The sequence below is a fragment of the Sarcophilus harrisii genome, chromosome 3, assembly GCF_902635505.1.
Source record: "Sarcophilus harrisii chromosome 3, mSarHar1.11, whole genome shotgun sequence".
Classification (NCBI taxonomy): domain Eukaryota; kingdom Metazoa; phylum Chordata; class Mammalia; order Dasyuromorphia; family Dasyuridae; genus Sarcophilus; species Sarcophilus harrisii.
Window position 1 is genome coordinate 288,896,126 of NC_045428.1, and position 144,179 is coordinate 289,040,304.

Consider the following 144,179-nt stretch of genomic DNA (forward strand, 5'->3'; position numbering starts at 1 on the left):
CATTCTGTTAATTTTCTATTCATTTTTCCCTTCACATGTTCAAATCCTAACCAGCTCTTGCTCAGACGCCAGCCTCCTCATTGATTTCTCTGGCTTCCGTTTTTCTTCCCTTGTTTTTTCTTTTCTTTTCTATTTTTTTTCCCCACAGCTAGGAAGTGTCAAAGTGTCTGAGACCAGATTTGAACCCGTGTCCTCCTGAATCCAGGGCTGGTGCTCTACCCACTGCGCCACCTAGCTGCCCCTTGCTTTTCCTTTTTATTGTCTACTAAGGAAACACTTGTCTCAGAAACCAAATTCTGCTAACACGAATATCTGACTGCATGACGTCCCCGTTAGCAAACCTTTGATGACTTGTTACTGCCTAAAAGATAAAAGACAAGACCTATTTGAGACCGGCAATTAAGAGTCTCTACAATCTGTCCTTATTCTTGAAATGACTGATGCTCGGCTGCACCAGTTCTCATTCTGTTTGACTCTTATCTTGCGCTTGCGTTTTCTATTGTAGCGTCCCCAGGGGCTCAGAGCCATCACCTTCTCATACAGCATCTGTATAGGTTCATTATTAGCCGCTTTGGATTCTGGAATTGCTCCGCGGGGAGGACACCTCGCAGATGGATCCTGAACCCTTGGTGATGGTTCTTTCTAAAACCTACATCTTCCAGCAGCAAGTCCAGCCCACTCCGCCTCCTGGTTTCTCTGAACATCTTTGAAACTGACTCTGGGGGCGGAGCCAAGGTGGTGGATGGAAGTCTTCCGGTTTCCCCAGGAAACCGCAAGGAACCCACAGTCTGCAGCATTCAACCCCTCTCCCGCTCAAGATAAACTGGGAAAAAAACCTCAAGCGAGGGTCAGTCTCGCGGGGTTAAAAAGGGAATTCGGCTGAGCTCAGTAGAAGCTGGGAAAGCCAGCGAGAGGTTCTTCATCACAGCAAATCGGCGGTTCTTACCTCAGTCCTGGCGCAAATGGAGGGGGAGGGGAGGGGGGGGGAAGGGCAACTCCAGTCCCAGCTCAGAAGGTAAACTGGGAAATCAGGCTGAAAAAGAACAGACAAAGCTTCCCCTGCAAACGCAAGAGGGCGCTGTGCTCAAAGCCAAGGCTCAAAACGGCACAGAAAGCTTGGGACAGCGCCCCCTACAGTCCAGGAGCAGAATTGAAAAGTAAAATCACATTAAAAACTAGAATAGAGCAAATGGAAGCTGACGACTGTAAGACAGCAAGAATCAAACAAAACTAAAAAGAATGAAAAAAAAATGGAAGAAAATGTGAAAGACCTAATTGCCTCAGCAAAAAAAAAAAAAAAAAAAAAAAAAAAAAAAGAAAATGTGAAAGACCCCGTTGGCAAAATAATAGCCAGCCTGGAAAATAGATCCAGAAGAGACAAATTAAACATTTTTGGCCTCTCTGAAGGCCATGAGCAACAAAAAGAGCCTGGATAGCTTCTACAAGAGGTCATTGAGAAAAACGGGCCCGATATTCTAGAAACAGAGCGGGGAAGAATCATCAAAAGAATCCATCAGTCACTTCCGGAAAGAGATCCCGCAAGGAAAACCCCGGGAACATTAATGGGAGACTCCAAAGTATAACCTCAAAAAATACACTCCCAACGGCCAGATGCGAACGAGTCTAATATCAAGGAGCAACAATCGGTTTTGCTTAGAGTCTGGCAGCTTCTATAATGAAGGAGAAGGGGATCTGGGATATCATATTCTTTTTTTTTTTTTTTTTTATAACGTTTTATTGACAGAACCCATGTCTGGGCAATTTTTTACAACATTATCCCTCGCACTCACTTCTGTTCTGATTTTTCCCCTCCCCCAGATGGCAAGCAGTCCTATACGTGTTAAATAGGTCACAGTATATCCTAGATACAATGTATGTGTGCAGAAACAAACTGTTCTCTTGTTGCTCAGGGAGAATTGGATTCAGAAGGTAGAAATAACCCGGGAAGAAAACAAAAATGGAAGCAGTTTACATTCATTTCCCAGTGTTCTTTCTTTGGGTGTAGCTGCTTCTGTCCATCCTTGATCAATTGGAACTGAGTTAGATCTTCTCTTTGTCGAAGAAATCCACTTCCATCAGAATATATCCTCATTGTTGAAGTATATAATGATCTCCTGGTCCTGCTCATTTCACTCAGCATCAGTTCATGTAAGTCTCCCCAAGTCTCTCTGTATTCATCCTGCTGGTCATTTCTTACAGAACAATAATATGAAATATCATATTCTTGAAGGCAAAGGACCTGGGGTTACAACCTAGCCAGATTCAGTATCATCTTTCAGGGAGATGAAGCTTCAATGAAGTAAAAGACTTTCAATCATTTCTATTGAAAAAATCAGAACTAACCAGAAAATTTCATCTACAGACATAGGACTCAAGAGAACCGTAGAACAGCAAACATGGGAAAATATATATTTAAAGGTTAAATATATATATTGAGAACTAATGCAGACAAAGGAGCATCACATGGACTGAAGGTGTGGTTGTGAATGGATTCTGATATGATGATATTAAAGAAAAATATATTAAGGGATGGGAAAAGGTCTGTACAGAAAAAAGAGACAATTAGTTTGCACAAGAGGCTCAAAATACCTATTACAATTGCTGGTGTAGGGGGGTGGGAGGGCAAGGGCAAGGATCTCATCAGTTTATCAGTTTAGGTTCTAAGAGGGAATAACTTAATCATTAAGTTGGATGTAGAAATGTATTATTTAATCCTATAAAGAAGTAGGAGGAGAAAGAGGAAAAGATAAAAGAGGATAGAAGCAGTGAAGGCAGAAATACCAGGGAAAAAGGTAAGAAAAAGGAGGAAAGGTTGTTTTTTTTTTTTTTTTTTTTTGATAGCCTTTTATTTACAGGATATATACATGGGTAACTTTACAGCATTAACAATTGCCAAACCTCTTGTTCCAATTTTTCACCTCTTACCCCCCCCCCCCCTCCCCTAGATGGCAGGATGACCAGTAGATGTTAAATATATTAAAATATAACTTAGATACACAATAAGTATACATGACCAAAACGTTATTTTGCTGTACAAAAAGAATCAGACTCTGAAATATTGTACAATTAGCTTGTGAAGGAAATCAAAAATGCAGGTGTGCATAAATATAGGGATTGGGAATTCAATGTAATGGTTTTTAGTCATCTCCCAGAGTTCTTTTTCTGGGCATAGCTAGTTCAGTTCATTACTGCTCCATTGGAAATGATTTGGTTGATCTCATTGCTAAGGATGGCCTGGTCCATCAGAACTGGTCATCATATAGTATTGTTGTTGAAGTATATAATGATCTCCTGGTCCTGCTCATTTCACTCAGCATCAGTTCGTGTAAGTCTCTCCAGGCCTTTCTGAAATCATCCTGTTGGTCATTTCTTACAGAACAGTAATAAGGAGGAAAGGTTGACAGGAGATAAGGCACACAAAAATTCACCATGTATTAGGGCATAAAAACCTCACAATCAAATGCAAAAATGCAAAAAAAAAACAGCAAATGTTTCATTTTTTGACAGCAATGCAATAAAAATTATATTCAGTAAAGTACCAGGGAAAGGTAGACTAAAAACCAACTGGAAATTAAATAATTAGGTCAAACAGCAAATCACAGAAACAATCATGATTTCATCCAAGAAAATGACAATCATGGGACAATGTACCAAAACCTAGAGGATGCAGGCAAAGCATTTCTCAGGGGAAATTTTATATCTCTAAATACCTATATGAATAAAATAGAAAAAGAGGATATCAGTGAATTAACCATGCAATTAACAAAGCTAGAAAAAGAACAAATTGAAAAAACCCAATTAAATACCAAATTTAAAAAATTTCAAAATCAAAGGAGAAATTAATAAAATAGAGACAAGAAAACTATTGAACTAATAAACGAAACTAAATGTTGGTTATATGAAAACAAAACAAACAAAATAGGTAAACCTTTGGTTAATTTGATCAAACAAAAAAAAGAAAAGAAAAAACAAATCACCAGCAACAAAAACGAAAGGGGTGAACTTAGCACCAATGAAAAAGAAATCAAAGCAATAATTAAGAGCTATTTTGCCCGATTCTATGGCAGCAAGTCTGACAATCAAATCAAAATGGATGAATATTTACAAAAATATAAATTGATCAGGTCAACAGAAGAGGAAACAAAATACTTTAAAAGTCTCATTTTAGAAAAAGAAATTGAACAAGTCATTAATGAACTCCCTAAGGAAAAATCTCCAGGGCCAGATGGATTCACAAGTGAATTCTACTAAACATTTAAAGAACAAAGACCTTTGGAATTGATTGTATGGAGACACTGGCAAAGAAACTCCCATCATAATGTGCCCATTTCAGAGAAGTTGCTATGCTCTCTGAGGGAAACAGAATTTCAATAGTTAAAAAGAAATATGCAAATGTGCAAAGCCAGAGGCAGCTTTATTTCAACTATTCATATGTACTCTTTGTGTGGAACCTGTGGTAGAGCCTAACAAGATTGTATTGTTTTTAAAAGACCATAGTTGGACACACTATAAATTGATTCCAATCAAGTGATGTCTGTTGGTCCTCTTAGAGAATGAAAAATACAATCAACAATTGAACTCCCTAGCAATAAATCTAGACCTCTTAGTCATCACACAAATGGGAAGAATCTGCACACAATCTCCAAAACAAAACAAAATGCTAACAAGAACATTCAAAACTGAAACCATTCTACTCGCATTACCTTGATAATATTCACTAATACTATGTATATCAACTCAGTATTACAATACTGACTTTCTACGTGATTTGTTCTCTTTACACTTTGAACACCTTCTATGGAATGCACCAAGGAGCTGACTTCCTAACCATGCCTAATCCACTGATTACTGGCATCAGACAAAGATGCTGTTTGATCCTGTATAACCTTGAGGGTAATATAAGATTATTGACAGCTCTAAGCCCATCTTCTCTTGGGATTGAAGTTACCCCAATCCTTAATGTCTATCACTTTTTAAAACTTATTTCATGTTATGACATTTCATTCACATTAAGTTCTAGGCAAACTAAACCACTGATTCTTCTTCAAAGAAGCTTATTCTACCAATTCCTCTCTTCATGTATTCATGCAGACTGTCCCTTATGTCTGTAATTTACTCCTTCCTATCCTTTCCTGTTAAAATTCAGTTTTTTTTCTTTGAGACATATTTCAGGATCCACCTCCTTTGTGAGAAGCTTTCTTGATTTTCCCCCTATCCACCCCCACCTTATCCCTAGATTAAAGTGTCCTCTGCCTACTCAGATTTTCCTATAACATCATTTGGAAATCTCTCCTTGTTCCTATTATAATCTACTTTTTCACATATTTAAGTATATGTCATATCTAGGCAGAAATATGGTACTTTGACAGACCTGAGATCTTACCCATATAATTACTGCCTGTTACAATCTTGATTTAGCCCTTTGCTCTCTTTTAATGTATAACTTTTGTTCATACTTTCCCTAATTTTTTCCATAGGCAATTCACTTTATTTAATTCTTTGGATATTTCATGCATTCACATGGAGTATCTGAAATTATTCATTGATTATCTCTTTATTTTGGCTCATGGACACCCCCTCTTCTTTTCTGGTCATTTTCTTTTCTCTGAAGACATCATATATGTTGCTGCTCTGGTAAAAGTATATTTTTGCTCACCACACATCATGTTTCCTTTTTTTTTTTTTTGGTGATCTTCAAGCATTTGGGTAATCTTCCGTATTCAACATAGTTCCTTGAAAAATGTTCCTTTTCACATAGAACTGTGATTTTATTGGTGTAGGAAACTTATGGCATGAAAATTCTTCATTATTTCACTACTTCAGATCACCAACTCATCTGTAACTAGTAAAGTCTTAGAGAGTAGCCTGGAACACTGATTAGTTTATCAATTTACTCAAGGTTATATCCCTATTATATGTCAGTCAGGACTTGAAACCAGTTTTCTTAATTCCAAGCTGTTTTGTTGTTTTTTTTTTCATTATACCTCACTGCTTCTCCTTCTTCCACTACCATTACCTTTTTCTCCAGGGATTAGGGAATTATCCACGATTGAGTAATGCTATTGTTGCCCTCTTTTGAATAAAATAAATATTTGTTGATTAATCAATTTTTGCTGGATTCAACTGAAAAGTTTCTTTTTACCTCTTTTTCTTAGCTTCTCAGATAGAATTAAGCAAATTCAAGTTTTCCAGACTTGCCTTTAGTGGTTTCAATTATCATATCACCTTAAACCTACTCTTTGTAGTTGGAACCTCATTTTGTGTGTGTGCGCCTGTACACACACACATATGTATTTGCAAACACCACAACTATTTAGAGATTTTCTAGACAATTTGAGCAACTATTTGAGGGAATATGCCAAAAGACTGCTCCAAGTTAGCATTTGTTTCAACTAATTTTTTTTTTTGAAAATGACCTTTTTTTTTTTTTTTTTTTTTTTTTGCTAACATCTGTTTAGTAATGTTAATGATGAGAAAGGAGGGTGTTGGCTTATCAGGTGCACTCAAATTATACCTTCCACTCTATTAAGCCCTGCTTAAATCCACTTGGGCTAATGGTACACTGAAAAATGAACTATCAGGTATTTGGAGAAGTAATTCTTGTTTGTTATTGATCATTGGGAGACAGGGCTAATATATCTCTTTCCTTTTCCTTAAAGTAACAGAGAATGTACAGAATTTCACTGCCTACTTCTGAAAATATGAATGCTAGCTTAGTACTTGAATGCTTTTGGAGATGACAAATTACTTGGCTGCTTCTGGCAGGTCAAGATGACTTAGTGCTATAGAACTCAGGATCTATGTCCATGATGTAATGGACTGATTGGTCACTGAATAGGAAGAACTTAGTAAATCTTTAAAAATGGATTAATTTTCTTTCCGTCTTTTATTTCATTTATCCAACTGACATGACATAGGGTTTAAATCTTTTCTCTGAGTGACCGCCTATATTATTCTGGATTAGTAACTCAAAATTTTTGGGTTTCAGTTTCTGTATATATATATATGGTTAAATTAAAGTCTATAATTATATGAATTCTTCAGTTTCCCATGAGAGATGGAGACACATTTGAACTCAGATTTTCCTGGCTTGAGGTCTAACATAATATTATAATTATCTATCTATCTATTTATCTATCTACCTACCTACCTATCTACCTATCTGCCTATCTATGTATTTGGCTATCACAGTGGGATGATGCAACAGTCCTGCATCTGGAATCAGGAAGACGCTTCTTAGTGAGTTCAAATCCGACCTCAGACACTCACCAATGTGAGTGTCTATATGACTCTGGACAAGTCATTAACTCTGTTTGCCTCAGTTCCTCATCTGTTAAACAGAGAAGGAAAGGACGATCACTCTAATATCCTTGCCAAGAAAACCCCAAATGAAGTCAGGAAGAATTGATTTGATTGAAACAAATTATATATACACACACATATAAATTTTACATATATATATATTATATATATATATATACACTTACACATGTATAATCTACATACATATGAATGTGCATGTGAATATATATACATTTATGTGTGTATGTATATATGCAAATGCATCTATAATAAATGTATAATGTTATATATTTGTCTGAATATATACATATGTACATAGATTATACATGTTTTTATATATTTATAAAAATGATATAGAAATATAATAGCCTTGATTGTTTTTTCCTTTTTTCCTACAACTAGTAGAATTTGAATGGATGGGAAATTAGTATGGGATTGAGGTAGTAGAAAAGGAAAGAGGTTGCAATCCAGGACTATCATTGACTTTCTCCTTATCCAATGATGGTTCTTGCCTGGGGTAAAAGTGACTTGAAGGTGGCCAGTATAAGTAATAAAACAGATTAAATGGAATCATTTGTATGCCTAAGGACTTCTCGACTACTCTTGACATGAATAAACTAAAAGAGTATATCTATCTCTATCTGCAAATAATTCTCAAAACCATGAAAGAAAGAAAGAAAAAAGGAAAAAAAAAGGAAGGAAAGGAAGAAGGGAGAAAGAGAGAGGGAAAAAAAGAAAGGAAGGAAGGAAGAAAGGAAAGAAAAAATTGTCAGAGAATACTTAATAGACTTGTAGTCTCAGTGAGAAGAATGTATGGATTGGACAAATGTTTAGAGATTAAACCTTGAAAAAGAATGACTCAGCAATTCATCTTGAATGTATTTATAGGGTGCTGGGAATGTTGCTCAATCTCTATGTCTATTTAAATTAAAAGGCTGCTGCTGAGTTAGTTCATCTCTGAGTCCTAATCTGAGCCTGGAAGGCAATCCAGGACCTAGGCCAAGGTACCCACAAGGCATCTTCCTCTGGCAGGGTACAGGATGGAAGAAAGATAATTTGACTTGATTACATAGAGAAGTAACAAAGAAGATTTTATCTCAAATTTATTTTTTCCATGTTATACCTTCTCATGAAGCACTGGGAAGAAAAAAAAATATATCTTTTCCCCAACTTCTAATATGCAGGCTCCTATTGCTTTTAGGAATTGACCTTTAACATACTGATCAACCAAGTTTTTATTTTCTTTGAAGCATATATTCCATTTTTTTCAGTGTGCAAAGAAACATTCAATGATATACAAGGGGTTGTATAACTATCTCAGAGTCCCCTCCCCCCTTTCCAATTAAATTCAAGTAGAAGTCTCCTGGTGAATATTTAATAATTAGGTTCCTGGCATATGACATAACATTTTATGTTAATTGCATTATTAACATTTTCTCCATCATTTTCTTAAATCTGGACAATCATTGGAACAACATATCAAGTCCTAGTTTCTATCATTTGATATTTCTGAGGAGAAAATGCTCACACTGAAAATTTAAAAATCAGCTTTGGTGAGCAAGTAGAAACTGGCTTCCCCACATTTCTGTTTCAACTCTAGATCAGTCCAGTAAGTTCTTGGTCATTTCTGGAGGAATGCCAATTATTTTGGTAAGAATAATGAATTTGTCAATCTAATTTTGATTTAGAAGAACAAGTGATATTTGTTTGACCATTTTTGAACTTGATCTATATTATTCTCTTCTTTTTCAGAGAAAACAATAGTGATAATTAATTTAACAGTCATATTATTTTTTTCCAATGTTTTTGTATCTTTGGCAGAGGGAAGATGTGATGGTGGCTCCTTGAAATTATTTTTATTTGTCTTTGTTTAATTTGAGTCAGCTAAGTGTTGCAATGGATAGAATACTAGGCCCGGAGACAGAAAGATCTTAGTTAAAATCTAATCTCAGACACTTGCTAGTAGTGTGATCTTAAGTAAGTTATGCAACCTCTGTCTGCCTCAGTTTCCTCATCTGTAAAATGAGAATAATAATAATACTGACCTTTTAGGTAGCAAGGTATCTTGAGGATCAAATGTGATAATATTTGTTAAGTGCTTAGTATAATGTCTTGGCACAATAGGTGCTACATAAATATTATAATATTAATTATTATTATTAATAGTAATTATATTATTATGCCCATAGGATTAAACTTTATTCTTGAAGGATTAAAATACAATAAAATTTTATAAAGCTGTCAAAACCAAAAGGAAAAAGGATGGTAATAAATTTGAAGACAATATTAATATCATTTTGGTGAAGGGGTCAAAAAGGTGTATTTAACATGAAGTCAGTTGTTATCATCAAAATAATTAGACTCGGAATAAAAGCAGGATATCTTTTGTTCTAATTTCAGGCAACAAACAAAACCTCCAAGAATTTGGGTTAGTCTCTTAATGTTATTTGTCAATATTTTCATAACATTTCCTTCCTGAATACTTTAAATGCCCAGGAATTTTCTTCTGTTGACAATTTTAAATTTGTCCTATCTTTTTCATGAATATAGTTATTTGCATGATGTGTTTCCTCTCAGATTGTGAGTTCCTTGAGAACAAGGACTCTTATTCCTCTGTTTTGTTTTGACTTTTGCCTTTTTTCAGATATTCCAGGCTTAGAATAGTATCTGATAATAGGTGCTCAATAAATGTTTCTTGATAAACTATCCTAAATTAAAATCAAGAAAAAATATTTGTTTTCCATTTTCCCTTAAAAGAACAAGTTTATGGCATGAAAATTATTACATTTTTACAGATAAGTCTTGCCTGCTTCCTAAACCTAGAGAGATTTTTTTATTTCTACTTCCATGATAAAGGGAAATGAGCTGGTTATTAAATTGATATGTAGCTGAAATTTTCTGTGTCTTGAGAGTTCACAGTAATTTTGATATTTTCCTTTCTTCATACTTGCTTCCCATTTTCTTTTCTTCCAAAATAATGAAAAGGGAGAGGGATGACCTTTCTTATGTAACTGATTTAGTTGTTTTTATACAACTGATTTAATTAGAGAGATTATAATGGAGCAAACACTAAGTTTGGAGCCTGAAGTCAAGGGTTCAGGTGACCTTATTATTCATTATACCACACATTCATGTAGCTTTTATAAATTTCAAAGCATTTTCTTTTCTACAAATTATTGAGGAAATATTTGTGATACTAGTACTTCATATTTATATTGCCATTGGTACAGCCCTAGTAATGAAGATAATATTTGCCAATCAAAAATTAGTTAGGTTTGGTGAGCTTCTTTACCAGGTTGTATGAATTTGTTCATGAAGTGATAAATTTTTCATTCACTACAACTTTTCAAAATCCTAGTGGGTCAGTAGAAGAGTGTTTCCCAGTGTTGCTTGTATTTAAATTCATAATCCTTTAAATTTTATTCTTAACTGTTCTTAGCTTCAGTTTCTCTAGCTATAAATGAAAATTCACAATTCTTGTCATGTCTAGCTCACAAGATTCTTTTTTGAGATTCCATTGATTGTAGATTGCTTTTGAAAGTTTAAAGTATTATGTATTATCATTATTTTTATTATACTAAAAGTGCAGAGAATATCTGATATTAAAGATAATGGAACATTCATTCTTTCTTCGACTTAAGCACATTTAATTATCGTAATGATTTTATCACATTGGTTAGTTATGCAATCCCATATGTTTTTGGTTCAGTACCTCTCCTGGACTCAGAATGTTTTGAGTTCTAATTCCAGCTATTAATTGGGCATGTGGTACTCTTGGAAAGATAGCTGACCTGTTTCAATAGCAGTATAATGAGAAGATTACTGCCCTCTCAAGAGAGGTTCAGAAAAAGAGAGAATTATAAAGTGCTTTGCAACACACTGAGCATTAGACGTGCTAAGTATTATTCTAAATCCTTGAAATTCTCCTGGCATGGGCAGCATCCATTTGCAGAAAACTTTATGCAGAGGTTAACCAGGAAATGCTTTGAGATTTACGTTAGTCTCTGAAAACATCTGGACATGCAAAAGAGCAGATCAACTCCAAGTGCTCCCGTACTGCAAAATGTTGTGACAAGATGACCACATGCCCCAAAATGAGGGGATTAAGCTCTCTATGCCATATTTTCCAGATGGTTTCAGTCTCGTTCTGTAATACCTGTAACTTGTCCAATCTGAATCCCTGCCTGTTAATTTCAGAGAACCTCCAAATTGGGTCATTACTGAACAACATAGGTAACAATATCACTAGCTTCAGATGGGTCTATGTCTTCTACACAGACATAAGAATTACTGGTGGCCCTGCAGGCTAACACAACTATGGTTACTTCAGGCTGACTTGTAAGTGTTTGGAAAATAAAATCAAGACTTAGGCAAACCAATATTTCATCTGTCAGTATCTCAACAGCCCAAGGCAGAGCTGTGTTTTTCCAAAAAAAATCCAATGGAAGTGTTTGTTTCAATCACATTTGTTTTCTTGACAGTTAAGGTAATGTAAGTTCCCCCAGGCCAGCTGCAGCTTGCTATCCCTCAGGGTCAGTTTTCTTCATGCTGAATTCTCAGCGGTTAATTAATGGCTTAAATGTTTTCCAAATGTAGTTTTTATTTTCTATTTGGGAAAATACGGTGGCATTAGAATAACTGGCTGGAAAGCATCCTCCTACTGACTATGCAAAATAAGATATGATTCTCAGACTCCTTTAGTCTAAGTTTGGTACCTGTATTGTCAGCAGAATTATAGATTATTGGAACTTTTATCCTAGGGAGAAAAATTTGGAAGTCACAGAAGGTGCAGATCTCAGTGTATGATTTTATCCCTTCTTGGTCCCACACTTGGAAGCAATGGTAATGGGCTTCTCCTGGGATACTTCCAAACATTTTGGGATTCTAGAGCAGTCCTCTTCTCCCTGAATCCCACTACAAATGACCCTGCTACCCCCCACACAATTGCCTCATTTAAAAAAATAATTAAATTGAGGTAGGCCTTTTGGGAGGGGGACAGACCTAATGATATAGATATATACTTATATTTTTCATATTCTCCAATATATACCCTCAGATTCCTGGAAAAGATGTTCTGCAGATGAGAGTTATACTTATTTAGCACTCTGAGAAATGGCATTCTGATAACAATAACACTCAATAATCTTTTCTTTGGTCATGATAAAGAGAAACTATAATTATCAACCAATATATGCTCTGTGCTTTAGACCCCTAAAAATGGTCATCCAAGCTCTAGTATTACTATTTTTAGGCAAAGCATTAATAATTGGATATAACGTTGAAGAAAGGGCAATACTTCATCACAAAACAAAGTGTTAGCTTTGATATCTCTTTGTGCAGTTGCTGAAACATTCTTAGTGACTGCTTCTCATCTAAAGAGATACTGGCAGGTTTGCCCTTTTTTCTTGTGAAATATCTGCTCTTCTGGGAAACCTATACCAACATATATTGAGAATATTTATGTCTTATTAAAGGTTGTTCACTGATATTTGTGGTTTCTGGAGTACATCCTGAATTATTATGAGGAAGATTCTAAATTTATTTAGGGGCAGATTATACTCTAAAGAGAATCCTTCATGATCAGAAGGATTATAGTGCTAAAGCAAGCAAACTCATTTTAGACAAAATCTACCACTAACTATGAGGCAGATTCTAAATTTACTTAGGGGCAGATTATACTCTAAAGAGAATGCTTCATGATCAGTAAGGATTGTAGTATTAGGGCAAGCAAACTCATTTTAGGCAAAATCTTCCACTATCCATTTTGTCATAGCTCCAAGGACTGAGGCTATTCTTTCATCTATTCCATGGAGAAGAGAAACTAAGGGGCACTTTAGAAGTCCCTCCAACTATTTCAATAGTTATCCTGTAGAAGAGAGATTAGATTTGTATTACATGGCCATAGAAGACATAATTAAAAGCAATTAATTAAGAGAAGATATAGAGTGTCCTACATCTGAAAATCTAATTTTAGGAACATATAGAGGTTGTTTCTATTCCAAAGTATAGTACTAGATAGATGGTTATTTAGTAAACTTTACCACAATTCCCCTAAAATGTGAGATAAAAACACAATTCATAACTTGAATACCTAAGTGAAGTTTAGAGGAATAGCAGTTAATCTAATATATATATATTTGTATTGTATATGGTAAAATTGCCCACATTTGGAAAGATTCTCAGTGTTCTCCATAAGGTCTTGTCTCCCCAGTGGCTAATTCCTGCCACTCTGGCACCTCTTATCTATTCTGTTTATATTTCATATGTACCTTGTTATTTTATGTTGTGTTATCTTGTATCTTAGTATTTTGTTATATTGTCTTACATGTATCTTGTTATTTTATGTTATATCCTGTTTGTACCTTGTATATTATTTATTATATTATCTATTTATTATTTCTTCCATTTGAATTTAAACTTATTGGTTAAGAGATTGTGTGAGTTTTTTTTTTTAAGAAAAGCTTTCTTTGTATGCATGGGGTTTGGCATAGCTACTGGCACATAGTGAACATTTAATTAATGATTTTAAATTTATTGATCACTTTAAAGAGCTTTTGAAAAGAACAAATGAGATAATATTTATAAAGTTCCACAAGAACTTAGATGCTGTTATTATCATTCTCCTCAGAAACATTTAATAGTTAGAAGTCATTATTACTTATCAAAATTCTTAATTGGGCTTCAATTTACTTTTCCCACCTTACATCTTTTGTTCCTGTTCATGTACCCTACAATCCGACTAAACTTCAACTACTAGCTATTCTTCAAACATATTCCATACATTTCCATTCTTATCCCTTTACTATGCTTTTTTCCCCCAAGCCAGAATATTTTTCCACTACTTTCTCCCTCTCTGAATCCTACCTTGAATCCTACTTGGCTTTAAGGCCGAGACTTCCCTGCTTTGTGCTATGAGAATTTTCTTGATTTCTCCTAGGAAGAAACTGTTCCTTCCCTGAACACTCAGCACATTTTGTTCCTTCTCTGAACAATCATCTCACTTTGTTCTTATTCTGAGCACTCATTATATTTTCATGACACCTATTACATTCTACATTATATGAAATGACTTAAAGTAGTGTAAACTTCCTTTTTTTCAAACTGTTAAATGCTAACTGTTAGTCTGTGTATATCCACCTCTATCTATCTATCTATCTATCTACACAAATTGTTTTCCACAATTGAATTGTGGATTGAATCTTGAGATAAGAAACCAGGTATTGTTTCATCATGTATCTTCTTTTGCACCCAGAAAAGTCCCTTTCATAAAGCAGATTGTAGATATTGGTTTGATTAATTTCCATTCTATTAGAAACAACAATATATTTGTTCAATACCTATTAAGTGTCCAGTATTGTTAGGCATTTTACTACACAAAAATAAGTATTAGATCATGCGCTCTGCTCTCACATTTATAATAAATAAGACATAAATGCAGAAACATGTGAACAATAATTATCGTAGTACATAACTTGCTAAATGAGTTAAAAAGACCTGATTTCTTTGTTTTTGTTCAGTAGTTTCAGTACTGCCTTACTTCATGACTCAATTTAGGGTTTACTTGGCAAGGTTATTGGAAAGCCTTCTCATTTCACTTTACTCATATTAATTAAACAGGGTTAAGTGACTTGCCTATGGTCACATAGCTAGAACGGATTTGAACTCAGTTCTTCCTGACTCCAAGCACAGTGTTCAAATCCTACTTCTGATTTTTATTAGCTATGTGACCAAGGTTAATTACTTTAGATCATCTGAGCATCAATTTCTTCATCAATAAAATGGGACAATAAATAAATGTAGTACCTACTTCATGGCATTCTCTATGGATCTCAAATGAAATTAAGGAGTATTTTGCAAACATAAAAGCATAATGGAATGTCAGTTATTAAGTGGAAAACTTAAAACGACCACTTATGGCTCAATATAACAAGAGTAGTCACAAAGCAGGGAATAGTAAATACACAATTCCTGATCTAAACAACTAGTGCTCAGATTTCAGGAGGAAAAAAAAAGTCATAATATAGAAGTGGGAAAATATTCATGGAAGGGCAAAAATTGATACATGAGAATGGGTCAAATTGAGAAGGTTAGAGAGAAAGATAAAGGTCATTCTGGGGAGACTAAAATCAGTAGTTTGAGCAAAGTGCTGAAGGGGAAAGTGTGAGATGTTGGCTGGAGCAGAAGCCCAGGAAAGATGAATGATCAGAACTACAACTGGAAAGGGAGTTTGGAGTAGACTTTGAATAGGCCTCGTTAGGCCAGCTAGGTGGAACAGTGGAAAGAGAACTGAGCCTTAAGTCAGGAAGACCTGATAATCAGGCCAGATAGGTAGTAGCTGTGTTTCTTTGGGCATGTCACTTAATCTGTTTGTCTTAGTCTTTTCATTTATAAAATGGAGATAATAACAAGACTTATTTCCCAGGGGTATTGTGAGGATCAAATCATATAATAATTGTAAGGTGTTTATAACAGCTCTTGGTGCATAGAAAATACTATATTAATGTCTCATTATCAGTCTAAGGAACCATGAAGATAATTCTTTTACCCATAAACACAGTTGCATTGACAAAAACCCCTTAAAAATCTTTTTTTAAAAAAATGACCTTAAAGTACATGTATTTAAGAAAGAGGGAGGAATAGTATTAGTTCTTAACATTTATTTGGGGAGGAAAGTGGGGGTAGAAAATGCAAGGCAAGTAAATTCAGTCAAAACTAAGCAATTTTTTTTTTGGGATAGTGGGCACTTACAATTTTTGAAGGATGTGGTTCCCGAGTAAGCTAAATATTGAAGGAAACCCTGCAACCCCAAAAGTCAAGGTAAGGAGGGAGGCTATGGTCATGGTAGAAGGCCTGGACAAAGACATACAGGCACAAACAAATTACCATCAAGAAATATCTAAAAGCAAACAGTACCAATTAATATGTAAGTTATAAAGTGAGTAATAGTCCTCTTATAAGCTGACTGATGGGTATTGGCCAAGAATATTGTAATTTAGTTTGAAATAGAGCTCATACCCAATGTCAGTGTGTCCTAGTTAGCAATATACTATGATATAGTGTATGCAATAATTAGAAGGCAATAATGTCTGCTAAATTTTAAAAGTGCACTTGAGTGTTAGCATAATCATAAAGATGAATCCAATTCACAGGAGAGATTCAGGCAGGCAAGTTTTTTAAGTACTTATAAGGAAATGATCGATCAATTAAAATAATTTATACTCCTGGGGGCAGAGTGGGGGAGGAAAGAAGAGTCATCAAGTTTCCACTTCCTTCTACTATGTTTATACCGAATCACTTTCTTCTTTTATGATTATTATGACCCCAGTCAAAGAATCCAGATGCTAGAAAAAAAAGATTCTTGTGATTTTATAATTCAACACATATGCCAAGATATATCTAAAAATCAACATAGGGTTGGATTTTGTGCTCTTTAAGTATAAATTTGTAATATTGGCATTTACAAATGAATCTTTAAGGTTAATTAAATGGCACAAGTTTGTGTAGGCTCAGAAGAATGCTTTTCTCTCATTTCTCCTTTTTGAAGTCTTTTTATAATTTCTTCATCCTTTAACCCCAAATATGTCTTTCACTGGTTTGTATGTGGCCTGTACCCAACATTTCAGAAGGACACATTTTTGCATGTAAGCAAGGTGGCTCAGGGGGACATGAAACAAACTCAGAAGCTGTGCATCTTAAGCATAATGTTATTCCTTTTCTGAGAGAGGCTAATGATCAAGTATCATTGAATTGCCTTACTATCCTCATCCATAAAATAAGGTCTTCTTAGGCAAGAAGACCTGTTACATGCTTTTCCCATCCAATCTATTCCTATCAATTATTGTTTTAAAATATATCTGTGTCTATAGCTCTCTTTCTATTCTAACTGCTGCTATTCGGTACTTGTTTCAGGCACTACTCTTGCTCCTTTTTTTTCTCCTCCTCCCACTCCCATCACTACTATAACCATCACCACCATCACTACTAGTAACATGTTCCTAACTGCTTTTTCTATCTCCTGTCTCTCCCTGATGTAATACATCTAACACATGAATCTTCCTAAAGCATAGATCTGATTATAGCACACTTTCAATGCTCAAACACCTTTCTTTTCTTTTTCTTTCTTTCATTTTCTTTTTTGGCTGAGGCAATTGGGGTTAAGTGAATTGCCCAGAGCCATATAGCTAGGAAGTATTAAGTGTCTGAGGTTACATTTGAACTCAGGTCCTCCTGACTACTGGGCTGATGTTCTATCCACTGCACCACCTAGCTGTTCCTCAAATACCTTTCAATGGTTCCTTATTGTTCACCAAATAAAGTACCATTTTCTTTGCATGATATTAGAGGTCTTGTCCAATATGGCTCCAGAGAAACTTCCATCTGACGTCCAACCACTCTTGTATGCATAACCTGTTTTCTGGCCACATGGAATATTTATCCATCTTCCAACATGCCTTAAGCTTTCCTGAACCTTTCCTCATACCATTTTCTTCATATCAGATATCTTTATGAATTAGGCTCCTAAACATCTTTCAAGGTCTATTTCAAAAACTACTTCCTCTATGAAGAGAAAATCAAGGAATTTCCAAATTGACTTGAAAGATACCTTAGAAGCCATCTAGTCCAACCCTACATGAGAAAATTCCCATTATAACATGTCTGTCATGTGGTAATTTAGCCTCTGTCTGAATATTCCCAAGGAATACTTCTCTTTCTCTCATTTCCTTAGGCTGCATATATATTTTTTTTTGGGACAGCTTTATTGGAGGAAGTTTTTCATGACATCAAGCCTAAATTCATCTCTTTACAACTTCCAAAACAGATTATTCCTCCATGTTTGATCCAAAACAGGAAACTACTTCTGCTTTAACAATTGAACTCAACTATTATATTTTCTCTGAATTTTCTCTTGTCCCAGATAAATATGAATTATGATATAATATAAGAGAGATATATGGAATACATGTTTTAATATTAGTCCTGTGAGGTTAATATGAAAACATTGTATTTTAAAGATTGATTTCTGGTTAAATATGCTTTCTAAATGAGGTTAAAATATTCTAAGATAAGTGTTGGAAAAGATCTCAAAGACTATCTAGTCCAAATTGTAAAAGGATTCCACCCCCACAAAAAGATCTCTGACAATCAGTCTTTGAGTTTTTATTTAAAGCTCTTTCATAAGAGGGCTCCTCCTACCCCACAAAGAAAGCTGTTCTAATTTTGATAACAGTAATTAGTCAGGAAATTTTTTTTTCACATTGAGCTGAAAAATTACTTGCTGGAACCTACACCTATTGCTCCCAGTTGTTTCCACTGGGACAAAGCAAACATATTTATTTTCCTTTCCATTTGACCATCCTTTTATAAGCTTAACATTCCCAATTCCTACAAAGATTTTTGAATTACAAGACCTTGAGGATATTCACCACCATGGTTAAATGTTTCTGTCCTGTCCATGCCTTCCTAACATGCAGTGCCTAGATATGAATATCTATCTATCTAATTTATTCATATCTCTCTATATGTCTGTATCTTCCAAGTAAATATACACAGTAATATACTCAATAATAATAATAATAATAATAATAATAGTACTTACTATATTCTAGACACTATGGTAAGCATTTTATAATTATTATCTTATTTGATCCTTACAGTAACATGGAGATAAGTGCTATTATTCTACTCATTTTATACACAAGGAAGCTGAGGCAAACAAGATGTAAGTAAATTGTTTAGGGTCAACTAACTAGTAATTTATCTGAGGCCAAATTTGAACTTCCTCTCTCCATGCGCAGGATACCTTAAGGGCACAGACTTTTATGAGTAGAGATCTTTATGTTTGTATTTTTATTGCCAAAATTTAAAAAAAGTGTTTGGCACTTAGTAAGAATTTACTAATGGCACATTGCTTAATCAAGACAGAATAGGGAGAGAGAAGAACTATTATTGTCCTAATTCTAGACAACATATTTCTCTTAACAAGGCTTAAGATTATATTAATTTTTCTGGCTATCACATTGCAGTTTAGATTCATGTTGAACTTGAAATCCATTAACACACACAAGACATTTTTCATATAAATTCTATCTAGATATATTACTCTGATCTTGAACTTCTCAAGTTGAGTTTTTGAACTCAACTATCAGCCTTTATTTATAGTTCTCTCCATTAGATTTCATCATTTTAGAGTAGCCCAATATTTCTGTATATCAAGAGAATTTTGAATGCTGAAATCTAAGTAAATTATGTAACAGTGATATGTCAGAAAAGAAAATGATTCTGGGAAGGTTTCTTGTGGATGAAGCTGTGCTGACTCTAGTGAATAGTTCTCCCTCTCTCCCTCCCTCCTTTTCTCTTTTCCTTTCTTCTTTCCTTCCTTCCTTCCTTTTTTCTCTTTTTTCTTCCTTCCTTGCTTTCTTTCCTTCTTTCTTCCTTTCTTTTTTTCTTTTCTTTGTTTCCCCCTATCTCTCTCAACTAAGAAACCATCCCTTTACTAAAACATATTTGAATTCTGCCAGGAATTAAAAGCAACATCACCATTCCACTTTTTTGAGAGTCCATCTTCATCTTTTTTTAAAAAAAATGACAAATGCCCTCCTTCAGTTCTGAAATATTTCTCCCATTCTCCATAATCTTTACAAGACCATTAACAAAAGTTCAGCAGTTTTTTCTGTAAGTTTTTTCTCTTCTGTGGGATATAAATTGTTTGGTTCTAGAAATTCTAACTCATTGATGGTACTTAGGTCTTCTCTTTTAATTTTGACTAGGTGTGTGATCTTATTGGTAAAGACAACTCCCTCTGCCAATGATATATAAACTACTATGCAATTTGTAATCTTGGAGAATTGCTTTAAGACACTCATTGGTTGAATAATTCAATTGAGATCACACACAAGGATGTTTGTTTCTGAAGTAAAAATATTTGAACTCAGGTTTTCCTGCATCTTATTCCTTTTCCACTGTACGAGGTTGCCTTCTGCTCTCTTCCTGTCTTTTCATTTATCTACTTTTGCAACTCTTTAGTAAATATTGTTCTTTGTCTTTTCCTTCTCAAACATCATTAGAGTTGACCAAGAAAATCTTTTCTCTGTAAGTCCATGCATTGTAAGCACCTGTCCTATTCCTATTCCATTGTTCACTTTACTTCAATATAATCTTCTTTGTTCTTGTTACCCTGGGTATTAACTAAAGTTGTTATTCTCATTGGAGAAATAATGAAGTTGGAGAGTTTGCTTTTAAGTCTTGAAAACTATGATTCCAGCCCTACCTCTGACACATATTATCCATACGACCTTGTGTATAACTCTTAACCTATTAGTGCCTCAGACAACTATTTAAGATTCTTAAGTTTCAGACAAAATGATGACTTGGAGTGATGTTTTTTTTTTTTTTTTTTTTTTTTTGCATATGAGTTCCCTATACCTAGTGCAGAGGTTCAGTGCTAATCCTGCTCTTTATTACCAACCTCCATTCATTTGTGCTCCTGAAACTATTCCCACAGTATCATAGCACTCTTCTATATTTAACTTCTATTTCTTGCCTTTTCTTCTATTTTCTAAAAATATCTTCTTAAAATCAGAATTGGTTGATGAGTTCTTTGTGAAACAACAATAGTTTTCTTTAGATAGTCTCACTTTTTCTTCCTCAGTATATTTGCCCTGTTTTTAGTAACATAGTGCACACTGACCATAGTGCCTGGCAGAAAGTCATTGCTTAATAAATGTTTATTGATTGATAGGTTGCATGGTAGATTATGCCTGATTTTTCCTTTCTATCATAAATTGAAAATTAGACTGCTCATTTTCTCCATTGTTACTAATTCAACTACCACTTTCTTATTTAAGGACAGAATTAGGTCCAGAATAAGAATTTCTTTAATGTTTCCTCTACTTAATGTTTCTTATTTACTCCAAGCCTTCACTTTAAAAAAAGCACAAAACATTGCTTTCTTTTTATTATGCACCTATCAATCATCAACAAACACATTTCAAATACACAAAAGAAAAGCAAGATACAGGACTACATAGAAACATGACATTATAATTAGACAAACCATGAATCTTTTAACTGCTCTGCTTTTAGTGGAGAGAATATTTGAATCAGTAGGTGTTCAGATAATTGAAGACCTACATGCAATAGATGCATGATCTTTTCCTCACAGTCCTTTTCAGGTCATTTGTCATATGTGTATAGGAACTTCTAGAGGTTGTTGCTCCTGCTACTAATCTTTAATCATATGTCCTCCACCATGATTTCAGTTTCATTCACAGATTGTCTTGCTTTAGTATATCTTAATATAAAATACTGCTGTGTCCTCTCTCCCTTTCCAAATTTTCCTCCACCTTTTTTCTGTTCCTTTCTTCTTGAATAAGATCTACTCTTCTAGGGCCATATTCATAAATGCCAACCAATCAAGTTCCAGTGATAACCAGGGATATGCTGGAGTCAGCTTTAACAGGCTTGCAAAAATAGATTGTTAAATTTTCCATATGAGCTTTGATATTTAAGAAGTTGGCAATCACTACAAATCAGGGTCTGTTTTATTAATTTATGCAGATTAAACTTAAAAGTTGCATGTGCCTCATTCTATCCCCAGAGTCTGGTTGTTAAACACTGCTCAGTACAACCCTGTGTTGCTCTATAAATACCATGTGAGCTCAGCAGGAGCACAGTAGAAGGCTCAGGGAATGAAGTCATCATCAGACTTGAGGCCTGGAGACTAAAGGCTTAATAACAATGATAACAACAAACAATATTTTGCATTTATATAATGCTTTAAGGTTTGCAAAGTGCTTAGCATCCTTCATTTCATTTGAACCTTACAATATTCCTGCCTCCAAAGCCAAGGTTTTTTTTCCTTTAATGTTAGAATTTCTAGTTCCCTTGTGTACAACTCATACTTTGTGCAGTTGGTTAAGTCCTATAAGATAGACAATAAGGGCTTTATTTCTGGCTATTTCCCTGGATTCTATTTCTTGTGACTTACTGCACTTTTATTTTTTTATTTTATCAGCTTCTAATCTCTATGGTATCTATTTTGGTAGATATATGTTAACATTCCCCCACCCCCTTTCCTCATTTCTCTATAAAACCCTACTGAACATATTTGAAAGACTCCAGGCAACTATCTTTTTATTAGCCTGCATTAGTTACACTCCTTTATTAGCCTTCACCAGTTATACTCCAAACCTGGCCAAGGGAATTATAGTAACCCATAATTCCTCTATTTTAAGCTTTGCTACAGAAATTCACATTCTCTTGAAAGATGCTGTCTTCTTAACCAGCTGTTCACTTTTCAATCTATTCCCACCTCCCACCCCCCAAAGATCATAATTAGCAATAGTGATGAAAATATCTGTGTTTCTAAGATTTTCCATTTCTTTGAATAGAAATTTGTGATTTTTAACAAGGTTATCTAGATTCCTTCAGGCAGTCTCATTTCCCTTGTTAATTAGAAGTGAGAAGTGGTCATTAGGTTGGGTAAGATTTAAGATGCTTGGTTCTACTTGTTGTGAACATTTTGCCTTTGGAAGACAAGAGATCACTTTCATTAATATGAAGTCAGCAAATAGTTACCTTAGTAACCACAACCACCATGACTTATCAATTCTCCCTCTGATCTTTAATTATTTCTGTTAAGAGTGTTCCTGTGGATTTCATGATTTACTCTTTGAAATGCTTTCATTTTAGAGTATCCAGCTCCCCTCTCTGTGGTGAAGAGCCTCAACTTAACTCTTGGTATAAATCAGGATTACCTTCTCATTTTCAGATTCTTTTTATGTGTTTTAATTTTTATGTTTAAATTTTATTTTTATAATGCATATGGTTCCTTCTTCCCAATGACCTAGAGCAGGCTTGAAGAACCTTTTTTTTTTGCCAAGGGTGATTTGGATATTTATAACATTCGAGGGCCATACAAAATTATCAACTTATAGAATTTAAGCAGTGGGAGGTTTATGAGCTTTCTGCTCATCATCATCTGTGCCATCATGAGCCTTATATGGCCTGTCATCCAGAGGTTTCCCATCCTTGACTTAGAGGAAGGAACTTTTCTATGATTCCTTTTTTTTAAGATAACAGCACCTTTATGTTTTGTGTCTATATAATTATTCTTGGGTTATAGAATATAAACTAATATTGTTCACTTTATAAATCCTCTTCCTTCCTACATTTGGCAGGAGCAAGAACCTCAATCTAACTTTTTTGTTAGAAGTGATTAAGACCAATTCTTGCTTGTCCTGCTTGTTTTTAAATTGTTTTTTGGTTCAATTACTGAAAGCTCCAAGAAAGATCTTTATTTATTTATAGTAGTCTTTCTTCCTTGATAGTTCCTAATGAACTTCACCAGTAAACTTGATAAGTAGTAAGCAATTTAACCATTCTTTTCTCATGAGATAATGATAATTTGTTCTCTTCACTCAGATTGACAACTGTTAGCTTTCTTCCATAGTCCTAATGGAAACAGAAGCTGGGTACAGCTAATGTGTACATAAGGGAGTAGAATCTCAGTAGTTTATCTAGTAGAATCGGGCCAACCTTCTGTCTCTTCCTTATCCTCCCTCCTCTCCCAATGGTCAGATGTTAGAACTTTCTTCAGTTAACTGCCACTGATTTGATTTCTTCTTTAGATGTGCTGATTTTCTTCACTTATCTAATTGCTTCCTTCAAAACTGGACTAATATCCAATCCTTGGGAGTGAATTAGTTTTTTGTACTAGTAGATTTCAAATCAGTGGGAAAACAGGCAGGGATAATGGATGAACTTTTAGTTCATTGAGTATTCCTCTACTTGGTTTTTAGCATCCTCCACCCCAAATTTACTTTTTGATAGTAGGCTACTTACTGACTAACTAGAAACCACACCCCCAGAAACCATTACCCTAAGAACTGCCCCCTACTCAGGCCTGATCTCCTTTTCCTTTGTTGAGATGTCACAAATGAGATAAAATAAGCAGATAGTTTCCAAATTTTAAAGTGCTATAGACACTTTATTACTATTGTTGTTGCTGTTATTTTAAAAATGATACTAGAAGGTAGTATAGATTAAGACATAGTTTATAATATTGGAGATGAGGGTAAACTTTAATCATAAAAAAGAGAAAGAAAATAGCAATACAAGTACTTTGACTATATGTTTTTGTTGATACATTTGAATTTCTAAGAGCTGCTAAGTGATTGTCCCTTATATTATCTCTCTAGTATATCTAAAGTTAGATATTATCATCTCCATTTTACAGACAAGGTATCTGAGGCGCCAAAGGACTGCAGCAATTTTTCTAAGATAATTTAGCTATTCAGTAGTGGAACAAACTAAATGATTCATTGATCAATCTGTCTTAAGCTGAGTGACAGACAGACAGACACATATACAGATACAAAGAGAGAGAGACAGAGAAATGGAGACAGGCAGAGACAGAGTAACAGAGAGACTACGACAGATAAAAAAAAAGACAATCAGTGGAATAAGTTAGGTTTGCAAAACACAATATCAGTAATTATAATATTCTAGTGTTTGATAAACCCAAAGACTCCAGCTTCTGGGATAAGAACTCTCCATTTGACAAATATTTCTGGGAAAATTGGAAAATGGTATAGCAGAAACTAGGTGCTGACCAACACCTAACACCCTATAGCAAAATAAGGTTGAAATGGGTTCATGATTTAGACATAAAGAGTGTTACAAATTAAGAGAATTAGGAATAGTCTATCTCTCTGTGGAGAGGGAAGGCATTTGTAGCCAAAGAAGAATTTGAGTACATCATTGAATGCAAAATGGATAATTTTGATTACATTAAGTGAAAAAGTTTTTGTACAAACAAAATCAAAGCAGACAACATTAGAAGAGAAGCAGAAAACGGGGAAATTTTTTACATCCAAGGGTTCTGGTAAAGGCCTTATTTCTAAAATATATAGAGAATTGACTCAAATTTATAAGAATATGACATTCTCCAATTGATAAATGGTCAAAGGATATGAACACAATTTTCAGATGAAGAAATTAAAACAATTTCTAGTCATATTTTAAAAAATGCTCTAAATCACTATTGATTACAGAAATGCAAATTAAGGCAACTCTGAAGTACCATACACACCTCTTAAATTGACTAACATGACAGGAAAAGATAATAACAAATGTTGGAAGGGATGTGAGAACTGAGATACTAATACATTGTTGGTGGAATTGTGAACTCATCCAACCATTCTGGAGAGCAATTTGGAACTATGTTCAAAAAGTTATTAAACTGTACATACCCTTTGATCAGCAGTGTCTTTACTAGATCTATATCCCAAAGAGATCATAAAAAGGGGAAAAGGATCCACATGTGCAAAAATGTTTGTAACAGTCCTTTTTATTGTGGCAAGGAACTAGAAACTGAGCGGATGCCCATCATTTGTAGAATGTCTGAATAATTTATATTAGAGGAATGTTAAAGAATGTTATTCTATTAGAAAGGATCAGCAGAATGATTTCAGAAAGGCCTGGAGAGACTTACATGAACTGATGCTAAGTGAAGTGAGTAGAACCAAGAGAACATTGTGCACAGCAACAAGAAGATTATGTACTGATCAATTCTGATAGATGTGGCCCTTTTCAACAATGAGGTTATTCAGACCAGTTCCAATAGACTTGTGATGGAGAGAGCCAAATGCACCCAAAGAGTGGGGACTGAATGTGAATCACAGTATAGTATTTTCACCTTTTTTGTTCTTTGCTTCCTTTTTGTTTTCTTTCTCATTTTTCCCTTTTTACTGATTTTTCTTGTGCAGCATAATTGTGGAAATATATATGGAAGAATTGCATATGTTTAACATATATTGGATTACTTGTTATCAAAGGGAGGGGGTAAGGAGAAAGGAAGGAGAAAAAATTTGGAACACAATGCATATATTTTGAAGATAAAAAGCTTAAAAAAAGAAAGAGATGGAGACAATGGCAAGAAAGAGAGGGAGACAGGCAGAGATATAAAGAGAGACAAAAAGAGATAAAAAGAGAGAGATGCATAGAGACAGAGATACATAAAGAGACAGTGACAGACACAGACACATAAAGAAAGACAGACAGAGACAGAAAATGAAAATACAAAGACATGAGACAGGGTAAAAATAAGTGTACTTAAGACCAGTTAAGTCAAATACATCAATCAATAGTTGAGAAGAATGAATTTTGTACAATAATTCGGAGCAAGGTTCTTCTCTGAAAAATAAAATACAAATGGAAATAAGTGATAAAACATTCCAAACAAAGATATAAAAGTAAATGTAAACATCCCCAGGGATTTTCTAGTAGCTGAGTGGTGGGTGTCATCTGCAGTTATTGTTATCTTAAAGATTATGTTTGCCTTGAGACATTTTAGGGTCTTTACACAATTGATATTTCATCCCAGTAGATTAACCTCCTCCTCTGTGTCAGAAGATGGTACAGTGGAAAGACTTTTGGATTTGGAGTTAGAATAAAATCAAGTCAAATCAACAAGTATTATAAATACCTTTTATATGCTGGGTTCTGTGTTAAACTCTGAGGATAGAAAGAAAGGCAAAAGCAAAACAGGACAGACCAAACCAAACAAACAAATACCCAATGGACAGTTCACAGTGAGAGAAAATGGTGTTAAGTCCTGCCTTTGAGATGTATTACTGTGTGACAGGCAAGTCACTTAACCTTCATTGGCATCAATTTCACTATCAGGAAAAAGAGGGATTTGTGTGTGTGTGTGTGTGTGTGTAGGAAATTGTGCTAAATAATCTGTGATTTCCCACTACTCACCCACAACTCTAGGGCTATGACTCTAAGTGTTCTTAAAATGTTTTATTGTAGCATGGAGATTTCTCTGATTCCTTAAGGCCTATTCCATCAAATAGAACTCTCTGGTCAATACTACCAAACTAGAAAGGCTTTAGTTATGGGCTCAAAGACAGCTAGTTAGTGACAGAGCTGGGGTTAGATTCTAAAATTCCTCATTCTAGTTCTAAATGTTTGACCAAATGATCCTAATGGGGCTTACAAAATGACAGATTTTTGTAGATTTTTCCCTTTATTAACATATTATGATACCGAATATTCTCTTCTTGTAGACACATATAAATGGCATGTAGGTGAATGAACAAAAACAATTTGAGTTAATTTTAAAATTATTTTTAAGACATATTTCATATGAGAGATAATAGAGACAGAGCTCAGAGAAACAGTACAGTCTAAGTGACAAGAGAGTTAGCCATTAGCCAAGGAAAACCTGAATTTGAGATTTTTCTCTGGCACATGGTGGTTATATGACTTTGAGCAAATTGTTTAACTTCTGAATGCTTTAAGTCTGAGGCATAAAACATGCAAGTGTTTTTTAAAAATTAAATTATTAATTCAATTTATTAATTATAGATATATTCATAATATATAAAATATTTAAAAAGCAATTAATTAAACAAATTAAAATGATTAAAATATAATTAAGAAATATTTACAAAAAATAGACAGAAATATAATCAAACATAAACAATAGTAATATGTGGTTTTCTAAGTCAACATGACCTATAGAGATCTTTTGATATGGTTTAGTGGAACCCTGTTTTTATTTGAGTTTGCTACCACGGCTCTGGTAGCAGCTAGGAGGTTCAATGAATAGAGCAACCAGGCCTATAGTCAGTACAACCCGAGATCAAATTTGGCCTCAGACACTTACTATCTATGTAAACCTGAGCAAATTATTTAACCCTTTTTGCCTTACTTTCTGAATATGTAAAATGAGATGAAGAAGAAAATGGCAGATCACTTCATATCTTTATCAGAAAAGCACAAATGAGATCATAAAGAATTGGACATGACTGAAATAACTGAGCAACAGCAAACCACTGCTTGAGGTAATTAATTTTTTCTAATATATTTTTAAATTTTACTTATTTATTTTATTATTCAAAATTTTATTTTTAATATACATTGCTTTCAATGTGTTGGCATTATGTTGAATTATGTTGGCAGAAAAAAAATCAGAATAAAAGGTGAAAACCATGGGAGAGATTAAAAAACAACAGAAAAAAGAAGTGAACATAGCATGTATTGATTACATTCAGTCTCCTTTTTCTGGATGCAGATGTCATTTTCTATCTGAAGTCTATTAGGCTACTTTGGGATCACAGAACCACTGAGAAGAGCCAAGTCTTTCATTGTTGATCATCAAACATTCTTGCTCTTATTGGCATAATGTATTCCTGGTTCTGCTTGTTTTGTTCAGCATCAGTTCATGTAAATCTTTCCAGGCCTTTATAAAATCACCTTGTTCATCATTTTTTATAGTAATATTCCACCATCTTCATATATCACAACTTATTCAGCCATTCCCCAATTGATTGTCATCTACTCATTTTCCAATTCTTTGCTGCCACAAAAGGAGGTTCTACAAACATTTTTGCACATTTGGGTCCTTTTGCCTCCTTTGGGATTTCCTTGGGATACAAATACAGTAATGGCATTGCTGGGTCAAAGGGAATGCATAGTTTTATAGCCATTTGGCAAAGTTCCAAATTGATCTCCAGACTAGGTGGATCATTTCACAACTCCACCAACAATGCGTTAGTGACCCAGTACTCCCACACCCCCTCCAACATTTTTTCTCCTGTTATTTTAGCCAATCTGAGAGATGTGAGATGGTACCTCAGAGTTGTTTTAATTTGCATTTCTCTAATCAATAATGATTTAGAGAACTTTTTCATATGATTATAGATAGCTTTAATCTTGTCATCTGAAAATTGTTCATATCCTTAAACCATTTATCAACTGGGGAATGACTTATATTCTTATAAATTTGACACAGTTCTTTATATATTTTAGAAATGAAATCTTTATCAGAAACCTGGCTGTAAAGAGTCTTCTCATCTTTGTACTTCCTTTTTAGTCTTGTTTCTGTTGTTTTCATCTGTGCAAAAACTTTTTAATGTAATAAAAGTTGTCCATTTTGCCTTTCATAATGTTCTCTTGTTCTTTGATCATAAATTTTTCCCTTCTACAGCGATCTGATGGGTAAATAAATTATCCCTTGTTCTCCTATTTTGTTTATGGTATCCTCCTTTGTACTCAAATTATGTACTCATTTTTACCTTATTTTGGTATGTGATGTGAGAAGTAGGTCTATGCTGTTTCTGACATATTTTTTCTCTTCCCTACTTTCTTTCAGAGCCTACTGAATGCTGAAAGATTCTGACAATGTGTGAGTCAATCTTATCATCTACATGTACATTGTTGGAAAGTGTGATGCTAAGGTAAGAACTTATATAGTGCATTCAAAAATTTTCCCTTTAATGTAACCAATGATTTCACATACGTAGTGCTGTCTGGTGAAGAATCTCTTTTTCCTTGGTGTTGATTGATAGACGGAAATTAGCACAAGTGACAGAGAATTGATCCATATTGTTGCATCTCAGTCTCAGAGAGAAAGTGTGGGAGAGAAAAGTTATTAGGCTGCATATGAAACTGAAGGTCTACAGAGTTACTGTGCTCACTTTATTGTTGTATGCTTATAAAACCCAGACAGCCTATCAGTGCCATGCCAGAGAATTGAACCACTTCTATTTGAATTGTCACAGGAAGATGCTGAAGATCACTTGGCAAAAGTACTGGACACTGAGGATCTCTCTTGAGCTGAACTTCCAAACTTTCAAACTCTACTGTGGAGAGTGCAACTCTGATGGGTTGGACACATAGTCCAAATGCCAAATATATATTTACCTAAAAGACTATTTTACAGAGAACTTGCATAAGGCAAGCGTTCCCCCAGAAATCAGAAAAAGCAATGCAAAGATACTCTCCAACTTTAGTATTTACTGTGAGATATGGCAAACACTAGAGCAGAACTGCCCAGCATGATATGACCACAAAAAAGAAGGCACTGTGCATTATGAACAAAGCAGAATCTCAGTAGTATAAAAAATATAAGATATCCAAATATTGAAACATCCCAGTCCCAAATGTTCCAATGGACAATTAATATCTGACCCCTGGTAGAAATTTCTGACCTCCCCCATACCAAAATAAGGTCAGAATGGGTATAAGATTTAGGTTTAAAGGGTGATATTATAAGCAAATTAGGAGAGCAAGGGATAGTTTACTAATTGAATCTTTGGAGAAGAGATAGTTTACTTAACAGATCTTCAGAGACATTTATAGCCAAGAAGAACTAGAGAACATTATAAAATGCAAAATGGACAACATTTATTACATTATTACATTTATTACAAATGGACAACTTTGATCATATTTAATGAAAAAAATTTTTTGCTCAAACAAAATCAATACAACCAAGATTAGAAGGAAAGCACAAAACTGGGGAAAATTTTACAGCCAGTGTTTTTTGATAAAGGTCTCATTTCTAAAATATATGAAGAACTGTGCCAAATTTATAAGAATATAAGTCATTCCCCAATTGATAAATGGCCAGAAGATATGAACAGATAATTTTCAGATGAAGACATTAAAGCTATCTATAGTCATATAAAAATGCTTTAAAAGAAAAATACAAATTAAAACAGCTCTGAAGTACCACCTCATTCCTCTCAGTTTGGCTAATATGATGGGAAAAGATAATGGTAAAAATTGGAGGGGATGTGGGAAAACCGGACGCTATTTCATTGATGGTTGAGTTGTGAAATGACCCAACCATTTTGGAGAGTAATTTGAACTATTCCCAAAAAGGCCACCAAAGTGTGACAAGGGATAATTTACCTATCAGATCTTTGTATAAGGGAAGAATTTATGACCAAAGAAGAACAAGAGAACATTATGAAAGGCAAAATGGACAACTTTTATTACATTAAAAAGTTTTTGCAAGACAAAACCAACAGAAACAAGACCAAAAAAGTACAAAGGTGAGAAAACTCTTTATAGCCATATTTCTGATAGATTTTATTTCTAAAATGCATATATTCATTTCTAAATAGCATATGAAAGTAATAGAATACTTTTGTTCTATTAAAATGATTGAAAAGCTGTTTTAGAAAGCCTGGAAAGATTTTCAGGAACTGATGCTGAGTGAAACAAACAAAACCAAGAATACATTGCACACAGTAACAGCATTATTGTGCAGCGATCAACCATGAAAGAGATTTGATTCTTCTCTGCCATTCAGTGATCTAAAGCAGTACCAATAAACTTCAGATAGAAAAAGCCATCCACATCCAGAGAGAGAACTATGGAGACTGAATATAAATTAACACATGCTATGTTCATCTTTTTTCTTTTTCTTCCATTTTCTTTTTCTCTTCTGATTTTTCCCTTTTTATTCTTATTTTTCTCTCAAAATAATTCATAAAAAAAGGTAAAACTGTCATTTTCATGGGTAACAGGGGAAAATGAAATAAATAAAAAGAAAATAGAAAAAAAGAGAGAGAAATATAAACTTCTGATTTCTATTGGAATGATCAACACAGTCAAATAGATTATGATGTGATCCAACATCACGTTATTGGTCCTCTTTGAGTACAAAGGACAGACAACAAATCTTTGTAATTATTTAGTGAGGAAGTTGAATTCTCTTAGAATTAGCTTTTCCAAATGCCTGTGTGATTATAATCCAATCATATATTTTTAGTTTGTCTTTTTCATACTGCTTCATAGATTTTGAGGTGATAGAACGACTAGTTTTGCCAACTGATTGACTTTGGAGTGAGAATGAACAGTTGAGGATGACAAATGAATGTAGATGAATATAAGTATGATGATGAATTTGACAGAAAGAGGAAATTTGAAGGAGGTATAGATTTGGAAGGAAAGCTGAGTTCCATTTTAGAAAAATTAACAATGGTTAGGATGTACTTACAGAAAAGTTAACAATTGATATTCAGTTTCAAGGGCATCACAGTAGCATAGAAAGAAGAGATCACAGTTGAACTTGGAACAAAAAGATAGGAACTCTAGCAAACAGCCTCAAGGAAAATATTATCTCCCATATTGAAACTATCTAGACTTAACAGATGTAACCATGAAAAATCCACATTTCTACCAGTGGTGTTTGGACCCTAACCCTTCTTTCCCCTATCCCTAAGTGGTTGTGAGATCAAATAGGAATATCCTTTCAAAATTTTTTTCCAACTTTAAGACACTAAATATTGATATTATCAAAAGTAACACTACTACCACCAGCAATACCATTACCATCACTGATATCATCATTATCATCGCTCTCCTTGTATGGAACTTAAGAGTATTTGGAGAAGGGAAAGACAAGACAGTTTGAATTTTGTGGACACAGTGTAGTTGTCTATCTTCCCCTTTGATCCTGGAGTGTGTTTTCCATGTGTTACCTTTATTTTTCTGGAGGGTCTTATGTATCAGACCATGTTGCTGACTCTCCAAGGTTCTTGAGCTTACAGGATATGAAGGCAATTTGGCTGCAATGGAGGCAGATACAAAGTGAATGAAAGCTATGTCTTTGCCAGTACTTTTTGAGTCATTCCCTCCTTCAAGGGTGTGTCTGTATCAGAGTCTTGGGAGCAGTAACAAATCAACTTTTTCACATGTCTCAAATTAAAATATATATGCATTAACATATGACAGATGCTCACTGAGAGATAATAGTTGGAACCAAACAATAAATTCTAAACTTCACAGGAAACAGCTGTAAAAATGCTATTAAATGATGTCTTTGGTCTGTCTTAACTTTTTAGAAAATCTCCATATGTAAAAATGATGTTATTTTTTATTTAAAATTATTTATATTTATTTTATAATTATTTACAAATTGTTATATAAGTGAAGGATTGAGATTTTATTCAATTTAGCCTTTGTATAAATTATATATATATATGTAAAAATATATATAATATACATTAATTCCTTAGAGCAGTTTTTGGATTTATAATGAAGTGAAGTTCTGCTGTCTTGTCTAGCTGATTCTCCATCTTGAACAGTACAGATTCATAAAGTTGGCCTGTATTTTGTTGCTGATTTAGTCACCAGAAATATTCTTGTTATAAACTCTGTCTTCTCATGAATCAGAATAATTAAGACCACTTTATATAGTTTCTAATTATCCTCTTTTTCTAAGATGATTACTTCAAGTTTGCCATTTTGTCTGACATTCTTATTTCATGTCATATATCACTCTATTAGCTCATAATAGTAATCTCATGAAGGTCCTTATCCAAACAAAATTTGCTCTTTGGAATGATAACACATTGACTCATGAACATTTATTTCTAACATTAGAATAGATCAGTTAATGAGATTAGATCTCCAGAGCCAGGAGAACACTGTGCACAGCAACAAGTTTATATAATAATCAATTGTGATGGGCCTGGTTCTTTTCAATGGTGCAGTGATTCAAAGCAGTTCCAATGGACTTGGGTTGGAAAATGCCATTTGCATCCAGAGAGAGAACTAAGGAGACTGAATGTGGATCAAAGTATAGTATTTTCATCTTTTTGTTTGTTTGTTTTTCTTTCTCATGTTTTTCCCCCCTTTTCTCTGATTTTTTTTTTTTTGCACAATATGACAAAAGTTTAAAATGTTTAAAAGCATTGCACATATTTAACCTATATCAGATTGCTTGCTGTCTTGTGGAAGGGAAAAGTAAGGGAGGTAGGAAGAAAAATTTGGAACACAAACATCTTACAAAACTGAATGTTGAAAACTATCTCTACATGTATTTGGAAAAATAAAATACTATTGAGAAAATAAATGATTATCTCTTAAAGAGCTTGGATTTGAGAGATTGTGTCATTGTAAAGCTAAGTTTTGATAAGGCAGGGATAAAGCAGTTAATCAGGGAGCATAGGCTTAGAGTGGGACTAGTTTTGGAGACCTAATCTAATGTCTCTAAGAGTGGAGAAAATTGTAACTAGGGCTGACTTTAGATGTTACCTTTACTACTATCCATTCTTCCCCTAATGGAAATCATAATTTAATCTTATAAAATGTATATACATGAGACATCTAAAGAACTATCTGATATTAGAAAGGATCTGATATAATTGTTCAGGAGCCTGTAGGATGAGAAAGACCGGAGTCTCATGAATTCTGAATAAGGTTGTATAAAGTCCTTTCTTCATTCCTTCTAGGGGAGATAAGATATGTGTACATGGAAAGTTGAATAGGAAGACAAGAAACCATGTAATTAAATGCTGAATGTGGAGCCTGGATAGCAGAGGACAATATAAGACAGCTTGTAATAAAAAAATTGAGGGTTGGCTAGAGATTCCCTTCCATCTTCTATCCTTCTTGTTGAAGGGCAGAATTCTTATTTCTGCCATTTCCCAAGGGAGATAATTACCCAGGGTTCTTTTTGAAGGCTGACAGCATATTGACTTCAGTTTGTCATAACTTTGGAATGGAAATATTTCAGGGCTTGGAAATACAGCAGGAACATCCCACTCTTTTTCTTACAGTGGCAATCTGTAAAGTTATTTCTTCTCAAGTGGCATTTATCATCTTCTGTGATAATGAGTTTTTCATTACTCTGATGGCTCATCAGGTCAAGAATTTTTTTTCCCTCCCTCCCACCTCTTAAGGTATAAGATCTTTGTCCAAATGTGACCCTCTTCAGATTTTTTTTTTTGCTTTAGTTTTCTCATGACACTTTTGAAACTAGAAAGTGTTGAAAGAGTTCATAACATCTAAGACAAACTTGCCAGTGCAGCTGCAGGGAACTTCAGAGTAATTTTCCATAACATCATAGTAACTTCTCTTGTCACTAAAGTAAAAAGATAACTAGTAGAATTGAAATGGGTTCTTTACTCAGACAGGAAAATGATCATCATTAGAAAATAATATTTATATTGAGTTCTCTACTCATCAGTGGCACAGTACATACTACATACCCAGCAAAATGATCACCAGTAGAAAGAGAGCTCTTTCCATCCTAAGAAATGCCTTAATCCTGAAAATCTTCTACATGATTCCTGGATCAAAGAATTGGTCCATTTTAATCTATGTAAATATAAACATATATGTGTGTGTACATATACATACATATATATTTATAATTTTTCACACTACAGATAGTATAATATTTTAAACAAACCTATGAAATAAAAAAATCCTTTTTTATGAAACATTAAGGTGCAGCTATTTTCTTTACAAAAGGATAATGATGATACATCATATTTATATACTTAATTTTTTTCAAAGTCTTTTATCCTTTACACCATTTTAAATAATGCTTTTTAAAAATGAAGCTGAGATTTCATTGTTTTAGGGAGTTCTTGCTGAGAAATTCCCTTTATTAATGCAGAATGCCACCTGCTCAATAACTTGTAGAGTTTTATAGAGTTGTGTATTAAATGGAGAAGTTGAATGTCATGCTCAAGGTCTCACAACCAGATTGTATCAGAGGCAAATTGTATCAGAGCCCCCTTATTTGGAGGCTGACTCTCTATTCACTATGACAAGTTGCCTCTCTAGGTAACTAATATAGATATATTTTTAAAATATATTTTTATTGATGTCTTCTGTTTTTTGCATCATCATAACTATCTTCAGTACTCTTTTCCTCCCCCCCCCATAGTATTTTCTACCAGCAACCAAAAAAGAGGGAAAAATTAATGCAACTGATAAATATATTGAAAAAGTCCAGAAATATATACAATGTACAGTTGACTTCCCACCTATCTCAACAAAGGGGTGACTTGCATGTATCCTTTCTTTCAAGTTATAGTTGATTTTTACAATTTCATTAGATTCATTTTTGATTTTGTTGTTGTAGTACTTTCCACTTACATTACATCATTTTGTATATTGTATTTTTGCCCTACCTACTTCACTCTGCATCAGTTCATGCAGCTCTTTCCATGTTCCTTTGTTTCCATTACTTAAATAATTTCTCAATGAATAGTAATATCCCATTATATTCATACACCACAATTTGTTTAGCTATCTCCCAAATGATGATTATATTTTGTTTCCAATTTTTTGCTATTACACAAAGGTACAGCTACAGATATTTTGGTGAATATGGAATTTTGTTGTAATTGGAGTATAAATATATATATCTTTGGAGTATATGGTAATGGAGTTTCTGTTTCAAAAAAATCACTTTGCATTCTTAAAGGCTTTCTGAAGTGATTGTGCCAATTCACAACTTCACTATTAATGCTTTAATCCATAATATAACTATCACCCCTACTTCCCATATCTTTGCATTCACACAGGCTGCCCATTCCTTGAAGGTATTTCCTCCTTATTGCCCCTTTTCAGAATGCCTAGCATCCTTAAAAACTTATCTTAAGCACCTCTTCATACACGAGGCCTTTTTATAATTCCCCCAATTGTTTGTGACTTTTCCCAATAAAAATGACCTGGATTCACTTTATACATAAATAAGGCTTCCTGAGCCAGTGCCTACAAGACAACCCTGTGATTCTGTGTGCTGTTTTGAATACATGAAAGAAGACGATATTTCTGTTTACCCGATTCCCCTTCCAAGCTAGAATATAGAGGAAAGAAAGATTTTGGAGAAGTCTTCAAGAAAGGGAGCTGAGAGGGGCAAGTATAATCCTTTAACTAAAGGAATTCACAGAAATGCTGAGATGGAAAACTAGCTTTATCCCTCTTACCTTAACTTCCAGCATTTTCACTCTTAGAGACAGCTGAGAATAAAATTTATTTCCATTTGTTAGTTAATGCTCTCTTCCCTTTCAAATGATTATGCATTTTTACCTATTTGCATACATATTATATCCCACTTTCGTGGCTTGTTTTTAATCCCAGTGCCTAGCACACAGTAGAAGATTAATAAATGCTTATTAACTTGACAAGAATGAGAATCTCAATAAGCAAAATTACTGTATGTACTTTATGCTAGGCCTTATAGATAAAAAAGAATATGAGATCTACTCCCTTCATTTATAATACCTATAATTCATTTGAATCTGTAAATATCAATCAATCAAATGCCAACATTAATAAGAATAAATCACAAACATATGTCACTTTAAAATTTGCAAAGAGACTTATATACATCATTTCTTTTAAGCCTTACAGTAACTTTAAGAGGAAGATTCTACAAGTATTATTATACCTATTTTATGGATGAAAGAAATAAGGATCCAAAAACAGAAGGTAACAATTTTCACACAGAATTGTTGCAAGATTTGAGCTCATTTTTTTTTCATTCCAAATAGAACAATTGATTCACTCTGAATGTAAGGATATAGAAGACTTAATACTTACTTCAAGCAGAAATAAATCTTTTTATGAAGTCATATAAATAATTAAATAAAAATATAAGACCTTTTTTGATCTATTTTAATTCTACATTCTGTACTCTTACCATTATAGTGTGCTTTACAAAAGATTCTATTTATATACAATTTTTCTTGTGTCTTCCTATGCCTAATTCATTAGTCATAAAAGAATGATGTGGAGAACACATCAAGTAATCTAGTGACTAATAAAATGCTTGATTATGTAAAACCAATTATATATATATAGATATAGATATAGATAGATAGATATAATGAAAGTCTAAGAAATATGGAGCACATTACAAGAGAAAGAACATTGAGTATTGGGATTATTCAGGAAAAAGACCTGATAGAAGAGTTGGACTTTCAATGAAATACAGCATTTGTTTTAGGAGAAAATAGACTATTGTAGAACAGCATGACAAAAGGAGTAAAGGAGAAGGAATGAACATGGGACAAGTAAGTCACAACAAAGGATTTGATCTGAAATATCTAGAGGGTTTATGTTTGGAAAAGTGAGAAACAGCCCTAGGTTAGTAAAGCATAGCCAATCAATGGACAATCTTGCATGCTGTATTAAGAAATTTGGATTCCTTAAGTAACATGGAAGTATGATATGCAGAAGACATGTATGCAGGTTAGAAAAGATTTTTAAGATGGAATCAGGGAGATCTGCTAAGATATAGGGACCACAATACATATATGAAGTGATAACAACCTGACATACTATGGTGATAGTAAAAATTCAGAGAAAGGAAAATAGTCTGAAAAATATTATAAAAAATTGATTCAAAATAACTGAGATTCATTGGATATGAATAACATGGTAGAGGAAGGAATAAAAATGAACTATATGATTTCAAACATGAAGGATCAGGAGAATGCTGGTAATTATTGACACAAATGGATAAGCTGAGAAGTTTAATTTCACATATTTTGAATTGATTTATGATATCCAATTAGTTATGTCCTATAGATAATTGGGAATGTGATATTAAGGTATATCACTCTGGCACTGGTCCAGTGCTAAGTGGATGAGAACTTAGAAACATCAATGGTATTTTTTTGAGACATAATAAAGAATGTGAATAGTGCTGCAGAAGAGTCAGCAAATATTCCAATTTTCAAAAGGGACAAAAAGATAAATTTTGGAAACTATAAAAATAAATGTGAATTCAGGGCAAAATTCTTGAACAAATAATTATGAAATGATTGTGACTGTTTAGAAAGAATTCAGTAAATACATGTGTTCAGGATAATTTATGCCAAACTGATTTAATTTCTTTGATTTACAAAACTTGTGATGATAGCATGGTTTCATGGAAACAGAAATGAAGATGAAATCAGAAGCCCTGGGTCTTAGTCCTGGCAGTGTACCTTATTTAAGTTTATGTGTCTGTAGACAAGTTATTTAAATGTATGGTGTCGGTTTCTTCATATGTAAAATGTTATTTGTAATACTTGTGTGACCTGTTTCACAAAGTTTGAGAATTGAATTAAGTTACATAGGAAAAATATTTTAACTATATAAATCATCACTATTATTAAAATCAGGGCAGTTTCATTAATATAGTGTATCTCGATCTTAGCAAGGCAAATAGTGACAGTGCTAATGATGTTTTTGATAGGAAAGTAAGCAACATTACAATATAAATGGATTCTCAGTTTATTGAATAGCTGTTGAACAATCATTCCAAAAAGACATTGTTAATAATCAATCCAGTGTAGATTCTGTCCAACTAGATCGTTTGGATGAGGGTCAACCTCTTGGGTTCAAAACTGTAACAAATGATCTGGATAAAAATATAGAAGGGAAAAAAGAAAACAAGAATTCATTAAGTACCTACTACATGCCATCATGCTAACATGCTTTATAAATATTATTTCATTTGATCCTCACAATAACCCTCACAAATAGGTACTTTTATTGTATCTGTTTTATAGTAAAGGAAACTAAGACAAACATGTTAAGTGTCTTGTCCAGAATCATACATTTTAGTATCTGAGAGTGGCTTTGAACTAAGGTTTTCCTGTCTTTAAACTTAGTTTTCTACGTCCTGTTTGTATAGTAAATTTAGGTAAAATCATAAATGACATGCTATAGAATCCAGGCAAGTTCAATATGGTAATATGCTGACAAGATGCCACAAGATCAAATTAGTCTAAGGAAGTAAATGATAATACAATTAGAGAAAAATCTGATGTGATACCATTTTCATGTAAAAAAAAAAAAAGCTGGGGGTTTTGGTTGACTCCAGCTTAACATAAGGCAACAATTGGAGATTACTGCTAAAAGGGCTACTGTAATGACAGGCAGAATTGTTGGAAATATTGAATCAAGATCAGAAGGCCATGATCTTATTATGCTCAGTATCAGTCAGACTACTTCTGGAGAAATGTGTTAACTCTGGACACAACATTAATCATTAAGAGGGTTTTATTTTTTTCTAAACATTTTAAAAATAACAATGATTAATTAAACTTACATTTATTCAGTTCATATAAACTAATTTTAATATGAAAATAATCATAACCACTTATTACTTACTGGTTCCCCCCATCCTGTTGTGCATAAGCACATTTTTTTCCCTTTCTTATAATTGAATTTATTAGTTACTTTTTAAAATTATCTCTTATTTTCTTTTTATTACCATTTTAATTATTGCTGAACAGACATCACATTATTCAAAGAAAAAACAACAAAAAAGAATATTTATATTTACATACACAATTATTGAAAAGCACTTAAACATCTGATTACATTTCATGCTTACAACAACACTAGGAGGTTTTTTAAAAACTGAGAAAACTGAAGCAGACACAAGTGAAGTGACATGTCCAGAGTCACACAGCTAACAAGTATAAGAAGTTGGATTTTACCTCAGTTCTCTCTTGAAGTCTATATTTGACAAATATATGAATGAAGGCTTTTACTTAAAATGAGTCATGCTTCATCATCTCAAAAAAGACAAAACTGTGTATGATATTGTGAAAAAGCAAAAATCAATTTTTATAGGCAATTTTCAAAAGAAAAATATTACAAGGAGTAAACAAATGAATATGCATAAGGGCTTCCAGAATTCTCAGGGTGTGGGACAACTAGGAGATTACAGGGATCCCTTTGTTGGCATGGGTGCAGAACTCAGTTATATTGCCTATAGTCAGATTTGTGTTGTAATCCCCAAACAAAGAGGAGCACTAGAAAAAAAGATTTGGTGGTCACATCTAAGTAAGAACCCTGGTCACATCTCAAAGGCAGAAAAAAGTGCTTGTGATTAGTTGCAGATTGGTTACAAGGGACAGGAGAGTAGTACACACCTTAGAGTATACCACTTTGGAAAAATTAAAAATTTACACATCCCCAGAATTAGCTCTGAAAATTGCTGAAAAAAATATCTTAAGCTTAAGACAGTATCCCCTCCACATCAGGAAAAGAAGTCAAAGTCAAGAAACAGAAAAAATGACAACAAAAAAATCTGACCATAGAAAATTATTATTGTGGCAAGGAAAATCAAAACCCAAACTCAGAAGACAATAAAGTCAAAATTGCTATATCCAAAACCTCAAAGAAAATTGTGAATTGATCTCAGGCCCAAATTCCTAGAAGAGCTCATAAAGAATTTTTAATTAAAAATAGGAGGAATAGAGAAAAATTGGGAAAATGAGAGTAATGCAAGAGAATCATGCAAAAAGAGTCAATAGCATAGAATAAAATATACAGAAGTTTACTGGGAAAGTAACTCCTTAAAAAATAAAATTGGCCAATAGAAAAGGAGGTAAAAAAAAGGTCATTGGAGAAAATAATTCCTTAAAAATTAGAATTAAAGAAGAGGAAATTAATGACTTTATCAGAGATAAATCAATATAAAACAAAATCTTTTTAAAAAGTAAAAAAAAAAGAACATGTGAAATACCTCATTGAAAAACCAACTAATCTGGATGGTAGAGGCAGAAGAAATAACATAAGAATTATTGGACTACCTGAAAATCATGATAAAAAAATTTCAATGGAATTGACTCAAAGAGAAAGTAAGACACACACTTTGTTGGATATCAAATTTACCCTATCTCAAAAATTATTTTTAAAAAATATACAATTCCCCAATATATTAGAACCAGAAGCTAAAAAAGAAATGGGAAGAAGCCACTAATATGAAAGAGATCTCAAAATGAAAACTCTCAGGAATATCCCAACTAAATTCCAGAATTCACAGATAAAGCAAAAGTACTTCAAAAAAGAAACAATTCAAATATCACAGAATTATATATAGTCAGAATTACACAGGATTTAAAAACTTCTATCCCTCCAATTAAAGAATTGGAGGGCTTTGAATATGATATATTAGAAAGCAAAGCAATTATTTTTACAATTAAGAATCACCTACTCAGAAAACTGAATATAATGTTTCTATGAAAAATGGATGTTTAATGAAATAGAGGACTTTCAAGCATTTCTAATTCAAAGATTGGAGCTGAATAAAAAAATGACTTCTCAATACAAGACTCAAGAGAAACATTTAAATGTAAAAGAGAAGTAAGAAAGAAAATATGAAAAATTCTATAAGGTTATTTATCTTAATATTTTTAAAAAGGTAATATTTTTACCTGTTAACAACTTTATTACTATAAGAGCAATTAAAAGGAATATGTGTAGACAGAGGGTGTGGATATAAGCTGACTTTGATGTAATGATAGCCCAAAAACAAAATAAAGAGGTGAGAAAGAAAAATTTAGGAGAAGAAGGGAAGGGTTGAATGGAGTAAATTGATTTATATAAAAGAAACAAGCAAGAACTATCATAATGGAGGAGAAGATGGAAAATAGGGATGCTGAGAAAAGCTTAAACCTTATTCTCCTCAAAATTGGCTCAAAGAGGGAATAACAATACACCTAGTTGGATATTAGAAATTCATTTTATCATATACAGAAGCAAAAAGAGATGGGGGAAAAGGGAGGGAGAATTGACAAGAGGCAGGGTACATTGGAAAAGTCAGTGATCAAAAGTAAAATACTTGTGAGATGGGAGAGGAGTGGTAAGAAAGAGAGGGGATTAAACAAGTGAAAAATAGCATGGAAGTAAATATACAATTATCATAACTATAAATATGATTGACACGAACTCACCCATAAAATGAAAGTGGATACCAGTTAAAATGAGTTTAATCAGATAGACAGTATATATGTGTAGAGAGAACTGATGTGAGTTGAATATAATAGGATGATATCCAAAAAGTAAATTAAAATAAAATTAAAGAGTGAGAAAGAGGAATGCAATGACAAGGGGGAAGGGTGAGATATAATGAGGTAAATTATCTTACATATAAGAGGTCTCAAAAAGCTTAATATTGGAAGGGGAGATAGGGAGGTGGAATGCAGGGCTTGGCCTTTTCTTTCACTGGTATTGATTCAAGGAGGAAGTAACATACACATTTGGTTGAATATCAAACTTACCCTACTCAAAAGTAGGACAGAAAGGGAATGAGAAAAAGGAGGGATAATAGAAGAGAAAGCAGATTTGGGGAGACAGTAGTTAAAAGTAAAAATGTTAAGGATGGACATTGTGAAAGGAGACAGAGAGAGACAGAAAGAGATACACAGAGAGATTCAAAGGCAGAGAGAAAGAGACAGAGAGAAGAGAGAAATGGGAGGGGGAGATAGCATGGAGGAAATACACACTTAACTTTGAAAAAAAATTCTTCCTCACTCCCTAAACTCATCTGCATCCCCATATCCTTTATGTACTCAATATTCTTTTTTATATTTTTTAATAAGAGGAAAATCATGAGTTGTTTGTTTTTTCCTATATTTTCCTTCATGTTTGTACATTCTTTATATATTCCATTTATAGGATATATTAAATTTATGTCCCTTCTTTCTCATTTCTTTTCTAGGATATTTTACCCTTATCTCCCTTTTCTTTCCTCTTAAAATCATTGAAACAACACAAACTCATCCAGGTTTTTTGTATTAGGAATGCTTACAAGACCTCTATTATTATAAATCCCCTTTGAATTGTAAGATTACACTCACTCAGTTTTGCATGCTAAATTTTGGGGGGGAGTTTTGGTTGTAAGTCTTTATGGTCTTTTTGTTATCCTAAACTAGTATTTTCTCTCTTCTGTAGTAATTGTGAGTAAGTCTTATCTAAACTTTAATGTTCCTTGGTACATGTACTCTTTTTTTTTTTTTTTTTTTCTGAGTGCATAAAGTATTTTTTCTTGTATTCCTTGATTTTGGCAGTGATATTTCTGAGTGTTTTCATTATGAGATATTTTTAAAGAGGTTCCTAGTGGATTCTTCCTATTTTTACTTTTACCTCTGGTTCTAATATATTTGGAAATTTTACTTTAAATATAATGATGAGGTTTTTCATACATTAATGATTATTCTAGGAATATTATTAAAATTCTTTCTCTTTTTCTTGTTTTCCAGATCAGTTGCTTTTGGTAGTAGACATATTACATTGTTTTTATTTGTTTTTAATCTTTTTACTTTGGCCTAATATATATGTGCACAGGCATACATACATATACATACATTTGCATATACATACACTATATATGTGTATATATGTATACACACATAAAATTGGAAGGAGAGATAGGGAGGTGGGATGGAGGAGTAGACACATGGGTATATTTCCATACATATACATAATTTTCCCCCACCTTAACATCATTGAATTCTATTTGTATCATTTTCTTTCTTCAGGAATTACTGCTTGGGTAAGATTTAAATTTTTTATTTTCTTTTCAATTTCTTTCCTCTAATTACTTATTACACTTAAAAAAAATCTTTTGCTTCATTTCTTCTCTAACTTTTGTACTTGAGACCATGATATATATTTGAGATTCTACTTAGAGTGTCTTGGGGGTTATTCTTTTTGAGGTTCACTACTAGGGATGCCTATAAATCATAGTGTGTAGTTATTCATAGTTTCACTTTCAGTTTTTATTTTGAGATTTTGTCCTCATTTGTCCTCTATGTAAAATGATTATTGATACTTTTGCTGGTCTGAATGAAATAACTTGAACTTAGTCCTCATACTTTACCATAATCCCTGGCTTCTGTAAATTTCCTGTTGTCCCTAAGATATGTTCAGATCTCAGGTATTCTCTTTCTCCTCCTCTTTGCACAATTGGAAATTGGAAATTGGCTATATCCTCTTTTGTGTCCTTATCATGCCCCTTTTGGGATATTGGAAATTACATCTTATTTCTCTGTTCAGCCCTTCCAGAGTGTGTCCTGTGAAAGAAGAAGTTATCTGCATCTAGGAAAAAGAACTGACATATATAAATAAAAAATATATATATTTGAATTGTGTATATGTAGGTTTGTGTGTATAAAATGATTTTTACATATATAGTATGTGTATATGTTTACATAAATAAACATATAGTCACATACCATATATATATACATATATATTTATATTTGTCTAATTTTGGGCTGAGGGAGAGGGAAGAAAAAAGGGGGAAAAAGTTATAATAACTTTATTACATATTTAAAAGGAATAGCAATTTGTATATAATAGATTTGCAGTTTCATATGCAATCATCTTCTTTCCCCTATTCTACTCTGTCATAGAATTGCCTGCCTTTACTTTCTAAGTTCAGAATAAAATAAATATAAAAAAATTACCCACTTATTAGAGCTGGTACTCCTTTTCACTCACACTCCTTTTCACTTTATCGTGTGTTCCCAAGTCTTTGTATTAAAAGTCCCTATCATTCACTTCTTCAAGCCCCTACTAGGTAAATTCTTTGTGGTTACTTGAGTTTACATTGTCATTACTAGCATGACTACTCTAGGGTTTTGTTCTCAGCAACTTTCATTTATTCCTGATCTGGATCTGGCTTCCCTAATTCTACTCTTCAGCTTACTAATATCCACTGTTCTGATATTTGTTTGGGTAGACTTTTGGATTAACTGGACCATTTTTATTCTACTTCTTTTTGTCTTGCTTAGGTGCTTGGTCTTCTTGGAGCCAATTCCAGCTATTTGTTGGAATTTATGGAGCATTTGAGATTTCTCCATGACCTTTTTTAATGTCATCTTAACTAGAAGCCCTGACCTTTTCCATTATACCATACTGCCTTCCTGACTATGTAGAGAAGATTGAATTACTTCCATGGCATTCATTTTTTGCTCAATTATAAACTCTATAATTATTTTGCAAGTGCTCTAAAAATCATAAAAAGAAAAACAGAAGATACACTCCCACGACAAGATGCACTTTTTACAATTTTATACAAAAATCTGGATTTAATTCTGCTTCTTTTACTTTTTTCCCCTTAAGTTAATACCATCATGTCCAATATCATTTAATGTATCCAACTCAATCTGTTTGAAGACTGTCAGAGCAACTCAGGTTTTGATGCCAAAAAGGGACATATTGCTTCAACACCTTTCTGTACTCAGTTAAAATGATTTTAAATAACAGAGTAATTATACAGTTTACTGAGTGATCTTATTTAATTTAAATCATTGTATTCATACTGTGGGGAAAGCTTACCTATGAATTACCTGCAATTTCTTGCATGTAAGTTATTTAATCTTTGTGAGAAGTATCCATTATAGCTACCAAAGTCAGAAGCGTAGGGTACAAATCTAGTCCAAGATGTTTACTAGCTAAATGTTTGGTCACTAGTAAATCTGGTTTGTAGCTTCTCTTTGTTCATTTATGCAATGGGCACAATCATACCCATCTCACAGGCTTATTATGAGGCATCCATTTTGCAAAACAGTGTTATCTATATCTATATCTATCTATCTGTAAAATCATTGCTACTTGATATCTAGTAGTTTGGGTTGTATAATAGATTTTTAATTTGCAAATGTACCTTAGGGGGAAAAAGTGGATTTTCTTTTTTCCTCTACTAAAAAACAAACAAAACACTTCATACATGAATTCTAAGTGTAAGTGGAATTAAAGAATTGGTTTGTACCATTTCACTAGTTATGGAAATTATAAAGGTGGATGTATTATATTGTATTTATCTAATAAAGAGGGTAGACGTACAGCTTTATTGAGGCCATAGGATTGATGACCTATACTTCTTCCTGTTTTTTAACTAATAATTAGGGTTTGCTCAGTTTCAGGTCTGAGGGTTCTGAATTCTCAATAGGCAAAATAAGCATGCATTTATTCATTCATTGGCTCCTCATCCCACATTTTGGAACCCCATGGAAAGTTACTAATTGTAGTAATATTTATGATCCACCAATTTAGGAGATTCCAAGAATTGAGGACAGTAATAATGTGCCCAATGTATAAATGTAAATCTTGCAAGTTTGTTCCAAATTGTTTTTTTCTCATACAGAAAAGGTGATAGCTAAGCATAAGGGATGATTAGGTTTGACTCTATTAACTTATTTCTGCCATCATAATCAATTTGCATTCATTAAGCATCTATTATGTGACAGACTACTAACCATAGAACAGTGAGTTGAGAAGCTGATATTCAAGCCCTTTTGGATACAAAACTTTTTTTCCTGCAAGTCTGAAAATTAGTCATGTTACATTTCACCTCAGTTGACATTGTCTAATTAAACAGCCACACCTGTTCTTTCTGGTGGCCTCTCCCCAGGGCTTATTCTTTCCTTAGTGAAAGCCTACTGTAGCTGCTTTTTTTTTTTTTTTTGGCACTTTCTCACTCCTGATGTTTAGGTGCTGGGAGAGGGAAAATGCTAGATGCCATTCCTGAAATCTATTCAAATCTTTTGGTTCTTACAAGGTCAGTGCTAATGGAAGGAAATTTATGAGAAGCAAAAATACCTTTGGGGCCATCTTGGAAACCTGGATCATTGATACCATACACTGGGTGGTCAGGGGAGGCTTTTATTACCATTACTTTTGAAATAGCAAAGGGCCAGCCTTTCCTAACACTGGGAAATCAAAATGTGTCACTTGGGGGTCTGGATAAAAAAGACCACCAGAAGCCAGCAGGGATCCTCGTTTCTTCTACTCCGTATGGAACTATGAAACAATGAATCTTCTAGCTTAGCAGCTAATTAAAGGACTCTCAGAGGATGAATAATAAATAGTTGGAAGCTGGCCTCCAAATTTTTCTCATCATGACCCACGCTGGGGAGTAGAGGGAGGAGCCAACAGAAGGAGGTCTTTGAAGAGCCCCATTGAACAGAGCTAATATTTAAATTAATAACAGTTGCAGTATTGAAAAATTAAGAAGAGTTTTAATGAGAATAGCATATATGAGTTTTAAAAGAAGACTATTAAAATAAAGTCTTAATGCATGAGTACTTGGCTGTGAAGAACATGGTAAATTAGACATTCATATCTGGAAATACAGATATGAAAAACTGTTGCTGCTGTCTTTATAGGTTAGTCATATGAATATAGATTTAGGGTTATCAGGGATGTTACAGACAATGTGGCCCAAGCTCTTTATTTTTAAGTTGGGGAAAGGATAAAGGAGTTTCTCAAGATCTTAGTCAAACCCAGGTTCAAAATCTAGCACACTTTCTACTGCGCTTAACTGTTTTCAAAAGCTCTGGCATCTTTACTGAAATTTAAAGAAGAACAAAAACATTATTAACTAATCATTTTCCAGGGGTATTTACATAATTTAGATACTATTTCTCTATATATATTTGTATGTATGAATATTATGTTAGTAATGCTGAAAATAAGGGTGGAACTTGTTTGTTACAGGAAAAGACATAGTAAAAATAGTTGCCTTTTTTCTTACCATTATAATTATTGAATTTTTGAAGACTGCTCTTTTCTTTTCCCTGCAACAAAATGTCACAGGAAATTTATTGCAAAAATCTTGCATATGTTTTGAACAGCACTTCACAATAGTGAGAACCTGCCTTAGAGGAAGGAAGATTTGGATTCAAATCCTGCCCTTGGCAAATCCTTACTGTAAGCCCCTGTCAAATATAGTATTTGAAGGCAATTCTTATGTAACTTTATATTTCTAGAGATTTTGAGCAATTGCAGCAGGTAAACAAACAAACAAGTTACTTATCCCTCTAAGCAGCTCTCTTAGACAATAAATTTGCAGAGAAGGTGCCAACTTGGTGTAGTAGAAGGAATTTTTTCATCTTACAACTTACATCAATAAATTGATATTTATTTTACCTGCCTGACAACTTTGTCTCATTTTCTTGTTGTTATACCCATGGACAGTGGGTATCTTCCAAATCTATGCCTTGGACCATCTTTTGTCTTTTACTGTCTACCTGGTTGATTGCATTAGCTCCCATGATTCAATTAGATTCTTTTATGCAGATGACTCCCAAATCACTATAAGGAGTCCTGTGCTCTTGAACTCCAATTTCAAATCACCATTTGCCTTTGAGTATTCCACTGATTTTGCAAAATGACCTTAAGATTACAACCCCCTTGACTCCTTACTTGAACTCACCTCATGTATGAAAACTTTTTTCAAATCTTGTTGCTTTCATCTTCACAAAATCTCATATATATATATACATATATATGTATATATATATATATATATATATATATATATATATATATATTTACATCTCTATTTAGGCAGTGTAGGGAATCCTAGTGAGGAATCCCAGGAAGCTTTGGCCATGTCTTTGTGTAACTTTATTTGCTGAGAACTTTGGGATGCACTCCTTGCCATCTACTAAATCTCAGGAGACATTGGGAGGACTGACCATCTTGCTCATCTTGGTTAATGACCATCCTTAATGGTGGGGCTCTGTTTGCCCCACGAACCTGGACATTTCATTCTCTTAATGAAACTCCTGCAATAAAGCATCCCTATATCTGAGGAAGGCTGTTCTATCTCAAGAGTTACTTATCAAGTGGGAATATTTGGCATAGTGCTTTCTTTGATCTCAGCCTAGAAAAACCTCTTCCTGGAAAGGGACTTTGAGAGCTCAGTAAGAAGTTGATACCACATGCCTATGTCCCACTTGAGGCTCTCCCAGCTGTTGGAATCCAGATGTTGGGGCTTCCTCAAAGAGGTAAAAATGTTTGTTACATATTGTTTATGTTTCTTATCTTGGTGATCATCTTGTCTGTTAATTGCGCGTTATTTTTATGCTATGATTTCCCCCTTTTTCTTATATCTTGTTTAAATCAAAGTTCTGAGCGGTAATAAATTTCCATATTTCACCTTTTAAAGTCTATGTCTGCCAAATGCAAATTCTGACCCCAAATTAATCCTATAGGCAGCCACCACCCTCATACAAGTCCTCATTACTTCATACTTGACACCACAATACCCTTCTTGTTGGTTTTCTTGCTTCCTCTACCCAACCGCTATTAATCTGCTAAAATGATCTTCCTAAGATAATGATAAATATTTGAGGGGATGCAGGGAAAACTTGGACACTAATACATTGTTGATGGAGTTGTGAACTGATTTAACCATTCTGTAGAGCAATATAGAACTATGCCTAAAGGACTATCAAACTGTGCATGCATACTCTTTGATCCATCTCTATCTCTAGTCAGTCTGTAGCCCAAAGAGATCATAAAAGAGGAAAAAGAACCCACATATGCAAAAATGTTTGTGGCAGCTCTTTTTGTAGTGATTAGAAACTGGAAACCGAATGGATACCCATCAGTTGGGGAATGGCTGAATAAATTATGGTGTGTGAGTGTAATGGAATATTATTTTTCTATAAGAAAGGATCAACAGGATGATTTCAGAGAAGCCTGGAGAGATTTGTATGAACTGGTGCTAAATGAAGTGAGCAGTACCAAGAGAACAATGTATATAGTAATAACAACATTATGTGATTATTATTCTGATGGACATGACTTTTTTCAACACTTAAGTGATTCAGGTCAGTTCTAATAGACTTGTAATATAGTGAGCCATCAGTATCCAGAAAGAGGAGTATGGGAACTGAATGTGAATAACATCATAGTGTTTTTACCTTTTTGGTTGTTGTTTGCTTGTTTTTGTTTTATTTCTCATTTTTTTCATTTTTGATCTGATTTTTCTTGTGCAGCATGATAATAGAAATAATTATGGAAATATGTATAGAAAAATTGCATGTTTAACATGTATTGGTGGGGGGAAGGGAAAGAGAAAAATTCAGAACACAAGGTTCTGTAAGGGTGAATGTTGAAATCTATACATATATTTTTTAAATAAAAGGCTAAAAAATAAAATAAAATGATCTTCCTAAAATAAAAGTCTTTCCATGATATTCTCAATACAATAAACTTTAGGGTCTCTCTGTTACCTCCAAGATCAAATAGGAAAATATTTGTTTGGCTTTAAAGCACTTTACGACTAGACTTCTTACTATATTTCTGGTCTTCTTATATTCTACTTTCCTTTGCATTGTGATCCAGCTTTACATAGGCCAATTCATTACCAAACTCCATGTCTTTGTATTGGCTGTCCTTCATAACTGGAATGATCTCCTTCCCCATTTCCTCCTCTTAGGCTTCCCTGCTTTCTTTAAGACTCAGTCCAAATCCCACCTTTGGTAGAAGAATATTTTTTTTCAATCTGATTCCTCTCCCCAACAGTGCTAATGCTTTTCCTCTGAGATGCTTTCCATTTACTCTGTATGTATTCTGTATATTCATAATTATTTCCATGCTGTCTTTCCCATTTGAATGTGAGCTCCTGAAGGGGAGGGATCATGGGTTTTTATTTTTTTTTAACCTTTCTTTATATCCCCAGTTTTTAGCACAGTTCATTTCATATAATAAGCCATATATATATATATATATATATATATATATATACACACACACACATCATATATGTTGACAGCAACTTCAGTATTGTAAAGTGATCAAGTGTGAATGACTTAGCTAGCAAAGCACTTCTTTTGAGGAAAATGCTATTTGCAGATTGAAACATACTTTTAAAAAGCTTTCTTTTTCTTTTTCTTTTTTTTTTTTTTTTTTTTTTTTGGTCTGTGTTTTCTCTTGCAATGTAGCTAATATGGAAATATGTTTTGCATGACTGTACATGTATAGTCTATATCAAATTATTTGCTTTTTTAAGGAAGAGAAAGGTGAAAAGGGAAAATCTGGAACCCTTCCAAATTCTTGGAACCCCAAGAAATAAATGTTAAACATAGTTTTAATATGTACTTTGAAAAAATAAAACAAAAACATATATATGCATATATAAGTACATACATATATATGTATGGTGTGTGTGTGTGTGTGTGTGTGTGTGTGTGTTTGTTGATTTACTATAGAATAGTTACCTGTCATCTTATTACCTAGTACTCTAAAAAGGAAGTTAGTTTAAGGGAACTGGGAGAGTCTTAAAAACAATTCTTGTGCCATAACAGCAGTTTATTCCAGTCAGAAAGAAAATCATTAAAGTTTTCAAAGAAATTAATATGGTTGTAGAGGGAATTTAACAGGAAACTCAGATTTCAAAAAAAGAAGATAAAAACAGAAAGAATATATGAAATAGGTAACAGAGAAGTCATATAAAAATGTTGCAAAGTACTGTAGTGTCAGGAAGACCAAAACATAATAGGTATTAAACTTTGTGATTTAAAAATGTTGCTTTATTATAGGCAGAAAATTTGTAACACTAATATATGTGGCCATTTTGAACTCTTTACGTAAGACTTGTTATCCTAGCTCCCTTTTTGGGCATTTGAAACTGAACAATAACATGGAGACAATAATAATGACATCAAGCCACTAGATAGTGCTAGAAACTTCAACTTCCTCATTTCTGGTGCATGCATGAAACATCACTGTTTTTCCCTTTCATATAATTTCCTGGGTTCTTTCTGACCTCTGTGTACAGATATGAATAACTGAAATGATAACTCATATGTCTCTCATGTCTTAACCCCTATCTTTTTAATGATCTCCTTTCCAACTTCAATTGACCTGAAATGATTACCCACCCAATTGTAATTATAATTCATTTACTTAGAACCAAAATGAACAAAACATCAGATTAGAATTCCAGATTAGTGGGGTTACTTCTGGGTAGAATCTGAAATTTTAGCAATTTTTTTTCTACCTGTGCTTCCCATTCCAGTTATGCTAAAAGGCTATCCTGATATGGTATCAACTCATTGCCCCTTACCCTTGCCCTGCCCCCAGCCTCTATCAAAAGTCTGAGATTTTAAAGTAGAGGTTAATCTCCATCTCAGTTCACCATATTCATTTCCCAGGATCTGTCTGCTTATAATAACTGCAATTGTGGCTTTTATGGACTATTTTTATATCTTTCTAGTCACCAGGTAGGCAAACTACTGTTTGATATGTCATGGGGTTTTTACTAGAGGACCCAAGGTCAGAGATTATTTTATTATTTTCTCCTTGACCCTTAGCATCTGTTTCTGGTGTCTTTATTTTTAAAACACTTTATAAAAATCTCTTTAAATGTCCTCCCTGTAACATGTTATTTGAAGGACCTCAGATACTCCCTCTATATTATGGTCCCAATTCTTTCCCTTTTCTGTATTGCCAGTTCTTTTTAATGCTTGAAATATCTAAGAAACTAGAGTAGGAAAACAACTTTTCAAAACTGTAGGCTACTTCAAACTGAGCTTACAAAACACACAAAAAGTTGGAGTTTGAGAACTAATGGGGATCTTGGAATTTGTAATTCAGAGAAGCTCACATTCTGACTCATCTCTACCGAGAGTTATTAGGAATTGGTATGATCTTTAGGTAGACTTGAGCAAAACTAGAAGTTATTTTCCAATTTAATTAACTTTTTATTTAATTAATTTCTGCACACTTCTATCCCCAAATTCTTATAACAAATGTGCATAATCAAAGAAAACAGATTTTCACATTGACTAAGTCCAAAAGGAGTTTATCACATTTTATACAATAAGTCTATCACTTATGTCAGGAGATGGGTAACATGTTTCATCATCATCTGGAATGATCATTGTCTTAATTAGCAGTCTAAGATTTTTCAAAATTGTGGTACTGTATAAATTGTTATTTTGGTTTTGTTCATTTTATTGTTCCTATGAGTCTTTCTGGATTTTTATGAAACTGACCCTTTCATATTGTTATAGTATAAAATTTTCTATCACATTTATATATCACAATTTGTTTAGTCATTAGCCAGTCAATGAATACCATTTTAATTTCCAATTCTTTGTCAATACAAAAATAACTACTGTATTTTTGTAAATACAAGTCTCTTTCTCCTTCCTAGTCTCTTTGGATTATATCTCGACAAATGTTATGGTCAAAGTTACATCCAAGAATTTTTAAAGGGACATACATGTACTATGGGAGGCACATTGAGAGGGAAGAGTAGGTACTACAACAGTTAAGCAGAAGTTTCAAGGAGGCAGCTTTCACTGATCTGCCCTGGGGTTAGTTAACTAAATTGGGAAGAATCAGTGACTTAAAGACTATAACCAAAAGAGAAATAAAAGAAAAATTGAGAGGGAAAAGCCAAAAGCAGGGCTGAAATATGGTAGCAAAGACAAAGATTGAGTTGCTTCAGTGGAGCCTGTATTTATCTTGGAATAGTAGGCTTGGACAGCATCAGTTGTACTAAACTCATTAAGGAAGTTCCCTCAAATGATCTACTGTATACTTAAAATGTTTTTTCCCATGCCTGTCAAATAATAGAAACTAAAATATTCTCTGTTTCTTTAATTTAAATGTTATATGAATCTTGGATTTTTTTCTCAAACATAAAATATGTCAGTTTTAACCTAGTGATATACAAAATTTTATATTAGGACCAACATTTGTTTGAATGTTAGCAGTTTTCCTAACTGGGGGATGTAAGATAATAGTATCATATTAATAACTTTTAATTTTACATAAACTCAACAAAATAAAAAGGACCAAAAGGACTCAATGGACAAAATATTGCTTCTAGCCTTAAAGATAGCTTACTATTGTAGGCAGAATTAATTAAATTTAGAATCTTTGATGTTAGAAAGGAAAGGAGAAAGTGCAGAAACAGACATGGCCTCAATAATAGGATTCTGCTGTATATCTTCCAGAAGGGAGGAGGAAACAGAAAGTATTAAGTATCTTCTGCAGCATAACTCTTCATTGTTACTTGCTTAATTGCTAAAGACAACAAAAGGACTTTTCAAAAGCTACAGTGGAGAAAGAGAAATCTTATGGAGTTCTTACTTGGCATAATTATAACAAGGTGAATTTCTTAGCCTCAATTTTGTTTCTGTTCTCCAAGGGAAAAAAACCTTTCAAATTGGAAGAAACAGAAAAAGCTTGATTAAAAAAATTTTAAAAATGGTAACAGAGAACTTAATTGTCTTCACTGAGTGAATTCCATGTCAGGATAGTGAAAAAGCTGGTGGATATGATTGCTGAACTACATTGACTGATCTGTGAGGAATTATGGCAAGCTGGAGAAGCACCATGGACAGAGATGGGAGACAGGCACATAGCGCTTTAGAATATATCACTGAAATTAATTTTGATTCTTGACAACTTTCTAGAAATAATTAAGGATAATTTGTGAGAACATAGCAAAGCAAAAGGAGATCAGTCAATCAATAATTATCAAACACTGTGCTAGGAACTGAATATACAAAAACTAAAGTAAAACACTTTCTCTCAAGGAGATTATATTTTTTTTTTTTGGATTACATCATTTTTTTTTCTTTTTTTATTTAATAGCCTTTTATTTACAGGTTATATGTATGGGTAACTTTACAGCATTAACAATTGCCAATTTTTCACCTCTTACCCCCCACCCCCTCCCCCAGATGGCAGGATGACCAGTAGATGTTAAATATATTAAAATATAAATTAGATACACAATAAGTATACATGACCAAACCATTATTTTGCTGTACAAAAAGAATCAGACTCTGAAATATTGTACAATTAGCTTGTGAAGAAAATCAAAAATGCAGGTGGGCATAAATATAGGGATTGGGAATTCAATGTAATGGTTTTTAGTCATCTCCCAGAGTTCTTTCTCTGGGCGTAGCTGGTTCAGTTCATTACTGCTCCATTGGAAATGATTTGGTTCATCTCATTGCTGAGGATGGCCAGGTCCATCAGAACTGGCCATCATATAGTATTGTTGTTGAAGTATATAATGATCTCCTGGTCCTGCTCATTTCACTCAGCATCAGTTCGTGTAAGTCTCTCCAGGCCTTTCTGAAATCATCCTGCTGGTCATTTCTTACAGAACAATAATATTCCATAATATTATATACCACAATTTATTCAGCCATTCTCCAATTGTTGGGCATCCACTCAGTTTCCAGTTTCTAGCCACTACAAAGAGGGCTGCCACAAACATTTGAGCACATACAGGTCCCTTTCCCTTCTTTATGATCTCTTTGGGATATAAGCCCAGTAGTAACACTGCTGGATCAAAGGGTATGCACAGTTTGATAACTTTTTGAGCCTAGTTCCAAACTACTCAAGGAGATTATATTCTAATGTAGATTTAAAACAAACAAATGATATATATTAAATAAATGCAAAGCAATCTTGAATATTGTACTAGCACATGGAGTAATGGAGGTGCAGAACCAGGAAGTTAGAATTAAAGAAATTCCAAATTGTCAAAAGGAATAAAGTTCATAAGGTAGCATGGGTTCATTAAGATCAATTTATATCAGAATTAGAAATAATTATATCAGAATGACCTTCCACTCCTCCCTCCATTTGTTAAACAATGTGCAACTTACTGAAATTGTATGGTATCTAATAGTAAACTAGGGAAGTTGGGGAAATTCCATGTCCATAATATATCTGATATTCACTGCAAAAATTTTTTTTACTACATCCTTGAGAATAAGATAAAGAGATGTGAATTGGGTTATGACATATTTAGGTAGGTTTAGAAGTGTTTGACAGAATAGACCCAAAGAATGTTATTTGTGGATCAATAAAACTAAGAGGAGGTCGCTATTGGAGGATTTGTGGACTCTACCTTTTGTCTTATTCTGCTGAACAGTTTTATCAATAACTTGGAAGATGACATATATGCTTATAAAATTTTTGGATGGAATGAATATTAGGTAGTATAGGTAATACAATGAATAAGAGAATTGAGAAATAAAAAGAATGTGACAGAGTGGAATGGGGAATAAAAACTTAAGCCAACAAAATTACTATTTCAGACACTTAAAATTATTTTCATAAAGATAAAAGAGTAATGATGGCAAGTGGTCATGAGCATGAAGTAATTCATGCATAAAGATCTTCCATGCTCTTTGATTATACTAGTGATGTGTAAATCAGGAGTGACTAATGTGGTAATCTGAATCACGAACACTGGAACAAATTCTTTCACATTTTAAAAGAACCATTAACAAATGGGCACATACTTAGATTATGTTGACAAATATCACAAACTAAAAATATGCCATATGAGAGTTTGTTGGAAAAGCTAAAGGTGTTTAAAGAAGGCAATGGACGGAAACATGATAATTATCTTCACATATTTGATGAGCTGTCATAGGGAAGGAATATTAGATTTAGTATGCAACTTAGAACTAGAAAACAGTGGATAAAATTGAGGAGGCAAATTTTAGCTTGACATATAGGAAAAAAACCACTTCATTTCCTAAAAATAGTTCTGTTTCTAAATGAAATGGAATGCTTCAGAGAGTAAGTAGTAAATTCCTTGTTCTAGAGGTCGTCAAGTGGAAGTTAGTTGAACCCTTGTTAGCAATAATAAAAACAGCATTTGAAATTCATTTGGGAGCTAGGTTTGATAGTGCCTGAGATTCCTTTCAACTTTAAGATTCCATGGTTCCATGATTATTTTTGATAATGGCAATTTTTGTCCTTTAAAAATGGAATTTTTCAATAGCCAAAATTTATTTCAGATTTTCATCATATTGATTGCAAGTTGAATTGTGGGCTTGATTTTGTCTATCCATAAACTTTGTTTTTATATCAAATGCATTTTCAATGCATCTAATGCATTTTTTGGAATGAGAAGAAAAGACAAATGCTGCCTTTGAGGCTTCCTACTTGTGTGACTTTGGGCAATTCACTTAATCTCTGTGGATTTCAGTTTCTACTAGAATAGGATGATTGGACTAGATGATATTTTAAGTAATATGTAGCCACTCACATATATACATATGAACTATTGAACATGTCAAAAAAAAGTGTGAAATCATATGCAATGTTCCATACAAAAAGTCCCTTAGTTCTTTAAACAAAGGCAGGAAGCAGAACATTCTTATATCTCTTCTTTGGAGTCATTCTTCGTCACTATAATTTTGCAGCAGTCAGTTTCAGTTGGATAGTTATTTCTTTTTTGATTTACATTGTTGAAAACAATGTATTTCCTGCTTTCTTTCCTCGTCTATTAGTACATATAGCCAAAGGAAGAACGCTTAAAAAATCTTCTGCCAGGCTATTGAATAGTTGTAATTTGTTTCCATGAAGAGAATAAGCAAGTGAATGAAACAAAGCTCCTTTGAGTATGGAACTATATGCTTGTTTAAAAGACAGTCTTATTACTTATAGTCACAACTCTATATTCTACTGACAAAGATATCTTCATTTTATGTTATAAATTTACTGACCATCAATGAATGGAATGCCAAGCTTACAATCAGAAAACCTGGGTTGAAATGTTAACTCAAACACTGCCTAGCTGAATGACCCTGGATAAATTACTTAACCCTGTTTGCCTCAGTTTCCTAATCTGTGATATGAGCTGGAGAAAAAAAAAATGACAAAACATTCCAGTATCTTTGTCACAAAAATCCCAAAATAAGGTCACAAAGAGTTGGACGTGACTGAAATGAATCATCAACAACAAATGCCAATATTATTTGTCTTAAAATTGTAAATTCCTGAAGAGCAGTGAATGTCCATATATTTATTCCTCTCTGTCTCTCTCAGCCATAACTAGAACCAACTCTTAAAATGTTTTTGATGACATTGCTGCTTATGGTAGAAATTGGAAAATTTCACAAAAAAAAATGAGTTAAGATGCAGAAAAAATAATTATATTTACTTCAATTCCATAAAAATTTATTAAGAATCTGATATGCATTGATTATAAAACAGAGCTTCCTATGGTGAATGCTGAGCTGATCTCAAAGTCAGGAAGACCTAGTTTTAAATCTTATATCTCTCAATTGCCAGTGATGTGACCCGGGCAGTCATTTAGCCTCTTGTTCTATAACTCTTCCCTTTCACAATCAAATTCCTAGGGAGGAAAAAAAAACATCTGTTTTGCACTTAAAACCTAGTCTTGCTGAAGACTATCAGTTATCACTGAAACTTCATGAACTTTATATTCCAATCATATTGACGAATACAGTTTTCTCTATGAAATGTTACACTTCCTAGGTCTATGATTTTTTCCTTGAATGATAATCTTCACTTCTGCTTCTTGGAAATCTCATCTCCCTTTAAGGCTTAGTTAAAGTAACATCTGTTAAAAATAGTCATTCCTTATTCCTTTGTTAGGAACTGTTGGAGTTCAGCTCCTGTAGTGAGATGAAGAATGTAGGGTTCTTAGTTTGGTTTTATTGGGATCTCTGAGAACAGCCTTTGTTTCAGTTCAGTAATCACCACAAGGACAGCGAAGTGTTAAAGTCCAGATTCTTTATTATCTCCTTCCTGGGGCTGAGCAGCTTTCTGGAGAGCCTTTCAGATCAGCCTTGATCTCAGTGGAGAAATGCAGGAGAGCCTGCCACCAGGATGCTGTGAGATGAGTCCAAGGGCTTGTGCTTCAGCCTCCTGAACCTGGCTGAGGCTCCTAGCTTATATGCTCTCCACTGAGTATAAACCAATTATTATATCACTAGAAAATCATTATTTGTTGTAAGATTAAATCAATTATACTGAACTTAGAGAACTATTAAGCACCTTGCTAAACTAGATAACCATTGTCTCATCAATTCCACCAAATTAGCACCTTGTAAGAATCCTTATTTCAAGTTCAGAGTTCTGGCCCATAACATAAGAGTGTGATAATTGGGAGGCCAGGAGAAAGAATTAAGTTAGAACTCTTCAATTTTATTGAGCAGGACCACAAATATATACCTTAAGTGCTTATAGGTTTGATACAAAGTACACTCTATTAAAATCTTATAGCCTAACAAAATCTACTATGATGTGATTAAACTCCTTAAGTCCTGAATCTTGATTACTTAGAAAAGTAAACAGTTGAAATACACATCAGTGTAAAATTTATTATACCATTACCTCAGGTACCTTTCTCCCAAATGCTTTTAGTCTCCTTGTGGACATTCTTTGCTGTCCTAAGTTCAAAGTTTATCTTTAGTCTGTTGAGCAGTATTTGCATTTTGTTTCACTCACTAGAATCCCAATTTATAGTATTATCAAGCATGTTTCTGTTATTAGGAAAAGAGATGTTGGTGAGCTAAGTTATGATAAGATTTAAGACCTGGAATGGATTCTTACCTCCTAACCCTCTACAAGGAACCTCTGAAATAATCTCTCTTTCTCCACTGCCCCCAATCTATATAAAAATAGCTATGACTATGTATAGCTGTATGTGTGTATATATACACACATTTTCTTGGCAAAGATACTAGTTTGCAATTTCCCACTCCAGTGAATAACAATTTATAGATATAGACAGATGCTCACATGACATTAAATTGATTGACCTAGTTGCACGTTGTATTTCCTCATCCTTCTTCTACTTCTCTAGTAGAATGAAAGTTCCTTCTGGGCGAGGATTGTCAAATTTTTTACCTCTAAAGTCCCAGTATCTGTTATAGTCGATTTTGAAGGACTGAGCTTTCTATCATTAGAGGTATTTGAATAGAGGATTAATGAACACCTGACAGGATTGTGTTATGCATGATATATGAGATCTGAGATTTAAGATTTTTATATGCATATATATATACACACATTATTCCCATACATACATACATATATACACACATATGCATATCTTAGTTGTACTTACTGTAGTATACCTTGATGGAAGAATATATTGCTTATTTACATTTTCATCTCCTCTGGAATGTAAGATGATATACATATATAGCATACAATAAATATTTATTTAATCAATCAGTGATTTAATATAATGAATAGAGGATTTGATATCAAAATATCAAAAATGATGATATTTTGAATCAGTAGTGTTGTAAAGCTCAAATGAGATAATGCATGCAAAAATTTTGTAAATCTTAAAGAGCTATATGAATATTAGGTTGTAGTTGTTCTTCTTTCTCCTCCTCCTTCTCCTTCTCCTTCTTGTTCTTGTTCTTGGTCTTGTTCTTGGTCTTGTTCTTGTTCTTGTTCTTGTTCTTCTTGTTCTTCTTGTTCTTGTTCTTCTTTCTTCTTCTTTTTCCTTCTTGCTTTTTTTTCTGTCAGTTACCAGGCCTCCAGTCTGTCAATGACTTCATTCCTTCAGCCTTCTACTGTAATCCTGATAAGTTCAAGCAGTGTTTATAGAGCAATACAAAGTTGTGCTGGTAAATGTTAAACTGGGGTTTCCAGAAGAAAAAAAAAGATACATATACTTTATACAAATATACATACATTCATATACTTTTAATGTAATCTGCATTATGATGAACACATTTTGCATATAGATAAGAAATTAATAAAAAATCTCATATTTTTAGTATTTGCCAGTTTTTGCGGTGTAAATGTTCACACTGAAGATTGAATAAATCATTACCATAAGCAGGTTTGAACTCACTTGAGTATTTGGCCATCATGAATACATCGTTTTTTGCTTGAAGAACATTGCAAAATGAAAATAATGGTCTAGAATAGTGAAAACCATTTACCATGTATGCTTCAGGATTCTACTGGGACATTTCTAGATGATTTTTTGACACCAGAATTGAATTACTTTCTCATCAAAAGAATCTCCTTTGAAAGCTCTAAACCACTGCTTTATATAAGCAATCCTATACAGGATCCAAGAAATGTAAAAACTCATCTAAGTTCAATTGCACTTACTCTACACATGAAGTCACAACAGGCAGCATAGGGAAGAGATGGGAATAGACCCCAGATTCTCTGATTCCAATTTTATTTCTCCTTCCCCTATATCATAGTGTCTCCCATATGTTGCACTATAATTATTACTTTGTGTAACTCCTTATTGACAAAGGATCTCATAGAAAATGTAGCTAAGTGGTACAGTAGACAGAGCTCTAGACCTGGAATTGGAAAGAATTCAATTTAACTCTGACCTCAGACACTTACAGTAGTTGGGCGACCCTGGACATGGAATTTGTCTTCTTCAGTTTCCTCCACTGTAAAATGAGGTTACTAATAGCATCTACCTCTTACAGAATTGTTGTGAGGATAAAATGAGATAATATGGGCAAAGCACTTAGCCATGTGCCTAGAACATAATAAGCACTATAGATTAGTGTTGTTTTCTTTTTTCCTTCTTGTCACTAACAAGAAGAGATTCAGAGACTGTTAAATGGGGAAGCTTCCTTGAGAGAGGGAAATCTTGAGAACTTTAGAGGTCCTGAAACTTTCAGACTGCTGCTCTGAAATGATTATAATCATGAACAACTAGAGGCTTCTCTGGTTTCCTGAAGTAACCTGCTTAAATAAAATTTATAACCCCTTGGTGGATTTATCTATCCTAATTCTGTACTTCATACCTTATCCTGCTTATATTTGCCTAATGAACTGGCATCTCTTATTCTTAAATCCTGTTTATTTGTTGTTTGTATTTTTATGATGGATTTTTAGATGAAGATGTGATGACTAAGGGAAGAAAGCAAAAGGACTTCTGGATTTATAACTCTAGAGTTAAGGGAAAAGGCATATTGAATCTTGGTGTATCTCTCTCTCTCTGTCTCCCTGTCTCCTTGTCTCCGTCTTCCTCTCTTCCCCTCCTCCTTTTTTCTCCCCCTCTTTTTTTTCCTCTTTCTCTCTACTCACTCTTTCACTCTTCCTTTCCCTTTTCCTCTCTTCCTTCCTCTCCCTCTTCTCCCCATCTCTCTCTTCCCTCCTTCCCCCCTCTCTCTGTTTCTCTTTGTCTTTGTCTCTATCTCCAGAGAGAGGCTCTTTCTTTTTAACTATTAATTTACTCCTCTATATTGAATAAATTTTTACAAAGAATCCTGTCTTGTATTTCTTTTTCTTTCTTCAGTTTTTCTATCATGGAGAAGGTAGACAGAAATGCCAAGATCAAATTTATTTTTTAATCATCTTATCAATACATATTTCTATCTTTCTTCCTTTCATACCCTTTTTTCCCTGTCAAACACATTCCAACTTTTCCCCCTTTTTTGTAGGACCTTGTTCTCAATGGAGTGTTACAAATATTTGCTAAGGAATTAGTTAATAATAGGATATAGAATAATCTCATTTCTTGCCTCCTTCCCATATACCATGGAATATTTTAATGGGGGATTCTTAAATATAGAAAACCTTGAAGTGATGAAGGAATTGATACCTAGAATGAAATGTAAGGAACATACTTGTGTTTTGAGATTTAACTCACCTTCCCTTAAATCACATACAAATAGTCAACCATACCTGCTAAGGCATATTCTATATATTCCAGTGTTTAATAATAGCTTGATGAAATGCACCACTGTACTACTAAATTCTGCTTCAAATCTTACATAATTCATTTTTTGAAATTATATCCAAGCTAATCAATAAGAATTTATTAATCACTTAGTATATGCTAAATACTTTGCTGATTGCTAGGGATACAGAGAAAGTCAAAATATATTTCCTGACTCCAAGGAGTTTACAATCTAATGAGGCAGGTATTATGCCAACAATTACATACCTACAAACTATATAGGAAATAATTGACAGAGGGAAGGCAATAGAATTAAAAGTGATTGAAGAAAAAGAAGTCAACATCATTTGCTCTCAGAGTGTAAAAGGAAGTATAAAATACTAAAAAACCAGAAAGATAGGAAAAGACTCTTTATCCTATCCTTTCACTCACATCCTTGGATTTTCAGAGATTTCTAAAATTCTTTTCTGGCTTTTAAAAAAATTCTCTTGCTATATTTTCTTATTTGGAATTAATTATCTCTATGTTGAAGAACATCACATTTACATAGCTAGCTTTAGCTTTCCTGAACTCCATTGAATACTTCCAACAGCTTTTGGATAAATCAAGTTGGACATCTCATAGATATTTTAAACTTATGTCCAAAATTGAACTCATTATCCTTTCCTTCAAATCCATCTTTCTTTCAGACTCCTCCAAACTCTTCCCATTTCCTATCACCAACTTTTTAAGTGCTCAGATTTGCAACCTAAAAATTCTAACAGGCTCTTACCGCTTTCTTTCATTCTACATAGTTAAATAAATTTCCATTGTGTTTCTACCTCTACAACATCTCTTCTATCTGTCTACTCTATAGTCAAAAAACCACACCCAAGTCCAGGCCCTCATCTACTATTTCTTTGACGGTGTACAACTCATCTAAAATATATTTTTCATGCATTCATCTATTCTTTTGTCTCATAAATTGGTCTCCCTGCCAAATCTTTTCTCTTCCCTATCCATTCCATAATGAACAACTAACATTTACATAGCAACTACAATGTGCCAGTCACTATACTAAGTACTATGTAATTATTATCTCATTTGATCTCCATAACAACCTTGAGAAGTAGATACTGTTATTATCCCCATTTTTCAGAGGATAAAACAGGCAATCAGAAATTAATCAACTTACTGCCCAAGATCAGATAGTTAACATGAGTCTGAGGTCAGATTGCATCTCTGGTTTTCTTGACTCCAAATTCACTTCTCTATCCATTGAGCCAATCTTTCTGTTCTAGGAACCGAGACAGAAGCAAATATCTTCCATGAATTTCGATTCTATTAAAAGAAGCCAAACATGATGCCCATAAGTGAAACACATATAAGTGATTATAAAATGCTCATAAAATAACCACCAAGGAATTATTCTTTGGAGCTTAGGTAGTAGGTGATGCTATTCCCTAGGAGTGGGGTTGAGGGGATTCATTCCATCAGGAAAGTAGCATGAAAGCTGAGTTTTGAGTCTAGGGCTTCTAAGAGGTGTTAACCTTGAATCAAATCAATACCTTCTCATCGAATTATTTTTCATTCTTTCCTCCATCTCTTTCTTAATTCATATTTAAACCTGCCATTATCTTTCTGAGCCTGTTTGGGAAATACTAACCTAAACTATTGTTTGTCTCTTTGTAGTTTTAGTCTTCAATCACAATAAAATGCAAAATAATAGGATATTAAACACAAAATAAGTAAAACAAAAAATACAGTTTAAGTTCTTATTTTTCAACATATTTGAATGTTACTAGTAAGGTATACTGTTCCAGCATTTATATCATGGCAGGAGTAACCTATTTATTTGAGATAATTGATCCTTCTAAAGTTCTAATGAGGTCTACTTAATTCAGGCTTTAATCAAACCTGACAAACCATCACTGAATGTGGCAGAGGGCTTAGTTTGCTGGTGGCATGTGCATGCCCATCTGATGCTGATTGGATTCATCTAATTCTTTGTATTTTTTTAAAGTATCTATGGTAAATGGAAGCAGTCTCCCCTAACACCAAAGGTTGAGATATACTGCCTGGCATTTTCTTCCAGCCAGTGCTAGTAGTGGCAATTTTTTTTTAAGGCAATTGGAGTTAAGTGACTTGGTCAGGATCACACAGCTAATAAGGTCAAGTGTCTAGCTTTCAGTGCTCTGTCCACTACACTATCTTGCTATTCTATGGTAACTGGTTTTTAAAGGAGACAAGATTATAGTAGAAAAGGGGAAAATCTACTAATTTCTCATTAGTAAATATATATTGATTTATATAAGATATATACTTTCTCTTAGAAGTTTTACTCTCAAAATTTCCTCCCTTTCAATAGCTTACTTAGATCTGGATCTGTCTGAAGATGGTTGAAGAGAAGTATGTTATGTTTCAGATATCCTTCTTTTGCCTGAGATGCTGAAATAAAAAAAATTCATTTAAAACCTAAACAAAATCCCATGTAAAAGTATACAAACAATTTGAAGGATTTGCAGAGAATATATGAAAATAATAAGTGTGAGAAGCACAGGAAGGAGATACTTTTCATCTTTTTATAGGTGAGAAAATCAAAATTCAGACTTTGGGGTTCTATCATGGGAAAAGTAAACACAACTTTTGAAATATTTAGCAGTAGCATTGGGAGTGAAGTGGGGATATTTCATTTATTAACCACTATTTCTCAGAACAGTGTACATCCCTCTCAAAAAAATCACTGACCCAATTTGCTTATTTAAATGTCTCCCTCAACCAAAGGCTGTAGAAAATTATTTGTGATACTCATTGCTAATCAGGTATGGGGGGGGTGAACTATGTCCTTTTAGTGAATTTTGTGCTCTTCTTCAGCCTGTTGTGATTGTGATATGTATTTAGATCTATAACAATAGTTTTTGGCCTTTGGGCCAAGTTCACAAAATATGAACACCAGGAAAAATGCCCTCAAATATATTTTTTAAAAGGTAATTTAGTTGAAATATAAAGACACACCAAAATACAGGGCTCAAAGAGGGAAGAGATGCTGAGATTCTATATACCAGGGAAGAGAGCCTTGAAATACTATCTCCTATATGTGGCAATCCTGGGACATCTGAGGCTACTACTAGGAAAGTAAAAGAAGTTCATCATCTCATTTCAACCAGGTTCTATGTTCAGTTGTTAAAATGTAAGAGCCTTTTAAAAAATTTCTCTTTATTATTATTATTATTATTTTTTTTTTTTTTGGCTGAGGCAATTGGGGTTAAGTGACTTGTCCAAAGTCACACAGCTAGGAAGTGTTAAGTATTTTGAGATCAAATTTGAACTCAGGTCCTTCTGACTTCAGGGCTGGTGCTCTATTCACTGAACCACATAGCTACCCCAATTTTTTTTTATTTTAAACTAAGCACAAAATCGGAAAAAAAAGATATTGCCATGTACACGGCAGAAAATGACATGATTCAAAATATAGAGCAATACATTTCCATTTCAAGAAAGCTTCAGTTAATATGGCTTTTCAGGTTTTTCTGAAATCAGCTTGCTCATCATATTCTATAGAACAATAATATTCCATTATATTCATATACCACAACTTATTTAACCATTTCTCAAATGATGAGCATCCACTTAATTTATACTTCCTTGCCACTACAAAAAGGGCTGCTATCAGCATTTTTGCACATGTGGGCTCTTTTCCCTCTTTTACCATCTCTTTGGGATACAATTGGTCTCATAAGTTTTAGTTTCCCCTTAAAAAACTAATTCTAGTTTTAAAAAATCATTTTCTTCCTTAAGATTCTGGATCTCCTTTTCTAGTAGATTGATTTTTTTTCTACATAATCTTGTTTTTCTTAGGTTATTCTTATTTTTAAAAATTCCTCAATTGCTCTCATTTGATTGTTAGTTATTTTTAAGTTTTTCTGTGAATTTTTTTGGATTGGGGACCATTTGACATTACTCTTTGGAGTAAAAGAGGCTTCCTTTATGCTTCAGTATTCTTCTTTGAAGATGAATCCTTTTCTTCTCAATTCCTATAGTAACTTTCTACAATTAGGTTCTTTCTCCTGGGACTTTTTACTTTTTCTTTTTAAAATTTGTAGCAGTTTATTATTGTAATCACCTCTAGTCCTGGTGGGGAATGACACCTCGGGTCTCAAGTTCTCCTTCAGTTCTCCCCTATGGCCTAGAATTGAAACCAAAAACTCCACCATCCTGTAAATGCCCTCAGCCTGCAGTGTCCCTGCCCCACTACTTCTTGCACTTAACAGGCCTGTGCTGGTTCTTTCTCAGCCAGGGCAGCAACCCAGTAGCACAGCTGGTGCTGATCATTTCTTAACAGCAGAGCTTCCCCAATCTTCCCCTGCTCAGATTCCCAAGTCCCTGCTTCTGAGGCACAGCTTACCTCAAGCCAGCTAGCCTCAGTGAACCTAGCCTGGAGATGTTTAAACTTCAATGGGCCAAACCTCCATCCTGGAAACTCTTTTCAGATTTTCTATGAGAAGTACCATTCTTCCCCAACTCTTGTTTATTTTTTACCACTTTACATTTACCCTAAGACATTATTTTGTCTTGTTTGTGGAGGAAATCTGGTAAACTTGAACTTTTCTTTCTTACTCCACCATCTTCCCAGAATCCTCTCTCCAAAAGTTCTTTTGGTGCCTTTTAAATTCAGTGGACAGAACAATCTAGTTAAGATTCTATAGGGCAGATTCTTTAGTCATCCTATTAATACTTTTATGTTAAATTCTTTTTTGTTTGTTTATTTTTAATACATTGCTTTATGAATCATGTTGGGAGAGAAAATGAGAGCAAAAGGGAAAACTATGGGAGAGGTAAAAAAACGGAAAAAAAAAGTGAATATAGCATGCATTGATTTACATTGTCTCAATTCTTTTTCTGGATACAGATAGCATTTTCTGTCCAAAGTCTATTGATATTGCTTTGGATCACTGAACTACTGGAAAGAACTAAGTCTTTTATAGTTAAAAATTGTACAATGTTGCTTTTACTGTGTGCATTGTATTCCTTGTTCTGTTTGTTTCATTCAGCATCAGTTCGTGAAAATCTTACCAAGCCTTTCTAATATTTTATAGAAAAATAATATTCTATATACCACAGCTTATTTAGCCATTTCTCAATTGGTGGACATCTACTCATCTTCCAATTCTTTGCTGCCACAAAAGGAGGTGCTACAAACAATTTTGTACATTTGGGTCCTTTTCCCTCCTTTATTTCCTTGGGATCCAGACCCAGTCATGGCACTGCTGGGTCAAAGGGTCTGCACAGTTTTATAGCCCTGTTGAACATAGTTCCAAATTGCTCTTCAGAATGGTTGAATTAGTTCACAACTCCACCAACAATACATTAGTGTCCTAGTTTTCCTACATTCCCTCAAACATATGTCATTATATCTTCTTATCATCTTAGCCAGTCTGAGAGGTGTGAGATAGTGCCTCAGAGTTGTTTTAATTTTCATTTCTCTAATTAATAGTGATTTAGAGGAGTTTTTCATATATCTATAGATAGCTTTAATTTCATCATCTGAGAACTGCCTGTTCATATCCTTTGACCATTTATCAATTGGAGAATGACTTGTAGCTTATAAATCAGATACGATTCTTTATATATTTTACAAATAAGGCCTTTATCAGAAATATTGGTTGTAAAATTTTTCCCCAACTTTGTACTTCCCTTTTAATTTGTTTGTGCTGTCACCCTTTTCATTTTTGATGCTGTTAATGTGGTTTTTTTCCTTCCTTTTTCTAATCAAATCAACCAACATTTTATCTATTTTTTGAGATTTTTTTCATTAAACTAAAACTTAGTTTTATTAATTATTTCAATAGTTTTCTTAGTTTCAAAATAAGGACACTTTCAAAGTAATATAAGTTTGTACATTTTAGTACAAACTTCCAAAACTGAAGGAATGCAGAACAAAAGAGTGATTCATGTGAGACAGGACTAAGAATGGGTATAAGGATTATGCTATAACTAGTATTACTCTGTAGGAAAAAATGCTTATAGTACAGTTTAGGAAAGTGGTGAAACCACCTCTTCTTAGATCATTTCACCTTAAAAACTGAAAACTTTTAAAAAGTTAAAAACTGAAACAGGTCAATATCTATGAAAACAGTTGCACAAAATCCCTTAAGCTTGGGACAGAGTGCCACCACCCAGGAAGCAGAGCTCCTCTTTAGCAAAAAATTAAAAGCTGAATAATAAGCTGGGAATATGAGCAAACAATAGAAAAAGATTTGAGCAAGCAGGAGCTAGTGACTCTATAATTAAAAAATTATATAAACACCGCAAAAGAATGAAACAATGGGAGACAGTGAAATATCTTATCAGAAAAACAACTGATTTAGAAACTAAATCAAGGAGAGTTCACTTAAAAATTATTAGATTTCCTGAAAGCCATGATCAAAAAAATACCTTACACATAATCTTTCAAGAAATTATTAAGGAAAATTGCCATGATATATTCTAGAACCAGAGGGTAAAATAGAAATAGAAAGAATCCACTAATCACCTCCTAAAAAAGATCTCAAAATGAAAACTCCCAGGAAGATTATAGCCAAAATTCAAAGCCCAGGTAAAAGAGAAACTATTGCCAAGTAGCAATTCAAGTACCATGGAGCCATAGCCAGGATAACATTAAAATTTAGCAGCTTCTATATTAAAAGATTGGAGGGATTGGAATATGATATTCCAGTGGGTAAAGAATGGCAACCAAGGCACTAGGATTACAACCAAGAATCACCTACCCAGCAAAATTTGTATGAACATTTAGGGGGGAAATGGATATTAAGTGAAACAGAGGATTTTCAAGCTTTCTTGAAGAAAAGGCCAGAGTTGAAAAGAAAATTTGTCTTCCAAATACAAGAGTTAAGAGAAACATAAAAAGGTAAGCAGGAAAGGGAAATCATAAGGGACTTAGTAAGGTTAAACTGTTTACAATGCTACATGAGTTAGGAGTATATATAGATAGAGGTGTGAATTGAATTTGATGGGATAGTATCTTTAAAAAATTAAATTAAGAGGTGAGAAAAAGGAATGAACTGGGAGAAAGGGAAAGATAGAATGGGGTAAATTTTTCACATAGAAGCAAGGAAGAGCTATTACAGTGGAAGGAAAGATAGATAAAATGGTGGGAATCCTTGAACCTTACACTCATTGGAATTGACTCAAAGAGGGAATAACATACACACTCAATTGGGTATAGACATTTATCCTACCCTACAGGAAAATAAGTGGGGGAGGGAATGAGAGAAGCCAGTAATGTTACTAGAATGGAGGGTAGATTAGGACAGACAAAATCAGAAGGAAGTTAAATACTTTTGAGCAAGGAACAGGTTGAAAGGAGAGATAGAATAGAATAAATAGAAGGGGGAATAGGAAGAAGGGAAATACAGTTGGCAGCAATAATTAAAAAAAAAAAACGTTTCTCCAATAAAAGACTTCATCTCTTAAATATATAGAGAAATGAATCAAATTTATAAAATATAAGAATGCTATAAATGACAAAGGATCAAATAAAAGGAATAGTTTTCAGATAAAGTGATCAAAGATATCTAAAGCCATGTGAAAAAATTCTCTAAATAACTATTGCTTGGAGAAATGCAAATTAAAACAATACTGAGCTACTACCTCATACCTATTCGATTGGCTAATAGTACAGAAAAGGAAAATGATTTTTTTTGGGGGGGATGTGAGAAAACTGAGACATGAGAGATGAAATCAGGAGAATAAGGAGAAGAGCCAAGAGAGTAGTAAAGGAGTAAACAATATTTCAATAATATTTCAAAAGTTAGGACACATTGGACCAGTCTTAGAGGAAATGACAGAACCTGACTGGACCTTGATTCAAGTACTACTTCTGACACTAAAACACTTCCTAATCTGGCTGCAACATATCTTTCTGGACTGATTTGATATTATTCCCCCGAATAACTCATTATTTCCACCAAACTGACCTCCTTGTTCTTTCCTGGACATTAAATTCTATCTCCAGCTACTCTGCTTTGCACAGATTTCCCCTTCCCTCTTTTCTCAATATCTGGACTTCTGTCTCTTAACCACCTTGTAGATTCCCTCTTTCCCTTTCAAGCAGACTAAGGTAGCACTTCCTACACTGAGATTTTCCTCATCTCCCCACTATTCACTGTTTTATAATCTAGAATTTATTTTATATTACTTCATTTTATATTTTGCATATCTTTATCTTTGTGTAGTCTTTTTTGCCTATAAATTAAATGTAAAACCCTTGAATGAAGGAAATATTTCATTTTTGTCTTGTTATCCCTAGTACCTAGTTTAATCTATAGTATATAGTAGACCTTCAGTAAATGCTTGTTGAATTAAATTGAATTTGTATCTACTGGCCATGGGACTTTGAGCAAAGCGTTCAATCCCTTAGTGCTACAGGAAACTCTTCAACCATGATTTACAGATAAGTTTCACAGTCTGCATCAATGTACCAAAAGTTCCCCATACTAATGAAATCACAGGGATGCTTGGCCAGCAATACTTTCCTTATATTTCTCTAATATATCCCCGTTTAAAAGAATTATTCGTCCACAATTACCTTATGAATTCATAAATGCAAACATTATCCTATTCTTGCAAATGAAGAAATAGCCTTAAATAAGAACTTGGCTGAGTTCTCAGTTAGAAAGTGTTAGTTACCTGGACTGAAGTAAAAATCTTTTAATTCCAAGATCAAAGCCTTTCCTACTTCACTGCAGAGAAGTATCGTCATCGCCATTTTACATCTGGGAAAATTGAGGCTGAGAACTTAAAAAGCTTTCTCAAGGTAATAAAGTTCAGCAGAAGCAGAACCAGGATTTAAACCCAGGTTTCCTAACTTTAAGTACGGTACTCTTTCACCACCAAGGCGCATTATTTTTGTTCCTCAGTTGTTTCAGTCATGTCCAGTTCTTCATGACCCCATCTGAAATTTCTTGTTTTCAAATTTCAAAATTCAAATCTCAAGATTATGCAGTGTTTTGCTATTTCTTCTTCGGCTCTTTTTTTACAGATGAAGAAACTGAGGCAAACCAAATTAAATGACTTGTCCAGGGTCACACAGATAGTAAGATTCTGAGGCCATATTTGAACTTAGTTGTTCTTGACTCCAGACCCTTTATCCTATCTCCTGTGCCACTTAGCTGCCCCAAAGTATACTATAGGAATTTCAGTAAAAATAATTTCTGGCACTCCAGAAATTTATTAATTGAATTGAAATTCAAATATATATTGAACTGGGTCTAAAAGTAATTTGGAGATGATTATAGATGTTACATTTATAAAGACAGTTTAGATCTAGTCTGGTACAATGTTTTCATTATAATTGATAAAGAATCTGAGACCCAGAACATATAAGACTTCTTCAAAGTCATACAAGTATTACATAGTAAGTCTTGATTCAAACCTCCATCACCTGACTTCAAATCCTCTGCTGTTTCTACTTTACCACATTAATTCTGACATCAGACTTTATTGCCATTGGGAAACTGCAGCTGTACAAAATCAAATCAATGATTTTGAACAGTTTATAGCTGGAAAAGTCCATCATGTTAATGCTGATAATTGTCCTATTGATTCTATATAAATAAGAACAATGGAACACCATCCTCTCAGAAAGACATTGCTTACAGATAACTTAAGGAGCATTGGAAATGATATTGCCATTACGATTTTTCTGCTACTTGTTACTGTTAATGATTGTATATAAGGCATGGCATGAAACTAATTGTTGTGAATTTGAAAAAGGAAGAAGGATAGCCTTTAAGGAGAATGAGAGACGATGGGTAGATAATATCAGGGAGTATATTGGGACTCTTGTCCCTCCAGCATGTTGGGTGGATTCTCTATCTAGGACTTAATTCAATAAACAATGCTCAGGATGAAAAGAGGTGAAGGACTATATATACAGTCTGTATATACAGATTAAATCTAATATCCATCAGATTATAAATGTTATTCAGTTCATACCTTATAGTGACTAGGAAAAGAAAAAAATGTTCCTCAAATGGAAGGCCTTTTGATCGATTTCCTCTCAGTAAACTGACTGATGTCATTTCCTTTTTTTATTACATTAATACATTTTTATGAGAAAAAACAAGTATTTCTATAACAGTACAATAAAAAAGATAAATTCATATGAAACTGAAAATCTACTATGCATAACATGCTATTCCTTTCAAATATACAACAAATTATTATGTAAATTTCTTTTTTTTCTATCTTCCCCCCACCCTGGAGATGACTCACATTATTTACAAATATTTATTATGTGTGTGTAAGTGTACTTTATATATAGGCATATATATATTATATGTAGGAGAAAATCAATATCAGGTCTTTCTTGAGATGCAGTGAGTATATTTCTTCATATGTCCTTTTATAGTTAATTTGAGACTTCTCTATTTATTTACTTATTATTTTTATGAGACATTTGGGGTTAAATGACCTACCCAAGATCATACAGCTGGTAAGTGTTAAGTGTCTGAGGCTGGATTTGAATTCATATTCTCCTGATTTCAGGGACAGAGCTGTATTCATTGCACTATCTATCTATCTCATAATTTGGGTATGTATTTTGCTCAAATATCTTGTTCACTCAAAATCATTTTTAAAGCAACATTCTTGTTACTGTATACACGGTTGTCTTGGTTCTGGTCCTTTTGCTCGTCATTATTTCATGCAAGTCTTTCCATGTTTTTCTAAGATTATTGAACCATCATTTCTTATACCATGGTAATATTTACTCATAATCATATGCCACAACATTTTTAGCCATTAATCAAGTGATGAGCATCCCTGTAATGAAAACTGTCATTCTGTACTACAGGAAAAGAAGGGGTAAAAAAAAAAGGTAAGAAGAGAAAATTGTAGTATCTAGAAACTCACTCCAGACTTAAAATTCACACACTGGAAATATACTCTGCATCTGTGACTTCTCCTGCTTTGATGACTTCTTCCAGATCTTCCATTTAATGAGATGCCCAAACCAAGACTGTTTCATTCATCTTTGGGACACATTCTGGATCTGGACTTTATCTTTGTGACTTCCTTCTGTTTTTCAGCTTGCATTTATGTTTTGTTTTCCTTCTTTAGAAAGAAAGTTTTCTGAGGGCAGGGACTATCTGTTGGTATTATTATCACCAGTTCCTGAGCACAGACTAAGTGCTTATTGAATTATTCGTGACTACTCTACTGAAGAGAATCTTGGTAAGGATAGATTATGTCAATAACCAGTTGTATGCACGTTTCAAGGTAGTATGTTCTACAGATTGGGTTTTCATCCATTTCTTCATTAGCTTTTGAGACATTTTCATGGAGTACAGAAACAAATATATCATAAAATTGAGAGGCCAGCCAAGGATAAACCCAATATTTATGGAACTAAATTTTGCTTGAAGTTTCTAGATGTTCCTCCTAATGTGTTCTGAGATCCTGTGTCTGAGTTAACACATTTATCTATTCTCCATCCATTTTCATTAGCCGCTCCATCTATCTCCTCAAACATCTCTTAATTGTTAAAAAGTCTTGTCAGAGTTCATTAACTCAGCTGGTTCATTCATTGTCTATATAGACACCTAAGATCAATGATGCCTTTCATTCAATGGAAAAAGATTAAGAGAAGCATTAAAGTTTTTAAAGAATAAAATGCATTTTTATTTTTAGTGAAAATTACTATTTAAAAATCAAAATGATAATTTACATAAATCTATTTGCAATGATGACATTGTCTTGGATTCTGAAATTCCAAATTTGATTTCAGGATCCTAGATTTCCTTAGACAAATAGCTTAACTTCTTTAAACCAATTGTTTTATCCATCAAATGGGCAAATCAATACCTATCTCTCAGAATTGCCCTGAATGTCAACTAATTTATAGGATGAAAGCTCTTTATATATGTAGAGAAGTTGAATAAATATAAAATATTATTTTATTGTTATTTTTACATTATTGTAAATTATTTAGAGGAACCATTGTGGGCAATGTCAAGAATATTTAATAATTTAATCTCATATTCTAAAATTTTTCTTGTTTGTGACAAAGAAAAAGGGGAAAGCTATAAACTAGACACTTATAAACCAGAAAAGCATAGAAAATATTGTTATTAATGTGTCTCCACCATTCTTACCCCCCACTATACACACTGTAAGCCTTTTCAACAGGTTCCTAACTTCCTATTTCTGCATAGAATTGTATAGTTATTTCTAATCAAGAAAGATTCAAGGCTTTATTTTGTGAGGATCACTAATTTAACCCCCACATAGCATTAATTACCATTCATCCAAGAGTCTCATGCTCATTCCAGTAGTTTTCACATTATTTTTCAATGAATGAATGTTGAGCTCTCTTTGGTTTCTAGAGAGTTAGTGATCTTTAGTCCACATGTTCTAACTCTCTGTGGGAAAGTTCGAAGTCATTGTTCCTAGGTGTTCATATCTCTGAATCTACCTAAATAGAATTTAGCTCTGAGCTTCTACCCTATCCTTCTTTAATTTTGTATATTTCTGTGAATCCTAGTCACCTGATTTTGACATAAGGGGGCTAGATCATAAAGAAGCATATAGACAAATCTGGATATCTCTGAAACATTTGCTCTTAGCATAAAATTTAAAAAGTACATTAACAGTGTAGAACACTATGCATAATATGCATAATAAAATTATATCTAATGAGTGACTTCAAGCTCCTTGCTCTTCCAGAACCCAGAAGTCTCCAAGACTGATATGAACAGAGGAATTCAAAGGAATTTAAGGTTTGAGTTTGTGCTCTTTATGGAGATAATTCCATGCTCAATATCTATGAACCTGATTTCTCTCTTGAGCTATAAGTCCACATTAAAAATGCTTTGTAAATGTCTAAATTAGATATCCTGCAGATATATAAAAAAAATCATCATTTCTCCCCAAACTCTCCTCTTCCCAGTTTCCTTATTACCATTCAGCAAATCTGTGTTCTCAGACTGTGGAGAAGAGTGTAAGTCTCATGACTTTGCACATTTCTGCCTAATTTACATCCAGTTCTTATGCAAATCAAGAACTAATCCTTGTGATGTCATTGGTCATTTTTGAGAATGAAAAGTGAACAATGACAATTTTGTCAGTCACACAGTCCTGCAACCTTCTTGTAATCCTTGAATCTCCATTTTTTCACCCATGACACAGCTGTCTCCTCACCCTAATTTTTTGGGCTTTTTCTCCCCTTGGTGAGTTCTTCCAAGCACCTTTGTTTGGGAAAAGTGCTTAGATGCAGTGCTGGTTCTTTGGGCAGAAGCTCTATGCCCCAGAGTGAGTACCTTCTGTTCCCCTCCCACTTTTAAGCTTCTTTTGTGTGTTGAATTCATTCCATAGATTATAAAATCTTTGAGGGCAGGGACTATCTCTTTTTTTCCTTTTTTCTTTTGCTTATATGTATCTTCTTAGCACTTAGCACAATGACTAGCATATAATAAAAACGTAATACATATTGACTCATGACTGACTCACCCCACATATCCTATCCATTGCCAGATCTGATTTATACCTTCTCAACTTCTTTCAATTACATTCCTTATCTCTATTAATACAACCATCACTTTAATTCAGAATCTCATCACCTCTTGACCATATCATTGTAGCAATCTTCTAAATGGTCTGGCTGAATCTTCTCCCTCCCCACTCTAATTTCTTCACTCAGTTGCCAAAGGGGATTTTCCCAACTCATATTTCTGACTGTGTCATCATACTGCTCTATGAACATCAGAGACTCATTATTTCAAGACCAGATATGTATGCCTCTGCTTACACTTAAAGCTCATCCTACCTTTTATATTTTATTTCCCTCTACATACTTGAAGAGCCAATTAAAATAATCTAATAGTACTAAATGCTTCTTGCACATGACATTCATTTAATCTGTCATGACATTCAGTCAGTCCAGGAGCATTTATTAAACTTTTGTTGTATACCAAATATGATCTTCTATGTGGGGAATGCAAAAGGGGCCAAAAACATAGTCTCTGCTCTCAGAGACTGTTATTAGTCTCTATTCTAATGGAGGAGACAACATATAAATAACTATACATAAAAGATCTGTGCAAGGTAGAGGGAAAGAATTTCCAAGGAGAAAACACTAATTTTGGGGGAAATTAGAAAATAGCCTTCTACATAAAATAAGCTTTGATCTTGAGTTTTAAAGAATGTCAGGGAATCCAGGAGATTTGGGAATAGAATATGACTCATACCAAAGCATGGACTTGGGAGATGGAGTGTTGTGTATGAAGAATAGCAAATATACTAAACCTATTGGACCTTAGAGTGTATAAAAGTGAGGTAGAAGAACATTAAAAATATAGGATGAAGTCATGGTTATAATGAGCTTTAAATGCCAAACAGAGAGTTTTGTATTTGATCCTAGAAATTATAGAAAACCACTTGAGAATAGGGACCATTATTTAACAGAGTTCTGTGAAAATAATAGGCACAATAAATATTTAATAAATTGAATTGAAAACAGATATATGTAAAGATCCTTACAAATCATATATCATCATGTAAATGGCAGTTATTCTCAATGGATTTGCAGAAATTGGATCTCAAAAATTCTCATCCTGGCAACAGGGTCAAGGCATTGCATTGAAATAAACAGTATGAGCCAAATGTAGGTTATTGACCTTCCTCTGCTGACAAAGGATCACAAAGAATCTCTATAATTTTAGAAGAGATCAGGGCTGCAGAATATGGTGTCTGTACATAGGAAATCTAAAAGTCCAAAATGCTTAATTTTAAAATTACTTAGACTTTATGGTTATGCTTTGATTACTCAATTTTGAAAAGTCACCCAAATGGACCAAAAGCAAAAATAGATCTTACTGTTCTTTGTTTTCTTAAATTTTGCCTAGTTAAGAAAAACAAAAATTAATCAAGTTTATGTATTACTCATATCTATCCTCCTATCAGTGTGACTACTCTTGGCCAAAGTGGGCCAGAACAAAGTACATATCTGCTCTTCATTGTTACTGAAGCAATGTTAGGGGGAAATTATCCCCAGATTAGGGAAGATTATGCTTAATTTGGGGATTATTCAAAATCCTAGTGATTCAATATGTTTTACAAAATAGATATAAATTATGCCATAGTGATATTCTAGTTTAAAGTATGGGAAATGCAAGGATTAATGAAGTAATTGAGGGAAATGAAGTAATAAAATAAACTCTCCCAAAGATTCTGTGTTTATATATACTGGAGCCAATTCTGGAGCTAATTTGAGAGGGTCTTTTTAATCTTGGCTTATTGCCTTCATTTGCAATTGCTTCAAGGAGATATATCCATCCCATAGCTTTTATCTAATTTTATTCCAAGTGAAGTAACAGAGGACCTAGCATCTGTGCTAACATTTAAGGCACCAAATATATATTAACTGTAGGGCAGCTTTTATTTCCCCCATAGAAAATATACAAAATTTCAAAGAGCCATGAGAACCCATAAACAGAAACAGAAAGCACATAAAAGAGTCAGATAGTCCATCAGTCTCCTTCAGAAGGGAAATGAACTTGAAATTGCGATATAGACATCCTTTCACATTTTCGTGGGTCCTTCTTTTTCTCAGAGGCCTACACAATCCTCCCAAGACTCATAGTTTTAGAAGTTAAGCATATTTTAAGGGATGATGAAAAAGCATTTCCTATCCCTTTGAAACTGCACTGTCAAAGTAACTCATTGGTCTTGCTTTCCAAGTAGGATATTGCTGAAGAAATATATAGATAATCTCCTTCCATCAAGAAACATGATATATAAGGAAATTTCCTTATAAGAGGTTCTTAATCTGGGATTCACAGATGGAATTCAGCAAGGCCAAAAACTTAAAATAGGAAAAAATACATTTTTTTCACTAACTTCTAATGAAAATGTATCGATTCTTGCAAATAGTAACTTAAAAAAATAATATTCTGAGGAGGGATTATAGATTTTACTAGATTGCCAAAGCAGTCCATGACACAAAAAAGGTAAAGATTTCCCACTTTAGAAAGTCTCATTCCTGAATTCTTAAAATTGTATCCTATGCACCTTTGGAATGCTAGCATTTGGAAACTCAAACTTAGGCCCAGAGTTCATTCACATACCTAATTCTGCCAAGTATTCTACAGAAATGTAATCTCTTAATTTGAGAAAGCTCACTTTCAGAATCTTTCTTCTAAGCTTGCCAGAAAGCATAAATTTTTTGTTATATTCTGCTATAGGAATTCTAACAATTCTTCAAAGTGTCACTATCTCTTAGGCTGGGAATATCCTTTCTCAGGAATTTTAGTCTCTGATTTGTAAAAAATTTTAGGAAAACTCATCTAATTCTTTTGTGCTCCTTCTTTAAGGCAAGACATTATCAGTTTCTGATAAGGGTTGAGACATTGCAGGAGAAAAATCTCTTCCTCCATTTATTGCATTCCAGAAGGATGACTCAAGGGAATAGGAGAAGAAAGACCCTAGAAGAGGGAGAGAACTGAATTGAAGGCTTCTCTTTACTAAACTTGGAAGGAGGCCTCTCCAACATGAATATGTTCACCTAACTTTCATTCAGTCAAGAGGTATTCCTTAGGTTCTCTCAATAAAGGTGGCAGGAAATATGCATGCATTCTATAGATTGTGCCTCTAAACAAAGGCACATATTCATAATCTTGTTACATGACTGAATAATCCATCAATTTGATTAGAGCCTTTCTTGATGAATTCCAAGATGCAAAAGAAAGGATAGATTGAGAAGGCTAAGTAATAGAATGACAGAAATAATGTCTATAATAATTTGTATTTGATATTTTACATTGTAATTGTTCCCATAATTACAGCACATTTTTAATATCACCTCACCCAACCTCCTAGATTATAAGCTTTTTAAGGGCAAGTAATTTTATTTCTCATATTTTCTTCCACATCCCCACAATTTGCTCAGTGTTGAGTGGAACAATAGTTCAGTAAGTGCCTATTAAACAAATTATAGCAGTACAAAAACAGTTTGATGAAAGATATAAAAAGGATGTTTTCACCTTAGACTGGGTCTCTATCCTCCCACGTTTTGCAGTAAGATTATGTAAAAGTAATGACTAATTGAAAAAGTCATTCTTGGTGCTTCCAGATTCTGGGAAATTATCCAAACTATTTGGCCTATTGGCAGGATGGCAGTGACTTTCAGGAATCAACATTGTCAAAATGAGTACATTAATCTAATATCTTCTTTTTGTTGCCTGGTCCCTTCTGAGGACAGTAGTGAGTCAAGAAACATCCTGGAAGCTAGGATGTTCAAGGAAGGCCAAGAAGACAAAGATTTTGGAATCACAATATTCCTGAATTTTAGAGCAGAAAGGAGCTTCAGAAATCTTCTAATTCTGCTTAAAGTAAACAACATTTCTCTCTGAAATGCAACTGAGAAGTGGTCATCTAAGTCTTAGCTTAAAGAATACCAGAGAAGGGATTACTAACTGGTATAGTGGATAAAGCATTCATCCTGGTATCAGGAGGACCTGAGTTCAAATGTGGACTCAAAAAAAGCTGTATAATCCTGGATAAATCCCATAATGCCAACTGCATCAAAAGAAAAAAAGAAAAAAAAATGGAGAAGAGAATCCCACTTTGAGTACCTTTCTAATTTTCTTCTTCTTTTTTTTTTTTCTATTCATTTAATATTTTATTTTTCCCGGTTACATGGAAACCAATTTTTTAAACATTTGCTTTTAGAACTTTGAGTCCCAGATTGTCCCTTTCTCCTTTTTCCAATGAGAAAGGTACATATGAAGTTATGTAAAACATTTCCATAAAAGTTATGTAGTGAAAGACAATATAGACCTCCCCCACAAAAATAGCCTCAAAAAAGCATGTTTCAATCTGTATTTAGACAAAATCAGCTCTTTCTCTGGATATGTACAGCATTTATCATTCATTACAAGTCCTGTTTTGGATCATTGTATTGTTGAGAATGGCGAAGTCATTCATAGATGGTCATTCCACAACATCTATTACTTTGTAGATAGTACATTTCACTTTGCATGAGTTCGTGAATGTCTTGTCAGGTTTTCCTGAGAGCATTCTACTCATCATTTCTTATGATGGCATTCACATTTCACAATTTAATCAACCATTTTCAAATTGATAGGTATCCCTCAATTTCCATGTTCTGTTTTTTTTTGTCCTGAGAAAAGAACTGCTAAAAATGTTTTTATACATATAGGTTCTTTATATATTTTTTTATTTTTGAATAACTTTTGAAATACACGATTAGTGTGTTATTGTTAAGTCAAAGGGTATGCATGGAACATACTTCCAAATTGCTCTATACAATAGTTTAGAATCAGTTTACAATTTTTTCAATATTTTTCCCACATCCCCTCCAAGATTTGTTATTTTCCTTTTCTGGCTCATTAGTTAATATAATAAGTATGAGGTAGTACCTCAGAAATGTTTTAGTCTGCATTACTCTAATCAATAGTGAGTTAGAGTATTTTTTCATATGGCTGTAAGTGGCTTGATTAGATCATCTAAAAAGTGTTCATATCTTTTGATCATGTATCAGTTGTGGAATGGCTTTTATTTTTTATTAATTTGACCCAGTTCCCTACATGTTTAAGAAATGAGATCTTCACTAGAGAAGCCTGCTTCAAAATTCTTTTTCTAATTATTATTGCTAAATGTATCTCCCCATTTATTCTATTCTCAGTCCTTTTACCTCGTTTCCCTTCAAAAATGTTTTGTTTCTGACCACCCATTCCCCCAATATGCCCTCTTTTCTATAATTTTTCCCCCTTGTCATATCTTCTTTCCTTCCTATTCTCCTGCAAGGTAAGATGGATTTCCATACCCATATTGAGTGTGCATGTTATTTTGTTTTTGAAAAACATTCTAATGAGAAGAAAATTAATTCACTCCCCTTTCCATCTACCTTCCTCTTTACTGTAAAGCTTTTAAGTTTTCTCTTTTTTAGTAAATAATTAATGCCATTCTACCTCTACATTTGCTTCTCCAAGTACATTATGCTCACCCCTTATTTTATTTTGCAATATCTCACCATATTCAACTCACATTTGTGTCCTCTTTATATATGTGCTCCTTGAACTGCCTTAACAATGAAAAAGTTCTTATGAGTTCCAAATATCATCATCATGGTATAGGAATATAAACAAATTACCTTAAGTCCCTTGTGATTTTCCTTTCTTGATTATACCTTATGCTCTTCTGAGATGTGTATTTGAAAATCAAATTTTTCTATTGAGATTTGTTTTTTTTTTATCATGAATACTTGAAAAAACCTCTATTTCATTGAATACCCACCTTTTCTCTTGAAGCATTTTACCCAGTTTTTCTAAGTGATTCTTTCTTGTAATGTTAGCTTCTTTGCTCTATGAAATACCATATACCAAGCCCTCTTATTCTTTTATGTAGAAGATGACAAGTTGTGTATTATCCTTCCTACAGCTCTACTAACCTTGAATTGAATCTTCAAATCTTTCTGGATGTTTGCAAAATTTTCCCTTGCCTGGGAGTTCCAGACTTTGAATGTAATATTCCTGAGAGTATTCATGTTGATATCTCTTTCATGAGGTGATTGGTATATTCTTTCAATTTCTATTTTACCCTCTGGTTATAGAATATCAGTTCAGTTTTCCTTAATAATTTCTTGAAGTATTATGTCCAAGTTCTTTTGTTTGATCGTGGCTTTCAGGTAGACCAATGATTTTTAAAAGATCTCCCCTGCATCTATTTTCTAGGTCAGTTGTTTTTCCAGTGAGATATTTCACATTCTTTTCTTTTTCATTCTTTTGGTTTTGTTTTATTGTTTGTTGGTTTCTTATAAAGTCATTTGCTTCCATTTACTAAAATCTAATTTTTAAGGAATGGTTTTTCTCAGTGACCTTTTGTACCACCTTTTTCATTTGACCAATTTTTCTTTATGAGGCAATTTTTTCCTTATTAACTTTTTGTACTTCCTTTTGCATCACTCTCAGTTTTCTTCCCAATTTTTCTTCCCCCTCTCTTACTTGAATTTCAAAATCCCATTTGAGCTCTTTCATGGCCTGAAATCAATTCTTATTTTTCTTGGAGACTTTGGCTGTAGGAGCTTTGAGTTTGTTTTCTTCTGAGTATATGTTTTGATCTTGTTATCATAGTAACTTTCTATGATCAGAATATTTTTTTCGTGTTTTCTCATTTTCCCAACTTATTACTTGGTTTTTAACTCTTTGTTAAAGTAGGGCTCTGTTTCTAGGCATCTATTAAGTTTATTTCTTCCAAAGTGGTATGATCCAAGAAGAATTGTGTTTGCTATTTTCCTGGCCTATGCTCTGGTATGTTATTGATCTCAAGCACTATTTTCTACACTGGAATTGTGAGGAGCATCCTTGATCCACTCTGGCTGTAAGTTCCAGTGAACTAGTACTCTTCCTTAGCCTGTTATTGTGATCCAGGACTATGTCCCTGATGTGAGCAGAGTCCTGCTCAGTGCAAGCAAAGAGACCTTTTAGACACCTTTTCTTTCTGTTATCTTAGACTTCTGGGGGTCAGCATCAGTACTTCTGTTGCTGCTGATGCCAATCCAGTGGCTCTCAAGGTTGACTCCTGGTTTGCTGGCTTGCCAAGGCTTGCTCATCCTAGTGAAACAAACCTTTCCTGCTAACCTCCCAAGTCAACCTTGATTGTCTGTAGGCTGATGCAGCCATTGATCAGAGAGGCTCCAAGGCTCGATCTTAGTTTGCTGGGGGTTTCACTGTGCTGGTGTGGCTTGTGCTGGAATTGTTCTGCTCTCCATCCATGATTCATTAGGCTTTTCCTGCTCACCTTCTAAGTTGCCTTGGGATAGAAAAGTATTTAATTCCATTTTTTTGTGGGTTCTGATACTCAAAAAATTTGTTTAGAGTAATTATTTAAAGGTATTTGGAGAAATTTCATGGAGAGCCTTGGACAAGTCTGTCTTTACCCTTCCAGCTTGAGTCTACTTCCAGCTTTCTACTTTTCAAAAAATCTGATTAATAGAAAATGATGTCTTCATGCCAAAATTTGCCTCTTTGCAACTTCCACATGGTTTTCCTAGTTCTGCCCTCCATGGCCAAGTAGAATTAATCTTTTTCCCCTTAAAATTCCACTTAAATACTTCTCAGTATTTAAAGATAGCTGCTATCATCACTCCTCCTTCCATAATCAACTTTCTCTCCCTCTTTCCCTCCTTCCTTCCTTCCCTCTTTTCTTCCCCTCCTCTCCCTCTCTCTCTTTCTGTTTCTGTCTTTGTCTCTCTCTGTCTCTATGTGTCCCTCTCTCTTAAACTTAATATACCTAGCTAACTTTTTCAACTATGCCTGCTATCACATCATCTTTAAGTCCTTCACCTTCCTGATTGAGCTCCTTGGATTCTCTTCAGCTTATCAATGCTAACTAATTCCTAAGAGGAATGTTTAGAACAGAAGGCAGTACTCTATAAAACACTGGTGCTATCAACATCTCTGTTCTGGATATTTAGCTTCTTTTTTGATGAAATAAAAATTTATATTAGCTCGTTTGGCTGCTCTATCACAAAAAGGATTATTAGTATCCAAATAATTAAAACTTCTATAGAGTTAATGATGGTAAAAGTGACATTTGGGAGTTAAGTAATTAAATGACTTAAAATGTATGGTCTTTGTAAATCTGTAACTATTATTAAGGACTTAAATTTTATTAAGAGAAACTACACATGATTAGAGCTGACTATGTTCCAATTTTGTTGAAGACATCCCTGGAATTTCTGGTTTCATGTCTGGGAGATTCTGGAATTTACAAACATACATACACATATAACTTTACATATATATATATATTGTATACCACACACACACATATATCTTTTTTACATACATATATATTTACATGCAGACCCACAAGAGTTTATATGCAAGGTTTGCCGTGTGACTTATAATATTCTTGATAGGTCAGAGTAACCAAATGTGAAAATCAAAAAAGTTGGTTGTTTCATTCCTCCTCTCTCAAAATGAGTTTTGTTACATTCTTTTCCCTTCTGTTTTGAGATATATTTATATAAACAAAAGTTATTCATAGATATGATGGGATAACTAGGTGATCCAGTAAATAAAGCCCAGGGGCTGGACTCAGGAAAGTTATTTTCCTGAGTTCCAAATATGGCATCAGAGTAATAGCTATATGACTTTGGGCAAATCATTTAACCCTGTTTGCCTCAGTTTTTGAATCTATAAAATAAACTGAAGAAAAAAAATGGCCAACCACAAATACCGCATCCTGGTTGACAAGAAGATAAATTTATTATTCCAGTATTTGAACAGTGTTATTTGGGAGGGAATATCCCAGTTCCCTCCAAATATAATAGTATATGCTATAGATAATGAGTAGTTGGTAGAGTTAGAGTTGGATGTTATTTGATTTTGTAAATAGAAAATATCTTAGTCACTGTGAACAGATAATTTGGCAAAAGGTTGAAGAATGAGGGTAGAAGGAGAGCAGCATGCTGGGAAATACATATTAAAACACTCACAAAGTGGTCCTTGGGTCTCTTCCATTAAGGTGTTTGTATATTGAGTAGGTGCCAGTACTAGTCCACATTTTTGGCTCATGTCCTTTTAGTTTCCTTACAGTGTGCTCCAACAGGAGAAACAAATTATGATAAAGTTATTAAGTCATACCCTCATCTACCACTTTCTTTTAAAATTTACCAACTGAGCTCGTTTCTAGTTCCTGATCCTGTATTAGATGTTTGTAACTGAACCAGCAGAGACACAGATACTTGAACAGTTATTTCAATTCACTGTCCTTCTATGTTGTTGAGACTTTGGTGCTTTGGTACTTGGTGTTCTTGCTAGTGGGAGAATATTCACTAACATAGACTGTAAGACTTAAGCCCTTCCTTCCCTGTCATTCCTTGAGATTCCAGTTCTCCCTAGAGACTCTGCCCACAAAGCACTTATCTCATTCTCTTTATATCTTAGGAAAGCAGCAGAAAGAAGTAAAATAGCTTGATAAATTGCAGGTTAATCAATAAAAAGCATTTATTAAGTGTTTGCTGTGTACTAGACATAGAAGTCACCAAGAAAAATCAAAAACATTCCCTGCCTTGAAGGAATTTACATCCCAATAAAGACAACAACATGTATTTAAATAGGAATGCAAGCTAAATACAGAGAGGTTATAAGGTAATGTTTTGGGCAGAAGGCACTAGTCTCTAGGATGACTAGGAAAAATCAGGTTAAAAAATTATAGTCCTTGTAATTCTGGTTCAAGGATCAGTCAGACCCCAGGATACGTATGTATGCTAAGGCTTACCTAACCCAAAGATGGAACATTTTACTTCTCACAGAATTCTACTTCCTATGACAGAGTTAGATTTAAGTTTCCTGGGTCCATTGGTTTCATTCTTCATTATTTATTAGGTTATTAAGAGAATACCCTCATTTCAATTGTCCAGACAATTCCTTTGCCTGTCTTAGTGGCAATGGGGAAGTCTAACAGTGCCATATCACTTTATCTAATATGCTAAATTATCTGAACCCTGAATGACTTGGGGTTCAGGGGCTTTAATTATATTGCGCATTCTGCTATAGTACTTTGCCTGCAGAGCTGGGGCCAGAGGCAATGGAAGCTCTGTACTAGTGTTGTTCCCATTACCATGTATTCTTTACCTTCTGCTGACAACCTTATGGGCAGTATTGTTCAGCAGGAAGAGCTCCTTCCCTTTTGTTTAACATTTATTATGTAAATGGAATATTCTGTGTGCTCAAGGGAATAAAAAGAAGTATATTACATAATTCCTGACCTCAAAGCAATCATAAGGAGACAAGATCAATATATGTGAAACATTTGGAGAGTAGTATTAAGAAACTATGTGATAAATGCTAAAACTGGTTGTAGAGTATAGTTGAGGGTATTTAGAATTATAAAACTCACCCTAAACTAACTAAGGAGGAACTGAGGAAATGAAAGTTGTATTGAGTTTTAAAGGATGAGTAAGATTTACATAGGCAAAAAGAAAGGGAGATGGCCATTCTGGCAGGAAAAGTAGCATAAACAAGGATGTGAAGTTACAAGGGATACAATGGCTTCCCTCAAGTCCAGAGAGTTCTCCAGGACACTTAATTAGATTGACACAAGATAGGAAACTGTTTATTCTGTGTTTTACCTGCCCTTTGTGAACCACTGGGTCTTTTTGTGGTCTTTTGGAAAGGAACCAATTATTATTCATTCAATATTCTCTTTTGGTCCCATTCAACTCTTATTTTCTTCTAATAAAAATAAACCAACCCTTCAATAAAGCTCACTTCCTTTAAAATCAGCATATCCCATATGATCATCATATTCAGATAAACCATGTCTGAAACTTGCTTTCTAAAAGTTGTATCCAAGAAACTGTTCTCAGGGACACTCTTTTCCCCAAAGAATGAAATAATTGGGTTCTAAGAAATAACAAACCCACACATTGTAATTTTAATTAAGTATGTTGCTGCCAGACCTAGACAAGGCTCAATTTCTGACTGAGTCCCTGGATGTTAGCCAACAATATCTTTCCTACTTATTTATTTATAATCATCACTTAGGAAAGCTTGATGAGGCTTCTTGAGTCCCTAGTGAATATCTGCTGATTGAGACTTCCATAACTCTTTGGAAATATTCCAAGTATTAGATCACACTTATTTAATATGACCCCTGGCCTCTTGTAGGACTTTCTCAGTTGCATGAGGGTCCATTTTGTTATTAAAGTCCCATAGAAGAGGAATTTTCACACCTTACTTTTAGATTCCATGGCAGTGATGGATGTTGATTTCATGACATTTAACTTGGGCAATTGGACTGGGAAATTCACAGCGAAAGATCTTCCTTTCAACAGTCAGAGGGGGAGCTTATATAACAATTCTTCCTTTCTACAAATCAGGAAACTGAGGCCAAAAGAGTTAAACTAGTTAAATTAATTAGTAATTTATAGAACTAGGATGTAAATACTAATCTTTTGATTCATACTCCAATGCTCTTTCTGCCATGAGAAACAAAGACTTCATAGACTTTATGGATTTATGGAAGGAATACGTGAGCTGAAATTCTGCCTAAATTGTTGTGTGACCATGGGGAATTCAATTAATATTTCTAAGCTTCAGTTTTCTCATCTATAAGTTGGGGATAATAATACTAGTAGTACCCATTTCTTGGAATTGGTACAAGGCTTAAATAATATAATACCAAGTGACTTAAATGTTTTAATTGTCATTTTAAATTTAAGTATGTTGCAAACCTGAAGGCCTTATGTGTCATTCAGCAATGATTTATCAAGTGCTTACTTCATGCTATGTACTGTGTAATGTACTGTTTCAAAGAAAAACAAATATATTTATACTACTCATAAGGGGTTTGGTCTAATGGGGGAGACAACTACATACAAACATGATACATTTATAAGAGATGGAAGATCACCTCAGGAGGAAGGTTTTGATAAGAGGATTGGAAGGATATTCAGCAGAAATTAGGATTTGGGATGAATTTTGGAAAAGAAAAACATGTATCCCAGTTGGCAGAGGTGAGGAGGGAGAACATTTCAAACACAAAGGAAGAAAGTAAAAATTTAGTAAGGGCATGTCATATGAGAGAAACAGCCAAAATGTCAGTGAAACTAGGTTATAGTATATGTAGAAGTGAATTAAACATAAGAAGACTGCAATGGTAAAAACACACCAGGCAATGAAAGGCTTTAAATAACAAATGGAACATCTTATATTTAATAATGGACATAATAGGGAACTACTAGAGATTATTAAGAAGTAAGAGAACATGGACAGTTTAGTTTTAGGAAAATCACATTGTTTACTCAGTGTAGGATGAATTGGAATGAAGAGATTTGAAGCATGTGGACTAACTAACTAGAAGCCTGTGGCAATAATCTAGGCTAATATCATAAGGATCTGTACCAGTTTGATGGCCAAGTAATTAAAGAAATTATACACACACACACACACACACACACACATATATATATGAGAGAGATTTTGTGAAGAAAGAAATGATAAAATTTGGCAATAGATTAGATATATGGAGTGACTATGAGAGAGAGGTCAATGTTGATTATCAGGTTACAAGTGAGTAGGAGTATGGTGTTGCCCTTCATAATAATAAGGAAGTTTTAAAGAGGGGAACGTCTGGATGAAAAATAATGTAATACAACTATTATGTAATTGAGGGAAGAATTAAACTCAGATCCACCTATTCCAAAGCCAATATTACAAAAATCACCCCATTTTACAGCCTATTACTATATTAAGTGTCTTTCCAAAAAACCTAAAAAAACAAAACAAAGACAATAAAACATTGATTATAGTTGTGAAGTAGGTGAAATTTACTTTTGCCTCCATTCTTCATTAAATTCCCTCATCTTGAACTGTTCGGTTCTGCACACATAAATTGTATCTAGGATATACTGTGACATATTTAACATGTATAGGACTGCTTGCCATCTGGGGGAGGGGGTGGAGGGAGGGAGGGGAAAAGCTGGAACAAAAGTGAGTGCAAAGGATAATGTTGTAAAAAATTACCCAGGCATGGGTTCTGTCAATAAAAAGTTATTAAAAAAAAAAGAAAAAAATTTCCAGAAAATAAGTTATTTTGACTATTCTAAGTACCTAAATAAATGATTTATTAATACATATATTTCTAAGTACAAGTAGCCAGCTCTAGGGTGGAGGAAGGCAAAGTGAAGGAAAAATATTACTTCATAATTTTATTATCTATTTGAAAGGAATAGCAAGTTGTGCATTGTAGATTCAGTTTCATGTGCAATCATCTTTTTTATAGTACTATGATATGGAAATATTGGTTTATAAATTAAAAATAAAATAAAATATTGTGTCACTTTAACCTCAAAAAAAAAAATTCCCTCGTCTTTATTTAGTCATACCTTCGAGGCATCCCAGTAGCCTCAGTTATTCTTAGGTTCTAAAAGAACTCCACAAGCCTTAAAGAAATAGAGCAGAAGTTACAAAGGATAGAAGATACAAGGAAAGTTTACTACCATTTGCTTTTATTTCTTCATTTAAAAATTGCTTATTAATATCAATTAGGAAATGACTCAAATTCTGGTGAATTTGACTCATTTCTTTATATATTTGACCTCTTTTGGGAAACTGCTTATAAAAATTATTTCCAATATTCTGCTTTCCTTTTAACCTTGACTACCTGATTTTATTTATACAAAACCTTTAAATTTAATATTATCAAAATGATCTATTTTACATCTCACAATGCTCTTTATCTCTTGTTTATTCATAAATTCTTTTCCTATGCAGCACATTTTAAATCTGAAGGATTATTTATACTGGTTCTTCAATGTGTTCAAGATTCAAGAGCAAGAAGAGTGTTATCTCAAATGTTTATAAGATTTGAATTTGAATTATGCTTGTGTGTTTGTGCATGTGTACGTGGTGTGTTTGTATGTGTGTATGTGGCGTGTTTGTGTTTTCCTTCCTCTATATTCAATATTTTGTTATTCCCACTCATTGAGAAGTCAATCAATGTGATATCAATTATACATGTGAAATCATGAAAAACATAACTCCATATTAGCAGTGTTGCCAAAAAAAAGTCAAGAAAAATAAAGTGAAAAAATATACTTCAATTTGTACTCAGATTTTACCAGTTTTCTCTCTTGAGGTGGATAAATTTTTTTCATCATAAATCCTTAAAAATTCTCTTGGATTATTTTATTGATCCAAGTAACTAATTCATTCACAGATGATCACTGTTATAATACTGCTCTTGCTGTACACAATGTACACACTGCAACAGTGGAAAATTTGAAAAGCATCAATTTATAAATACTATGGGGCAGCCATTCACTTAATGGTAGTTTATGCTTTAATTTTAATGATTTGCAAACTGTCTCAGAAAAGTCTTAAAGATAGTACATAGCAAAACTTAGATTTGAAACTAGTTCCTCTGTTTCAATCCAATCATGAAACCATTCAGTGATCACACTAATAACTAGGCAGTAACGAGCAATTATATGTTCTTGAGAGAATCAATGACATGATGAAATTGTTCTTTTAGGGAGATTTATTGGAAAATAGTAATGTATTATTTTAAAATAGGAGTTCATGTTTTTTCTATCTTCCATGAAAGTTTAGCTTATTTCATTATTATTAACTTTTTTTAATTTATGGAATAAAACAATCATTTCCATAATATATACAATAAAAAAGATGATGTTACATGAAACTACAAATCTACTATGCACATCTTAACTATTCCTTTCAAATATACAACAAAATTATATGTAATTTTTTTTTCTTCTACCCTCCCCTAGTGATGGCTACCATCAGATACAAATAGATACATACACATAAACATACACATACACACACATACATACACAGAATTGTTCTATACATCTTTCAGCTTATTAGTTCTTCCTCTGGATATAGATAACATCTTTCTTCATATGTCCTTGGTAGTTAATTTAAGAATTTATAAAAGACAAAGTAGTTTGCGCAAGGTCATTCTTAAAACAATATTGCTGTTAATGTTTCCTATGTTCTCTTGGTTCTACTCATTTTATTGTTCATTATTTTGTGCAAGTCTTTTCTAGATTTTTCTAAAATCATTTAACTCAGTTCTTATAACACAGAAGTACTCTATCACAATTATTTATCATAATTTGTTCAACCATTCAGCCAATTGATGGGCATCCTTGCAATTTCTTGTTCTTTGCCACTCCAAAGAGAGCTACTCTAAACATTTTAGAACATGTGTTATTTTCCTTATTTGTTTTTGGAAATAATGATGGTGTTGCTTGGGTCAAAGGTTTTATATTGTACAACTTTTTGTGCATAATTCTAGATTATTCACCAAAATGATTGATCAGCTCACAGTTCCACCAACAGTGAATTAGTATCCCAATTTTGCCATATCCTCTCCAACATTTGGCACTTTTCCCTTATGTCATTTTAGCCAGTCCAGCATGTATAAAATAATATCACAGGATTGTTTTAATTTGCATTTCTCTAATCAATAATAGATTTAGAGAATTTCATGTGATTATAAATTATTTTGGTCTTTTCATTGGAAAAATGCCTGCTCATATCGTTGACTATTTATCAATTGGAGAATGACTTGTATTCTTAGAGACTTGACAAAATTCTAACTACTATTTGTGAATTTTCCTCCATCTTATTTTTACATTTTCCTTTTCACTCTCTTTTTTACCCTATCTCTGTTACCTTATCTTTTCCCATTACCCTCTTATTTCTGATGTCACCCACTACTCTAAAATTTCCTACCTTATTTTCTCTCTTCACCTTTTAATTTCATTCTATTCTTCATTTTAAGAGTCCCTCCTTCCACTCTATCTTCTGGTTTTTTTCACCTCTCTAGAAGTTCAGAAGATCTCTAATCCTTTTAAGATGTATGTTTTCTTTCCTCTTTCACACAGATGAGAGTAAACCCTTCACCCCAACTTGTTTTCTTTGTATTATTAATATGGCAAACTCAAATCTATTTGCTTTCTTCTAGGCTAAGTAATTCTTCTAACCTCTAAACGTTTCCATTCCTTTAATCCTTCACTTCTCTTTTTCGCTTTTTTTTCCCCCTGACCTCTTTCATCAAGATTAGAATTGAATCAAGTAGAGATGCAGTTTCTATCCTAATCTTCATGCTTAGTACACTAGGCACAGTGTTTTAGTAAGAAGAAGAGTATTTCTGAGCTAATGTTAGTCATATATTTGAAGGTGTGCAATCTGTTACCTGTATCTGAATAAAAGTGTAGGATTTCACAAATTAACTAAGAAAATACTTATAATACTTTTTTGATTTACTCAAGAAATCTTTTTTTTTTTTTTACATCCTGCAAGGTTTTAAATATGCATTATATCTTACTTTTTGCTTCAATTACTTGTTTTAACCAGTTTGATATTGAGTTCAAAAGATTCTGACATATCATTAGTTTTCATGAAATGATACTTATCACATTGGATATCGTGATAAATAGTTTACGGGTGAATATTCTATTTTCCCAAGTATAACTTTGATTATAAGATATAGATTTTTGAAGGAGGTTTAAATGAGGTAGGATCTTGGGTCATTAAAACTTATTTGTCTCTATTTCTTAAATAATTTATTTTAGCATTTCATAACTTGTCACGTTGCAAGATTATGGTACAGTATTCCATCTATATCTGGTAATTTCTGTAATGATAGGACTATTCTACTTCTCAGTATATTGACATACTTATCAAAGCTTTTCACCCACTAAAAATAAAAACAAAACAAAAGCTTGTGTACATGTGTGTGCATGTATGTATATGTAGATATGTGTGTTTATGTTTTACACTGTGGCAAGAAAACCTACATTTCTAAGATTCATCTAGACTTCTAACAATGTTTTGTTATATCCTTGAATGCAAAAGTATGTTTTGTAACTAAATATTACTTTTCAAAATATTTAATACTCCATTCTTTTCATTGTTTTGTTGGACCATTTGCTAAGAGTCACACATAGTAGACTCTTAAATGTTTATTCCAACTCTATTCAACACAGAATGGTGAGAAGTTTTCTTTCTTCCCCTTCTCCTACTCATTAGACTAAATAACAGCGATGAAAAGCCTAGGACAATAATTCTTGAAAATCCCCTTCCAATTCTCCTGCCTTTGTTTACTTTTCTGGGCATAGGTCAGGGATCCAGTAACTGAGGCAAATGCATTAGATCTGAAGAAGTCCCTAATGCAATTGGATTTTATAAACAACCTCATAACAGAGCTTTCTTAAAGCAACCTAAAACCAAATTGAATGTGGGCTATTTTTAATTGGTGATCAAATTGAAGGGTTCCACAGATAATCTCATGAGATTATATTGTATTAGTCATCAGATTAGGGTAATTGATGGAATACAAAACAATTCTAATGATTGGCTAAGAATATTAGCTGTTATTACCTAAATTGTTACCTAAATTAAATGCAAGATGACCTCATACTGAGGCAATAAAATTGAGATAATCTGCTCTTTGGGATACTTCTAGCAGAATGCAACAAAGAGGAAAGTATCTTTATCTCATCTCACCCTCATAGATAATGGGGTCTTATATCAATAGGCCTTAGTCATAGGAGAAACTTATTCTGAAAGAGGAATTCAAAGGCAATTATTTCCTGAACCTTAACCCTCTGGAGAGAAGAGGCTGAGCAAAGAGTATTTGATATTTAAAATGGGGATCTTCACAGAAGTTGGCCTTCAGAGCTGAGACTCTAAACAATGAGACTTGGGAAGGATTTTCTCTGGTCCCAGGATATGGGTCCTCATTTTTTATGAAGATGTCTCAGAGTATCCCCAGAGTACTTCCAGATTCTTGTTAATTCAAGAGCAAGTAGGGAGTTGTCTCAGCTGTTTATAATTTCAAATTTGAATCCACTGTGTGTATGAGATGTATTTGTCTTTTATGTCCTCTGTATTTAATGTTTTGTTATTCTAAGTGCTTATATGGGAGTTCAGCACTCATTTTTTTCCTCTGTAAAGACCTAGAAATAAAACAAATTAATCTAAAATGTAAATTTATTATTTGTTTATTTTTTAACATAATGCATAATTTGACATTGATTTTAAAATATATATGTATTTATATATGTTATATTATAGTTATATGAATATGTATGTCTCTATATATGTATATAACATAACATATAATTTAACATTGATTTAAAAAATGAATTCTAAACTTAGCAGGAAGCTGGAGGCTGCAGACACTATGAATGATGAAGACAATAATTTATTCTGTACTGAACAGACCTGGTTATCTCAGTGGAATGGTATATTCTGCAGAAAAGAAGTCTCGTAAAACTGACAACAAAACTCTCAGCCTAGATACTTCTACCAGAAGGGAATCTTGTGGAGAAATTAAATAAGACAATGTGTGTAATAGGTTGCATATAATAGACAATTAATAAATGTTTGTTGTCTAATTTTACCATTCTTAAATAATTATTATTATTACAACAACAATAACAACAACTATTACTACTACTGCTTCTACTTCATGTTAGGGGAGAAACTGTGCAGAGTAGAGATTTGAGTTGCCGATCCAAATAGACTCCTTTTGTTTGGCTCTCTCATGCATGATATCCAACTTGGGGGATAGTTCAAAGGACTCTGAAGTGAAAATTGTCTTTCCCCACTGCTAAGGGTACCTCATGGGTAATATCTAGTTCAAGCATTCCCAAGTTGTCAGTGCTACAGACTTCCTAGAGAGATGTTTCCCTACTAACAGGGAGCACGGCCAGCAATATAGCTTATGAAGTTGGTAAACTAGAGCCAAGGTCAATGTTTTTCCCTGGTATTGGAGGGGGTTGTTAAGATACTGGTTTTAATTTGAAACAAGAACCCTTAATGTATATTTTCCTTCCTCAGGAAGTCTAATGACCTATGAAAGTGCTTTAATTTTTTTGGACTTATCCATAGGCTGTTAGGCTTTCACACCCAAAATCTTAATTTTGGGTGTGAAATAAACAATGTCACACATTTTTAAACCATACTATGCACTGAGGCCTTCAGACATGAAGTTATATGTAATGTTTTTTGGAGGGGATGATTTTCCCAGAACAAAACTCTTGAGTTGGGACCATAAGGAAAAGATGATTAAAAAATATCCCTTTGGGGGAAAATCCCCAATATCAGATCTAGTGGATAAACCCAGAGTCTTAAGTACTTCTGGGCTACGGATAACAGGACTCAAAATGAAAAAAAAAAAAGAAAAAGGTTAGGAAATGGTCCTTTCTTATTGGCATTCTTTGCCCATTACTTGCTTATACTATGATACTTCTGCCATAGAACTTGGTTTTACATTTTAAATTCTTTATCTGATAAATCAGATAAAAATTATTTTATGTGATAAATACATTAGAAATACATTTTCCCCCAAATAGTCTTCTGAACATCTCTTATGGTGAATTTTGGAATAAAAAATAATATAGTATAGCAGAAAGACACTAGATTTGAGTTGTTACCTTACTTTGATTTCTATTCCCTGTAAATTACTAGTTTTGCTATGTTGAACTTAATTTGAATCTTAATTTCCTCTCCTATAAAATAACACAATACTAATATTGCCTATGTCACAGTATTGTTGTGAAGATCAAATCAATTAATGAAATTAAATACTACAAATTATATAAAACATGAATTATTATATCTATACATTCATATATAATATTAAAAAGACATATAAAAAAGAAAGATATAAATAGGTTAGTATTATAACAGGAAAGTTGGAATGAACTTTTCTTATGACTACCACATGCCTGAATTTAAGCAATTTAATTATTGATTTTAACCATGGCTGATATTTACTTTAAAGCTCCTTTAAAGGTCCTCCAACATCACTAGACTGGTGTAATGAATAGAATAATGGATTTTGATTAAGGAAAATCTGGGTTCAAACTATCTCAGACACTTGCAATATGATTCTGCAAAATTATTCTTTGGGTCTCAGTTTTCTCATCTATAAAATAAGCAGGTTGATCTTGAGGACTTTTAATAACTTTTTTAGCTCTATATAGATGATCCTATGATTTCTGAGTAGCAGAGATTCTGCCCCTACCATTCAATGTCAAGATCACCAAAATTAGTCATGCTGGTTGTTGGGTTAAGCTAAACTCCCATGACTGTTTATAATCAATACTTACAGGGCAGCTACAAGTTCTCTAGCTCCTGAACAAAAGAAAGTAGTGCTTTTCCACAATTTTATTATTCTATTTCTTTAGTTAATATGCTTAGCCACTGTTCTGCACTACAGAGATTTATGGAGATTGCAGTGTTGAAATCTGGCTACCTAATTCTGGATTCTGCCTTCTTTGCTTTGGAGACTGTGATCTAGACTTGCTGTTTCATTCTGCATTCAGTTTCTCTTTCCTTATTGATTTTATCCATTCTGTATTTCACTGCATCACCTCTGATAGCCAGCTGGAAAGTGAGGTAATGCTGCAGGCTCACCCTTGTAGTTTCAAGACTCTGTGAGGTTTTATTTCTTTCAAAATTTCAGGGCAAAGCCCAAGAATTCCTAAGGAGGTAGTATTTTAGTATGATAACCCTATAGTTCAGTATTTGTATAAGACTGATTACCAAAATCTTCTGCTTGTTCTTGCTGAAGTATCCGAATGAATGTCTCCAACTTAATATGGGAGAAACTTTAGCCAAAAGTATTAGGGATGTATTCTTTATTTCATTACAGAATAACAGAATCATAAGATTTAGAGATAGATGAAATCTATCTACTTCACAGGTAAAACAGGATCTGAAGTCAGGGCCCTATAAATTAAGCTCATTAAAAAAGTTGGGTTTTTGTTTTTGTTTTTTTAAATATTAACAACTGAATTTGTGAATGAATTGTCTTACAGGAACTAAATGATTTGACAGTTGACATGATTTCCTAATCATTTCAATAAAGAAATCATGAAGAGCACTAGCTGTTCCCTGAGTCTTGACCAGAAATGTCACTTAGTTTGACACATTATCTTCCCTGTCTCTTTGTTAAATATTGTTTCCCTGCTATAGTTAAGTAAATTTTCTTTTGTTAACTGTTAGATGGATTGTGAATGTCTTAGTTGACCAAGTCTTGAAAGAAAACTACGAGGATACTAACCTGGTTAGCCCTGACATATAATACTGCCTTCAGATACTTACTATATCTGCACTCTTTGCCTCTTGTCATTTAAAGCTTTTTAAGCCTTAGTTTCCTTATCTAGGAATTACAGTAGATACAGCATTGGATCTAGAATCAAGAAGACAAGTTCAAATTCAATCTCAGACAGCTAATATCCGTGTGATCCTGGGTTAGTCATTTAATGTCTATCTGCCTCAGTTTCCTAAACTATAAAGTAGGATAATCATATCATCTGGGTGTTATGAGAATAAAATGAGATTACAAACATACACAAATATGTATATGTATTTATGTATATATATGTGTACATATATAATGAATCATATATATAAATACAATACTTTTCAAATATTAGAAAATGCTGTAAATATAAGATATTAAAATCATCTTGTCTGATCCCTTTGTTTTTTATATTTCCATTTTGAAATAAGATGTGTTACCTATTATCTTTACAATGCTTTCCAAGAGGGCTAATGCAAAGGAAGTATATAGACCTTGCCCACATGGAGTTTATAATTTAATTATCGTTAGGAGATAACCGATTAGAAATATATAAAACCCAAACCCACTATTTGTTTTTTTATTTTTGTTTTGGTTTATTTCAATTAGAGAGAAGTAGTGTGGGACAGTGGAATCCAGAGATCAGGGCCCTGAATTCTGACTCCAATACCAGTCACTTAGATGACTGGATAAATCACATAATTTTTGTTGTTTTCAAAAATGTTTCTGATTTTAAAGTGAGAGAGTTGGATTAGGTGAGCTCTAGGTTTGTTCCAGATCTGGATCTCTTATCATATGGGCTCAAGTATACAGAGTACTATGTGAAGTCAAAATAAACAAGGACTATTTCTGATTGTTGGCCCTTCATTATTGAAGAGGACCATGGCATCATGGAAGGAAGCCATGATATGAAAGTGAATTGAATTTAAATGATGAAGAGCTGTGCAAGATCACCTGCCTCACTTTCCCCTTCAGAGCCATCTGGATCCAGTGGCCAGATAAAGATCAGGATGACTGGAGATGGAAGCAGTGGAGATCTTGGCCTGTTTAGTAAATAGGGAAAGTGTCATAGGGAGGTAACTTTTGAGCAGGATCCCAAAAGATGATTCAGATTTAAATACTCTGGTTGTGATAGAGAGGATATTGTCCAGAGTTGGAATTAAGCTCCTAGACGCCTGAAAACTGAATAGATATTTTGGGGAATAAGAGGAAATGATCAATTATCAACAAGCATTTAATAAATGATTTTCCTTTTTGGCTAATGTGTATGTGGCAGAAAGTAGTATGAGATAAGGGAGGTAAATTGGTGCTAATCTGGAGAAGGTTTTGAATTTCAGGCTAAGCAATTTGGACTTAATTTAGTAGACTATAGGAAGGCATTGAAGGTTTTTATTCTGAGAATTGAAATGATAATCAGAGTCATGAAAAATAAATTAATCTCCAGTATTAATGAGAAATGGCTACAGAACATATGTTTCAAAGAGTGTCTTTTTGATGTTTTTAATATCACACTAGGTAGATAATTCTCTACTTCTTGCTAAGTTTGGCCTAGTTGGACCTTTGTGTTTCTTTCTTTCAGGCTGCCAATCTGGTACAAAATAAAAAATAAAACATTCCTTTTGCAATTGAATTGTCTAAAGGTCAATAGCATAAAAGCTGTAGAAAGCACAATCAGATAGCTGAGAGAATCAGACTTTTTTGCAGCTCAATCAGAGAAGTCTGGGAAGTTAAGTTAACCTCATGTCATCTAGCAGAAAAGATGCAGAACGAGCTTTTGCTTTTGTGACAGGAAGTATATTTCCCTTTCTACTTAGTGAAAAGCTAAGCAGGATTGATGGATGATTTGTCACATGCCATTGGGACATATCTTGGTTGGTATTTCTGATCACCTATAGAAGGAGGTCATGTTTTAACATGTCTTTCATTGCATCTCATTGCCGACTCAGGGCATCAACTATTCCTATCTATTTAAGAGGAGTGTATCTGGATGATCATTATTCCTGTATCTTTGCATTTGTATTCTGTAGACTATTTGGTGCAAGGAGCAATTGATAAATGGAGGGCCTGATTGTGAGTGGCATAAGCCTGTGCCTGCAATTCTTTTTTAAGCTGAGAATATTAGAGAAAGAAGCATGTATATGGAATCTTTGCCCATTTCTACTACAGTGTCAAGCCTTTGGGGGATGGGCAGAAGATAGATGATTTAATCATTGTAATACATAGGTAAGAGACTAAAACTGATAGAAAGGAAGGCTAGGAAAAGAGATAGCAAAAAGAGAAGAAAGGAGGGAGGAAGGGAAGAAGGGAGGGTGGGAAGAAAGAATGATAAAGAAAGAAAAAATAAGAAAGAGAAAAAGAAATGAAGGAAAGAAGCAAAGAAAGAAAATAAAGAAGGAAAGAAAGAAAATAAATTAAGAAAGAGAAAGGAAGGAAGGAAGAAAGAAAGGAATGAAAGAAGGAAGGAAGGAGGGAGAGAGGGAGGAAAAGAAGGAAGGAAAGAAAGAAAAAAGAAAAAGACAAAAATTAAGGAGAAAGAAAAAAGGAAGAAAGAGAGGGAGGGAGGAAAAAATGAAAAGGAAAACTATATAAATAGTATGTAGCAAAACCAAAAACCAAAGTCAAGTTCTTTAACTCCAGATTTAGTGCTCTTTCCTCACTCTCCACTTAAGATAATTTGTGGCAACCTCATTCCCAAGGATGTCTTGAAAATGTGTTTTCAAAAATTTCTTCCTGACTTTTATGTCATCTCCAAGGAAACTCCATACTTGTACATGCCTGACAGCTCTTGATTTTGGCCAACTTAATAAACATAGATCTGAATTCCATCAGGACATTGGAGCAAGTGAACAAGCCTTAATAAACTAGGGAAAGGAAATCATCTGAAGATTTATATAGATGTGGGATAGTGGGAAGGGATAGTGAAAAGACTGAAAACTATGGGTTCACATAACATCACAGCTGAAAGAGACCATAAAGGACAACTAGACAAGCAGTCAGTGTTGAAAATATACAATATTATAAAGCAATAGATTTAGATCTAGAAGTGACCTTCCAGATGATCTTATCTAGCATCCTTATTTTATAGATGAAGAGATAGAGGACAAGAAGATGTTAACATTATTCAGATATTATTACATTATTCAGATATTAAATAGCAGAGTCAGGATTCAGAACAAAGCCCTCTGACTTTAATATATTATTTGTTATTCCATGAGTAGAACTGGGCATGAGTATGAAGCTAGGCACAGAGTCACCTTAGGATACTAGGGAAAATACCTTGCTGGTTGTATATTGCATTTATGAGACTGCCAGAAATTACTTGCATGCACTCAGAGTATTTGAAGATGAGTGAAAGAATAGAATCAGACCACAAGCAAAGTAACTTGATAAATAGCATTTGTCTCCTGAAATCATTTTGATAGATTCATTTTGCTTTGTTTTCCATCAGCTTATCCATCTAAAAAATGGATAATATCTGATATTTCAGATAAAATCTGAAAAATGGGAATAGTATTATTTATATTTGTGTGTCAGCTTCTGATTTCTCAATAGTTGTTAATCTGGAATAAAGAGTGATTTGGAACTTTCTTTGGAGTTCTGAACTGGAAGACCTTTTTACTATTTTAATACTAATTTACTATTTAAATTTATTATTTAAGTTAATGGTTATGTATTATATATAATGTATGATTAAGTATGTTCTGTATGGTTTTATACCTTCTTCTTCAGACATAGTCAACAATGTTATACTTTGCACCTGAAAACCTCCATCAAATTATTAGGTGGATCTCTTTGGGCCAGTTTATCATAAGCAGAACAGTCTGAAAAGATTTATGACAACATTAGGCGAGTGAATGTAAGGCTAAAAAGAGCAAACTGGCACATTATAGATAGGTGGGGAAAATGAAGATTTTGTAAAAGACAGGAGAAAATTCTCACTGTAGAAATTTTACACTAGTTCAAAGTTAAAATTACAATTACAAGATCACTCCACTAAGAATGAATGGGTACATGGGTAAAGTGAAGAAATCATTCAGGAATTTGATAAAATGTAGCATTCTATGGTATAAATATGTTAATTGTTGCAGGCTGAAATTTTCTTTGCAATCTAGTTACATACCAAAGTAATAAATAAAAATATATTCAGTAACAGGAAGCTCTTGGAATCACTTGTCAGAATGTTTTTAATGGGACAGGAGTATAAAGGAAAGAAAGAAAACAAACAAAATCTTCCTCTTAAGAAGTTATTAAGGGAGACAGAGCCAAGATGGCAGAATAAAGGCAAGAACTCACCCAACCTTTCCCCCAAATTGCTCCAAATTCCTTTAAATGATTCTAAACTAATCTTATAGCATCAGAACATCCCCAAAGATGGATAAGAACATTTTCCAGCCAAAAAGAATTTAGAAAATCATCAAGAAAGGTCTGTGACATCAGAATTGGAGTCAATGCTGCCCTGGGACCCAGCCCTAACCAGGGCCCCGACCCAGCCCTAGCCAGTGCCCGGCCTCAGCTGGACTTCTAAATCAGTGGCAGTCCTGAAGGTTCCCAGACCTCTCAGCTCAGAGATACCACAGAGGAGCTGGAAGGTCAGCAGAAGAGGGCTTTGGGATCAGGGTGGAGCCCATCCTGCAATTCCAGCACAGGCCATATTTGCACAATCCTGGCCCCAATTCCAGGGCCCAAAAATCAGCAAAGCAGGACTCTATTGCTTTAGGGGGCTGGGGACAGACCTAACAGCTCTAGGTCAGGAAAAAGGGCTTATGGTTAGGTCCCTAGAAGGCTCGCTGAAAACAGCTGCACAAAACTCCTAAAACCTGGGACTGTCATCCCCCCTCTTCTCCCTTCCTCCCTCCCCCCATGGGACACAAAGCCCTACTTTATTAAAGAGTTAAAAGCTGAGTAATAGGCTAGGAAAATGAGCAGACACCAAAAAAGTTTCTGACCATTGAAATTATTATGGTGGCAAGAAAGATGAAAACACACCCAGAAAATGTTAACAAAGTCAAAGCTTCTACATCCAAAACCTCCCGGAAAAATAATAATTGGACTCAGGAGATAGAAGAGCTCAAAACAGACTTTGAAAATCAAGTAAGAGAGATAGAAGACAAATTAAAGAAAAAATATTAGAGAGGTGTAAAAGAAAATGCAAAAAGCTAATGAAGAGAATGCCTTAAAAATCAAAATTGACCAATTAGGGGAAGGAGGTACAAAAGCTCACTGAGGAAAATTATTCCTTAAAAAATAGGATTGAGCAAATGGAAGGTAATAACTTTTTGAAAAATCAAAACACAATAAAACAAGACCAAAAAATGAAAAAAAAATTAGAAAAAAAATTGAAATACCTCATTTGGAAAACAAAAACAAAAACTGACCTGGAAAATAGATCCAGGAAAGATAGTTTAAAAATTATTGATCTACCTGAAATTCACAATCAAAAAAAGTGGCTGGACATCATCTTTCAAGAAATTATCAAGGAAAACTGTGCTGATAATTCTGGAACCAGAGGGTAAAAAAGAAATTGGAAAAAGAATCCACCAATCACCTGCTGAAAGAGATCCCAAAATGAAAACTCCCAGGAATATTATAGCCAAATTCCAGAACTCCCAAGTCAAAAAGAACATATTGCAAGCATCTAAAAAGAAGCAATTCATGTATAATGGAGCCATAGTCAGCATAACACAAGATTTAGCAGCTTCTACATTAAAGGAATGAAGGACTTGGAATATGATATTCTGGAGAGCAATGGAGCTAGGATTACAACCAAGAATCACCTACCCAGCAACTGAGTATAATTCCTCAGAGGAAACTGGAAACTATTCAGGGAAATGGAAGATTGTCAGACATTTGTGATGAAAAGACCAGAACTGAATGGATATATGTATTGTTATTGTTATATATGTATTGTTCCATCTTTAACCCATTCTCTCTCTCTCTCTCTCTCTCTCTCTCTCTTTCTCTCTTTTTTGCTGAGTCAATTGGGGATAAGTGACTTTCCCCATGGTCACATGGCCACACAGCTAGGAAGTATTAAGTGTCTGAGTCCAGATTTGAACTCAGGTCCTCCTGACTTCAGGGCCGGTGCTTTATCCACTAAGCCACCTAACCACTCCCCTTTAACCTGTTCTCAATGGGAATAGGGTTTCAAAACTACCAGCTTTCTTTCCCAGTTTGATTTCTTCATGAAAATTTTACTTCTTGCATCTCATTTGTTTAAGATAATTACTCTTTTTTTTTTTTACCTTTTCCTACACTGCTTTGCTTTTTTTGCTTTTTAGAATCACATCTTACTCAGCTCTAATACAATTTTTCTTTCAAACTATCTAATTACTATTTACGATTTTAGAATACAATTTATATTTCTATTTATAAAAAAATCATTTGTCCTTATTGAGTCTTTAGTCTTTGGTGTTTATCTTATATTTTTCTTGGATCTTGTATGTCAAATTTTCTAATAAGTGCTGATCTTTTTGCAACAAAGTCCTGAAAGTCTGGAAATTCATTAAATATTCATTTTTTTCTATTCAGAATTATGCTTAACTTTTCTGGGTAAGATATTTTGTTTTGTGTGATATTAACAACTTCAGTTCTTTTGCTCTTCAATATTTAGTGTTCCAAGAGTTATGTATGATCTTTGAGGTAGCTACTGCTAAGTCTTATGTGACTGTTTTTGTTTTTTTCTTTGTTGCTCATAATAATTTGTCTTCACATGGGAATTTCAGAATTTGGTTATGGTATTCCATTAGAATTCCTTGTAAGATCTCTTTCAGCTGGTGATTGAGGTATTTTTTTTCTATTTCTATTTTCTCATCTTGTTCTAATACTTCAAAACAATTTTTTTTTAGTTATTTCTTGGGCATCAAGATTCTTTATTTGCTCATGGCTTTCAGATAGTTCTTTTATTCTTATGTTCCCCAGATCAGTTGTTTTCTTATGAAATGTCTCACATTCTCTCCTATTTTCACTGTTATCATATTATTATTGTTTTTTGGTCTCATAATTTTGCTCCCTTCTTATGCTGGTTCTTTCTTGCCCAGGTCTGTGTATAGCATAGCACCCTGGCATCCTTTACCAGTAGAAATTTTTTTAGGATCAGGACTCTTATACTGTCGGGGAGATCAAAATTCCTGTGGCTGTGGCCTAATCTATCTCCCAAACCAACTACCTGCAGGATTCACAGCTTGCTGGTTCAGAGAAGCTAGCCTATAGCTAACCTAACTTCATAGACTTTAGAAAGTAGACTTTCTGAAGTCCAAACTTCAGAAAGGCCAAGTAGTTCTGCAAATGTTCTTCATATCTTCTCTAGTTGTCCCAGAAGGACCACTGCTTTGTTCCAATCCTTGCTATTTTGTGCTGTTTTTAGTAGAAATCTGGAGAGCTTGGAATTTTCTAACCTATTTGGTCATCTTCCCAGAATCTTTCTTTCTGCCTATTCATATCCTTTGACCAATTCCCAATTGGGGAATGGATCTTAGAATAATGGTTTTTAAATGTATGAACTACAATACATAGTATTTTAAATGTATAAAGTAAAATACAAAGAATATCAAAGAAAATAATTATCTAGAAAGATAATAAATAACATAGAAAAAAATCAGGTATTCCAGATTATAATCCTCAACTTTAAGGACTTTAGGAATTTCAAACATTCCAAAAGCCTGGTGTTTCAGATGGAATAAATTTTAGTCAAAAATTAATAATTAAAAGGTTTAGAGAAATACTTAAGAATGAATTTAGGATTTTACAAGACTTCATCCCTCCCTCAAGATCTTAGTTTCACATTTTAATGATCTTTTAAAGATAAAGCTTTAATGCAAATATGTAGGGAGGTACACATTATTTATATATAAAAGAGAAATATTTATTTCACTTTAGAAGAGAATAACAATGATTTTCAGGCTGAAAATAATAAAAGCACAATGCTAATCTGAATTTGCTTGCTTTGATCATGGACTAAAGAATTCTGTTCTCTGAGAATCAAATGTGTAACATATCACAGACGATAGTGGAAGAATATTTTGATATTTCATAAGGACAAGTTGAGGTTAGGAATGGTATATCTTAGAATAATATTTTTACATTCATTCAACAAACATTTTTTCCCTGGGGCAATTGAGGTTAAGTGACTTAACTAAGGTCACCCAATTAAGAAGTGTTAAGTATCTGAGGCCATATTTAAACTCAGGTTTTCCTGACTACAGGGCTGGTGCTCTATCCACTATACCACGCCCCTGCAAAAACATTTTTTGAGGGAAAGTAGTATAGTGGAAAGAATGCTTGATTTGGGTTCAGAAGAATCCCAGGTTTGAGTCCCAGCCCCCAATAAAGTTTTTGTTTTTGTTTTGTAGTTTTATCATAGTCAAATTAGCTAACCTTATTATACCTCCGTTTTCTCATTTGGAATATAGAAATGATAATAATGCATGTAGTATCTTTTTTACTGGATCATATGGAGGTTTAAATGAAATAATACATGTAAAGCATTTTGTAAGCCTTAAAGTTCTAAGTAAACATCAATTATATATATGATATGCTTCTGTTTGCTAGGAGCTTGGTGCATGTGGAAGCAAAGATTGTTGAGGGAGACCATTTAAGGACTAGCCTTTTCTACTTTTAGTTCATTGATTTTTTTTAACATAACTTGGGATTTTAGAGTTTTAGGCTGTGAATTCAATTGAAAATGCTTTATCTCTTTGTGTAATTCCTGCTTTGGAGTGATTTGAGAGATTGTAAAGACTCGAGAAAATATTTATTCCTTCATCTAGATTTCCATGGTGATCACATGATACAAAAGGTTAAGACTTATTAGAATTTTGTGTAATTGGCATTATTATTCTTATATTCCAAATGATAAAACTGAGGTATCATGAGGAGAGTGGATTTGACTATAATAACATTACTAAAAAAAATAAAGAGGGTAAAACATAGATAAGTGAAGTACAATCTGGATGAAGAGAAGGAAAACAATCAATGAAAAGAATCTCATGATTTCCATATATGGCAAAACATCATGATCCTAAAGACAGTATACGTTCAAACAACTTAAGAATTATAGAGGTCCCAGAACAATAACAAGTTAAAAAAATCTGAATACCAGAATGCTAGCTATAGAGTAAGAAAATTCTAAACACAGAAAACAATATGTCAATCAAAGGAAACAATTAATTTCTCCAGGTGAAACACACACTATACTGCAAACTCCAAGACACCTAAGAGTTATACTTAGCAATTCTATTGACAATCTAAATTTGTCAAGTGAACAGCAGAAAGACCTCCAGATATAAAGGAAAGAAAATCTGAATTAAAACAAAACAAACCAAAACTGTTGTGCACCAGCCTTTGATCAGAAAGGGGAATGGAATGGAAAGAGCAAAGGAATTCAAGATGCAGCCCAAGACTATTTACACTCCAAATCTGATCCTAATCATTCATAAAAATGAACATTCAATAAAAACAAGCTTGTCAAGTATTGCTAGAAAATACAGATGTGAAGAAATTATTTGCTTCTCAAATATCATTGTTGCTTCAGGTCTGCTGATGCAATAAGCCCATTTTCGGGGTTTTATTGGCAAAGATACTGGAATGGTTTGCCATTTTTTTTCTCCCCTTCATTATATCAATAAGGAACTAAAACACAGAGGGTTTGGTGATGTGCCCAGGGTCACACAGCTAGTAAATGTCTGAGGCCAGATTTGAACTCATGAAGATAAGTCTTCCTGATTCCAAGCCCAGTGGCTCTATCCACTATATCAACTTGCTGACTTTCAAACACCATAGACATTAGAAATACAGCAAGATTAAATAAATATAGTAACAAAGGAAAACAACAAAAACAAAATTCCATGAGAGAAATCATTAAGAGATTTCTTTTTAAATGAAGATGAGCAAACAAAGGTGGATAGACAAGTTAAAATAGAAATATAGGTAAAGATATCTGAAACATTATTGACCAAATGTTACATATGCTGTCTATAGATCAATCAGGGGTTTTTTTGGAACTAAATTATAAAACAGGAGGATACTTTTTAAAAAGTGAGGAAAAAGATGTGAGGATATGTGTTGTACCCTAATAAAATAATTATACTAAAATTAATGATAAAGGGGAAAATAACTTGTTTCTCAGGAAGAAGATAATCTACAGGAGAATGGAAGAGGAGGAAAAGAGGAATACCTGACAAAGTTGTAGAGGGAGAAACTTTGTTTCAGTGATGGCAGAGCCTACCACTGGAGAATATTTCTTTGGGAGAAGAGAGATATTTTTGTCAAGGAATATGAGCACTTTTCTTCTTCTTTTTTTTTAATAGCTTTTTATTTACAAGTTATATGCATGGGTAACTTTACAGCATTGACAATTGCCAAACCTCTTGTTCTAATTTTCCCCCTCCTTCCCCCCATCCCTACCCCTGATGGCAGGTTGACCAATACATGTTAAATATGTTAAAGTATAAATTAAATACCATATAAGTATACATTTCCTAACAGTTATTTTGTTGTACAAAAAGAATCGGACTTTGAAATAGGGTACTATTCCATTACATTGAATTCCCAATCCCTATATTTTTGCCCACCTGCATTTTTGATTTCCTTCACAGGCTAATTGTACAATATTTCAGAGTCCAATTTTTTTTGTACAGCAAAATAACAGTTTGGTCATGTATACTTATTGTGTATCTAATTTATATTTTAATATATTTAACATTGACTGATCATCCTGCCATCTGGGGGAGGGGGTGGAGGGAAGGAGGGGAAAAATTGGAACAAGAAGTTTGGCAATTGTCAATGCTGTAAAGTTACCCATACATACAACCCATAAATAAAAGGCTATTAAATAAAAAAAAAAAAGAAAAAGAAAAAAAAAGAAATAGTGTACTATTAGCCTGTGAAGGAAATAAAAAATGCAGGTGAACAAAAATATAGGGATTGGGAATTCTATGTAATGGTTCATAATCATCTCCCATAGTTCTTTTTCTGGGTGTAGCTGGTTCAGTTCATTACTGCTCCATTGGAACTGATTTGGTTGATCTCATTGCTGAGGATGGCCAGGTCCATCAGAATTGATAATCATATAGTATTGTTATTGAACTATATAATGATCTCCTGGTCATGCTCATTTCACTCAGCATCAATTCATGTAAGTCTCTCCAGGCCTTTCTGAAATCATCCTGCTGGTCATTTCTTACCGAACAATAATATTCCATAAATTCATATATCACAATTTATTCAGCCATTCTCCAATTGATGGGCATCCATTCAATTTCCAGTTTCTGGCCACTACAAAGAGACCTGCCACAAACATTCTTGCACATACAGGTCCCTTTCCCTTCTTTAAGATTTCTTTGGCATATAAGCCAAAAAAAGAAACACTGCTGGATCAAAGGGTATGCACAGTTTGATAACTTTTTGAGCATAGTTCCAAATTGCTCTCCAGAATGGCTGGATGTATTCACAATTCCACCAATAATGTATTAGTGTCCCTGTTTTCCCACATCCCCTCCAACATTCAGCATTATCTTTTCCTGTCATCCTAGCCAATCTGACAGATATGTAGTGGTATCTCAGAGTTGTCTTAATTTGCATTTCTCTGATTAATAATGACTTAGAGCATATATTCATATGGTTAGAAATAATTTCAATTTCTTTGTCTGAGAATTATCTGTTCATATCCTTTGACCATTTATCAACTGGAGAATGGCTTGATTTCTTATAAATTAGAGTCAATTCTCTATTTTGGAAATGAGGCCTTTAACAGAACCTTTGAATATAAAACTGTTTTCCCAGGTTATTTCTTTCTTTCTAATCTTATCTGCATTCGTTTTGTTTGTACAAAAACTTTTCAATTTGATATAATCAAAATTTTCTATTTTGTGATCAATGGTGATCTCTAGTTCTTCTTTGGTCATAAATGTCTTCCTCTTCCACAGGTCTGAGAGGTAAACTATCCTATGCTCTTCCAATTTATTTATAATCTCATTCTTTATGCCTAGGTCATGAACCCATAAGTGTGGGTCAATGCCTAATTTCTGACATACTAATTTCCAATTTTCCCTGCAATTTTTGTCAAATAGTGAGTTCTTATCCCAAAACCTGGGGTCTTTGGGTTTGTCAAACACTAGATTATTAAAGTTATTGTCTGTTTTGTCCTTTGCTTCCTTTTTTTATGCTATATCAGTAAAATCAAATTATATGTGTAGTTTTTATGTATATCCACAACAGAAATACAGTTCTCAAGAGTTCCTTTTACCTTTTTCTACTTGTCTGGAGTTCTGTTGTTGGAGATTAAATTTTTTTGTTTAAGTCTGGTTTTTTCTTTAGAAACAGATGGGATTCCTCTGTTTCATTAAATGTCCATCTTCTTCTATGGGAAAAAATGCTCAGCTTAATTGGGTAGTTTATTCTTGGCTGCATTCCAAGTTCTTTTGCCTTTCGGAATATCAAATTCCAGGCCCTTCGATCCTTTAATGTTGAGGCAGCCAGATCTTGTGTGAACCCTTATTGTGGCACCTTGGTATTTGAACTGTTTTTTCCTGGCTGCTTGTAGAATTTTTTCTTTAATCTGAAAATTCTGAAGTTTAGCCACAATATTCCTTGGAGTCTTTATTTTAGGGTCTTTTTCAGAAAGTGTTCAGAATGTATTCTTTCAATGCCTATTTTCCCTTCTGGTTCTATTACTTCTGGGCAGTTCTCTTTAATGATTTCCTGTAAAATAGTATCTAGGCTCTTTTTTCATCATAATTTTCAAGTAGTCCTATGATCCTTAGGTTATCTCTTCAAGATCTATTTTCCAGATCTGTTGTTTTTCCAAGTAAATATTTGACATTTTTTTCCAATCTTTCTTTTTTTTTTTTTTTTTTTTTTTTTGGTTTTGCTTGACTGATTCTTCCTGTCTCAATGAATCAGTCATTTCTATTTGTTCAGTTCTGATTTTTAGTGAGTTATTTTCTTCATTAGCTTTTTTTTTTTTTTACTTCTTTTTGTATATGTCCTATTGAATTTTTAAATGAGTCCTTTTGCTCTATGGAATTTTTTTCCATTTAACTAATTTTTTTTTAAAATTTATTATTATTATTTTTAGTGAGTTATTTTCTTTCTCCAATTCACAAATTCTGTTTCCCTGCACTTCTTGGGAGTTTTTTACCTTTTCCACTTCACATTTCAGGGAGTTGTTTTCTTTTTCCACTTTGTCAGATTTTTCTTTTAGTGAGTTATATGTCTTTTCTGTACTCTCTTGCATAGCTTCTCTTTCCTTTCCCCATTTTTCTTCTAGTTCTCTTTTAAGGTTTTTAATAGTCTCTTCTAGGAGAGCCTTTTGTATTGGGGACCAACAATTGTCTGGAGACTGTCTGCTATTAGTCTCTTCAGTTGAAAAGCTGTTCTCTTTCTGAGTAGAAACTATCAGTTGTCCTTTTGATTTTTTTACTCATTTTTTTAAAGCCTGTAGGGTCTGCCTTCAGGGCCAGGAGGTTACCAGCTTCCTCTGCAGAGCAGGGAGATGTGTATGGATGGGTAGCTGTTCTGCTAGCCTGCTGCAAAAAGCAGCGAGGTACTGGAGAGCTCTGGGAAAGAGTTCCTCACCTGGAAGTAACTCAGGCCTGCAGGGCAGAGCTGGGAAAGTGCCCTGCAAAGAACCCCAGCTGTGTGAGATAACCACTGCCCTGGGGCTAGACGCTGAGCAGTGAGAGTTTCACTAGCCCAAGCCAAATCCCACTTTGGGGCTGTGGGTATTAGCAGTTGAGCAGTGAATGGATTTGCAGGGACCAGAAGTGTCTCTGGTCCAGGAAGCACAGTCCTGTTGGGGAAGTTCTATTGCCCCAGGCCGAGCCCCCCACTATGCTGATTAGAGGCTGCCCAGGTGTGCCCCCCTGCCATGTGGGTTTGTAACTGCCCCCACAAAAGCCCCGAACTGCAGGATGTGGCTTCAGGGCTGTGTTTCAGTCTCCTGAGTCACTTCCGGGTTTGAGTAGCTACAGCCAGTGTTAGGTTCTGGCGTTTTTTTAGAGTACCCTCTGTTCCAGGCTTTAATTTCTCTTCCAGTTTACTGCTTTGTAATCAGGCAGAGCAATTAGCATATAGCAGAGTGGTCTCTGTAACTTCTCTAGCCACAGAGATCACCCCCGCCCCTCCTCTGCTCAGGACGCTAGCCTCTCCCTGCCTGTGCTGGTCTGTTTCTGGCCCCTCAGGACACACCTTTCCTGGTGATTTTCCAGATTGACTTCAGCAGGTAAGTTTATGCTTCTGATCTTCATGGGGTTAAGCAGTGAAGAGCTATTTCTGAGGCTGGATAAAATAGTTGGTTATGAGGGGAATGAGAGGAGCTTAGAAAGTCGCTTGTGCCTTCTCCACCATCTTGGCTCTGGCCCTCCCCTCCTTCCTCCCCCTGTTTTGTCCTTTGAATCTAATCTATTCCATTGATCATCTAGTCTATTTCTTAGCCAATACCAGATAGTTTTAGTAACTGCTGCCTTATAATATAATTTTAGATCTGGTACAGCTAGGCCACCTTCATTTGATTTTTTTTTTCATTAATTCCCTTGAAATTCTTGATCTTTTGTTTTTCCATATGAACTTTGTTGTTATTTTTTCTAGGTCATCAAAATAGTTTTTGGGAAGTCTGATTGGTATAGCGCTAAATAAATAGATTAGTTTAGGTAGTATTGTCATCTTTATTATATTTGCTCTCCCAATCCAAGAGCATTTAATATTTTTCCAGTTAGTTAGATCAGACTTAATTTGTGTGGAAAGTGGTTTGTAGTTTTGCTCATAAAATTTCTGATTTTCCCTTGGCAGATAGATTCCTAAATATTTTATACTATTAGTAGTTACTTCAAATGGAATTTCTCTTTGTAACTGTTGGATTTTGTTAGTGATATATAAGAATGCTGATGACTTATGTGGGTTTATTTTGTATCGATATGAGGACTTTTCAATGGATTTTATCTGCATGATTTTGCTATTTACAAACAACTACTCATCTTTCCTAAGAAGAAGTACAATGAGGGTTTCTGAGGTTAACAAACACTTAGAAGAGTGGAAAGGCATGGAAATGGGAAAATTCCTGATGGATGGAAAAAAAGCAATGACAAAGAGAAGGAACAGAAATGAATGATAAACTGCATGGTTAGGGACACAAAGAAAATCCTACCTTTGGGCAATATCCCTTCTATCATCTGTAGAAATTATCATCTCTGAAAGTTACACACAATAGAAACAGGGGTCCAGAGAAAATGTCTCCAAGACAAATAAGAAAATAGTTTATAAGACAGATCTCAAGATAGATACCTCAAAAATTTTAATAAGCAAGGCTTAGTTTGGACTCAGTTTTAGATAAGTCTGGAAGAAAAATAAACAAAGGAGAAAATATAGAAGTGAAAAAATTACTATAAAAACTAAAGTTAAAAAATTTATGGGATCTTCTAATAGCAATCCCTAAAAAAAAATTTATTTCTCTATGTCATATGGAATTTTTACAAGAACTGACCATTTATTAAGGCACAGAAATATAACATATAAAAAGGCAGAAATTAGAAATATAAACTTTATAAAAATTAAAATGCAATGAAATAATAAATTTATCAGCAAGTACAAACAAAAGTGAGACCCAGATGAAGACTTAACAATGAAATCCTTATTCATAATCATTATTAAAATGAGTTCATCAAAGAATGGATAAAAATAATATTTTAGGTGAATGAAAGTTAATGATAAAGCAATATGCATGCATTATGATAAGAACTTCATTCAAACCTCAAAGAAACCTTGCAAAGTAGTTGCTAATATTACCTAGATTTTACATTAGAGCAAACTGAGACAAACAGAATCAAGTAACTTATAGAAAAAACATATAGAAACTATCTTAGGATGGAATTGAACTCATATTTTCCTGACTTCAAGTTCTATGTTTTATTCAATGTGTCATCTAGTTGCTATTTCTAACATTTAAGTAGTGCTAAGAAGTACCAGACACTGTACTATATACTGTATAAATATTATTGCATTTTATCCACGCAACAATTCTGGGAAAAATGCATTAATATTATACTCATTTTGTTTTTAAATAAGAGAAATAGATAAATATAAACTAAACATTATTTTAGACATGATAAATAAAAATAAAAACTGTCTATTTATAAAGACTAATAAAGTATATAATTTTTGGTCAATTTGATTAAAATGAAGGCAGAAAATCAAATCAACAAAGTAGCAAATGAGTAAAATGAAATAGCAAAAATCCTAAATAAATAAATAAAAATAATCAGAATCCATTATATACAGTTATAATCTAATCACACTGGGAACATAAAAGAAATTGAGAAATACCTTCAAAAACACTAAACATCTAAACTAATAAAAAACCAAATAAACATCTTAAATAACTCCTTCTCAGAGAAAGGTAGAGGAAAGCAAGATGGCAGAATAAAGGCAATCACCCAGTTGATCTCTTCCAACATTTCCCCTTAGAACAACTTTAAAAGAAAGGCTCAAACCAAATTTTGAATTGAGCAGAGCCAACAAGTGGTTGGATGAGACATTTTTTTTTTTCTGGCTTAAGAAAACTTAAGAATTGTCAGAAGTCTGTGCCATTGGAGTGAAAGCCTGTTTGGAGCCCCCACACATAGCAGTGTGGGATAGCTTTGGGAGCTTTAAAGGTAGGGATGATAAGAGGGATCAGAAACTTCTTACAAAGAGATTACAGGGAACCTGTTCCTGACTAGACAGAGTACTACTAGAATAGAGTTGGTATTGACTAGCAACTCTATGGCACTGGATTGCAGCTGAGAAGAACATTGTTGAATAGTCACAAGGGAGCAGGGTCACTGTTCACAGCACTAAAGAAAAAGGGAATGCTAGCACCTATAGTTGCAGGGGATCAAAGTTTATTTCCAGAAGGTCATTGACCCACATCTATGCTAAATTTAACCATTTTGGTTGTACAAGAAACTTGCAGACTCCCAAACTCTGAAAACAGCAACACAAAGAAGTCTGAAGCTTGGGAGAGTGCCTCCTTATTGACAGGCAAGCAGAGCCCAACTTTGATAAAAAGTTCAAAGTCAAGAAATAGGATGTAAAAATGAGCAAACGATAACAACTAATAATAATAATAATGATGATGATGATGATGATAATTTGGCCAAGCTGCTACAATGGCAGGGAAAATTAATACAGAAATTCAGAAGACAAGAGTATGAAAACAGCTACCAAAACGAATTAGACCCAAGTTCAAGAAGAATACATGGAACAATTAGCAAAAGAGGTAAGAGTGGTGAAGTAGAGATTGAGAAATGAAATGAGAATGATGCAAGAAAATTGTGAAAAGAGAATTAATAGCTTGTTAAAAAGACACTAAAAATATTGAAGAAACTGAATTATCGAATGGTAAATGAAGTTGAATTTTACTGAAGAAAAGAGCTCTTTAAAAACCAGAATTGGCATTAAATATTTATCAGCACATGCTGGTAAATAGTTATAGATCAATAATAGATGGTTATAAATGACAAAAAAACCAGAATCAGTCACTATTTAGAATTTCATAATAAAATACCTACTTAGCTTTGTCACATTGTTTGTACTTTATTTGTATTTTTCTAAATTATTTTCTTTAAAGTTTTTGCCACATTCCCTTCCCTTTCTGCTATGTCTTACACTTTAGAAATATTAATTAATGGGAAGGCAATGCCAGGAAGAAATAATGCTATATGGTAAGAATTTTATTCTGCATTTCCAACAGTATATTATATGTTATATTTCTGCTCAATTTCCTTACTTACAACTCTGCCATTCTACTTCTGACTCTATGAACCACACTGAGTTCAGTTTTACAGTTAGAATTCCTACACTTCTGGGCCAAAATCTGTCTTTAGAAACACAACTATAAGAAAGGTTGTCTTCCCAATATGCAAACTACTCTGAAGCTAAACCCCTTATGATTTCTTCATCTCCCACATCTTCACATATTTTTCCTCCTTTACCCCCTCCAAATAAGTTGACTTCCTTCCAGTCAAGCTGGTCCCCGATCTGTCTTCTCTCTCCATGCTATCCTTCCTTCTTTTTAGAGCCAATATGCCATGGGGAAAAAATGCTTTCATACTTCAACTATGGACTTTGTAAGAGCAGTATGTCCATTTCCCTCTTTCTTCCACCTCTATTCTTCGCTTTAATGTTACCTCCTAGTTTCTTAATATATCCCACAAAGACATTTATCCACCTGCAGAAATTTAGGCAATGAACCCTCAATTCAACTCTTCCATCTTTATTTCTATTGAATCTTTGAATACTCCCAAAATATTTGGCATCTTTGCTCCTGAGTGGTCTCTCTTTACTATTTCCTGTAGATTAAGTTTTTTGTTTTTAGTTTCTTTTTGTTCATATAAAAATAACCTGTAAACATAAGATTATTTTTAATCATGTAGTCTTTACTAGATACTTAATGTGATTCTGTTTAGGGTACTCATAAGTCAAATAATATGTATCTCTCTTTTTCTCTTAGAAATGATTCCAAATATCATTTTAGGACATTTAATTTTCATATTTTTAATGATAATTAAGCTACACTGATTTTTCTAAAAGACATTATTACTTTCTCTTCTCTGATTTCTTGTGATTACATTGTAGTAAGGGTAGAATAATGTGGTCTCATTGTAGTAAGCTACTTCTATTCTCCTATCATCATATCACTAACTGTCTTGATGAATTTTCTGGTATAAAAACTTCTTTTTACTCTGAAAAGTCATATCAAAATGATTTTTATTTTTCAGATCCAAATTCATAGCTAGAAATATGCTCTGGCACAATACCTCAGTGTAAAATCACTTTCTTTTCTAGGAATTCTTCATTTACTCCTCTAAACTGCATTCCAAATAAACATAACCATACTTATCCTTTACATCCTGAAAATTTGCCAAAATCTGAAAGAAATAAATGTTTACCTATAGAATTTTAAGTGCTCTCCTTTCTAATCTGAATATCTCCTTCCTGACCAGTTGTAAAATTTGTTGTCACTGAGTCATTAAATTTAATGACTCTGAATCATATACAAATAAATATTTTTCTGGTAATTATCTTTATTGCTTTTTGTTTTCTATATTCAGAAGTTGGGGATTTTTTTTTTTTTTTTTTGCACTATGGTATTTAGGTTTTATTTGTAATGGTATTTTGGGAGACCTAATAAATTATCTTATCATTTCAGGTAAGTTGATATGCCTAAAAAGAATTCACTTCAAAAAATTTCTTTCGATGTTGTTTTCAATATTTTTCACTTTACTTTTGTATTCATAATTCATTATCCACCTCTTTTAGAGAGATATTTTCATTTCTTTTTCATAATTTGCTAATTATTTTGCAAATCTGTTGAGTATGCCATGTTTTGTATTGAAAGTTTAAGTTTTTTACCTAAATTTATTCCTAAATCCTTCCTTTATGAGCCAATTTAGGATTTCTTTCTCTTGTACTTTGTTTAGAAGGGGGTGCAGCTAAAGAAATCTGTAGGCACTATTGGTTCACTTTCCTTAATATTATAATATTTACTAATTGAGTTTGGCTTTTGCTTATTTTGTTTTTAATTGTTAATTTTATATTTGTGCTTTTTTGAAGCTTTTTATCTTAATATGTTGAATGTCTCCAGATCTTGATATTGTTTTTGATAATTTAGTCCCTTGTCTTTCCTTTTTACTATATCCAAAAATCAACATTGCTCAATTTCAGGGTTACCAGAGCCAAGATGAGTGTCTTGAAAGGTTTGTTTCCTTGGCCTGAATCTCTGCCTTGAATAACCTCCAGAGTGAAGCCTTAGTTCTGGCTAGGTTTCTAGTTGTCTTTCTCTCAAGCCCTTTCTCTCAAGCTATGATGGTACCTATGCCAGATTGATTTCAGTCCACTATGATTGCTTCTTTCTTTCTTTCTTTTACAGGGTTGGACAGGATCAGTATCTTGCATAGTGAGGAGAAAATGGGATGTTTGGTAATTCCAGTGGGACTGAAAGTATCTCCTCTTCGCTGCTGGATATATGATGGAAAGCAGAAAGAAGTGCTGATTAAGTACTATAAATATGAAAGGTTTTCACTGTGAATTCATAAGTTATCGACTACATGCTGAGTAGTCTTGTCCTTTTATAAGAAAGATTTGGTTCTAATCTCTTTGTACAACTGAAAAAAAAAAGGTTGAAGGTTAGAAGAAGTTTACAGAATGACTAATCTTTCTTGTTACTAGTTAGATCCACTTTCCAACTTAATTTCTTATTTTTCACTGAAACCCTAGAATTTGATTACTATTTTGAGGCGACTTAAAAGTGAGGTTTCTTTCTAAAAGTGTCATATAATAATTTATTTTATATTTAATTTTCAACATTGTAAGGACATTTTCTTATATTTAAATAGTTCTTTCTTTTTCTTTCTTTCTTTCTGTTAGTTGCTGTTGGTCAAGTTCTCTACTTTTGCACTGTCCTCCAGTTTGCTTACTTTCATTTGATAGGATTTTATATCTTCCAATGTTACTTAAAGGCATTTAATACTAACAATTATATTTGTTTTGCCACTTGTTTATTTTTATCATCAATATATATATCATTCTCTTCCTCAAAGAATGGCCTGATTCTCCAAATAGTCCACATAGTCATGTTTATTTGTTCATCTTTTTTGTTTTTCTTTTTAATAATTCCATATCCATCCTCTAAAGATTTCATTATATATATATGTGTGTGTGTGTGTGTATGTGTGTACACATATAGTGAGAAGAGAGAGCCTTCTAGATATTATTAACATATTTCCAATTACTTGAAAAGTAATTTCCATTTTTTAACAAAATATTCATCCATCTTGGGAAGTTTTTATGCTTTTTTCAGGCACAAAAATATATTATTTTTGGTGGGTTGATTTTTCTTGTGGGGAAAATATATACTATGTACATTATTGTATTTACTATTTTGCTTTTGTTTTTCATTTGATATATATTTTGCTATTTTGGATAAAGTGATGAAAGAAAAAGGATCTGATTTTAGTTCCTCATATCCTTGCAGCACTTTTTCCATCACTAAGTCATTATATTTCATCCTTAATCAAGTTTCAACTTTTACTAATCCCCCATTCAGCCCTTGATTATCTTTTTAAATGGAAAAATTCTCACCACTACCTTTAAAGGAGAATTCTTCTGTTTCTTCCACTGGCTCAACTCTTGATTAATTACACCTTGACAGTTAAGTTCTCTGTCTTAGTTGCTTCACTATAAAGTAGAAATGATATCAGGCTCAAGGATGTCAGAAAAATGAATGAGTTAAAAATGAGCAGAAAGGCATTATATAAGCATAAGGCATTGTTATTTTGATTATGTTTTCACATTAGGGGTGAAAAATATAATATTTCTCTATTGTAGAACCAAAGAATAATATGAAGAAAAGATTTATGATTTGTTCAGTGATTTGTTTTTCTTTATAGAATTGAAATAATTCCTTGAGGTTATGTAGATAATCTACTTACTTCAATACTTGGAGGCATCCTAACATGTCCACATAAATATTTGAAGTGCTTCAGGGTATTCAAAGTAAGAATGATATATAAAATAAAATGATTGATAGGAGAGATGTTGGAAACTTTTCATAAAGCTTAGTATTACACTATGTATGAATATTTGGGGCTACCCTAGATTTGAATGAAAAATAATTGCAATACTGTGGAACATAGCAAGCTTTGTTTAAAAAGAAAAAAATAATAAAAAGTGCACACACACACACACACACACACACATATCTATTGTATTTTAAAGCAGAGTTGATATTTAATCTATAATTAGCTTTTAAACTTTCAAGAACTGAAATGTGATCTTATTTTTTACTCAATTTGTTTAATCATTTAAGTTATAATTGCTTATAAATTTTAAGATCATCTTTTTAAATACATTTGACTATATAATAAGGATATATGGCATATCAGGGAAGTCAAGGAAGTTGTGTCAGGAAAATATTTGTCTTGTTACAACATGTAACATTATCTCCATTTTCCAGGTGAAATTTTTCAGATGAGATTCAAAGATGTTTTATGATTTGTACATAGTTACACAATTAGTAAAGATCAGATGCAGCATATGAAACTAGATCTTCTTGGCTATATGTCCATCATTTTATCCATTATATCTACAGCATAGAATTAGAACAGCTACATCCCTGGCCAAAGAGTTACTTGAAGTCTTAAATTCTCTGTGTCTATTGCTTTCAAGTCTGTAAAGTAGGGTAAATAGACACTTTACCTCCTTCAGAAGTTTGTTGTGAAGATAACTGCGAAGTACTCTATGAAACATCATTGTTACTTTGATAAGGGATCAGTGCTCAGGATGGCACAGATCCTATGGTGTATTGATTAATTGCAATGAGAATTTTAGGAGGATACCTTTGTTCACTGGACAACATATTTGGATTGCTTTTACCTGAAAACATCCCATGGATTTCACAGAATGTCTTTATCACCCAATCATAATGCTATTTAGGTAGGTATGTTTCGAGTGCAAGGTTACATGTAAAGATGGAAGAATTAAAAGTAGAAAGATTGAAAGACAAAGGAAGAAGAAAAATGAGGGAGAATCAGAAGCCGGATGAGCTAGGGGTTTCTCCCTATACTACTTCTTCCTGTGGTTACAACCCCTGAGGCTTTTTTTCTCCCTTTTTGTCAATCCTAGACATCTGGGAATTGGTGAACTAACATTACAACAGCTGAGTTAGATTTCCATGAAGCTGCCAATATTAAAACTTGATCTCTAATGCAGGCATCATCTGGTAGCCTTCAGTTCCAGAAAGGATGATTAAATCCCAAATCCTTCCCAGTCCAGGAGCAGGAGACAATAACAACCCAAACAATAAGTTGTAATAGAATCTTTCAGTCAAATTATTACCACACACTTTTCTGACTCTACATGGAGAGCTAGAACGATAGTCATTGTAACATGCTGACTCAAACTCAAACCCTTCCTTTCCCCAAGAGAACTGACTTAATCTAAAGGTGTTAAAGTTTTTACCTTTTAAAATGTTTGCCTACTATATATTTTGCATCACTAATTTTCTATTTTTTACTACTATAATATATATTATATGATGAATATTGGTTGATGATGGGAAAAAGATTCAGAGAGTAATATATATATATATGAAAAAAAAATATATATATATATATATATTCATGGCAATAATTATATTATTCAACAACCTCAGATAGGTTTGAAACTCCTGAAGATAGCTGGGGAAATACCAAAACTCTTGGTTAGAACTATGGTTCTAAAAGTATTTTCTTCACAAAAACCTCAAGGTGGAGGTAGTAGTCCCTTTGGCATATAAAGAAAATGAGGTCCATAAGTGAAGTTAACTTATACAAAATCTCATATTAGTAAGCAATAAGGCTAGTCTTCAAATCCAGGTTTTAGGATTCCAAATTCAGAGAGCTTTTGAATGATTCTTTAAATTTGGGGATGATCATCTCACATTAATAGAAACAAAAAATAGAATTTTCTAACTCTGAAATATTTACACTCATCTAATCTCATTGCATTGTTCTTAGAAGAAAAGTACTAAACAGAAGCTGAAGCAAATAGAAGCTCAGATGAGAAGGATGTGCATAATAGACCTTCCAGATCATTAAAAATCACATACACAGAGGAAGTTAATTACCTGCAACCTTTACAACTTACATACAAACACAAAAATAATCACTAGTTATATCAAATGCCAAACAAATCACAATTTCAGCTATTATAATTAAGAAATTAGGACACAGGAAAAAGACTAAGTAAGGGATTTTTTTTTACTCTGATATTCTGGGACCACCTTGCAAATGTTATTTTAGATCAGAGGTGAAGAACTATGAGATTCGTTCTTCCAAGTAGATAAGTTTATTTAGTTTTTGAAAAGTAGATTTTGAAAAAATCACTGAAATAACATTGAACATTTGTATTGGAATCCACCACAGACCATTAAGAAAGGATTTTTCAAAAAACTTAGAGAATTGCCTTGCATTTTGGAATTCTTTATTACCATACATTTGTTTTGTTTGCATGTTGTAACTGACTGGTTGTTGTTTTTTTGTTTGTTTGTTTGTTTTTGTTGTTGTTTTTTTTGAGGGGGGATAAAGAACAAGAAAAACCTTTTTTACTGTGCAACTTCCATTTGAGCATGAGATATGGAGTCTTGGAATCTGGCTTGTAATTAAAGTAAGAGTTATTAATTTGGGGTTTTGATAACTATATTTCAATATAATTGGTTTACTTTATAATCCTAAGTATTTTATTTGATACACTTAAAATATCATTCTGAGAACTATGACATAGACTTCTCCATGCTGCCAAATTGGTCTATGTTACAATAGCAATAAAAAAGATTTGTTCTAGAGCTGGAAGGGGTTTTATGGGCCATCTAGTCAAGAGAGACAGAGAGAGAGCGAAACAGTAACAGAGAGAGACAGACTGAGTTGTTGAGTCATTTTTCAATTGTGTCTGATTTTTTGTGATCCCATTTGGAATTTTCTTAGCAAAAACACTTGAGTGGTTTGCCATTTCCTTCTCCATCTCATTTTACAGATGAGGAAACTGAGTCAAACAGAGTTAAATGATTTGCCAGGTAGTTAGGAAGGGCTTGATATTGAATTTGAACTTATAAAGATGAGTCTTCCTGACTTCAGTCTTGCAGCTCTGTCCACTGTGCCACCAGCTACATAATCATGTACCCTCCCCCATGCCCCTATGTACATATATGAGAGAAGACAGTACCAGTAAGGGAAAGGATGTCAAAGATATCCTACAGAGAGCAGGAGTAGACCTGAGTATTGAAGAAATCCGGTAGTCAGAGTTGAAGAGGAAGCTCATTACAGACATTAGAGAAACCAATGTAAACTTATGAAGTTCACTGGTAGAAAGTTAAGTCATGATCTGTACCTTTGTCTTCTTGGATGCAAGTCCAACATTCTACCCAGTTTCCCACACTGCCCCCAAGTTCAGGTCTGTTAGAATTCTAGTTCTGCGGGGGCGGAGCCAAGATGGCGGAGAAGACACACACGACTTTCTAAGCTCTTCTCTTACCCTCTTTATCAATATTATGAGTTCAAAAATGCTTATGCTACTTGTAAAGATAAAATGAACAACTCACCCCGAAGAAAACCCGGTCTCGCCAAAAAGGTTGGTTCCGGGCCAGGGGGAGATGGGGCGAAGGGGGAAATTTGTTCCCAAGGAGGTCCAAACAGGGGGTAAAGCAAACCCAGAAACCCCCCCCAGGGGTTTTTGGGGCAGGGATCCTATCGGGGGTTAGCCTCCAACTGCAGGGGAGCTCGGCGGGCCATAGAGCTTTTCCAGGCCGATTTGCATTGGGCAGAACACTGGGGCAGAGTTCTGGGTGGTCTGTGTTCGGTCTGTGGTCTGTGGTCAGCTCAAACTACAGTCCCACAAGGGGCTCCGGCCTGGGGCAGTGACCTTTCATCCCTTTACCTAGCCGAGGGCAAACGCTAATCCCTCAGCCCTACTAAGCAGTTTGAAGCTCCATTAATCCACTTCCTTTAAGGGAAACCCCACTCAGACACTCCCATACCTGGGCCGGAAATCGGTTTAATCTTTTCCCTGCTCTGCAGAGGGCTAACCCCTTGCCTGGAGACCGACCCAAAGGTTTAAAACATGAATAAAAAAAGATGAAAAGAACGATGGACACTTCTATGCAGAAAAAGGTCGCAAACCTGAAGAGACCTCAAACAGCAAAATGCATCAGACTGTCCTCCTTTACGAGCTTCTCAAAAGAGACCATTAAAAGTCTCAAAAAGAGAGTTAGAAGAAAATGGGGAAAGGAAAGAAAGCCTTCAAAGAGCAACAACTTCCTGAAATAGAATTGGAAAAAGTAAAAAATCTCAGGAAAGTAAGAATTGGAAATGGAAAAAAAAGAATTACTAGAAAGTAGGATTTTGGGAATTGAAAAGACAAAGAACTCGCAAGAAAGTAGGATCCGTGAATTGGAAAAGACAAAGAACATGCAAGAAAGTAGGATCCTGAATTGAAAAAGAAAATAATTCACTAAAAAGAAAATTGAAATGGAAAAAATTCCACAGACCAAAACAATATTAAAAACTCAATTGGAATATACAGAAAAATAAAAAGCTAATGAAGAAAATAATTCTTTAAAAATTGAACTAAAAAAAGAAACAAGATTCATTGGACAGCAAGAATGTCAACAAAAACAAAAAAATGACAAACTGAAAAAACCGAATTTATCTACTTGCAAAAACGACAGACTTGGAAAATAGATCTAGGAGAATAATCTGAGGATTATTGGACTTTCTGAAAACATGATGAAAAAAAGAGCCTAGATACTATTTTACAAGAAACACAAAGAAACTGCCCAGATTAATAAATCAAAGGTAAAATAGGATTGAAAGAATTCCAAACACCTTCTGAAAGAAACCCTAAAATAAAAACCCAAGGAATATTTGGCAAAGTTTCAGAACATGATTAAAAAAAATTTTACAAGCGCCAAAAAACCCTTTAAATACTGATGCCAATAAGGATCACCCAAGTCTGGCTGCCTCTACATTAAAGGAAAGAAGGGCCTGGAATAGATATTCCGAAAGGCACAAGAACTTGAGAATGCGCCAAGAATAAACTCCCAGTGTTGAGCATTTTCCCAGGGAAGAAGATGGAATTTAATGAAACAAATGAACCATTTGTTTCTGAAGAAAAACCAGAACTAAACAAAAAAATTTGATCCCAAACCATAGAACTAAGAGAGAAAAGGTAAAATAACTCTTGAAATTGTATTTTGTTGGATATACAAAAGAAACATGTATAATTTGATTGTTAAATAACAAAAAAAGGGAAGTAGATATGGAAAAGGGATGATGGCAGAATAAGGTGGGAAGGAGGGAAAAAAGGGAAACCAATCCCACGAGGCTAAAAAAATTTATCATTCTGGGGAATTTAGAGGGGGAGGAACATTGTGTGAATCTTACCTCATAAGAGTTGGCTCAAAGAAAAAATAATTGACATTTGTTTTAGAAAATTTCTCTGCCCATTAAAAAAACGGGGGAGAGGAAAAGGGAAAAAAAAAGAGTAAAAGGTAAGGAAGGGGAAAGACTCAAAGGGGGAGGGAGGGATTTAAAAGAGGATAAGTATCGGAACAAGAGGGGTACATAAGTTTAAAAGGGGGGGTTGGGGGAGGCAAGAATAAGAAAAGCCAAATCTGGGGTTATTAGGATGGCAGGAAATACAGATTTAGTAATTTAACGTAAATGTGAATGGGATGAACTCCCCCATAAAGAGGAGGCAGAAGCAGACGGATAAAAGTCAGAAGCCACAAATTTCTTTACAAGAAACCCATTTAAAGAGGGGATACATATAGAGTAAAGGTAAAAGGCTGGGCAAAAATCAATGCTTCAGGTGAAGTCAAAAAGGGTAACCTATCCAGATCAAACAAAAGAAAAATTGATCTAATTAAAAGAGAAAGGAAGGAAACAATCCGCTAAAGGGGAATTTAAACAAGAAGCAAATCAATTTAAAATATATGCACCAAGTGGTATGGCACTAACTTCCTAAAAGGAAAGTTAAGAGAGTTGCAAGAAGAAATAGACAACAAAACTGTAATAGTAGGAGATCCAACCCCCTCAAATTAGACAAATCAAAACCCAAAAACAAATAAGAAAGAAAAAAAGTAAATAGGAATATTGAAAAATTAGGTATGTTGGATCTTTGGAAAATTGAATGGAATAGAAGGGAATTAATTTTTCAGGTTCATGGAACCTATTCAAAAGTTGACCATATATTAGGACAAAATACCTCAAAATTAAATGCAAGGCAGAAATAGTAAATGCTTTTTTTCAGATCATGATAATAAAAACTAATTAACAAAAAGTTGGGGAAATAGACCAAAAGTAATTAAACTAAAACAATCTCATCTTAAAGAATGATTGGGTGAAGGCAAATTATAGATACAATTAATAATTTCACTCAAGATAATGAAATGATGAACATCATACCAAAATTTGTGGGATGCAGCCAAAGGGTAATAAGAGGGAATTTTATATCCTTAGACAAAGAATAAAAAGAGAAAGAAAAGATTAAAATTGGGCTTGCAACTAAACAAACTAAAAAAGACCAAATTAAAACCCCAATCAAATACTAAATTGGAAATTTAAATTAAAAGGAGAAATTAAAAATATTGAAAGTAAAAAAAACATTAACAATTAATAAAACTAAGGTTGGTTTCTAAGGAAAAAGCCAATAAAATAGATGTTTGGAAAACTGATTAAAAAAGGAGGAAAATGAAAAAGTAGTCTTAAAAATGAAAAGGGAGAACTTTCCACCAATGAAGAGGAAATAGAAATAATAAGGTTATTTTGTCAACTTTATGCCAATAAATTTGATAACCTAAGGAAATGGATGACTACCTCCAAAAATACAGACTTCCCAGACTAACAGGGAGGAAGTAAATTGTTGAATAGTCCCATTTCAGAAAAGAAAAGAACAGGCAATTAAACAACTCCCAAGAAAAAATCCCAGGACCAGATGGATTTTGTGAATTTTAAAACATTTAAAAGAACAATTTTAAATGCTATATAAATTATTTGATAAAATAGGGGAATGAAGGGAGTCCCACCAAATTCCTTCTATGACACAGACATGGTACTGATACCTAAACCCGGTAGGCTGAAAACAAGAAAGAAAATTATGAAATCTCCCTATTTAATATTGATGCTAAAATCAAATAAGATATTAGCAAAAGACCCGAAAAATTCCTGATAATACACTATGATCAAGTAGGATTTTACCGGAATGGGGTGGTTCAATATTAGGAAAACTATCAAATAATTGGCCTTTAATAAAAATTCAAAACCATATAATCATCTCAATGATGCAGAAAAAGCATTTATAAAATCCACATCCATTCCTATTAAAACACTTGAGAGTATGGAATAAATGGACTTTTCCTTAAAATAATCAGCAGCATCTATTTAAAACCATCAGTAAGATCATATGTAATGGACAAACTGCAACCATTCCCAATAAGATCTGGAGTGAAACAAGGTTGCCCCTATCACCATTACTATTTAATATTGTATTAGAAACCGGATATAGCAATAAGAGCTGAGAAAGAGATTAAAGGAAAAGAATAGGCAATGAGGGCCAAATTAACCTTTCGATGACATGATGGTATATTAGAGAACCCAAGATTCTTTGAAAAGTTAAAATAACCAAACTTTGAAAGTTGCTGGTTATAAAAAACCCACATAAGTCATCAGCATTCTATATATCACTAACAAAATCCAACAGTCAATTACAAAAGAAATTCCATTTAAAGTAACTACTGATAATATAAAATATTTAGGAATCTATCGCAAGGAAAATAGAAACTTTAGGCAAATTACAGACCACTTTTCCACAAAAAGTCTGATCTAACCAACTGGAAAAATATTAAATGCCTTGATAGGGCGAGCAAATATAATAAAGATGACAATATTACCTAAACTAATCTATTTATTTAGCGCTATACCAATCAGACCCCCAAAAACCATTTTAATGACCAGAAAATAACAACAAAGTTCATATGGAAAAAAGGTTAAGAATTTCAAGGAATTAATGAAAAAATCAAATGATGGTTTAGCTTACCAGATCTAAAATTATATTATAGGAACGTTACCAAAACTATTTGATTTTAAAGAATAATTAGTTGATCAATGGAATAGATTAGGTTAAGGAAAAACAGTCAACAAAAATAGAACCTAGTCTTTGACAAACCCAAAAGATCCCAGCTTTTGGGATAAGAACTTACTTTTGATAAAATTCGGGAAAATTGGAAACCAATATGGCAGCAGGCATTGATCCATACTTAACGCTGACACCAAGATAAGGTCAAAAGGGTTCATACCAGGTAAAGAATGAAATTATTAATAATTAGAGGGAACACAGGATATTTACCTCCCTTAGACCTGTGGAAGGGGAAGGTCTTATGACCAAAGAGAACAGAGATCATTACTGATCACAAATAGAAAATTTGATTATACCAAACTGAAAAGTTTTTGAAAACAAAACTAATGCAGACAAGATTAGAAGGAAGCAAAAACTAAAATATTTTTACAGTCGGTTCTGATAAAGGCCTATTTCCAAAATATATAGAGAATTAACTCTAATTTATAAAAATCGCCATTCTCCAATTGAAAATGGTCGGATATGAACAGACAATTTCAGATGAAGAAATTGAAACTATTTCCAGTCATATGAAAAGATGAAGTCATTATTAATCAGAAAATGCAAATTAAGACAACTCTAAGATACCACTTTAACACCTGTCAGATTGGCTAAGATAACAGGAAAAAATAATAGATTGTTGGGGGATGGGGAAAACTGGGACATTGAGATTATTGGTGGGTTTGGGAATCCAACCATTTTGGAGAGTAGTTTAATATGTCAAAAAGTTATCAAACTGTACATACCCTTTTATCCAGAGGTTACACTGGGATTATATCCCAAAGGTTTAAAAAGAAGGGAAAGGACCTGATGTGCACGAATGTTTGTGGCAGCCCTTTTTAGTGGTTAAAAACTGAAACTGAATGGATGTCCATCAGTTGAGAATGGTTGAATAAATTGTGGTATATAAAATTATGGAATATTACTGTTCTTAAGAAATGACCAACAGGATAATTTAGAAAGACCGGGAGATTAAGAACTTCAGTCTGAGCAGGACCAGGAGATCATTATATACCAACAAACTAGATGATGACCAGTTCTGATGGATCAGGCCATCCTCACAAGGATCAACCAAATCATTTCTAATGGAGCAGTAATGAACGAACCAGCTTCGAAAAAGAACTCTGGGAGATGACTAAAACCATTACATTGAATTCAATCCATATTTATAAATCTTTTTGATTTTTCCCAAACTAATTTAAATATTTCAGAGTCTGATTCTTTTCCGAAAATAACTTTTGGTCAGGTATACTTATTGTGTATCAATTTATATTTTAATATATTTAACATCTACTGGTCATCCTGCCATCAGGGAGGGGGTGGGGGGTAAGAGGTGAAAAAATTGGAACAAGAGGTTTGGCAATTGTTAATGCTGTAAAGTTACCCATGTATATATCCTGTAAATAAAAGGCTATTAAATTAAAAAAAAAAAAAAAAAGAATTCTAGTTCTGCTACTTTTCAGTTATGTTACCTCTGCCCAATTTCTTAACCTCTCTCAGTTCCAATTTTCTCCTCTAGATATATCTACTTCAAAGTATGCTGTGAGGCAAACGCTTTATAAAACCTAAAACACTATGCATACAGGTAAGTTATTATATGCATATAAGTACATTTAGAGATAACATTCATATATATACATATATATAAACTTATACACTGCTGTTGTTGCTGAATAATTTTAGTCATGTCTGCTTCTTCGTGACCCTATTTTGGGTTTTCTTAGGAAAGGTATTGGAGTAGTTTACCTCTCCAGCTCATTTTACAGATGAGGAAACTGAGGCAAAAAGGATTAAGTGATTTGCTCAGGATCACACAGCTAAGAAGTGTCTGAGACCAGATTTGAATTCAGAAAGGTGAGTCTGCCCTGTTTTCTTCTCTCTGTCTCTGTCTGTCTGTCTGTCTATCTCTCTCTTTTTCTTTCTCCCTCCTTTTTTCCAAGTCTCACTACTTTCCTCCTCTCTTGTCTCTCTTTATATATAAATGTGTGTGTATATATCTAAGTATTTATGTGTATGTGTGTTTATACATGTATGTGAGTCTATGCTTTGAATATAGGTAAAAGGATATAGACATATTTGCCTGGAGACAATGGCATTGAATGGCTAGAATGTTCAGATATTTAAAGGGTTATTACATTATAGGAAATTTCATCTGATTATGCTTTGAACTGGGACAAATGGATAGAATTTATATGGAAGCATATTTTGACTAAAAATAAGGATCAGCTTCCTAGAAGTTCGAGTTGTCAATAATGGAATGGACTTCTTGATGGAATGAGCTTTCCATTTTTTTTTTTTAAGCAGGAATGATTCATCCTTCAGCTGTGTCTTCACTGGATAATCCCTAAAATTTATTCTACTTTTCAGAATTGTACAAACCTGGATCAAAGAGATGTGTAATGAATATGTGAGATCTCTATGTTACTCACCAGAATATATTTATCTTTCATCTTTTTTTAAAAAAGACTTAAGTTTTATTATTTATTATTAGTCATCATCTAGAGATCAATACAGTCACATCTATACTGGATAGAAATGAAATACTATTTTCTATTTGATATTAATCTAAATTTTGTATGGTCACCCTAAATAAACATCATAGGTAATGTATCCCTCCTTTCAGGGATTAGATATAGCATTTTAAAATCAAATAGAAAATTTATAACATCTCCAATAACCAACATATTTTCAGCTGAGTCAGACTTGTCCAGATTATTAGATCAGTTAGACTGGCTGGGTTAAATACATTAAGACTAGGTGAAAATAAGCATTTGCTAAGCACCTACGATGTGTAAATCAAAAAAACATTTTTTTAAATTGCCCTGTTGGAGTTTACAATGTACAGGAGGGATATAACATGCAAATAGACAAATGCATGAATAATTTGAGGAGTAGAGCAATTTATATCATAGGAACTGATCATTTTTCCTCCAGAAGATGAACAGAACAGATTGTTTTTTTTAACCCCATTCCATAATCAAACTTTCAAATAAAGAGGAAAAGCTTATTATTATAATTATTTTTAATCTTGAACTTTTGGTCCTTCAGGGAACAATTGAAATCATTCTATATAAAGGAAAATAATCTTGTGCTCATAAAAGATTATTCATACAAATTTAATGTTATTTTGGTAATTACAAACTATTCCAGTAAAGAGTCATCTCAAACTTTAACATAGTAAACTCAGTAACTAGCTTAGAATGATAGGAATAATAGTCTCGTGTGATTTTATATTCAGAGAAAATTTAAATGTTTTATATTGGGATTGATAATTAATTGTATTACTAAAGTACAATTATGATTTGACAAAATCTTCAAAGGAACACAAGGGCATTTGTTTGTCTTTGGCAAAAATGTCAAATAAAAATCAGCCATTTTGTTGTGGTAGTTATGAGGGGAGGAATTTAAGGTCAAATTCAGGAGCTTTTTGATTCAACTGGTTCTAATCTTTTTTGTACCAAAGATTTCTATAGTAACAAGGAATTTTATGGAAGGAGACAAAATCCTCAGAACAAATTTTTTTTTTTTGGTTTGGCAGTTAAGGTTAAATGATTTGCCCTGGATTACCCAGCCAGTAAGTAAGTGTTGAGCGTCTGAAGCCAGACTTGAATTTAGGTCCTCTTGACTTCAGGGCTGGTGCTCTATGAGCTGTTTCATTTAACTGTCTCTGAGCAAATCTTTAAGTTCCATTTTAATAAAGGAGCCTCCTCCAAATTGTTTGAGAATACATACTGACAAGTATAATTACACTATAATTCCAAATTGCTTTTTAGAACAGTTGGATCAATTTCGAATTCCAACAATTGTGTGGAAATGTGTCTGTCCTTTTTAAAAGGAAAAAAAAATAAGTTTTTGTTAGGAATTTTTCAAATATTAATAAGGGGAATATTAGAATATACAAAGGAGAAGAAAAAGAAATTAAACAATGAGTTTTTACACATAGTTTTTTAAAGTATGCATTTAATTTAATAAAATAGTAAAAAAAAAAAAAAAAAAACTTCCCTCCTGGTTTATATCCCTTTCTGAACATTTCTTTTCTTTGTATTTTCTTAATGTTTCATTGACATTCTTTTTCTTCCATTTTTGCTATTACTATAATTACTCTCCTTCTCCAAAAAAGAATTTCCTTTCTATCCCCCAATAAGTCCTCCCTGGTAGTAAAGAGATATTGTTTAAAAAAAAAAAAAAGAAAAAGAAAGAAACCTACATATTGCCTTTGTCTGAAAAATCATTTATTACGGGGACAGCTAGATGGTACAGTGGATAGAGCACCAGCCTTGAAGTTAGGAGGACCTGAACTCAAATCTGGCATCAGACACTTAACACTTTCTAGTTGTGTGAACCTGGGCAAGTCCCTTAACCTCAACTGCCTCAGCAAAAAAAAAACAACAAAAAACAAACAAAAAAAAAATGCCGAGTATAATATTATATTATATAATATTATAATATTATATATTATTATATATTATATTATATAATTATATTTATAATATATATTATATAATTATAATATATATAATATATAATATAATAATATAATATTATATATTATTATATAATATATTATACTCCACTGATAATTCATAACTTCGTGGTCAAGAGGTATGAGCTGTGGTCAAAGAACTAGAGAATATTATAAAATGAAAAATGGATAATTTTGATTATATTAAATTAAAAGTTTTTGCAAAAAAAATACCAACACAGCCAAGATTAGAAGGGAAGCACAAAGCTGAGAATTTTTTTTTCAGCCAGTATTTCAGATAAAGGCCTCATTTCTAAAATATATAGAGAACTGAGTCAAATTTGTAAGAATACCAGCCATTCCCCAATCAATAAATTGTTAAAGGATGTGAGCAAACAATTTTCAGATGAAAAGAAAATTAAAGGCATTTCTAGTCATATGAAAAAATGCTTTAAATCACTATGGATCAGAAAAATGCAAATTGAGACAATTCTGAGTATTACTCACACCTCTCAGATTGGCTAAAATGACAGGAAAAGATAATGATAAATTTTGGAAGGGATGTAGGAAAACCGGGACACTAATGCATTATTGATGGAGTTGTGAACAGATCCAACTATTCTGGAGAGCAATTTGGAACTATGTTCAAAGGACTGTCAAACTGCATACCCTCTGATCCAGCAGTGTCTCTAATGAGTCTGTATCCCAAAGAAATCATAAAAGAGGGAAAGGGACCACATGTTTGTAGCAGCCCCTTTTATAGTGGCAAGGAAGTGGAAATTGAGTGGATACCTATCAGTTGAGGAATGTCTGAAAAAGTTACCATATGTGAATGTAATGGAATATTATTGTTCTAGAAGAAATGATGAGCAGGCTGATTTTAGAAAAGCTTGGAAAGACTTACATGAACTGATGCTGAGGGAAGTGAGCAGAACTAAAAGAACATTGTACACAGTTAACAACATTGTGATGGTTAATTATGATGCATATGGCTCTTTTCAACAATGATGTGATTCAAGGCAATTCCAATAGACTTGGGGGATGAAAAGTGCCTTCTGCGTTCATAGGGAGAACTATGAATATGGATCAAAGCATAGTATTTTCACTTTTTTGTTATTATTGCATTGTTTGCTGGTCTTTTTTCATCTTTTTCCCTTTTGATATGATTTTCTTATGCAGCATGAGAAATATGGAAACATATTTAGAAAAATTGCACATGTTTAGCTTATATTGGATTGCTTATATGGGAAGGGGTAAGAGGAAGAAAGGAATAAAAATTTGGAAGAAAAGATTTTGTAAATATGAATGTTGAAAACTACTCTTGCATGTATTTAGAAAAATAAAATATTGCTTAAAAAGTTAAAAAAAATATTGATCAGTGTTCTTGTCTTTTAAAGTTTTTTTTTTTTTTTTTTTTGGTTGTTGTTGTTGTCCTATTATTGTATTCATGTAATAAATTGTTCTCTGGTCCTGCTCATTGTTTTCTGTTACTGTAATTCTCTTGTTTTTTCTTTTTTTATGGTCCCATAATATTCCATTCCATTCATTATATATGTTTTCCATTTTTAGCCTAATATGTAAGAGATATTATGACACAATAGACGCAGCTGGTGGTATTGCCCTGAATTTAATTCAAAGTTAATTCAAAATTATTTTAATCCACACTAGCTATGTGACTCTGGGCAAGTCACTTGAATTTTGCCTTAGTTTCTTCAACTGTAAAATGGGAATAATAAAATTACCTATCTTGCAGGGTTGATGTGAAGATAAAATGAATTATATTTGTTTACAAAAAGCATTTATCACATAGTGGATACAATATAAATGTGTATCTTAAGGCAAACATGGAGTGGTGAAAAATTAAGATTTGTGGCAGAATAGGGATCCTCCTGAAAAAAAAAAAAAAAAAACTGGCCCCCCCCCCCCCCCCGGCGGCCCCCCCCTCCCCCCCCCCCCCCCCCCCCACCAAGCTGGGGATTAACCTAATTAACCTACATGAGGAGCAAATAGCTCCAGGCTATCTCCATAGAAACACCACGTAGGGGCCCCTGGGGCTATCTGGGTATTACTGGAGCCTCCCCAAGAACCACAGAGACTTTCATGGCCTGGACAGTTCAGTCAATCAGTCGGCCAGTCAGCTGAATCTGAGAACTCAGAAAAGAATTTAAAAATGAAATGAGAGACATTAAGGAAAAACTTAAAAAATAAAAACTATCCAAGAAAAACATGAAGATGATTATGAAAAAAAATTAAATAACTAGAAAAAAGAGATACAGAGTTTTTGAATATTAGAATTGGGTAATGGGATGCTATGAGAGACTAAGAAATAACACAACAGATCATAAAGAATGAAAAAAATAGAAGAGAATATGAAACATCTCATAATAAAAACAACAGATCTGCAGAATAGTTCAGGAAGAGAAAATATAAAAATAATTGGACTACCTGAAAGATGTGACCACAAGAAAGAACCTTGACACAATAATGCAAGAAATAATCCAAGAAAATTGTCCTGGAGTGATAGAACATGAGGGGAAATTTGAAACAGAAAAAAAAAACATATTCACCGATCACCCCATCTCTTCCCCCACATGTTTTGTAGAAAACACTAAGAAATATTATTGCCAAATTGCAAAAACCCCAGATCAAAGAGAAAATTTTATAACAAACAAACAAACAAAAAAACCTTAAATACATGGGAGCTAGAATTCCATAGGACTTAGCAGCAGCCAAAAAACCCCAAAAAACTGCACATTCTAGAATTATATCTGAGGACAATTAAAAAACAAACAAACAAACTAGGCATATAGCCAAAAGTATCATATCAAGCAAAATTATCCATAATATTAAATGAGATCAAACCTAACTTAATAGAAAATTTAACATAAAAGAGCCAATATCAAAGATCAGCTTCAAGAAACTCAACATGGACAAATCGTTTCTTTTCTTTTCTTTTTTTTTTTTTTTTTACATGGGAAATGTAAACCATATATTTAAGATTGACATCAACAATAGGGCAGCTCAGAAGAAAGATTGAGGCAGAGTAAAGATAAAAACTAATTATGTTATACAAATGAGGTGCAGAGAAAGAATAGATACAGAAGCATTAGAATGGGGAGAAAGGTTTGTAGTTCTGAAACTGTACTTACATCAAGAATGGGCTAAGTAGGAAAAGTTGGAACAGAAGTGAGTGTAAGGGACAATGTTGTAAAAAATTACCCATTCATATGTTCTGTAAATAAAAAAGCTATAATTTTAAAAAAAAGAATGGCTAAGTAGATAACATACATATCTACAATGAAGGGTATAGCACCCTCCAAAATCTGTAAAGGAATAAGGGGGAAAGGATGGGCAGATGGGGAAGCAAAGAAGGAGGGAAGAAGACAAGGGAAGGATCTCTGGGTGGGGGTGGGGGGAAGTTAAATAATAGCAAGGCAAGATGAGGAGCAGAATTTAAAGAGTTTGATCTGCATTTTGTTGCTATAGATTTTGAATCCTCCCTGATATTCTGCTGGGCATAAACCAATGTTCTCTTTTCTTTTGTATTTTTTTTCTGTTTTTCTTTTTTCTTGTATTTTTTTTTAAAACAATATACATTCTAAAAAGAAAAAAAAAAGAAAAAAATTTCGTGTTCTATCTTTTGTTCAGCTAGGTAATTTTTATTATTTATTTTTCTAAGTCAGTATAATAGTTTCTTTTGGTAGATTTTCTGGTAGAGCATTAAATTTGTAAATTAATTTAGTATTGTCATTTTTCTTATACTGACATGATCCATCCATGAACACTAGTTTTTTTTTTTTTTTTTGTTTGTTTTTTTTTGTTTGTTTGTTTTTTAAGGAGTGCTTTTTAATTGCATGTATATTGGCTTTCAGAATTCCCTGGTAACTTGACTCTTTGAGATTTTATGCAATGTTTTAGACATATTGAGTTGGTCTTTATATTCCATTATTCCCCTCTGGAATTCAGATAGTGTTTTAAAGAAATACCATTGATTTTTGTTGGTTTATTTTATATTTTGTTCAAATATTGAAGCCATTATTATCTCAGTTTCTTTGCTGGTTTTCTCATAAAACCATATATATATATATATATATATAATATATATTATATATATATATATATATATATATATATATTTAATAGCCTTTTATTTACAGGTTATACGTATGGGTAACTTTACAGCATTGACAATTGCCAAACCTCTTGTTCCAATTTTTCACCTCTTACCCCCCACCCCCTCCCCCAAATGGCAGGATGACCAGTAGATGTTAAATATATTAAAATATAAATTAGATGCACAATAAGTATATATGACCAAACCATTATTTTGCTGTACAAAAAGAATCAGATTCTGAAATATTGTACAATTAGCCTGTGAAGGAAATAAAAAATGCAGGTGGGCAAAATATAGGGATTTGGGAATTCAATGTAATGGTTCTTAGTCATCTCCCAGAGTTCTTTCGCTGGGTGTAACTGGTTCAGTTCATTACTGCTCCATTAGAACTGATTTGGTTGATCTCACTGCTGAGGATGGCCAGGTCCATCAGAATTGGTCATCATATAGTGTTGTTGTTGAAGTATATAATGATCTCTTGGCCCTGCTCAAAACCATATATATTTTAAAGAAGACTTTTCCCCTCTTCTTTTTGTCTTCATGTTTTTAATTTCTTTCAAAGACATTATATACTATTGTGGGAGGAAGGAGTTCATGAAAGGCTTTAAGTATGAGAACATTTTTTAAATTGCGGAAACAATAGGGAATCACTAAAACTTCTTGAAGAAGATAACATGGCAAAGCCTGTGCTTTAAAAATCATTCAGGTTTAGTGGCTTTATATATTGATAAGTTTGAGGAAGAAGGATACTACAATTGTTTAGGCAAAATATAATCAGGTCACTGGGATAGTAATTGGGTGAATGGAGAAAAGGGGACAAACATAAGAAATATTATGGAAGTAGAATCAATGAGAAATTAATAAAATTTGGGGTTAATGGAGAATGAACTTTAGCATATTACTCCAAAGTTACAAAAGTGTGTGAATGGAAGTATGGTGATATTCTTTATGGATACATGATATTTGGGAAAAAGAAGGGATGATAGTGGTAGAAGGGAGATGAGATCCATTTTGAACATTCTGATTTTGATATACCTATGGGATACTGAATTTGATACAATTTTAAAAGGTTCTTTATATGCATAATCAACTAATATCTTAAAAAATGAAAACAAAATGTTATATTGTGTTTTAATTTTTGAAGCATAGGTTGTGGTATTATGCAATAAGCTCATCATTATATTATGCAGATGCCATAAAATATTCAGAAAGCTAATATTCAAAACCAAAGTGTATGGCGTTACTTCTCCAATGGTAATGTTGCTTCCTCCCTGTTTGCTCTTCTGGAAAAATCTTTAACTCATATAAACGACTAAGTTTGATGCATGTAGTGAATATGATTCTTGGCACATGTAGTTTATTAAAATAGTATGGTTATGATTTACATTTTAATTCAATTTTATTATACCTTCCATCCATCTTAAACTATTTATTCTTCATTAAGAAAAAAAATAATGCAACAAACTAAATTATAACGAATCCCTAAATCATATTGCTAATACTTTAAATTCCTTAGTTAAAAACTCATATAAAGTTAATGACACAAGGTTCAAGTGTTTAGTAATTCAACAAATGACCTTTAGAAAGAGACTTTCTTGCTTTGTTTAGTCCAGTGTAATTTGTATTTCAAATCATCAAACATTCCAACTTATAATTTGGTCTGTAATAGAACAGGTTAGAACAATTCTTATTTGACTAGAGTGTGTTTTTAGAAATAAATTGAATAAAAAAGGATTTTTATATCTAATCATTATTTAAAAAGTAATTGGCTAGCATATAGGCCATATAGAGCATTTTTCTTAAATTAATATTTCTTCTGTTATAATGACAGATGAAATTAACAAAGTTCTCTTATATCTTGCACTTATTGATTAGATTGTCAGAAAGGAAACTAGTGCTAAAGAACATTAAAAAATAATCAGCTTTTCATATGTAATGTGCTGAGTTGTTTTTCATGATCATTTAAAAATAAGCCAATGTATTGAGCTGTTAGATGAAAACAATCAGGATTATCAGTCTAAACTACAAGAACAGTGCTTTAGCCAGTGTCTAACAGAACAACCAACTGAGCTGACTAAATGTTTAGTAAAAGGTAGGTAACCATTTGTGAATCACAATGAAAAAAAATTGATAGTTTTGATAAAGGTTAATTTCCAAATCTTTTCAATATAATCCTATGCTGACAAAGCATGTGCAACAATCTTATCTAAATGCCATCTTTGCATCCAAAGTGATTTAATTTAATGTGGCCATGAACAATGTTTTGTAACCAGAGATATCTACACTGAAAGGGCAGATATCCTCAAGAATTACCCACGGCAATATTATTTGTAGATACCATAAATAGGCATTTATTGTAGTGGAGTCCTTTGGAGGCAGTTCAACATTTTGCAGGAAAGGAATTTGATTCAGTCATAATCAGAAACTGTGAATTGATTGTGTACCAGACTCAAAGCACTAGCCTAATCTTTGCAGGGGATAACTACCCAGATGATAGAAGGAGTAAAGTGAGGGAGCTGGAGTTAAAAAGGCCTGAGTTCAAATCCATACATAGATGCTGGCATATGAGTTTAGACAAGATATCTAACTTTCTGTGATCCAGTTTCCTCATTTTAAAATAGCTATAAGAATAGTACCTATTCCCCAGCATTGTTGAGAATAAAGTGAGATAACTTTTATAAAATATTTTGCAAATTTTGAAGAGCTAAATAGGGAATCCTATCATTGGCTAATCATATTGGAATTCAATTTATTTTTGACCCAATTTAGTAACATCTTTGGAATTCTAAAAAGTTCTTAGTTATTAGAAATACATGTCTGTATGAAAAATCTACTGTTAGGATATATTTTGAGAATTCAAACAAAATCTGAAGGAAAATAACAATAACAACTAAAAGTATTTTATTACTATGCATATTGTTTAAAACTCCTGTTAGTAGATACATGAATTTCAAATAAGGAAGAAAATTCTTTTTAAGCATTCTTTAACTACAATTTCATAAAAGAATATCAATAAATGTGAAAATGAATAATATTTCATAAAAATAGAATTTGACTTGAAAATTCTGAAATTATTCAAAGATGAGATGAATATGAGTAGAACAAAGTTATTTACTGCTACTCAACAAGGTATTCTATGATTTTGTAAGGTTTATAAGAGTATTGAAATAAATCACTTTGTTGATGCTAAAATAAAAACCAGAGTTCTTGTGCTTTAATGAAATTCATTCAAGTTCATCTTCACCCTGTCATAAGTACAGAAGCAGAATAAAATATCACTGAGGAAGTATTAACAAAATAATTAAAAATACAATAGATAGTAGATCACAAGCATGTTAACACTTGCTTTAGGTAAACATGTGCCCTGGATGAATTTCTAGTGTCTCCATTTCTATTTGCATTTCAAACCACTATTATTTTTGTTGATGGTTTTTGTTTTTGTTGTTGTTTGTTGTTTAGTTTGTTTTATTTTGTTTTCAGTCCTGTTTGAATCTTTGTGATGCCATTTGGGGTATTTCTTGGCAAAGATACTGAAGTGTTTTTCCATTTCCTTCTCCAAGCCATTTTACATATAAAGAAACTGAGGCAAATAGGATTAAAAGATTTGTCCAAGCTCACATGGCTAGTAAATTTCTGAGGTCAGATTTGAACTCAGGTCTTCCTGACTCCAGAATTGGCAGTCTATCTACTGCAGGTCACAATTCCCCAGACAAGTATTTTAGATGACTGTAAAAGTAAGGTCTTCATTGTACAAGCAATTCAGGACTGAAAAGTTAATGTAATTCTGGCTAAAAAGTAGCTAAAACTATCCTCAACTTATTTTCAATTCAAAGTGTGAAAAAATATATAAAAATAGTAAGTTCTCCAGTTAAGAAGACATATATCTTCCCTCGTAGTAATGACATATTTGAGTCCCAGTATCATTTGATCCAAAAGGCAAATAAGAGGGGAAAAAGCTCTATTTTGCCCAGTCCAAAACTGAATAACTAATGGCAGTGACCATCACTGAGCAAGTGACTTGTAAAATTTTGATAGTGTAATGCCTGAGAAACTGAGGCAAGATAGAAATTAGAGAATTTTTTATATTTTATTTGAAAGGGAGAGATTGTGCTGGGGGCATGATGCCTCCAGGGCTGATGTCCAAAGCATCCAGCAACCAATGTGAGTTCTCAATGACATATACGTATATATGTATGTATGTATATATATATATACACACAAGTGGCTCAGCTACAGAGGTAGACCAAGGCAGGGGCAGAGTCAGAGTGCTGAGAATGGGAACAGACTATCAATCTGGTTCTAATAGGGTAGGGGGAGGCACTAGACATTCTGGTAAATTGGGATAAAGAAGAACAATGGCAGAATTGGGGAAAGGCACTGGACATTCTGATAAATAGGGAAGGGCTGGAGTCATGATGTCTAAGATAGAAGGTCTTTCTCCTTATCTGAATCATGATGATTAGGAGGGAGGGATAGTGTTGCAGGATTGAGCAGAAGATTTAGGAACTGAGGTAGAACAATTGAGGGAAACTACGACAGGGCAACTTAGGGAAATTGAGTCAGGACAATAAAAGGGAACTGTGGCACAACATTACATACACTCTCTCTCTCTCTTCTGAATATTCAAATAATTGAATTACCTTCCTCTAGGTACCTGGAAGGTCTTAGCACCATAGGTTTTGACCAACCCTATGTGAAATCAAAATAAAACTAGAAAAATACAAGGACTTATGACAAAGCCAAGTCTCTCCCTGATAACTCCAGAGTTAATCAGAAATACAAAGGCTCCCTGTTGTAAGCATGTTAGGTCCTCTGAAGTTCCAGAGCATCTCAGCCAGAGTATCCAGTTTGAGATGGACAGTTCACTGTGAATTAGGTGGTCTGCTGTCATTTGTGCATGACTCAACTTCTGCTTACATAGGGAGCAGCAGGGCTCAAGATAGTCGTATTGCCCATTCAGAGGGACAACCCTCTCCAGGGGAGAAGGGTGAAGCTTGAAGTAGCTCCACCTGTCTCCGGCCAGAGGAACAGACAGGGCTGCTACTAGGATACAGGAAGGATTCAGATTTCTGAGCAGAGCTATCAGAGCATAAACAGTTAAACCATCAAGGCAGACAAATCCCGAACTCTTAGAGGCCTGATACCAAACTGCAAGGTCCTTTGAGAATGTTGAAATACTAATTAAGAAAATGGGGTTACAAGACTGGAGAAGCAAATCAGAGAGACTGCAAGTCCCAAGACAGATGTCTGATTCTTGTTTGTTTCTAAAAAATAATCCCCAAAACTGAATCTGCCGGGGCAATTCCAGTAGAATAAGGGATTTCACAGTTAAAGCATAACCAGCAAATGATAATCCAGTAAATTTAAGCAAAGTGTAAAAAACAAAAAGGACTGTTTAAAGGATTTCCAATTCAGAAGTGCCTAAGGCAAAGTGAATAAAAACTAGGGGTTCTCATTCTTTCAGGTATTTTGAGAAAAATCCATCAATTTCCCCAATTTCCTGTCTCTTCCTCCCTTTTTTTTCTCACAGAAAGGAATTATCAAATAACCATCACCCATATATATCCCAAGAGTGAATCAAAATTCCTATATATAATAGACTAGTACAGTAGGATTTCCTAAAAATACCTCAAACATAACAGCAATAGTTACACAATTTTAATAAATTCCATCCCAAATTTTAAACACCCAATAATAGATGACCCAATCAGGATTTAACAGTCATTCATCAACCATTCCCAAATTCCCCATATCGGTCCAAAGTACACTAGGAGCAGGGGCAATGGTTTTTCAAAAACTGCCTCCTACTGAAGATGCTCAGCCCAGAGAGGGGAATGGATGTAGTGTGGCGTGCTGACAACCAAAGCTGATCTAGCTCACAAAAACAAGTCAGTATGACTAAAATCTATAGCAAAAAACCAAATCTAACAAATAAAGGTTAGAACAGTCTGAGAGAGAAAGACTGGTCCACAAGGACTGCTACAAGCTGTGGGGAGACCAAAATAGATTGACCAGCAGCTTAACAGGTTTTCTTTACAGGACAAGCAAATGGTTGTCAACTATAGTTCCAATAAATAAAACAGCAGTTAGGTTTCACAGACCACTATTATTGTCCTCTCATTAGTTAGAAATCTTTTAAAAAAAACTTGAATATTTAGACACATTATCCAGTAACAGATGACCAGACTAAATACTTATTTGCCCAAGTATTTAGGCTATAATATATATAATTTAGGATACAATAATATAATACATATAACCAGATTGGAAACAACAAGGTATGACATAATTGAATTGCATTAACAGTTTCTATTGACCATTGCTCTGATTATAGAAATCAGGAGGAAAAAATGCAGGGATATGACTATAACAATTTAAGCAGTTAAAACTCAACCTTCAGCACATCAGAGAGCAAAGGTTTAAAACTCCCAAATAGCATTAACTATAAACCCAAAAAAATTTTCCTCCAATAACAAATCCCATTAACCAAAGTTTCAGATAAATCTCAACCAGGTATTTGCCATGACGTTATATTGATAACAATAAGAAATTTCTTCCAGTAAGTTCACATTTTTCATGCCCAAATAGATATATGTTGATTAAACAAATCAATTTGCTTTAAAATACCCACTGTGTAGGAAAAATTCTAAATTGGATAGTGTCCATAACAGAAACATTTTCAAAAGGACAAAAAAAAAAAACCCAAAACTATTATTTTCAGAGGCCCTTTAAATAATCTCAGGATGACCCAATACAATCAATTAAAACTTATACAGAATATCCTAATACCACATAAGAGAATTTGAAAGATTCTTAAAAATATCAAACTTTTAGAAATAACCCTACCAAATTAGAGATGACATTTATGACCATATTCCTTAACCAAGGAAACCATTATGTAGCTAAAGAAACAGATATCCAGTAACTTAAAAGTGGGCCTGTCTCATAAAATCACTTGCTAGAGCCAAAGCTCTGCAGAAAGTGGCTGGAACACACTGAGTGCGTGTGTGTGTGTGTGTGTGTGTGTGTGCGTGTGTGTGTGCGTGTGTGTGTGTGTGTGTGTGTGTAAAGGATTCCATGGGGCCACCCTTCCATATAAGGCTTGATTGGAGGAAAGGGATTTCCCATAGCCTCCCTTCTGCCCTTCCCCTATTCCACATGGCATTTCTCCTAATTCCTGACCCCTACTCAACATTTTTCCATTCTTCCATTAAAAACTTTCCTCTTTCATTTCCTTAAACAATTCCCAACCCTACAACCTTTCTAAATAGATGCTGCATTGCTAAAGTAAAAGAGATTCAAGGGGAGGGGAGTGAGCTTAATCTTCACCTTTGAAGACAAAAGATCCTGTTTCTCTCTACCCCACCCAACCACTTTTCCACATGCAAATTTTCCTTTTTGTCTCTCCTAAATGGCCTTCAAAATTATTAAGATTCACAATACAGTGTAGCTAAATGACTCCATAAAATCCACATGTCCAGCAGAGCTGGATTTAAAGCATAACTTATAATGTTAACAAATTACTCAATGTAGCATGCCTAATTAGAGGCATGTGACTCCTTTCAGGCAAGTTAACAGAACTTCACTTTAACAAGTGATTGTTCTTAAGATCTTATATTCAAGGATAACCAAATCTAGTCTGAATGGGCAACAGTAAAATTATTTCCCATAATTTAAGAATCATTCTAAAATTCTTTTTTTTTTCTTTTTCTTATTATAATAACTTTTTATTGACAGAACCCATGCCAGGATAATTTTTTTACAACATTATCCCTTGCATTCACTTCTGTTCCTATTTTTCCCCTCTCTCCCTCTACCCTCTCCCCTAGATGGCAAACAATCCTATATATGTTAAATATGTCACAGTATATCCTAGATACAATATATGTGTGCAGAACTGAACAGTTCTCTTGTTGCACAGGGAGAATTGGATTCAGAAGGTAGAAATAACCCAGGAAGAAAAACAAAATGCAAACAGTTTACATTCGTTTCCCAGTGTTCTTTGTTTGGGTGTAGCTGCTTCTGTCCATCATTGATCAATTGAAACTGAGTTAGGTCTCTTTGTCAAAGAAATCCACTTCTCAGAATACATCTTCATACAGTATCGTTGTTGAAGTGTATAATCATCTTCTGGTTCTGCTCATTTCACTTAGCATCAGTTCATCTAAGTCTTTCCAAGCCTCTCTGTATTTATCCTGCTGGTCATTTCTTACAGAACAATAATATTCTATAACATTCATATACCACAATTTGCCCAACTATTCTCCAATTGATGGGGATCCATTCATTTTCCAGTTTCTAGCCACTGCAAACAGGGCTGCCACAAACATTTTGGCACATACAGGGCCCTTTCCCTTCTTTAGTATCTCTTTGGGGTATAAGCCCAGTAGTATCACTGCTGGGTCAAAGTGTGTGTACAGTTTGATAACTTTTTGGGCATA

General features: G+C 33.6%; 1 long non-coding RNA gene across 1 annotated transcript; it reads left to right on the forward strand.

Annotated features, from left to right (window-relative positions):
- The first annotated feature begins 28,056 nt into the window (after positions 1 to 28,056).
- Positions 28,057 to 117,667, forward strand: LOC116422370. The gene is made up of 3 exons (XR_004232984.1): positions 28,057 to 28,154; positions 29,465 to 29,549; positions 117,387 to 117,667. It is a non-coding gene; the product is annotated as an uncharacterized LOC116422370 (long non-coding RNA).
- Positions 117,668 to 144,179: the final 26,512 nt, after the last annotated feature.